The following is a 144,179-nucleotide window of genomic DNA, read 5'->3' as shown; positions in this document are numbered from 1 at the left end:
AACTGAGCATTTCTGGATGAAAGAGTACAACATCAACAAGAGGACAGAAAAGACCAGAAGCAGACAGAACAAACAACAGAGAAAACAACAATACAAACAGAAGAAAAAGAGAAGCCAGATCAAGAAGGTGAAGGAATGGTAAGAGAGCAGAGGACCGCGAGATCAACAAGACCGAAATATAAATAAACAAAATGGAGAAACAAAATGGATTTTTTTCAGTGAACATAAATGGACTGAATTCCCCATCAAAAAGAAACAAATTCTTTAAAAAAAATTACAGAAATTAAATATTGATATAATTTGTTTGCAAGAGATGCATATAAAAAACAATACTACAAACTTTTGGAATACCCAAAAATTGGGAAACTCTATTATGCATCAGCACAACAGGAAAAAAAGAGGAGTAGTTGTATACGTCAAAGAGACAATAGACTCTAAAATGATTTATTCAGATGAAGAATTGTGATGGTAGAAATATTTTTACATCAAAAACAAACACTTTTGGTAGTAATATGTGCATCAAAAAATAAACAAGAATTTTATCATAGAAAAATAGAAAAATAGTAGAAATGGAATATCAAAATATTTGCCTAGTTGGAGATTTTAACACAATAGTAGATGGGACATTAAACTATAAAAGTAGCAAAGCAGAAAAAAAATGGAAGAAAAAGATTACTAAGACTTTTTTTAATATGATAGAGGAAACTGGGGTACAAGATATTTGGAGAAAAACTAATCCAGAAAAACTACAATACACATTATATTCAAATAGCCATAAATCTTGGTCCAGAATTGATATGATTTGGATGATGCCTGAATTAAGGAACAATATGCAGGAGATTGAAATAGAATTAGGTTCATGGGCACACAATAACATAACACTTTAAAAATGACATGGAGATTCTTTCTTGACTGAAATAGCGGAGGAATTTTTTGGGGAAAAGCCAAATCTTGCCATAAAATTGGCAAGTTTTTCTCATGAGAATGTCAGCAGATATTTACAAATGATCTGTTATATAGATAGAAACTAGAAATGAAAATAAAGGTAAATTGATAATAAAGGTTAAGATAAAAACAATGAAAGACTTGCAACAGAAATTAAGGATAATAAAAAAGTTTCTTCCAACATATTAACAACAAGAAAAAAGTCAAGCAAACTTTGTTGTTGTTAGCTGCGAAGTCGTGTCCGACCCATCGCGACCCTATGGACAACATTCCTCCAGGTCTTCCTGTCCTCTACCATCTTCTGGAGTCCATTTAAGCTCATGCCTACTGCTTCAGTGACTCCATCCATCCACCTCATTCTCTGTCGTCCCCTTCTTCTATTGCCCTCGATCTTTCCCAGCATTAGGCTCTTCTCCAGTGAGTCCTTCCTTCTCATTAGGTGGCCAAAGTATTTGAGTTTTAGCTTCAGGATCTGGCCTTCTAAAGAGCAGTCAGGATTGATCTCCTCTAGGACTGACCGGTTTGATCGCCTTGCAGTCCAAGGGACTCGCAGGAGTCTTCTCCAGCACCATAGTTCAAAGGCCTCAATTCTTTGGCGCTCAGCCTTTCTTATGGTCCAACTTTCACTGCCATACATTGCAACTGGGAAGACCATAGCCTTGACTATACGCACTTTTGTTGACAGGGTGATGTCTCTGCTTTTTAGTGTGCTGTCTAGATTTGCCATGGCTTTCCTCCCCAGGAGCAAGCGTCTTTTAATTTCTTGGCTACAGTCCCCATCTGCGGTGATCTTGGAGCCCAGGAAAATAAAATCTGTCACTACTTCCATTTCTTCCCCATCTATTTGCCAGGAATTGAGAGGGCCAGATGCCATGATCTTGGTTTTCTTAATGTTTAGTTTCAACCCAACTTTTGCACTCTCCTTCTTCACCCGTAACAAGAGGCTCTTTAGTTCTTCTTCACTTTCTGCCATTAGAGTGGTATCATCTGCGTATCTTAGGTTGTTGATATTTCTTCCGGCAATCTTAATTCCAACTTTTGATTCATCTAGCCCTGCCTTTCTCATGATGTGCTCTGCATATAAGTTAAATAGGCAGGGTGACAGTATACAGCCTTGCCGGACTCCTTTCCCAATTTTGAACCAATCAGTGGTTCCGTGTCCAGTTCTCACTGTTGCTTCTTGACCCGCATATAGGTTTCTCAAGAGACAAATAAGATGGTCTGGTACTCCCATCTCTTTAAGAACTTGCCACAGTTTGTTATGATCCACACAATCAAAGGCTTTAGCATAGTCAATGAAGCAGAAGTAGATGTTTTTCTGGAACTCCCTAGCTTTCTCCATTGTATGTTGGCAATTTGATCTCTAGTTCCTCTGCCTCTTCGAAATCCTGCCTGTACTTCTGGTAGTTCTCGATCCACGTACTGCTGGAGTCTAGCTTGTAGGATTTTAAGCATGACTTTACTAGCATGAGAAATGAGTGCAATGGTGCAATAGTTTGAACATTCTTTGGCACTGCCTTTCTTTGGAATTGGAATGTAAACTGATCTTTTCCAATCCTGTGGCCACTGTTGAGTTTTCCAAATTTGCTGGCAAATTGACTGTAGCACTTTTACTGCACTGTCTTTTAAGATTTTGAATAGCTCAGCTGGAATACTGTCACCTCCACTAGCTTTGTTGTTGCTCAGCTTTTCTAAGGCCCACTTCACTTCACATTCTAGGATGTCTGGCTCGAGGTCAGTGACCACCTCATTGTGATTATCAGGGACGTTAAGCTCATTCTTGTATAGTTCTTCTGTGTAATTTTGCCACCTCTTCTTAATCTCTTCTGCCTCTGTTAGGTCCCTGCCATTTTGGTCCTTTATCATGCCCATTTTTGCATTAAACGTTCCCTTCATCTCTCCAATTTTCTTGAAGAGATCTCTGGTCCTCACTATTCTATTGTTTTCTTCTATTTCTTTGCACTGTTCATTTAAGAAGGCATTCTTATCTCTTCTAGCTATTCTCTGGAATTCTGCATTCAATTGGGCGTATCTTTCTTTTTCTCCCTTGCCTTTCGCTTCCCTCCTTTCCTCAGCTATTTGCAAAGCTTCCTCAGAAAGCCATTTTGCTTTCTTGCATTTCTTTTTCTTTGGGATGGTTTTGGTTGCTACCTGTTGTACAAAGTCACGAACCTCTGTCCATAGTTCTTCAGGCACTCTGTCTATCAGATCTAATTCCTTAAATCTATTTGTCACCTCTACTGTATATTCAACAGGGATATGATTTAATTCATACCTGACTGGCCTGGTGCTTTTCCCTACTTTCTTCAGTTTAAGCCTAAACTTTGCAAGGAGAAGCTCATGGTCTGAGCCACAGTCAGCTCCTGGTCTTGTTTTTACTGACTGTATAGAGCTTCTCCATCTTTGGCTGCAGAGCATATAGTCAATCTGATTTCTGTGTTGACCGTCTGGTGATGTCCATGTGTAGAGCCGTCTCTTGGGTTGTTGGAAAAGAGTGTTTGCTATGACCATCGTATTCTCTTGACAAAATTCTATCAGCCTGTGCCCTGCTTCATTTTGTACTCCAAGGCCAAAGTTGCCTGTTATTCCGGTTATCTTTTGGCTTCCTACTTTAGCATTCCAATCCCCCATGATGATAAGAACATCATTTTTTGGTGTTAGTTCTACAAGGTGCTGTAGGGCTTCGTAGAACCGGTCAATTTCATCCTCTTCAGCACTGGTGGTTGGGGCATAGACTTGGACTACTGTGATATTGAATGGTTTGCCTTGGATTCGAACTGAGATCATTCTGTCATTTTGAGGATTGTATCCCAATATTGCTTTTCCTACTCTTTTATTGACTATGAAGGCTACTCCATTTCTTCTGAGGGATTCTTGTCCGCAGTAGTATACCTGATGGTCATCTGAATTAAATTCACCCATTCCTGTCCATTTTAGTTCGCTGATACCTAAGATGTCGATGTTCAGTCTTGTCATCTCTTGTTTGACCACGTCCAGCTTTCCTTGATTCATGGATCTTACATTCCAGGTTCCTATGGAGAAAAAATCTTTACAGCATCAGACTTTCCTTTCACCACCAGACACATCCACAGCTGAGCGTCCTTTCGGCTTTGGCCCAGTCGCTTCATTCTTTCTGGCACTACTAGTACTAGTGCTCTGCTCTTCCCCAGTAGTATATTGGACGCCTTCCGACCTGAGGGGCTCATCTTCCAGCGTCATATGGTTTTGCCTTTTGGTACTGTCCATAGGGTTTTCATGGCAAAGATACTGGAGTGGGTTGCCATTTCCTTCTCCAGTGGATCACGTTTTGTCAGAACTCTTGGCTATGACCTGTCCGTCTTGGGTGGCCCTGCACGGCATAGCTCATAGCTTCATTGAATTATGCAAGCCCCTTCACCACGACAAGGCAGTAATCCATGAAGGGGTCAAGCAAACTATAGGTCCACTAAAGAGAGAAGATGACAAAGAAATAACAGGCAACAGGGAGAAAGCAGAGATGCTCAACTCAAACTTTGCATCAGTCTTCACACAAAAAGAATTATAGCACAACATACCAAAAAAACCACTGCAAAAGACAAACTAGAAGAAAAAATTAAAATAAGCAAGAAAATGGTAAGAGGGACTTCCGGTTTTGCACCCGTAGCACATGGCAGTGCGAGAGCAGACCTCCGCTCCCCATGGCTAGTTTCGTCCTGCCAGGGGGACCCTAGATGGGTTCGAAGTTGCTCCGAAGAGGTGACTGTAAAGGAGGGGCACCCCGTTGATCATGAAGTGATGGCAATTGTTTGATTTGGGGGAAGCCCTCCGGACCCGACAGGAGAAAGGCTAACGTGAGATCATCGTCTAGCCCAAGCTTCTTGCAGCTCAAGTCCCAGAGCATGAACCTGAACATCAGTGAACAGTGTGATTGAAACTGGGGAGAGTGCTGATCTTCTTTCTTCTATCTACTAATTGAATCCTTGAGAAAGATCCCCAAAGCAAGGAAACCTCCAGAAATGAAGGGAAGGGACTATATCCTCATTCCCTTATAAACGGAAGTGGTGAATTAATATTAAGGAGGAAAGAGATATAATAAAAATTGGTTTAAATACTACAGTCTAGGCAAATCTAGCAACTAAGAAACTGTCAAGATTATACCCTAAAGAGTTTTTGATGGAATTATAAAAATATACAACAAAAAATAACTTTTTCATTGAAAAAAAACTGAAAAAAGAAATAACTGCTGACATCTAGTGGAGAATCAGAGCATATAACAATAAGGACTCAGAAATTGGCAGAATGGCTAGAAATAAAGAAAAAAATTGTTCCTTTCGATTGCAAACAACCTTGAAGATAGCTGGGAACAAAGGAAGAGCCAGCTATAAGATTAAAAAATGTCTGAAATAAAAAAACAACAACACCTGGACTGTTGCTTAAATCTAAGAACTGTCTATGGAAAAGAAAAACCTTTGCTTTTGGCTAATCTTTTAGAGGAGAATTTACAGGAAGGATTTAAAGTGGCTTAGCACACTGAACTGTAATTTTGACTGACTGATAAATTGACTTTTGAATTAAAACATTGATGAAAGATTAATTGAAGGGGGGAGACAACATGGACATCACATACGTATCCAAAAATGATAGGATGCCACATTCAATATTTTCTACTGAAGGACTTAGCCTGGAAAATCAAGAGCCTCCAGAAGTAATATTTCAAGGCAACATAAATGCTTTCCAGGAGGAAATATATGTAACGTTAAGATAAATACAAATGACAATGGACTCAAACCATGAGGAAATTCAAAAGAACTTTGATGATTTAAATAAGCATATTTCCAATCTAAATCTACAATTAAAAAACACCCAGGAAATAACAACGAATGAACAAATAAATCAGATAACAGACTACAAATTAGAAGAATATGATCAAATTGATGAAATGACAAATGAAAAGAAAAACAGAAAAAAATCTACAAGGTTCTGATACAACAAGAAAAATGGAATGGACTATGGAATTACCAGGAGAACCATCAAAGTGTGGGAGACAGAAAGTATTCATCTTACTTACTTCATCTTTTGTATTCCCAACAACATTTGTAAAAACACAGGAACCACTGGGTAAGCGGATTACATCAACTTGGAAAACTATTCGGCAAAAGAAGAAGACCAGAGACAGACACAAGAGATTTGACTCACCCTACCAGATGGACTATTACATGAACAAACATTTGTTTGAATATGGCTAAAAAAATAGAGAACTTTGAACATAAAGGGGCTTTATAACAAGAGAGATAAGAGATGTAAGTAATATAGCATGCTCCATAATATATGAAATGTAAAAATAGTAAGTTGATGTAACTTATATTAATATAAGTGAAATATAAACTGATTAAGAAAAATGTTATATCTAGATACTATAAGATAGATAAAAAATATAGTATGCATGACATAAAATATTGGGATAATGTACTTAAATGGGAAAATTGGGACAGTTAGATGATTAATATATAAAGAAACTATCACTGATAAGAATTGGATTGAATATAAGGGAAAATAAGTGTAAACAAAGATTGTAAAATGGGATGCATGCTGAACTAAATTATGAAAATAGGATGCATACTGAACTAATCAGATGATGGTTATAAAAATAATATCAGTTGAAAAAATGTCATACATAGAGATTATTACTATTTGTATAAATATAAAAAATGCCCATATCTAATCATTTATATATTGTAAACATTAAGAATTATATTTTGGTTAAGGTTGAAGAAGGAGAATGTAAATGGGAGAAGGGAAGATCAAAGAAATATATCATTAATTAATATAGTAACTATGGAACTATCAAACTTAATCATTATTGATTGTTAATTAATTATTATTGTCTTTTTTTTCTTGTTAACATATTAACCAAGACAACACGCTGTACACCAAGCACTGGAGATTGTTATAGTTAAAAATTAAAATTAATTAAAATTTAATTTAAAAATTAATTAAAAATTAAAAGTTAAAATATTTATATATAAAAAAGAAAATTGTAAGAGAACAACTATCTGACCTTGATGAATATAAATCACTGGGGCCTGACTGATTACATCCCAGAGTTCTGAAGGAGCTGGCAGATGTTATCTCAGAGCCATTGCACCATATCTTTGATAAATCCTGGAGCACCAGAAAAGTACCTGAGGATTGGAAAAGGGCTGATGTGGTTCCCATCTTCAAGAAAGGGAAAAAAACAGACCCAGGAAACTACAGGTCAATCAGTTTAACATCAACACTGGGAAGATCCTAGAAAAGATAATCAAAAAACAGATTTCCAAACAACTACCGTGTTTCCCCGAAAGTAAGATCCTGTCTTACTTTATTTTGGGCTTTGAAGTAAGCAATAGTTTTTACTTTGGGGGAGGGCTTACTTTTTCCCATTCACTTCTCAGACTTCGCCATGTGTTTGTGGGACTACCGGTAAAAAAAAAGTTCAAACAGACTTTCTAACGTCTTGAGATCTTGCGAGAAGTTAGAAAGTCTGATTGAACTTTTTTTGTCCCACAAACACACCACAGTGGGTGAGAAGTGAACAGAGAAATGCAATGCAGGTGAAAGGCAGGTTAGTAAAAAAAACACTCGGGGGAGGCAAGGCCATCTGGGTGGGAGCGGGGGCAGTAACCTTACCCTGCACCATGGTGGGAGGGTGGGGTGCATGCCCTTCCCATGCCAGGCCAGCCCAGCAGCCCCGAGGGAGCCGTGCTGGGTGGCAGTGGGCAGGGCACCAATGTGGGGGCCACCAGGCCAAACAAAGCCACAGGTGGAGTGTTGGAGGCTCAGGGAGGGAGGTTGGTGAAGTGGGTGGATGGAATGCATGCCCTTCCCATGCCAGGCCAGTCCCTGCAGCCCTGGGGCAGCCGTGCTGGGCAGTGGTGGGAAGAGCACTGAGTTGGGGCATGCCAGGCTGACCAAAGCCACAGGTGGAGTGCCAGAGGCTCAGAGAGGGAGGGTGGTGAAGTGGGCAGGTGGGATGCATGTCCTTCCCATGCCAGGCCAGTCCCTGCAGCCCTGGGGCAGCCGTGCTGGGCAGTGGTGGGAAGGGCACCAAGATCGGGCCCACCAGACCAATCAAAGCAGCAGGTGGAGCGCCGGAGGCTTCTGGAGGGAGGGTGGTGAAGCAGACAGTTGGACCACTTTGGTGGCTCTGTAGGCAGAGCTGCAAAGTTCTCTTCTCTGACAGAAAAGAGAATGGGCAGGTATGGGGGGAACCTGCCCCACTTGTTCCACGGCCACTTTCGGCTGAGCTACGTTGTGCTTGCCAATGGTGTGGTCATGAGGCCTGGCAGATTCATCAGTTGGAACCATGACATTAAACCAAAAACTATCCCCAGTTGCTGTCTCTAGAATTGAGGGATAGACCAACAAAGATTCGGGGAAGATCTCAACATGGAGATGGAACGAGAGCTTGAAACCAATACCCCGGCAGTGGCTGCTACCTCAGAGGAGGGAGCGCAGGCCAGCACGCTGGTGGAGAAGGAACTGTTTCAGGTCTCTCAGATGAGGAAAGAGCCAAGCTGTGAGGACAGCTGATCTGGTCATCAAAACGGACCTTACCCAGTGGAGACTCTAGATGCCTTGAGATGGCCTTGCCACAATCAAGTGCTTCGAAGGTGGACAAGGTCGAGCTGCAAAGATGGGCTTCCTGCAAGTCACGTTCCCCAGACCGGTAGAGAATCGACTACCACTGAGGACTTGGGTGAGTGGAAGTACCTGTCCGCAGTCCGTAATCAATCAGTGGAGAAGTTGGTCGGAAGATTTGAGGAGCTAGAGATGAGAAGTAGAGAACAACCCTCCTGTTCTCCATAAGTGAGAGATCGTGAGGATTGGGGAGGCAGCCACCAACTCTTGCCAAGGGAAAGCCCCAGTCCCACCTGCGCAGGTCAGGCAGCTTCCCTGTCCTCGAAGCCACCTATCATGGCCTCCAGCCCCACAAGAAGAGACAACTCCAGTCATCACCCCTCCAAAAGACCAGATGACCAGGACAGCCGAAGACCAGATTGACGTGCTTACTGGCCACCCAATCCGGAGCCCATACAGCAATGGGGGATGTCGCAACCTCCAGAGATGGGAGGCCAACAGTCGCTGGCAGTGCAGCAACTGAATTGGGGGTGGCTACAGCCCCCAAATGTGCACCAGCTGATGGAGGCCTTGCAACAACTGGGGATGATGCAGCCACCAGGGGGTCAGCAACCAATGGGGATCCAGGAACAACTACCTCTAGGGCCACAGGGGTGCCTTCAACAACTGGGGATGCCACAACCACCTGCAGTTCAGCAGCAGTGGAGTGGAAAAAGCCCCCTCACATGCAGCAACCACTGGGAGGCCCGCAGCAACTGGGGGTTCTATTTCAACAGCTGCTGAGACCATTGGGGGTCATACAGCAATTGGAGATGCCACAGCTGCCAGCAATGTAGCAAGAGCTGTGGGGGTGGCAACAGACCCCAAATGTGCAACAATTGCTGGGAGGCTTGCAGCAACTGGGAATGCAGCAGATGCCATGGGGAGGCCAGCAACCATTGGGGGTGCAACATCCACAGAGGCCAGCAACCACAAGGAATGCAAGCTCCCTGGGGAGCGCAGCAACCACTGATGGTGCTACCTCTTACAGCAACCTTCAATGGAGACTTGGAGAAGCTGATCTTTTTCCTCAATCAGGTATGTTCTCACTTGAACCGCTGTGCCTATTTCCACCCGAACCCAGCTGCTCTGGTCAATGTAGTTGCGTACAGCTTGGAAGGGAAGCATCTGAGTAGCTGAACAATTTATATAACGAGCAAGCACCTGAGTTGGGGGACCCCTGTCTCTTCCTCATAGGACTGAGAGCAAGGTTCGAGAACCCATCCATTACCCTCAAAGCAGAGGAGCAAGTTCACAAGATAAGACAGGTTGGCAGGCCTGCACTGGAAAACATATGAGAGTTTCACAAGATAGCCGGCTGAATACAGAGTTGGCTTGAGCAATCCATAGTTCATCACTTCAAGGAGGGATTAGACCACCTCTCCCAGGCTTGTGTCTATTGAGCAGTCCCTAATCAGTTGCAAGAATGGTACCAGGCAGCAGTAAGACTGGATGTCCAGTTTGCCCACTATAAGAAGCCACACCCACAAGAAGCCGAGTCGAGGCCAGATCAACCCAAATGGCAGCCCACCCAAAAGCCTCCAACTGCTGTGACTACTGAAAATCCCAGGCCACCTGCAGGCCCTCCGGTCAAGTGCTTTAGATGTGAACAACAGGAACATTGAGCAGCGAGCTGCCCAGTTCCTTATCCTAAACAGCAGAATAGACCAGGACCACCAGCAAGAAAGAAACCAGCCCAGCAGCTGGCGAAAGAGAAATCCAATTGGACCATACAGGAACCCGTTGCCCAAGTCACATCCCCTATGTAGGAGAGTGCCAAGACCCAAGCCGGACCTGCCGCTGCTCTACTCTCCTACGACAGTGACGATGAAAGAGAAAATGACCCAATAGTGAGTCAATACGTGCCACCTTTCTCACTACCTGACAAACTCATAATCCCTAAGATGGGGGTGCAGGTAGATCTGAAAGCGCTAGTGGACTCTGGATACTCCTGGTGTGTTATTAGCTTGTCACGTGCCCTGAAAATGGGCATACGAGCAAGGCTGCTCTCCAAACCCATGCAGTTTGAGCAAGCTGATGGATCCCTAATGGGAGGAACTTTAGTTACACAATTGACTGAACCCTATGCTTAGAAATAGGTGAGCATTGGGAGTTCATTTGTTACATGGTGGCCCCAAAAATGACTGAGGCTGTGATCCTAGGGCTAGCCTGGTTAGACAAATGGAAGCCGTTTATCTGGTGGGAGTAGGGAATGAGTACTGTGAGGTTACCTATAGGACCCAAGCCCCCCCCTCCCACTTAACTCGACTGACATTACAGGAGAATTTAGCCCACCCAATGAGCCAGCACAAATAGCTGCCTTGTCTCAACCAGGTGAGCCACTCATCCTGAGAGTACTGGGACCTAGCAGAAGCATTTAGTGAGAAAGAATGCGACACCCTGCCTTTATCAAATGGGCCAAGTCTGCCCTGGGAGCCCCGGTGTTATTTAAAGAAAAAAAGATGGGTTGCTTCATCTCTGTGTGGATTATAAAGGTCTGAATGGTGTGAGCATGGAAAACAAATGCCCCCTCCCCCTCCTGAAGGACTTACTAACCCACCTGCCAAAAGGGAGTATCTTCACTAAGTTGGACTTGAGAGAGGCATATTACCGGGTGAGGGTAAAGGAGAGAGATGAGTGGGAAACTACCTTTAACTGTCCCATGGGGAGCTACCAATTTAAAGTCATGCCATTTGGACTACAGGGGGCTCCAGCTGTCTTCATGCAGCTGATCAATCAGGTACTACATGACCATTTATACAAAGGGGTTTTGGTGTATCTTGATGACATCCTGATATACAGAAATAATATGGTTGACCACATAAAACTAGTGAGAAATGTGCTAAAGAAACTGTTGAATGCCAAACTTTATGCTAAACTATCAAAGTGTGAGTTTCACCAGACCTGACTAGATTCTCTTGGCTACAGAATTTCAAGCAAAGGCATTGAAATGGACCCGACCAAAGTGAAAGCCGTAATTGAATGGCAGCCCCCAAAGACTCGCAAACAGTTCCAGAGATTTCTGGGATTCGCCAACTTCTACTGCCAGTTCATCCACTCCTTTGCTGAAATTGCCTTACCCCTAATGGAATTACTGAAAACAGGCAAGGTGGGAGGAAAGCCATGTCTGGGCCAACCATTAGCATGGACCAGACATGTCAAACTTACAATGTCACATAACATCGCACGACATATCAGAGCTTTTTCCCCATTGCCAGCAATGGGGTAGGTGCAGTTTTGTTGTGATGCATCCGGCCTGTGGGCTGGCAGGTTGACACCCCTGGCATGGACTATGACCTGTCAAACCGCTTTTGAGAATTTTAAAAGGCTATTTGCGGTCAAACCAGTTTTAAAGCATCTTTGCCCAGGGAAGCCCTTTGCCCAGGGCTGATGTCAGCAATGTGCCCATTGTTATTGCAAAAAAATCAGAGTGAGACCCTACAACCCTGCACCTACACCTCAAAAAAATTCACTGAGTGTGAGAGGAGGTGGGCTGTGTGGGAGAAGGAAGTCTTAATCCCCTCTGTCACGGCCATGATGTAAAACAGACTGGGCACTTTGGATATTTAAAAACACTTCACCTCATCCGTTGACAATTTTGGTGGCCAGGGTTGAAATGGGACATAGAAAACTATGTCCAGAGTTGTGCTGTATGTGCCACCATGAAAAGAATTCCAGGGAAACCCCCTGGGTTATTACAGCCAGTGGCAAACCCTTCCCAACCATGGGAAGAAATTGCTATGGATTTTATAGTAGACCTACCTGAAAGTAGGGGAAATACGGTCATCTGGACTGTGATACATCTGTTTTCAAAGCAGGCTCACTTTATTTCCTGCAAATGGCTCCCGTCTGCTCAACGACTAACCAAGATGTTCCTGAAACACATCTACAGACCGCATGGTGCACTAAAATGAATAATTTCTGACGGGGGTGCAGTTACAGCTAAGTTTTGGAGGAGTTTTCTTAAACTAATTGGCTCATCTCAAGGACTATCATCGGCCTTTCACCCGTCTACCAATGGGCTGAATCTGCAAACTCAATGATGGAGCAGTATTTCCACTGGACTGACCTCCAAACAAACTGGACTGACCTCCTCCCTTTCACAGAGGTGGCTTATAATAATTCTGTTCACAACAGCACCAGGTTCATGCCTTTTAAGTGGCCACAGGAAAAGAGTTCATCCCAATACCCGAATATCCCCAAGGACCCTCCACTTCCCAGACTCTTGATCAATGGGTGAGGGGGTGGGAGGAAGTCTGGAAAACCACGAAAACTGCTTTGAAAAAGGCTTCCGAGACAAACAAAAAACAGGCAGATTAAAAAAAAGGTTCCTCAAAGGACATTCCAAGCTGGAAAAAAGGTTTATCTGTCAACCAAATATTTACAACTTAAGTTACCTAGTAAGAAGTTAGGACTGAAGTACTTAGGACCCTTCCCCATTGTAAAGATTATTAACCTGGTCACGGTAGTACTAAAACTTCCCAGGCTCTTAGGGAAAGTTCATGTAGCCTGCTCGTAGTGTATTAGAAACACAGCTGTCAGTTATTTTGTCCCACGAATGCTTCACCCAAGTCACAACCTCTGACAGGCTAGGCTTCACTAAGTTCCCACACTGATTTCTTTCCATTCAATGTAATCACTGATTTCCCTGTGCAAGTGGTCCTTGAATGGCTTGTTTATGGCGATACCAAGAGTCTGGAGATAGGAAGTCATTCCTGCAGGAATCATTATTTGATCTATTCTTCTCTCTGCAAGGAACTTCTTCATATCTTTTGCATGGTGAGTGCTGGCTGAATCCCAGACCAGCAGACCTCTTTACCCACCTCGCAAAACCAGGCTTTTTCAATTTCAAGAACATAAATGCCTGAAACACATTCAATTTTATCCCTCTTGCCCTTAGATATGATTAGAGATGGGACTTTTGTTCCATCCAAATGAATTGCCAAAATGCAGGTAACATGTGCACTTTCATAACCAGTGGAGGGAATGTAGATTGACAAAGCACCCCTCTGATCAATTGTTGTTTGAGATACTTGGCCTGCAGCTACTGGAGTTTCATTCATGGCAATCATGTTTGACAGCTGATACTTTAAAAAGTCAATGCCATCAACAAAGGACTTGAATGTAAGTGTATGTTTAATAAGTTCAGCATCCTGCAGCTTGAACAGTGTTGTTGGTCTTCTTAGAGAAAGTTCATACCATTGAAGGAAGCCATCCAGCCAGTGTTGTGATGCTTTGAACTGTTTTGGGGTTATTTCCAATTGTAGTGCCAGTGCAATTGCAAATGCTTGAATGTCAGCCCTGCACACAACCAAAGCCTTTGCTCTCCTGTCAACAATCCAGTCACAGATGTTGTGTTCAAATTCAGGAAATAATGGCTGTCTGCCTGCTCCACACTTTCGCTTCTTGACATTTCCCTTGTCCATCTGTTGACTGAGATTATTGTACTCTGCTTGCCATTTTCAGACCATATGGAGGTCCAACTTGTTCTCTTTGTAGAAAGCTGAGAGTCCTTCACGATCCCTTTCTTGAACTCAACAGAATAGCTCTTTCTTTTTGAACTCATCTTATCTGGGGGGGGGAGCAAAATACGGTACGGTATTACAGTATTCCCTTAAAATCTGCCATTAAATTAAATCACCATTAAACCAGGGGTGTCAAACTTGATTTCATTGATGGTTAGAGTTGGAGTTAGGCATTGTGGTTGCTCTGGGTAGAGTGTGGGTGTATTGTGGTTGCCTTGGGTGGAGTGTGGGTGCATTGTGGTTGTCCTGGGTGGAGTGTGGGTTAGAGATGGGAAGGCCTGGAAAACCCCCAGAAAACTTGTTAAAAAAACAGGTTTTTCCCCCTTTTTTCCCACCAAAGTTTTTCTGTTTTTTTCTCCATGGCTTCCCATCTCCTGTTAGGGTTAGGGGGAAATAGGGGATATGGTAGGTCTGGCAGTAGCATTGGGTGCAACGCACAAGGTGGCAAATGGCCACAGCAGGTGGCATCGCAACAAAACTGGCCATTAGCTGCCTCCTGCCCAATGCCTCTGCCATGAGACTGCAGTGCGGGTTAGAGTTAACATATGATAGGCCTGGCAGCAGCATTCAGTGTGGTGCATGAGACAGGAAATGGTTGCAGCTGGCAGCAAATGGCTGTGTCACACCAAAACCAGCCGTTTGCCACCTCCTGCCCAATGCCACTTCCATGAGGCCACGGAACAAGCCAGGTGGCAGTAAGGAACCGGTATAATGGCATGTGAGTCAGAAGGGGGGAGGATCCGCCAGGCCTCATGGCAGCGGCATTGGGTGCAACGCATGAGGCAGCAAACAGCCATGGCTGACTGCAAACGGCTGTGTCGCACTGAAACTGGATGTTTGCCACCTCACACGTCATGCCCAATGCCACTGCCATGAGGCCACAGAACAAGCCAGGCAGTGGTAAGGAACTGGTATACCAGTACCGTGGGTCATATTCCCCCCCCCATTGGCTTCACCTCATCACAGAGACAGTGGCAGATCCCAGCCCCTTATCTTGTGTTTATGGTGAAACCAGACGGAATCGGTGGCAGGTTGTCCATGCAGCCTGTTAAGTAGGGCTTAGTTTTGGGGTGAGCACTTACATTAGGCCCACCCAGTGAAAAATCAGCTGGGGCTTACTTTCGGTGGCAGGTTTATTTTTGGGGAAACATTGTAGAAGCAAACAAAGTAGCCAGCATGCATTTGTTAAAAACAGATCATGCCAAACAATCTTATCTCAGTCTTTGATAAAGCGACTTAACTAGTAGACCAGCGAAATGCTGTTGACGTAGTATACTTAGATTTCAACAAGGCATTTGATAAAGTAGACCAAAACTAACTCTTTGGTAAGCTAGAAAAAGATGAAATAGACAACATCACCTCAGATGGATCTGTAGCAAATGTACTCAATGAGTAGTCCTCAATGGCACTACATCAACATGGAGAGAAGTAAGTAGTGGGGTACCACAAGCCTTCGTCTTAGGCCCAATACTCTTCAATAACTTCATTAATGACTTAGATGAGGGAATAGAAGGGGAACTCATCAAATTTGCAGATGACACTAAGTTGACAGGAAAAGCCAACAGCCCAGAAGACAAGCTCAGGATTCAAAAAGATCTTGACAGACTTGAACAATGGGTTTTAATGTGGAGAAAAGCAAAGTTTTACATTTAGGCAGGAAAAATCAAAGATAAAATACCTGGCTTAAAAACAGTAACTATGAGAGGGACCTTGGAGTCCTAGTAGATGATCACTTAACTATGAGCCAGCAGTGTGCAGCAGCAGCCAAAAAAGCTAATACAATCCTGGCTTGTATAAACAGAGACATAGAATCAAGATTACATGAAGTATTAGTACTGCTTTATAAAACCCTAGTAAGACCAAACCTGGAATACTGCAGCCAATTCTGGTCACCATAACACAAAAAAAATGTTGAGAGTTTGGAAAAAATTCAGAGAAGAGCAACTAAGATGATTAAAGGCCTGGAGACTAAAACATACGAAGAACGGCTGCAGGACTTGGGTTTCACTAGTCTAAAGAAAAGAAAAAATAGGGGAGACATGATAGCAGCCTTCCAGTATATAAAGGGCTGCCACCAAGAAGAGAGGGTCACATTATTCACCAAAGCACCAGAGGGCAGGACAAGAAACAATGGATGGAAACTGATCAAAGAGAGAAGCAACCTGGAATTAAGGAGAAACTTCCTGATAGTGAGGACAATTAACCAGTGGAACAGCTTGCCTCCAGAAATCACGGGGGCTCCGTCACTGGAGATTTTAAGGAGAGGCTAGACAGTCACTTGTCTGAGATGGTATAGGTCCGTGGTGGTGACCCTATGGCATGCATGCCAGACTGGGCACGCAGAGCCCTTTCTGTCAGCACGCATGCCAAAGGAACACTCCCCTCCCCCTCTCCACCTGCGCCTGACTAGTGGGAACTGGAGAGGGCAGGGAAACGGAATCCAGCAGCGCTCTTGCAGGAACAGCTGCAAGAGCTGGGCGGGAAGAGGGGAACCTATAAAAGCAGGTTTTGGCAGAAGTGCAGCGAGAGAGCAAGTGAGTGAGCAGATGGCCTTTGGAAGTGATGGTGGGCATGAGTTTGAAGAAGACAAGTAGGATGTGGCGTCTGTTTGTCCTTTGCAGAAGGTTAGCAGGGGAAGGAAGACACGTACATTTGGACTTTGGAGAAAGGGAGAGAGAGAGAGAGGGAGGAAGGAAGGAGGGGAGGGAGAAGGAAGGAAGGAAGGAAGGAAGGAAGGAAGGAAGGAAGGAAGGAAGGAAGGAAGGAAGGAAGGAAGGAAGGAAGGAAGGAAGGAAGGAAGGCAGGCTTGGCCCACCAGCGTCTCTGGGCAGATGCCCGGCCAGGCCTGCCTGGGGGATGCTGAAACCAGCCAGCCCTTCTGCAGGTGTGTGGGGGGGCAGCTACCCCTGAGCACCATTCCTGCCCCCCTTCAGGCTCCCTTGGCCTCTCTCCCCCTCCAGGCTAGGGCTGGTCAGATTCCCCCTGTGGGCAGCGCTGTGCCTATCCTCAGCCAGCCCTCCTCCTCCATCCTCCTCCTCCTTCTGTGGGTGGACCGCAGCTTACCAAGTCAGATGGCACCTCTCCCGGCACATGACCTCAGGCAGAGGAGACAGGCAGCAGCGGTTCTCGCTCCCATTCAGCCTTCATCTACCTGAGGCCCGAGCTCAGCTCGCCCATCTGGCCAGCAACGGGCTGGAGAGTGCGGGACAGTGGCAGCTGCCCCAGGATGAGGGATAGGTGGTGTGGGTGCTTCCGATGTCCATAGAGGAAGAAGCAGCGTGGAGGCTCCGCACCCAGCCCAGTCCATCCCAGCCCCGGCACGGCATGGAAAGCTGCTGCCTTGCTTTCCATGCCATGCCGGGGCTGGGATGGACTGGGCGCAGAGCCCCACATGCATCCCCATGCACGAGCACGCCCCTGCCCTGCCAGGCAAGCAGAGCTGCGGCATCTGTAGCAGAAGAGTTCAGGCGGGCAGCTATGGCTCTCGCTCCCCTCTGCCCTCCCTCTGCCCTGCTCATGCTCAAAGGATTTGCTATGCTTCTGAGGAAGAATCTACAGTCATGGCCGAAATTGTTGGCACCCCAGAAATTTTTCAAGAAAATCAAGTATTTCTCACAGAAAAGTATTGCAGGAACACATGTTTTGCTATACACAGGTTTATTCCCTTTGTGTGTATTGGAACACAACAAAAAAGGGAGGGAAAAAAGCAAATTGGACATAATGTCAAACAAAACTCCAAAAATGGGCCGGACAAAATTTATTTTATTTATTTATTTTATTAATTGAATTTCTATACCGCCCTTCTCCCGAAGGACTCAGGCCGGTGTACAGGGCAATAAAAGCATTACATACAAAAGTTAGAAATAAGATTAAATTAATTAAGCCCTAACAATAAATAATTAAAAATACCCCAAACCCTTAAACCAGGCCGGCCTGTTCAAATAAATAGGTTTTCAGATCACGGCGGAAAGAGCGAAGGTCGGGAGCCATCCAGAGCTCAACTGGTAATTGATTCCAAAGGGCTGGCATGCCAAAATTATTGGCACTCTTAACTTAATATTTGGTGGCACACCCTTTGGAAAAAATAACTGAAATCAGTCGTTTCCTATAACCATCAATAAGCTTCTTACACCTCTCACCCGGAATTTTGGACCACTCTTCCTTTGCAAACTGCTCCAGGTCTCTCTTATTGGAAGGGCACCTTTTCCCATCAGCAATTTTAAGATCTCTCCACAGGTGTTCAATGGGATTCAGATCTGGACTCATTGCTGGCCACTTCAGAACTCTCCAGCGCTTTCTTGCCATCCATTTCTGGGTGCTTTTTGACGTATGTTTGGGGTCATTGTCCTGCTGGAAGACCCAAGATCTCGGACGCAAACCCAGCTTTCTGACACTGGGCTCTACAGTGCAAACCAAAATCCTTTGGTAATCCTCAGATTTCATGATGCCTTGCACACATTCAAGGCACCCAGTGCCAGAGGCAGCAAAACAACCCCAAAACATCATTGAACCTCCACCACATTTCACTGTAGGTACTGTGTTCTTTTCTTTGTAGGCCTCATTTCGTTTTCGGTAAACAGTAGAATGATGTGCTTTACCAAAAAGCTCTATCTTGGTCTCATCTGTCCACAAGACGTTTTCCCAGAAGGATTTTGGCTTACTCAAGTACATTTTGGCAAACTGGAATCTTGCTTTTTTATGTCTCTGTGTCAGCAGTGGGGTCCTCCTGGGTCTCCTGCCATAGCGTTTCATTTCATTTAAATGTCGACGGATAGTTTGCGCTGACACTGATGCTCCCTGAGCCTGCAGGACAGCTTGCATTCCTTTGGAACTTGTTTGGGGCTGCTTATCCACCATCCAGACTATCCTGCGTTGCAACCTTTCATCAATTTTTCTCTTCTGTCCACGACCAGGGAGATTCGCTACAGTGCCATGGGTTGCAAACTTCTTGATAATGATGCGCACTGTGGACAAAGGCAAATCTAGATCTCTGGAGATGGACTTGTAACCTTTTTTTATTATTAAAAAGTTTTACAAAAACAAAGTTTTACAATATATCCCCAAATCCCCCCCCACCCCAAAACCACCCACTTTCCCCCCCCACTTCCCAGAGCTAAATACAGGATTATAGTTATAATAATCATATTCTAAATAAAAATTATGCAAATATACAATTAACCAAATTCATAATGTGCTTTAACTCCCCTTTAACATAACTACAATCAAAGTACCAATAACAATATCCCACTAAGATCTACTCATAAGCTAAATGGAACTTTTTAGTCCCATATTTGTTCTAAATATAATCTATCCATCTCCTCCAAACTGAAATATATCTTTCCTGTGAATGATCTTTCAAATACACAAAAAATCTTAGACATCTCTGCAAGATTCGAAACTTTAGGCACCCATTCTTCTATAGCAGACAAACTATCCTTCTTCCAATATTGTACTGCTGTTATCATATTCAACATCAAATTAGTTTCTTTAACATCACAATCTACAATAATACCCCATTATCCAATGGATTCAAAATAAGCTTTTTCACCTTAGCTTTAATCTCTTCCTCAATATCTAAACCTTTTTGCTTTTGCTTATGCCTGTAAACATTATTCATATAAATCAAAACCCCTCTGATATAAACTTTACTAGCATCCCAAACCTTTTCTATCGAGGTACCTCTGCATATTTGTAACAAAAAATTCTTTCATATGTTTTCTGCAAGAACAAATCTGTCTGTCATATTCCTTTCCCGCCATACATCTCTTAATTCCAGATCTTCCTTCAAATAAAAAAAGCTCTAGGCAATTTTGAATTAAAAAAGTTTTTAGAGGATCCCTTCTTGTCTTCAAACGGCACCAAAACTCCATTCCAGTCCCCCATAATAATAACAAATTTATAATCCAGTTCGATTAGTCTCTGATGTAAAAATTTAAAGAATTTTTGCTATTGTTGATTTGGAGCATATAATCCAATAAGAAGAACTTAATACAATATGTGTCTCTTGTAAACAAACAACGTCATTTTTATGTTGTTTCAGACTTTCTTTCTTTTCTGTGGTGAATTTAAGGCATTAACATTCCATGTCAGGAACTTCACGATCTCTGGTGACCATGAGCCTTTGGAACATGGCCTGAAGATCAGCTGTTGCTCTCTTCGGACGTGCTCCCCCCACAAGCTCTGAGACAGCCGCGTCTTGCGTAACTGGACCAGTTACAGGCTTTTGTTTTTGCTCTTTTTCCATACGCTTATATGCAGCTCTTGTCATCCTCTGTTCTTTTGGGTCTTTCTTTAATGCCAAACTCTGCTCTGTAGACTCCGCCTGCCGCATCTCCTCAAGAGGCAATGACATTGCCTCTTCACTCAATTGTTTATCTTCTTGTCTTACTTCTGTTCTTTTGATTCGAGGAGACGGTGGTAAGCCTGCTTTCAGGACCTTAGTATAAAAATCTTTTGCTTTTAAAATTGTATCCAATCTGTATCTGGTCCCTGCATAATTTACCACAATTCCAATAGGCATTTCCCATCTGAACTGGATTTGTCGCTTCTTAAGCTCATCAGACAGAAAGGCAAAATCTTTCCTTTTTCTAAGAATTTTTGGAGGTATCTCCTTTAAAATCATAATATCTTGGCCTGCAATTTGAAATTTTTCCCGATAAAAAGCCTGGATAATAGAATTTCTGGTTAATCTCCTGGAAAAATAAATCACTACATCTCTAGGTAAATTTTTTTGTCTAGCAATCCAGGAGTTAACCCTAAATGTCTTATCTATTTCCTTAAGTAATTCTTCAGGTTCACATTTCAAAACAGGAGCCACTGCTCGTGCCATTTTCCATTCCAAGTCTTCTTTAGGATTCTCTTTGAGGCCTCTGATACGCAAAGCAAACTCCATATTCTTATATTCTGATATAGTAACCTCGTCTTCTGTTCTGTCAATCTTAGCCTCTGCTCTGTCAATCTTCTGTTCAGCATCAATGATTTTATTTTCCAAATTCTCCACATACTCCATAACTGAGTCCACACAAACATCCAGGCATTCTATATGTGCAGCCAGACCCTGAAGTGCGAGCACTATATCTTCCCTCATCTGGTTGTTTTGGTTAACAAATTCTTCCCTTGTTTCCTTTATTTCCTGCTGCAAAACTTGTGTTGAATACATCACAACCCGCTGAATGTCTGTCAGTGTAAATGCAGGAGGTGGGGGGGAGGGTGGTTGTACTGTAGGTTTAGAGATTGGAGGCCCTCCCCCACGTCTCGCAGCCATCTCTTAGGTTTCGATTTCCTCTTTAACCCAGCAGAATCAAAGTTCAGAAGAAGAAAAAAGAAAGAAAAAGGAAAAAAAGAAGAAAAAGGAAAGAAAAAAATAAAAATTCTCCCAAAGTTCTTAACCTTCGATAACAGGCTTTCAAATAAACAAAATCCGATACTGGGTAAGGTCAGTTGCAAATTGTATCTCTTGCTTTATAGCAAAATATAACAGTTTTCACTTCGCACAGGAAAGAAACATTCCAGTGCCATTTTTACTCCATTTCAAACTTAAAACGTGAAGAAGATAATGAAGCTGAGTTAAAGTTATAATCCAACTTGAAAATTCAGATATTCCTGCTTTGCTCTGCCTGCTTCTCAAAGAACAAAATACTCACAGTCCCATCTAAGCAGCAGGTGCAGTTGTCGCGTCTGGTTCCGCTCCTTTTGGAGCAAAAACGTCCTGAGAGCGGAGAAAGCCTGGGCTCCGAGGGGGCTCACCCTGTTATCCCCCAAACTACTTGGGAGAATCACAGGGGAGCTCTACCTCTACCCAGGCAGGCTCGCCTCTCCCTCTTCTCCCGAGGGAGAACTCCAGCGCCGTGGGACAGCTGATTTTCGCTGCCTCCAGGCGCTTTGACGCTTCCCAGGATCGGGCAGCTTCGGAACGCTGCCATTCGGCGCGGCAGCGCTACCGGAAGTCGACTTGTAACCTTGAGATTGTTGATATTTGTCCACAATTTTGGTTCTCAAGTCCTCACAGTTCTCTTCTTCTCTTTCTGTTGTCCATGCTTAGTGTGGCACACACAGACACACAATGCAAAGACTAAGTGAACTTCTCTCCTTTTTATCTGCTTTCAGGTGTGATTTTTATATTGCCCACACCTGTTACTTGCCCCAGGTGAGTTTAAAGGAGTATCACATGCTTGAAACAATCTTGTTTACCCACAATTTTGAAAGGGTGCCAATAATTTTGTCCGGCCCATTTTTGGAGTTTTGTTTGACATTATGTCCAATTTGCTTTTTTTCCTCCCTTTTTTGTTGTGTTCCAATACACACAAAGGGAATAAACCTGTGTATAGAAAAACATGTGTTCTTGCAATACTTTTCTGTGAGAAATACTTGCTTTTCTTGAAAAATTTCTGGGGTGCCAACAATTTTGGCCATGACTGTATGTGTCAGAGGGCCTTTCCAGAGGACTGATCTTATGCCAGTGTCACGATAACCCAGCAGTGGGGCACTTTGGCTTGTTTAAAGCACACTACTTTGTGCGGTGGGTGTTTTGGTGGCATGCATCTTCCATGATGTGGAGTCATGTGTCGTATCCTGCCCAGAGTATCGCCAGCTTAAGTACATGGTGGGATCCTCACCAGGACTGTTGCACCCATGGCCTATGCTGGAAAGGCCCTGGGAGAGTGTGTCCATGGACTTCATTGCTGACCTTCTGAAGTTGTATGGGCCATAACCATCTTGGTGGTGGTAGACATGCTTACCAAGATGACCCACTGCATTCCATGTGCAGGGGTGCCCATTATGGAAGAGTCAGTGCAGCTGTTCATGCACATCTTTTGACTGCACAGCCTTTCCTGGCACATCATGTCTGATTGGGGAACCCAATTTACAGACTGATTCTGGCATAACTTCTTGGGACTTCTGAAGGTGCCACTTGTGCCTCTTGTCTACACATCATCTGGAGATGGATGAAGGTATGGAGCATATGAATGCTGTACTGTAACAGTACTTATAATGCTTTGTTAATTTCCAGCAAGACAATTGGGCAGATCTGCTGGTGGAGTTCCTGTACAACAATGTGCAGCATGTCTTGACATGCATGACCCCAATTCTGGTGACCTATGGTTTCCATTCATGACTGTTCCCTTTGGTCCCTATGGATTTGTTGGTACCTGCAGCCATGGACTTCCTGCAGGAACTCACAGCCACAGACCAAGTGTTGCAGGACCAATTGAATCAAGCCAAAGAGGACTACAAGAAGTTCACAGATTGGCACTGAGTGGATGTCCCTCCCCTGGTGGTTAGCACCTTGGTTTGGCTTTCCATTCAGCATCTCCCTTTGGTGCAACCATCCCATAAATTGGATCACTGGTTCCTTGGCCTGTTTCCAGTGGAAACTGCTATCAGCCTGATGGTCTACTTTGTCTGCCTGGCTTCATGTCCATCCAGTTTTCCCTTGCTCTCTGCTAGTGCCTGCAGTACCAGCCAGCCCTCACTGGACATTAGAACTGCTGCTGGAGCCAGTGTTGGTGCAAGGACTTCCGGATTCCCATGTATGTCAAGGGTATCTGCATTATTTAGTGGGCTGGAAAGGCCACGGTGCCAAGGATAGATCACAGGAAGACACAGAGGCTTTCCATGCTCTCTAGCTGGTCTGCCAGTTCCATCAGCAGTACCTGCAAAGTTTGGGCTGCGGGACCCCAGGGGGACAGATCCTGTGGGGCAGGGGATAGTGTCATGGACTTGTCTCTAGCCACCTCATCAGACACGAGTTTGGAGGAGGAGGAGGAACCAGGTCCTGGCACTTGTGGGAAGAGAATACAGGGGCAGGGAGAGACTTGGAATAAAAGTTCTTTTCCTTGTAGCCTATTTTTTTAACTCTAAGGAATCCAGAAATCCTGATCCTCATCCTAGTTCAGCAAAAAGTGCATTAAGAAAATTTCCCTCAAGTTAAACTTGATTTCTGAGGATTACATGGCCACAGTTTTCTCTACAAAGTGGTTTCCTGTTGTCTTTTTCCAAGATTTTTCAAGTTCACAGTCTTGCTTCTTGCTTTAGTGAGAAGAAATTTCTGCCTTTTAATGAAATATGCTAATCTGAAATGATGCTCACAAACTCTTCTAATTTTAGGTGCTATGAAAAGAAACTGAAGGAATTGGAACACTTCACCCTCAAACAAGAAGCCCAAGGAGGATATGCTAACACATAGGATGTCCCATAGAAAGTCAAGGCTGTTCTCTCACATTCCAAAGTACATGATACAGGGAAATGGAATTGAAATACAGATTAGACACAACTTCCTGTAAAAGCTGCTGATCATCTACATAGGCTGAAATATAAATAAATACAAGTCTGAATTAACCAGAATGTAGTTGCCATGCCCAGTTTCAGTGTTTGTTTTCTGGCCATGCCATTGCTTTGAGAAGCCCTAAGAAATTGCTAATTGAAACAAAACATTGTTAAAAATGCTGCTAGAGAGATCAAGGAAGGCAGGAAACAGAACAGAATAAAACCAGGGTTCATGTTTCATTTAAAAACTTCCAATAGCCAGCTTATTACTAGCACTAGATCAAAAGCAAAATATATTTCTCAATAGATATCTAATTTCCATTCATCTGATATCTATTTATTTATTATTATTTATTTTTGGGACTTATATGCCGCCCTATCTCCCAAGGGACTCAGGGCGGCTTACAACAATAAAAACAACAATACAAAAATTAAAAAACGAATTAAATAACAGCCCCAAAATAAATTAACTACAGTTAAAAATTAAAACGTATTTAAAAACCCATCATCAATCCAGGTCAGCCTGATGGAAGAGAAAAGTTTTGAGGTCGCGGCAAAAGGACCGGAGGTCCGGGGCCATCCGAAGCTCAAGGGGAAGCTGGTTCCAAAGGGCTGGTGCTCCCACAGAGAAGGCCCTCCCCCTGGGGGTTGCCAGCTGACATTGTCTGGCCGACGGCACCCTGAGGAGGCCCTCTCTGTGTGAGCGCACTGGGCGATGGGAAGTCGTCCCAGGTAGCAGACGGTCCTGCAAGTATCCCGGGCCTAAGCCATGTAGGGCTTTAAAGGTAAGTACCAGCACCTTAAACCTCGCCCGGAAGACAACTGGTAGCCAATGCAGCTCACGCAGCAGGGGTGTAATATGGGAGTATCGGGATGCTCCCATCACTACCCGCGCGGCTGCATTCTGCACCAGTTGAAGCCTCCGGGTGGTCTTCAAGGGCAGCCCCATGTAGAGAGCATTGCAGTAATCTATCCGAGAGGTAACGAGTGCATGAGTGACTGTACGTAGGGCATCTCGGTCCAGATAGGGGCGCAACTGGCGCACCAGGCGAACCTGGGCAAATGCCCCCCTGGCCACGACTCCAATATGATCTTCAAAACTAAGTCGTGAGTCCAGGAGGACGCCTAAATTGTGCGCCCTATCAACGGGAGGCAACACCTCTCCTCCCATAACCAAAGATGGAACCTCTTGGACGAGTCGAGATGCCGGTACGTAAAGCCACTCAGTCTTGGCCGGGTTGAGCTGGAGCCTGTTCTTCCCCATCCAAATCCGTACCGCTTCCAGGCAATGGGACATCACGTCGAGGGCATCACTGGCTTGGTTCGGGGTGGAGATAAAAAGCTGGGTATCATCGGCATATTGATGATACCTCAGCCCAAAACCACGGATGATCTCACCCAGCGGCTTCATATAGATGTTGAACAGGAGGGGCAAGAGCACCGACCCCTGAGGCACCCCACAATTAAGGGGCCTAGGGGTTGACCTCTGCCCTCCTGTCAACACCGTCTGTGAGCGGCCCGAGAGGTAGGAGGAGAACCACCATAAAACGGTGCCTCCCACTCCCAACCCCACAAGACGTCGCAGCAAGATACCATGGTCGATGGTATCAAAAGCTGCTGAGAGATCTAAAAGGACCAGGACAGAGGAATAACCCCTGTCTCTGGCCCGCCAGAGATCATCCACCAGTGCGACCAATGCTGTCTCCGTGCTGTACCCGGGCCTGAAACCCGATTGGTATGGATCAAGATACTCAGTTTCCTCCAGGACCAAAGGGAGCTGCCGTGCCACCACGCTCTCAACCACCTTCGCAAGAAAGCGAAGGTTGGAGACAGGACGAAAGTTGTTTAAAATAGCTGGATCCAAGGCAGGTTTCTTGAGGAGGGGCCTTACCACCGCCTCCTTCAAGGCGGCAGGGAAGCACCCCTCACTCAAGGAAGCATTTATAACTGCCAGGAGCCAGCCTCGTGTAACCTCCTGGGCCGCACGTGGCGGCACTTAATTTCCCCATGATCCTGTCCACTTCATCCGGAGTCACAGGATCAAACTCCTCCCAGATATTATCGGCCAAGCCCATCGTTTCCCCCTTGTCAGATACTGCCCAATCGGAGTCCAAGCCAGCCGGAATCTGAGCGATTTTATCCACCAGATACTCACTAAACTCCTCGGCCCGTCCCTGCAAGGGGTCCTCTCCCGTCCCCTGATTTAAAAGGGAACGGGTCACCCTAAACAGGGCGGCCGGGCGGTTATCTGCGGATGCAATGAGGGTGGCAAAGTGAGCACGCTTCGCCACCTCCATTGCCACAAGGTAAGATCTAGAAAAGGATCTTAACTGTGTCCGGTCAGACTCGGACCGAGTGGACCTCCAAATGCTCTCTAGGCCCCTTCTTCTTCTTCTTCTATAAGACCATATGTATGTTGTAATTAACATCAAAATTGGCAACTAACATGCACAGAGGAGTTCCCTCCTCCTCTAAGGTAAAATTAAAGCTGTTTTTATATAAACTTGCATTGTGTAATTCCTGGTCACCAACTGTTGGAATTTCATTTTTTACCATGTTCCTTTCTGAGCTGGCATCAAAGAACAGCAGGCAGTTGCATGAAATTAAGTTCTTTATTTTTCACCCAAGAGTGATGATAGCTAGCTGTTAGTTGGACAGCTATAGTGATCACTTCCATCCAGCACAGTATATACATTACAATCAGCTCTTGTACAGCTTTCCTGGTTCTACAGCTGGTTCCCACCTCAACATCATTCCATACAAGAAATTTGCTTGCTTGGGCCTTTAACCTTTCTTAGTATACTTTTTATCTAACGAGAAGCTATTGTCATGGTTCCAATAGATGTGACGAAAAGAAAATAAGAACTCTGAGGCAATTGCTTTCCTCAAAGAACAATTTTAATAGCTACATAATATCAGCATGAACAAAGGTGAAACCAAGACTGCAAGTCTCCACATTCTCCAATTAACACCTTTGGCGGGCTCTCTAAAGGTAATTCTAGCCCGCCAAACACTTGAGCAATTGGTTGGTTCCCATAAGAAAGTTATTGTTTTGTCTGGAACAGAAGAATGCATTTTCCCTCCCCCCAAAGTTGTGGCAAGCCAAAAAATGAAGAAAGATGGCCAAAAGTTTTGACAGCTATCCTTAAACTGCACCATATATTGTTTCCATGAGTAATCTGCCAACAAAACCTTAAATGAGACATGGTTTCAGAGTTTTATTAAAAGTGTAAATGTTGTAATATTATATTCTATATAATGTTCTAACACAACAATAAGAGTGAGGGCTGCATGTAAAAACCTGTTGAAGGATCTGATTGGGAATGGCTGTGACAGAATCTAGCATTATGATTAAAGTCACCAGACAACAGATTTCTATCAGCTTAAAACTTTTTTAATACATGAATATATTTTACATATGGACAAAATAATAGCAATAACAACCATTGTACTAAGTTACTTACCAGCAAGGAATTCTGACTTGTCATATGTGGGTGTGATGCAAAATTAAGTTGCAATGTTGGAGAAACAGTTTCTAATTCTGAGGAATAGAAACTGAAACTGTTTCCATTCATATATAAAAGAATATAAAAGAAACTACTCTGGGAATTGTTGCTACGAGCAGAGATGACAGCAAGAACAGGTAAAAGAAAACCTCTCTGTAGATCCATTAAGGGCTCTATGTTCTAAAGCAGCTTGAGTGTCAGGTGACAGGAGTGAAATCTTTCCACACTTGCAACCTGTTTATGCTAACCATCTCTACGGCTTGTTGGCGTTTTCAAAGTTATGTTTAGCCCTTTTACTCTGTTGAGCCATCATTTCCATCTCAGCTAAATGTAATTTATGTTTTATTATCTCCATTTGCTTCTTAAGTATTTTCTTTTGTAATTTTGATTCTAACTTTCTGAATTCTTCCTTCAATTTTAACTGTTGTTGTTTCTTTTCTTTATTCTTTTTAGCGATATAAGTTATAGCAAATCCTCTGAAATATGCTTTAGCCATATCCCACACATTTTGAAGTGATGTTTCTTCTTTCTTGTTTATTTTAAAGGAAAAACCCATTTCCTTTGTCGCTAGTTGTAAAAATTCTTTTTTTTCAATATAGATTTATTCAAGGACCATCTTAATTTTTTCTTAGTTCCTCTCCAAGTCATCTTTATTGGGTTATGATCTGCCCAAACATTAGTTTCTATCTCAATTTCTTGTATCGTCGTATTAAGTTCCAAATATATCCATATCATATCAATTCTAGGCCATGATTTATGTCTATTTGAGTAAAATGTATATTGTAATTTCTTTGGATTTTTTTCTTTCTCTCCATATATCTTGGATACAGAGTTCTTCTGACATTTTAAAAAAAGCTTTAGGCAATCTATTTCCTCCTTTTCTCCCTTGTTCCATCTGTTATTGCATTAAAGTCGCCATTATACAAAGATTTTGATAGTTTAAATCTAATATTTTTATATAGTTTTTGGTAAAATTGTTCTTGTTTATCTTCTAGTCGATCTTATCTGTCTCTGATCTCTTGGCCTTGCTCCTTCTTCTGTATATGTGTTTTTAATTTCTTCCTCCTCTCTTGGTTTGACTGCTCCTTCTACTGCCATTTTTTCCCAGTAAATTAAAATCCCTTCTGGAATCAGCCATCTGAAATTCACTCCTTTTTCAATTAATTTCCTAGTTAGAAACTGGTATTCTCTTTGGGATTCTCTTTTTCTCCTAGGAATTTGTTTGAGGACTACAATTTCTTTTTCTTTGTATTTCAAAGGTTCGTCTCTTACTCTTCTCAAAATCTCATCTCTTGTAGAACTTTTAAGAAATCTAACATGTACTTCCCTGGGGACTTTGTGTCTTCTAGCACAGATCTAGAAGATAGACTCAATAGATCTGGTCTAATTCTCCTTCCATTTGCTGTTTCCCAGTTCCTAATACGTCTGTCAATAATTCAGTTATCAAGCCTAGGAGATCGTCTTCCTTATCTTCCATTAGATTTTGAAATCTTAAAGAGAAAAAGGAAAAGGAAAAATCCAATAGAATCCAATAGAATCCTAACAAATAAGAGGGGTAAACAATAGAAATAGTAAATAATAAAAAAGAGCAAAAGGGAAAAAAGAAAAAAAATGCCCAAATTTATAATCCAAAGTATTCTATTCAGAGGGATTTCTTGTTATTCACTCTTTCAAAACAGCTTGTAAAGATTTCAGGTCAAGCTGTATTTGTAATCCAGGGAGGTCCAATGACTTCAAACACAGTTTTTATTTATAATTGTAATCCCTCCTATAAGGTAAAGGTTCCCCCGCACATGCATGCTAGTCATTTCCGACTCTAGGGGCCGGTGCTCATCTCTGTTTCAAAGCCGAAGAGCCAGCGCTTGTCCAAGGACATCTCCGTGGTCATGTGGCTGGCATGACTAGACGCCAAAGGCGCACGGAACGCTGTTACCTTCCCACTGTAGTAGTCCCTATTTTTCTACTTGCATTTTTACATGCTTTCGAACTGCTAGGTTGGCAGAAGCTGGGACGAGTAACAGGCGCTTACTCTGTTACGTGGCACTCGGGATTCGATCTGCCAAACTGCCGACCTTCTGATCAACAAGCTCAGCGTCCTAACCCACTGAGCCACCGCGTCCATCCTATAGGACAGGACAATCCAAAAAGAGTCTTTCTTTTTCAGCCACAATCTTCAGGACTTTAAATTCCAAGGACACCAAAATATTTAAACTATAAGCTATGTCTCGGCATACAGCCAAGTTTTACTCCAATCAGAGCAACTCAGTAAAATAAAAACAAGGAAAAAGAAAAGCAAGTTTGCATGTAGTTCTCAGTTTTGCCACTAAATGTCATTAGATGTTCATTCCCACCATACTTTAAAAAAACTTTAAGAAGTTAAAACCCGATGGTTTCCAAATAAGAAATGAACAAAAAAAGATTTATAAAACCAAAAGTTTTCCAAGTTATCCTTCTTTTATGCCTCAATCATCTTCACAGTATTGTTATAAGTTAGTTTTAATTTCCCCAAAGCTTACACTGCCACTTATAGTTCAGGAGGGAGGGGTAAGGAAAAATCCCCCCTCCCTGGAGCTTGGGGATTTGCTTTTGAATGCTGTTTCCCAGAACTAGTATTTCCATTTGTAGAGAGATAAGGAAAGTAGTCTCACCCAGATCAGCTGTTTTGCCTTCCGCTTTAAAATTTGTTGTCTCCAATGATCAGCTGCTTCTGGCAGACCACATGGGTGTGGTCAGCCTTTCTTCCTGCCGGTCCTGAGGGCTCCTCTGGATCTGCAAAGTTTCACCCTTTGGCCAGTCGCCTCTTTGCAGTGACTTTCAGTCCTATTGGACTCCCCAGCTGGTAGAAATTGGGCTTTGGGATGGGAGATTCATTCCCCAGCGCCCATCTTGCAGTGACTTCACTGGAAACTCCAATATAATTTATTTTTATTTGTACAACTTGCAACAGAAACATGTAACAATTTCAATCTCACATTTGTATTAAGGGTGGCAAATAGAATTAAAGGATTTTTTGGAGAATTATGCACCCAAAGGACGTCCAAAAACAACTTACATTCTGTATGAAATTCAGTGGGGAAGAAGTCACAAAAAATGGAGGAACTGGTGTACCAATAGCCTTTCCCAACATGCAGAAATCAATGCTTTGGATATACATGAAGAGATACTACAGCAGAGAACAGCAACAACATGCTGCATCATTTGGTATCTTAGTTGGAGCCCTTGTGGTTGTTGTAGCCACTCCATCATTGAATTCTTGAAGAGGCATTTTTTTTTCCGGCTCCAAAGATGGCGGACGCGCTGGGGAGAGCTCCGTAGCCCCCAACGGTAAGGCGTCCCCCCAGGAGCCCCCCAGGGATGTCAGCGGACCCCTGGGGTGGGGCCAGAAATTCGGGCAGATGAGCTGGGCAATGGTACCGCCCGCTGCCTCCCGAAACAGCTGCAGGGGTGCCGGGACATCTCCGCCTCGCCACCTGGGCCGTTGGCAACCGTTATAAACGGGGGCCAGCGCCTCTGCCCTGCCTCTACCTCTGTTCACGCAGGGGCGGCGTCTCCGCGGATCAGCTGTGTGGCGGAGGCGCCTATAGCGGCGATGGCGACGACTCCCAAGCTCCAGCTCGGTCGCCTATTCGGGGAGCCGGCAGCCACGATGGCAGTGGCGGCAGGGCTTCCCCAGGCCCGCCCCCTGGCCCTTGGCAGGCATCCAGGAGGGGCCGGAGGCTCTGCTCTGCCCCGGCCCCCTGATCGGCTCCTGATCGGCTCCCGGGCGGCAGCGGCGTCTCCGCGGATCAGCTGTGCGGCGGAGGCGCCGGCTGCGAGGACTACAGCGGCGCCTATAGCGGCGATGGCGACGACTCCCAAGCTCCAGCTCGGTCGCCTATTCGGGGAGCCGGCAGCCACGATGGCAGTGGCGGCAGGGCTTCCCCAGGCCCGCCCCCTGGCCCTTGGCAGGCATCCAGGAGGGGCCGGAGGCTCTGCTCTGCCCCGGCCCCCTGATCGGCTCCTGATCGGCTCCCGGGCGGCAGCGGCGTCTCCGCGGATCAGCTGTGCGGCGGAGGCGCCGGCTGCGAGGACTACAGCGGCGACTACAGCGGCGATGGCGACGACTCCCCAGCTCCAGTTCGGTCGCCTAGTCTGGGAGCCGGCAGCCACGATGGCAGTGGCGGCAGGGCTTCCCCAGGCCCGCCCCCTGGCCCTGGGCACGCATCCAGGAGGGGACGGAGGCTCTGCTCTGCCCCGGCCCCCTGATCGGCTCCCGGGCGGCAGCGGTGTCTCCGCGGATCAGCTGTGCGGCGGAGGCGCCGGCGGCGAGGATGACAGCGGCGGCGGCGATGACTCTTCTTTCCCAGTCTGGTCGCCTATTCAGGGAACCGGCAGCGACGGTGTCGGTGGCGGCAGGGCCTCTCCAAGCCCGCCCCTGGACCACGACAACCATCGCAGCCATCCAGGGGGGGCCGGAGGCTCTGCTCTGCCCCGGCCCCCTGACCGGCTCCCGGGCGACGGCGGCAACATCTCTGCCCTGCCCCAACCCCCCCACCTGTTCGACTCCGGCGGCGTCCCCAAGCGACCAACGGAGGCGCTGCGGACCAGCTGGGTAGCGGAGGCGGCAGCGGCGACGGCAAGTACCCCGCGGGGCCCTAGCCTGTCATCTCCCCACGGGCCCGAACACCGGCGGGGGCAGTGGCGATGGGGCGCCTCTAACCCGCCCCCGAGCCGCTGCAACTGCTACAGCCATCCGGAGTGGGGCCGGTGCCTCCACCCTCGGCTCCCTATTATGCCTCCCTGGGCAACAGCGGCGCCAGGGATGATCAGGAAAGACCCCGCGGATCTAATGGATCAGCTAGGCGGCAAAAGAGACAGCCGCAGCAACCGCCCTGAGCAGGACCGGAGTCGTTGCCCTGCTTCGACCTCCTGGCCTGCTCCTGAACAACGGCGGCATCTCCCTGGGATCAAGGAGATGCCGCAGACCGGTTATGCGGACCCGATCGACCACCACCGAGGGGCCTTTGACAGCGGCGCTAAACTTCTCCAGGCCCCGGTCAACCAACTCACCGAAAACCCCTCGACGGCAGCACCACTAGATGCGGCGTGGCGTTCCCGGCCCGCACCCTAGGTGCCGACGGTATATCCGTGCCGATCAACACCCCTAAAGACGCCAGGACGCAGCTGACCGTTGGAGATGACGGCGACTAGACCACCGAGGCCATCAACATCTGGCCTCCACCAGCTCCGAACCCCCCTGCCCTCCCTCGCCCCACAGGACATGATGGGCCTGGGTGCAAGCCACGGTGGCAGAGTGGCCTGTCCTATACCTGCAGCCCCATAGAGGTGAGAGCTCTATGGGGTATGCTTCACCCAGAGTGGGTCCTGGACCACCCCCAGAAGCAGAATCACAACCCATCGTGAGAGGATGGGGAGTGGCCTGCTTCTGGGGTTCACCCAACCAAGTGGCAGTGACTGGGTGACGGTCCAGATACCCACCTACCCGACTAGACCCTCCTTCTAATGCTCCACCCAGGGGACCGCCTTCCCAATGCTCCCCAATGCTCCCTATGCGTCTTCAATATTCTTGCATAGATCTACTCGCCCTCAGGAGTTCCCCCCTCTCCTGGGTTCGTCCTGCCTTCAATACATCAAACCTCGATGACAGGCCCGACCATTGGGCCTCTGAGAGATGGCCAGGCAGGGTCAGGGCCCTCCATCACAAGACCAACAAGAGGCCCCTGGTTAAGTTTCTTGTTAAGTTTTTTGTCGGGTTAGGGAGGGGGGCGGGAAAAGAGTATGGCTGCTCGGGGAAGGCAGGCCTTCCGGGTACCATAACGCAGGCCAGGCCTACGACCATTCGCGAAGGTGAGAAACGAGGACCAGTCGCCGACAATAACCAATGGCGTACTGACGAACATCCTATTCCCAGGATGGTGGGGAACGGCAGAAGGTGCACAAACAGAGGGCCGTATCGTCACCGGGAGTGTCATCTCCGCTCTGTACAAGCGGTGAGACGCTCCGACCCTCTGTACTTCCCCGGAGGACCCGGGAGCGAAGGTGTGCAGCCTCCTATGCTAAGGCTGGTCTACCTGAATGCCAGGTCCGTAGCTAACAAGGCACACCTTGTTCGTGACCTAGTGGAGAGCGAGCACGCGGACCTGGCTTGCATCACGGAAACCTGGCTGGGCCAAGAGGGTGGTGTCCCTCTGGTTGACCTCTGCCCGCCAGGTTTCCAGGTGCTGCACCAGCCTCGGACCCAAGGGAGGGGCGGGGGAGTGGCAGTTATCATCAGGGAATCCCTTAGCCCGCGAGAGATCACCGTCTCTCAGATGGTCGGGTGTGAGTCTCTCCTACTGAGATACGGCCTGGGGGCGCAGTTGGGCCTGCTGCTGGCATACCTACCACCTAATCGTGCAGCGGCAGCCCTGCCCGAGCTACTCGATGTCCTCTCAGGGTTGGTGGTTGAATTCCCAAGACTCATGGTCTTGGGCAACTTTAACCTACCGTCCCTGGGAGGATCGTCCGATCTGGCTCGGGAGTTCATGGCTTCCATGGCGGCCATGGACCTGTCGCAAATAATTTCTGGACCGACTCATGAGAGAGGCCACACCCCAGACTTGGTGTTCTTGTCTGGACGGTGGCGCAATGATATCGGTGGGGGTGCCACGACTGTTATGCCCCTGTCATGGACCAATCATCACCTCGTGCGGCTAGACTTCCCCTTTGCCACCCCCCGCCGTGGGTGCGCGGTGCCAACCAGATGGTACCGCCCTAGGCGCCTAATGGACCCTGATAGGTTCCAGGCAGCACTTGGGGACGCACATGCACTCCCTGCTCACAGCTCGGCGGATGCCTTAGTGGAAGCCTGGGAAAAGGCAGCCACGGAGGCTCTGGACCGAGTTGTACCCTTGCGGCCTCTGACCCGGCGCAGATCCCAGCGAGCCCCATGGTTCACCGCGGAGCTCCGGGAGATGAAGCGTCGGAGACGGGGCCTAGAGAGCCGTTGGAGATCCAGTCGATCCGAATCCGACCGATTGCGATTAAGAATCCTCACCAGGTCTTATCTCGCTGCGATAAGGGTGGCAAAATCCAACTACTTTTCCACCCTCATCGCGTCCGCAGATAATCGCCCGGCTGCCTTGTTCAGGGTGACTCGCTCCCTACTGAACCAAGAGGTGAGGGAGGAACCCTTGCAGGGTCGAGCCGAGGAATTCGGTCAATATCTGCTGGATAAAATTGCTCGGATCCGAACCGGCCTGGACTCCAACTGGGCTGAGCTGGAAGAACAAGGCATGGACAGTCTTGTCGACGTCATCTGGGAGGAATTTGATCCTGTGACTCCTAAGGAAGTGGACAGGATTATGAGGAGGTTGAGCTCCTCCACATGCTTACTGGACCCGTGCCCTTCCTGGCTGGCATATGCAGCTCGAGAGGGGACACGAGGCTGGTTCCTGGCGGTCATCTCCGCTTCTCTGAGTGAGGGTAACTTCCCCACCGCCTTGAAGGAGGCGGTGGTGAGACCTCTCCTCAAGAAGCCCACCTTGGACCCATCCTCATTGAATAACTTTCGTCCAGTCTCCAATCTTCGCTTCCTTGCGAAGGTTGTTGAGAGCGTGGTGGCGCACCAACTCCCTCAGATCCTGGATGAAGCGGTTTATCTAGACCCGTACCAATCGGGCTTCAGGCCGGGCTACAGCACGGAGACGGCATTGGTCGCTCTGATAAATGATCTCTGGAGAGCCCGGGACAGGGGCCATTCCTCTGTCCTAGTCTTATTAGACCTCTCGGCGGCTTTCGATACCATCGACCATGGTATCTTACTGCGACGCCTCAGGGGACTGGGAGTGGGAGGCACGGTTCTGCGTTGGTTCTCCTCCTTTCTCCAGGGTCGCTCGCAGTCGGTGTTGGCAGGGGGACAGAGGTCGACCCCGAGGCCTCTCGCTTGCGGAGTCCCTCAGGGGTCGGTCCTCTCGCCTCTCCTGTTCAACATCTACATGAAACCGCTGGGCGAGATCATTCGCAGCTTTGGAGTAGGGTACCATCAGTATGCTGATGACACCCAGCTTTTCATCTCAACTCCAAACAACATCAGTGATGCCCTCGACGTGATGTCCCGCTGCCTGAAAGCGGTCCGGGAATGGATGGGGAGGAACAGGCTTCAACTGAACCCGGACAAGACTGAATGGCTGTACGTACCGGCAAGCCAGGATACTCAGAACATCCCATCCCTTAACATCGGAGACAAGTTACTACCCCCTGTTGATAGGGCCCGCAACCTGGGTGTCCTCCTTGACTCGCAGCTCTCCCTGGAAGATCACATAGGAGCTGTGACCAAGGGGGCCTTCTCCCGGGTTCGACTAGTTCGCCAATTACGGCCTTATCTGGACCTGGATGCCTTACGTACAGTCACCCATGCTCTTGTGACCTCTCGCCTAGACTATTGTAACACTCTCTACATGGGGCTGCCCTTGAGATCCACTCGGAAGCTTCAACTGGTGCAAAGTGCAGCGGCACGGACACTCTTGGGAGCCTCCCGATACTCCCATATCACACCTCTCCTCCGTGCGCTGCACTGGCTTCCAGTTGCCTTCCGTGTGAAGTTCAAGGTGCTAACAATGACATACAAAGCCCTACATGGCATGGGTCCGGACTACCTACGGGAGCACCTTCTGCCAATGTCAGCACCCCACCGTCCTGTGCGCTCCCACAGAGAGGGCCTCCTCAGGGTGCCACCGCTCAAGGAATGTCGGCTGGTGGCCCCCAGGGGGAGGGCATTCTCAGTGGGTGTGCCAGCCCTCTGGAACAGCTTACCAACCGAAATCCGGATGGCCCCCGACCTCCGCACCTTCCGGCGCGAATTAAAAACTTACCTGTTCCAGCAGTCCGGCCTGGCCTGATAACTCTAATTGGGGTCCCAGTTTGTATTTTACTATTGTTTTTTTCACTATTGTTCATTCTGTATGCCTACCTTATTCTGTACACCGCCCCGAGTCCCTCGGGAGAAGGGCGGTTTATAAAAACAAATAAATAAATAAATAAATAAATAAATAAATCCTAATGTAACTTTGGAGATAAGAGTAGCTCAGTTGTTCAGTCCTAATGATAAGCGCAACAGGAATGGCCTCAGGAGACTAGTCACTTCTGGAGTCCAGATACTCATTATGAGTCAGTTTGGTAAGTTAACATTGTCACCCAAAATTTACTTACTTAAGTACCCTACATTTGTGCTATAACTTAACACCATTTCCCTGGGATGAGCTGAGTCTCCAATGGGTAAGCTGTAGAAGTTTTCAATTCTGTTTGCCATTTTATTGCTTTAGTGTGCTTTAATGTGTTGTTATTTTGTATTAATTTTAATTTTTGTCTTTTGTACACCACCAAGAATCACCTAGTTTGAGTTAGGTCCTCATATAAGTGTGTAGACTTCTCTCAAAATTTGTAATAGTATAAATCTGTGATGGTGAACCTATGGCATGGATGCCACAGGCAGCACACAGAGCCATTTCTGTGGGCACCTGTGCAGCTGCTGCTGCCAGCAGCTCACTCACGTCCATTAGGCCGCTGCCCAGAGCGGCAGCCCCGCCCAGCACAAAAGAGGTGAAGCAGCCAGCTAGCAAGGACCGTGTAGAGGTGCACACACATGCCCAGCGGGCAAAAGGCCACCCCAAGCAGGGAAAGCTGGATTTCCATCAGTGTCATGGCCACCCAGACACAGCAGAGATGGGGGGAGGCACACAATCCTGGCTGGGACTGGGGGGGGCATGGCACCAATGGGGCTTTCCCTGCTTGGGGTGGCCTTTGGCTTGCTGGGCTTGGGCATGCTGTACCACCTCTACGCGGGGCTTGCTAGCCAGCCATTTTGCCTCCTTTGTGCTGGGCAGGCCAGGCATTTGGGTGGCGGCAGCAGCCTAATGGACCTGTGCGAGCTGCTGATGGTGCCGACTTGAGGCACGGGGGGAGGAGGAGGAGGCAGGTGATGCAGATTCCCTGTGCATGAGACTGGGATTTTTTCCCCGCTATTGCATTTTCACTACCAGAGTGTTTAACTTGATGGAGAAAGGGAAGGATATGCAAATTGTCACTAAGCAAATTGTTGTAAGTCGAGGACTACCTGTACTTTATCATTTCTTTCCTTTTTTTGGTCAAGTTTTTGACACCTTGCTGGGCAACTGGTGGTACTTGGACATTGCCTTATCCTAAAAGTGGTACAATGGGTGAAAAGGTTGAAAAGCCCTGGGCTATCCCACATCGGGCAGTCAATCTATGGGGTGGGGACCTGCTTGGGGATACTATAATCTACTGCATTGCACAGGAAATCTCAGATCCTCTCTATTATGCCTACTATCACCTACTCTTAATAAAAAGTTCCTGCTTGGAAGAAATTGTTTGCAAGAGTTCTGCTTTCTTAAGATGTGGGCTTGAAGTGGGTCCTGACAGGAAGTATTAAATATGAGGTTTTAACTGGCTTTTATTCTTTACTACAGCAGGTCTCAACCTTTGCAGCTTGGTGGCTCGGCTGGGCAGGGGAGAGAGAGGAACTAAGCTGCAGAAATGGTGGGCCACATGCTTACAGCTCAAACTGTGTGAGCCACAGGCCAGTGCGCAGGCATGGGTGCACAGCTCAACTTGCACAAGTTGAGCTGTGCATGCATGTGTGCTGCACCCATGCTCACACAACCCAGTTCCAAATAGGCCATGACCCCATATTGCAGGCATGTCAAACTGCCGGCCCACGGGTCAGATGTGTCACACCAAAACTGCGCTCACCCCATTGCTGGCAATGTGGAAAAGGTTCCGATATGTCACACGACGTCACGTGACATCATGAGTTTGACATGCCTGCCATAGTGGGCTGCAGCCCAGGGGTTGGGGACCCTTGCTTTACTAAATATTAATAATCTTTATTAGAATTTAAGTGAAATGGTTTTCAAAAAGTTGGAAAGCCTTTTGATTGTGTATCATAAAATAACTGGTAAATTATGTGGATCATATAACTTGTAATCACACAAATGATATAAGGTACACCATTCATGTCATTTGCAGGATGACATCATGACATAAGTGATGTCACTTGGAGCCCATAGATGCCCATGAACAACAAAAAGAAGTTTGTAGGCATACTTTCGTGTTGCACATTAGTGTGTTTTAATGACATTACAATTAGCTACTGAACTCATAATTTCAATTATTGTGTATCTCTTCATTTGTGTCATCACTGACAGAACTCCTAACAACTATCATCCATGTATAGCAATCAAACAACATGCCACCTAAAATTATACAAACCTTTGTTGTAACAACCAACATACTTTATATGCTTAGGTAAATATAGCATGAATGTGAGAAGGTTTGCCAACAAACATGCTGAAGTTCTAGTATAAACATCACTATTAAGAAAAATAATGATCCTAGTTTTAGTGGTCTTCTTATAACGGGATCAGAGCAGAAATCAAGCACATCAATCCAAACTGAAATTTGGTCCTATATACAACTAACTAGATATTTATTTTTTTAGATTATTATTATTGCTGGAGTACATTTGTGGCTCAAAGAAGAATGGACAATTGCTGTTTGATATCATGGGATTTGTTTTTCTCAATATTGCACAATCTCCAAGATCTTAACACAATCCTGAATGAATAGTAAGTTGCTACTTTTGAAAGAAAAGCTAAATTCAAAATCCACATGAGTGCCTAACTGTAAATATTTTATTTGTCAGGCATAAGAAATCAGGAACCAGAGTTGTTCAAATGACTACAAGTTTATTCCATGGTAGCTCTAAACAAGAATCTGAACTACTAATAATCAAGGCAAATTGGTGGTGGCTAAGAGTCAATGGATGAGGGATGCGGTGGCTCAGTGGGTTAGGACGCTGAGCTTGTCGATCAGAAGGTCGGCAGTTTGGCGGGTCGAATCCCGAGTGCCACATAACAGAGTGAGCGCCTGTTACTCGTCCCAGCTTCTGCCCACCTAGCAGTTCGAAAGCACGTAAAAATGCAAGTAGAAAAATAGGGACCACTACGGTGGGAAGGTAACAGCGTTCCATGCGCCTTTGGCGTCTAGTCATGCCGGCCACATGACCACGGAGACGTCCTCGGACAAGCGCTGGCTCTTTGGCTTTGAAACGGAGATGAGCACCGGCCCCTAGAGTCGGAAACGACTAGCACACATGTGCGGGGGAACCTTTACCTTTACCTTTACCTAAGAGTCAATGGAATTCAAAAAAGGCTGGATTTAGATCTTTTGTGGGTGCAAAGGACTCCAAACTGATGACATACTTGACTCCTCCCACGGGCACAGCCTGGTCATCTCCTACATTATTTTAGTGGAGGAATTTGGTTGACATTCCCTGAAATGCTTGTAGGTAACTCTGGAGGAAGCAGCAGATTGCCAAAACTGTTCACTTGCAGATACATACATGTACACACACAAAGAAATAGAATATAAATGAGAAAGAGAAAGGTTTCTGGAAATTCTCTAGCATTTTTGGACTTGACTTGGTCTAAAATGGTCACAGTTTCCCAGCTGAAAACTATGGTTAAGTCTGTCCATATATTGTGAAGTTAAAGAGTTTTCATTGTATCTTCTGACACAAGAATAACACTTCCATACATCAAAAACATCTCAGAAACTACCAACCATATGGAATCAGGGTAGCACATAAGCCAACTAAAGCCCTCCAAAACATCCTACATAAACAGAAAGACCCAGCAGCCTCAGAAGAAAAAACAGGAGTCATCCGGCAACATACAGTGTAATACGTGCAACAGCCTCTATGTAGGACAAACAAGCAAAAGACTGGTAGAATGCATCTATGCACACCAAGTAACATTCAGACATGCTCTTTAATTTAATACAGACTTTTTAGAAGCCTGCCACACAAATCAGCCATTAATAGATACATAGACATAAACAATATTTACATACTGTACAAAAGAGACAATCAACAAGCTACAAAGGGTACAAAAATACCAACCCCCCACCAGCACCCAGCTGAGCACAGGATTAACTTCAAGATTAACATCAGACCAACAATCAAGAATTAAACAATACCACAGTCAAAGAACTTCCAAACAAGCTAACAGTAAACAGCCAAACCAAAGAATCCCCATGACCATTCCCACCAACATGGACAGAGCAAGCCACTAGAACAGGGGTGTAAAACTGCCATGCCCACCCCAGCTCCAGCAATGTGAAAAAAGTCGCGATACATCATGACATGTCACATGGCACAGCAAGATTGACACCCATGCACTAGAACATAAACTGAGAACAAACACTACTCCTTACAAGCACTGATGAGGTTTCATAGTTTGGGTAATGATATGTCTGCAAGAGAGCAACCAAGATGAGAGAGCACCAAGCACCATCAGAGTTGTTTTTATCTTAAATCAGTCATTTTTTTCCTAATATAGTATGCAGGAAGGAGAATCAATGATGTCTGTAACGCAGTTGATAGAGTGGCCTCTTCCTAACTTCTGTCTTCTCTTCAAAGCCTTCTTCAGATGTTGATGTGAATTCTATTAACTGGGATTAAGGAGAATGTATTGTTTCTTCGAAAGAATTTGCTTTTTCCTCAATTCTCCTTTCTTTTTACAGATCATTCAGATCACCTCCCCACCACCAGTGTTTCCACCATCCCCCAACTCCTCTCAAAACAGTTTGGATCCAACTCACAATCATCTTCATTTTTGCCAACATGAAATCATGGAAAATATGGCAGAAACAACAAAAGTTAAAAGTCAACAAAAGTACCCATTCTTCACTTGATTCATAGGAGATGCAAAAACATCAATCATTGCCTTTGTCTTCATTGTCCTCATCCTTCCTCTGTACAAAAAGGGAAAAAAGCCAGGGCTAATGACCAGCCATCATCCCAGATTTTCAGTACGCATTTGCATGCATTAAATAGTTTGCCAAAACATCTGAGTGATTGTCATGATGGAAATTACAGGAGAGAGCTATGTACAAAAATGTAAATATAGCCCTTGAAAAGTGATAAAGAGATTTGCTCTCCTCTGATCATCTGACCCTTAACTAGTTCTCCAAGATTTTTCAATCATAATATTTTAAGTGTTTGGCCAGACTGTTGACCCAGACTTAGGGGACCGTATCAATTGTGAATATGTGCAGATGGCCCCGCTATCTCTGGCCACTTGGAGAACCATGAATGCAAGGTCATAAAAGGACAGCAAAGGAAACACCCAATATCCTAACCCACCCGGGAACATATGGTGTCTTAGGGAAACACCTAAACTACCAAAAAGGGAACATATGGTGTCTTGGGGAAACACCCAAAACGGAACATTTTTAGCTACCGTACTTCTGCTTTCTTCCTTCTTATCTACAGTGTGTCAGCTTTAAAGGGCAAAGTTTTTGTCTTATGTGTGTCAGCTTTGCTGGGTGAATTGCTTATGTAATCAAAGAAGGTATTTTCTGATATTTGGGGCTTTTTTTCTCTTTTAGAGAAGCCCGTCTTTGTTCAGCTGAATAAAAACACAAAGCTTGAAGGCAACTTCTGGTTTCCTATATTTTTTATCAAGCAAAACCTCAGAACCTGCACAGCATTTTTGGTGAGCCAGACTTGCAGGAGGGCTGCTTGGTCCTAGGGAGGCTCGGGAAGCACGGTCTGCAGTTTCCTGGAGGTGCCCCCCCCTTCTTGACTCTTCACTGCGGCTTTTAAACAGGAACTAGTTTTTTTCTTTTTTGTTGTTGTTGCCTTCAGTAGGGCTGAAGATAAGGTAAGTTTATATTGCTTTATTGCACAGGCTTGCCTAGGTGTGTGTGTGTGTGTGTGTGTGTAAAAGTGTGTTTCTTTCCTTGAATAATTTCCCACCATTGACCAGAGCTGAGCAGAAGGGTTTGCCTCAGCCACACCTAGACGCGCCCCCCCATTCATGTCTAGGGGTGTTTAGAAACCAAGGGGGGCTAACCTTGTATTCTAATGCTCCAATGGGTTGTGAGTGTTGAACTTTTTGGTTGCTTTGAGGTTTGTGGCTGCTCCTTATATATTTTATGCTGTTGACCAGGCCTAGGAGTGATATTGATCTTAGCCATGCGTAGCCCCCTGTGAGGCTGTTGTGCCATTAACTGGGGGTGTCTACATTGCAAGGAGGATCAGTGGATCTCTTGTGGCTCAACAGGCTGTGCAGGTGGTGTGAGAGATTTAGACACATGGGCTCAGCCCAAGGAAGATCTGTTAGAATGAATAAAAAGAAGGAATGTGCCCTCAGCACCCTTGAGTGTGTTATCAGGAACTTTGATAAGCTTAAAGCCCATCGATATATGAAAATTGAAACTCTAAGTACAGTGCCCTCTGGCATCAGGATATGCCTACTGTTTGGCCCAATGGGGGTCCATAGGTTTGGGGGATTTTGAAACTATGGGAGATTATGTTCAAAGAGGCATGGATCATGATCAACCAGCTTATTATGCACTTTTTTGGACTTGACAAAGGAATAAGCAGATGCTTAAAGACTGTGGGTTGTGGCAACTTCCCACAGCACCACCTTTTCCTGCTTTATCTTCTGCTCCACCACCTTATAAGGGGATTTACCCCCTCAAAGAGCAGGTAGCTATTGGAAGGGGGGGACAATAATAAGGTCCTGGTTCATATCCCCTTCTCCACATCTGACCTTTATGCATGGAAGGACCAATTAGTTTCTTACATTGCAGCCCCACACAAATATTCTGAATTGGTTCTGTCTATTATTCAAACTCATAACCCTAATTGGGCAAACCTCCAAGCCATGCTGGATGTCTTTTTAATAACATAGGAAAGGTGTCTGATAGGAAATGCTGCAAAAAAATTAGCTGAAGAAAGGAAGGTCCTTTGTCCTGAAACTGACCCTAGATGGGTCATTGATACTTATGAAAGCAGAGACTATGAACACTTAAAAGGCTTTCAAGACATTCTTGTCACTGCATTGCAGACTGCTATCCCTAAACAGAAAAATTTGGGCAAAATTTATGATGTTCATCAATTGCCATCAGAGAGCCCCAGTGACTTCCTTGAGTGCCTCTACCAAGCCTTCAAGAAGTATAGTGATTTGGATCCAGAAGCTCCAAAAAACTCCCGCTTGGTGAACATGCTCTTTATTGGGCAGTGTGCCCCAGATATTAGGCACAAATTACAGAAACTGGAGGGGGCTTCAGCTGGCACTATTGGAAAATTGTTGGAAGTAGCTTATAAAACCTATGTATCAAGACCAGAAGTAACAGCCAAAGGGGTTAAAAGGGATGAAAAATGAAGCATTGTTCAAGCTCTACAATGGGCACCCCTAGTGGGAGAGGGAAGAAGTGAGACTCGCAGAAGAGGATGGTGAGGAGTGGTAGGGGCCCCTCAGAAGAAAAGTGGAATGATGACATCGAGATTCCAGGCACCCCCCAGGACATCCAATGCAGTCTTTTGCCCTAAGACAGGACCAGTGTCATATATATAAGAAATTTGGCCACTGGGTCAGGGAATGTCCTTTACATTCCCTTCCCAGCCATCCTATAGGGCGTGTTACTCCACAACCACACTTTAAATACTAGGGGGTCAGGGGCTGGGGGGGGGCTTTGTCTCCCTGCCCTTTCGAATGATTCTCCCTCTGCACCCCTGGTAAAATTTAAAATCAGAGGGAAAACAATACCTTTTTTGATTGATACAGGGCATCACATTCAGTATTAAATAAGCCCCTTGGAAATTCTTCCTCATAAACGTTCCAGGTTATTGGGGCCAGTGGCCAATCTATGTCAGCAGCAATACTTGACCCTTTAGAATGTTCTTTAAGTGATACTTGCCTTACTCATCAATTTCTTTACCTTCCAGATTGCCCTATGCCCCTTTTAGGGCATGATTTGCTTGCTAAGTTACAGGCAACTATCTCTTTCAAAGGGGACAAGGTTGAATTATCAGTTTCCCCTGAACAAGCCCTTCATCTTTCCTTATCTGAGGACACACATGAGTGTCCTGGTTTGTTAGATTGCTTTGTTGACTCTAATGTATGGTATTCAGGGGTCCATGGCTGGGCTATTAATGCAGTTCCGGTGGAAGTAGCCTTGCACCCTGATGCACTGCCAGTCTCCATTCATCAATATCCAATTAGCTTGGAGTCTTTACAATGGTTAGAGTCCCTCATTACTAATTTCCTTGCTTATGGACGGCTCTATTCATTTCTGCCAGGACTTAAGAGCAATTAATCAGATCACTGTGACATTGCATCAAATGGTGCCTAACCCCTATATGCTGATTTCTCAACTGGATCCACATCTTACTTGGTACACTGTTATTGATCTAAAAGACACTTTCTTTTGTGTCCCTTTGGCTCTTGTTAGCCAGCCTGTTTGCTTTTCAGTGGCAACATAGACAACTTTGCTGGACTGTTTTACCTCAAGGATTTAAAAATAGCCCTAATATTTTTGGTACTGTCCTGGCCACTTATTTAGCCACATGGCAACCTGTGGAGAACACTAGTGCTGTGGTATTACAATATGTCGATGACTTAGTGGTAGCTGCCCCCACAGAGGCTGATTGTCTTTTGAATTCAGTTTCTTTGTTAAATTCCCTTTGTTACTGGGGCTATAAAGTTTCCTGTACTAAAGCCCAACTTTTAAACAGAAGGTTCGGTATTTAGGTTATATTCTGTCACAAGGGACTAGAAAATTATCCCCCAGAGAGGATCCAGGCTGTGTGCCTCCTTAAGCCACCTGGTACTAAGCATCAGCTTAGGGGTTTCTTAGGAATGGCAGGTTTCTGTCATATTTGGATTCCAAATTTTGCTTTAATACCTAAGCCCTTGTATCAGGCCACTACAGGCTCAGATAAAGAACCCTTTGAATGAACCAAGGATTGCCAGGTGACATTTGATAACATTAAAACTGCTTTAGTGAATGCTGCAGCCCTTGGCCTTCCTGATGTCACTAAATCATTCACCTTGTATGTGGCTGAAAGTAAAGCGGTGGCTGCTGGGGTCCTTAATCAAACCCTTGGTACTTGGTCTCACCTTGTAGCCTATTTTTCCAAACAACTTGATTCTGTTGCTCAAGGATGGCTAGCATGCCTTTGGGCTGCTGCAGCTGCCGTTCTCCTTTTGGAGACTGCTGAACAACTAACCTTTGGGGCTCCTATCACAGTGGAATCACCCTATTCCATCCAGGATTTGTTAGCATCCAAGGGGGGCCATTGGCTTACAGCCTCCCAACTGGAACTGTATCAGATTGCACTCCTTGACAATTCACAAGTTCATATCAAGTGCAGTACCAGGTTCAATCCAGTGACCTTCTCCAACTGGAACAGGATAGCGATCATGATTGTGTGCAGACTATTACAGAAGTATTTTCTGGCTGGCCAGATCTAACTCAGCCATTAGAGGAAGCAGACAAGGACCTGTATACAGACGGCAGCAGTTTTATGAGTCAGGGAGAAAGGCTAGCTGGCTGTGCCGTGGTCACATTGGATCAGGTAGTGGAAGAAGCAGCTCTCCCTGCAGGTACCTCATCTAAGAAAGCTGAACTCATTGCCTTGGAATTATCAGACGGTGTGGTTGTTAATATCATTACAGACAGTAAATTTGCTCTTAGTGTTCTACATGTACATGGGGCCTTGTGGAAAAAACGTGGTTTGCTCACTGCTCAAGGCACCCCTGTAAAATATGGACAAGATATTTTGAGGCTGCTGGATGCTATTTTGCTGTCACACAAGGTGGCTATCATGCATGTGAGGGCCCATGGTAAGGATGTTACTAAACATGGAAAAGGAAATGCCTTGGATGACCGCACCACAAAGTCTGCCACATCTGGTCCTCTGTCCCCTTGGTATGTAGGTGCACTTGTACCTTTACTTTTGCCTGTGCCAGCTCTAAAATACACTTCACAGGATAGGCACAGAGCTTATAAAATGGATGCTGTTTATCAAGGGCAATGGCTGGAGAAAGATGGGAAATGCCTTCTCCCAGATCATGAATTATGGGCCTTCTTACGGGAATTGCATGTCAGCACTCATTGGGGTTATAAGGCCATGTGTAGGGGCTACTTCAAAACCTCATCCCAAGAAAGCAGAATTCATGGAAGCAGTTTCTTCCAAAATGTTCTTTTATTAGGAGAAGTTGATAGCAGGCATAATAGACAGGATATGAGGATTTTCCACTCAGATCGATAGGTTAAAGTGTCCCAAGCAAAACCCCACCCCATAGGTCATCCAGTCATTCAAACAGACCAATCCCCAGGTGTTAGGTTCCTTGTGGGAAAACAGGAGATAATATAAGGCAAAAGTGATGTTTTGGCGGCTTTTTGTACCTTCTCCTGGTAGTGCGGAGATACACCAGTTGCTGGAGGTTGCATTTCTTTCTCCCCTCCCTCCCTTTTCCAGCTGACAAAAAGGGGAGAGAAAGTTCACAGAAGAAATATGCAAGAAAGCAAAGTGTTACATTGTAGCAATAGAGGAAGTCAAGGCAATAACCCACAAGCACTCTCCCCAGGAGTATGGCAGAATCCAGGAAGAAAAGAGAGTGAGATTTGGATCAGGATGAAAAAGGGCAGAAAATGAATGTGTTAGGAGGGGGGAAGGGGAACCCTGTAAATATGGGTTCTGACATCCTTTTAAAAAGACAGAGATCCACCTGTGGAGAGACAGAGATAAATGTATATAGGTTAGTCAGGTTTGCTTGGATAGTCCGTGTGAAATTTCTTAAGTAATTTTGGGGCATTAATGGGGCGTTTGTGGACCCACTCGTTCTGGGAGGATGGGAGGTGTTTCCATGCTACTAAGTATTGGGTTGAACCATGGCATTTTCTGGAGTCTAGGATTTCTTTTATTACAAAATGTGGTTCTCTTTTGACCATAATGGGAGGAAGAGGTGGAGCGACAGCTGGTCTTAAGGATGATTGTTGCTCATTTTAGGAGGCTGCAGTGGAAGTTTGGGTGAATTTGTCTGAGGGATTTGGGGAGTTTTAATTCTACTGTTACCAGGTTTATGATTCTACTGATGGGGAATGGTCCTATTTGGGTCCTAGTTTCTTTGATGGTTGTAAGGATTTTAAGTGTTTAGTGGATAGGTAGACCATCTCCCCTATGGTGAATGGTTTCAGCTCGATTCTCCTTTTGTCTGCCTGCGCTTTGTATGCTTGTCAGGCTTCATCTAGTGCCTTCCTGACTACTGGCCAGGTATTTTTTTAACTTTGTAATCCAGTCCTTTAGAGAGGGGATGGCAGGCTTGGTAAGTAATAGTTCTGGTATGGGATTGAAACTCTGTCCGGTGGCTACTTGGAATGGGGTGTAGCCTGTGCTGGAGTGAACTGCATTGTTGTAGTCAACTTCAGCAAACGGAAGTAAGTCCATCCAGTCTGTCTGTTGGTAATTAATAAAGCATCTCAGATATTGTACAAGTACTGAGATTGAACATTCCATCCCACCATTTGTTTGTGGATGATGACTAGATGACAGCCCGAGTGGTCCCTAAAATGGACAAAAACTCTTTCCAGAACTCCGATGTGAATTGCACCCCATCTGATATGATGCGCTGGGGTGCTCCATGAAACCGATAGATGTGTTGTCCAAACAGTTTTGCTAAGGCCTTTGCTGTAGGGATTTTTGTGCGGGGTATGAAATGTACTTGTTTGGAGAAGAGGTCCATCACGACCCAGATGACTGTATTTCTGCTGCTCTCTGGTAGTTGCATTATGTAGTCCATTTAAGATCTCCTTCCAGGTTGCTGAGGGGGTCGCTACCGGTTGTAGCAGTCCCAGTGATTTCCTTTGCAATCTCTTTGCTGCTGCGCAAGGTGGGCAGCTAGCCACATAGTTTTCAATGTCTTTTTTGATGGATGGCCACCAAAATTGTCTTTTGACTAAGTGCACCGTTTTCACAAACCTAAAGTAGCCTGTCGATTTTGAGTCATGACAAAGCTGCATAAATGCAAGTCTTTGACTTTTTGTATGTACAGTTTCTCCCCCACCCAGGGAAATCCAACTGTGATAGTGCATATGTTTTTGTGATTTAGGAACCATTCATCGGTTTCTAAGGTTTTTCTGAATTCAATCCCCTCTTGGCTAGCTAACGGGTTTTGTAGCTTGGCTTGTGCTTGGGTAGTTACTCGTGCTGCCAGCTGCGTTTAGGGCATGAGTGGTTTTATTATGCTGGGCTGGGTGCTATTGTATTGAGGCATTCTGGATAAAGCATCTGTTAGGAAATTCTCCCCCCCTCCCCCCGGTAGATGTTTTATGGTGAAGTTAAACTGGGGAAGTGTTGCAACCACCATGCTTGTTTAGGGGTGAGTTTCCTTGGTGCTTTTAGTGTTTTCAGGTTCTTATGGTCAGTTCACACTTGGAAGGGGATTTTGTTCCCTTCCAAGATGTGCCACCAGGTGAGTAGAGCCCACCTTACTGCGTACGCCTCCTTTTCCCAAACTGCCCACCTTTGTTCTGTTTTGGTAAGCTTCCTGGAGGTACACGTGCAGGGTTGTAGCACCCCTGTCATTTTCTTGTAGTAATACAGCCCTCACTGCTATATCACTGGTGTCTGCTTGAGTTACAAAAGGCTTATTGGTGTCGGGGTGCTGCAGAAAAGGTTCAGCTGAGAACAGCCTTTTTAATCTTTCAAAGGCGGCTTGACATTCCACCATCCACTTCAGGGACTGGTTGGGTTTTGGTGTTCCCTCCCGTTTGGTTTTTAGTAAGTTCATGATCGGCAAGGCTATTTGGGCAAACAAGGGGATAAACTAGCAAGAAATTGGCAAACCCCAGGAAGCATTGCAGTTGCTTTCTTGTGCGGGGTGGTGCCCATTTCAACACCGCCTGGACTTTTACAGGGTCCATTTCTATGCCCTCGGGGGAGATGCGGTACCACAGGTAATCTATTTTTTCTTTATGAAACTTGCATTTTGATAGTTTGGCATAGAGGTGAGTGGCCTGCAGTTTATTTAGGAATGCTCTAACCAACTTCACATGCTCCTCCATAGTCTCTATGATTATGAGGATGTCATCCAGGTAAACAAGCATGCCTATTTAAGGGAGTCCTGGTTTATCTAGACGACATCCTTATCTTCACCGAATCAAAAGAGGAACATGTCAACCTAGTCAGAATGGTTTTAAAGAAACTGCGAGCTGCCCACCTATATGCCAAATTATCGAAATGTGAATTCCACCAGGAAAGAATAGACTACCTGGGTTATCGCATATCCCCACAGGGCATTGAAATGGACCCAGAGAAGGTCAGAGCAGTATTAGAATGAGCACCACCTCGCACAAGAAAGCAACTGCAATGTTTCCTGGGCTTCGCAAATTTTTACTGCCAATTCATCCCCTCATCTGCCCAGATAGCCCTGCCCCTCACGAACTTATTAAAAATGAAGGGAGTATCCTCAGTAAAACCTAGCCAGCCACTAAAATGGACAATGGAATGCCAAGTGGCATTTGAGAGATTAAACAGACTGTTTTCTGCAGAACCAGTACTGAGGCACCCAGACATGGATAAGCCCCAGGAGCTGGTAGGGCTCCAGCTGATTGGCTCCAGCTAATTGGCACTTCCAGAAGCAGTTCGGAGCTGGAGGTGAACTGAAGAAAAAAGGGAGAAGAGAGGAGAGGCTATAAAAGTACATGGTTTGGGTGGGGGAAGGGGAAAAAACTCAACAGGAAAGGTTTAATCCCTTTAAACAAATGTAATAGTTTTACACCCTTTAATTGAGTCTGTCTGTGGCTTTTAGAAAGTTTTCTTTGAAGGTAAATCGGTTTAATTTGAAGCTAAAGCTTTTCACAATTGTTGGAGCCTTTCTGTCCTGGCTTGCAATATTGTGACATGTGACACGCCTAAGGCAGCTTAAAGAGAGAAAAAAACGGAGTTTGTTTTTCTTTATTTTCTTGCTTTGCACTTGATTACTGTGTCTTTAAGAGTACAGGGAAGGGATTGGGGGGGTGCATTCTTACTACATTGTGGAAGAGCTCAGAAGGTTGCCAACCAGCTAGCTCAGGAGTCTACAAACTTGAAAACTTTAAGACCTGTGGACTTCAACTCCCAGAATTCCTCAACCAGCCATGAGGGCTGAAGAATTCTGGGCATTGAAGTCCACAAGTCTTAAAGTTTGAAGACCCCCTGAACTAGCTGGTAGTGGTGCATATTAATAAACATGGGTAAATTCATCATAAATTTGTTTTTTGTTTTTTTGCTTTATTGATTTTTTTAAAACATAAGTCACATAATAATTGGTTAACAGTGTGTTTGCTAGGTTTACATTTATAAAGAGAAATCATTAACAATTGGTTTCTATAATTCATAATCCATATATACAAACAAATGTTTCTCTTTACAATATTCTCTCTGGTAGGTCCCATCATCTATATTCTTAATTTTCACTTTAATATTTTCCCTTTGACCCGTATCTTTCTTAATCAATATGTTTTGCTAAATCCAAAAGTTTTTCCATATATTTGTTTTTTCCCCAACCAATTATACAATTTATTACAGATTTCATAATAATCTGTTTCACTCTTATCCTTGACTTCTAACATCAACCTGTCCATTTCAGCACAGCATAAAATCTTATATAATAATAATAATAATAATAATAATAATAATAATAATAATAATAATAATAATAATAATAATAATTTTATTTGTATACCGCCCTTCTCCCGAAGGACTCAGGGCGGTGAACAGGGCAATAAATACTAATACAAGAATACAAAAATTAAGAAAAAATTAAACAAAGTGCCCAATACCTTAAAACAATAAGTTAAAATACATTAAAAACAGTAATAAAACCCCAAAACCCATCAGGCCAGGCCGGCTTGTTCAAACAAGTAAGTCTTAAAATCCCGTCGGAAGGAGCGAAGGTCGGGCGCCATCCGGAGCTCATCCGGTAAACGGTTCCACAAATCCGGCACACCCACAGAGAAGGACCTCCCCCTGGGGGCCACCAGACGGCATTCTCGGACCGGTGGCACCCTGAGGAGGCCCTCTCTGTGGGAGCACACTGGGCGGAGGGAAGTTGATGCCGGCCGCAGGTGCTCCCTAAGGTACTCCGGACCCATGCCATGTAGGGCTTTAAAGGTCATTACCAGCACCTTGAATCTCACCTGGAAGACAATTGGAAGCCAATGCAGCTCACGGAGCAAAGGTGTAACATGGGAGTATCGGGAGACTCCCAACACAACTCTCGCGGCTGCATTCTGCACCAGTTGGAGCCTCCGAGTGGTCCTCAAGGGCAGCCCCATGTAGAGAGCATTGCAGTAGTCCAATCGAGAGGTCACGAGTGCATGAGTGACCGTACGCAAGGCATCCCAGTCTAGATAGGGCCGCAACTGGTGCACCAGGCGAACCTGGGCGAAGGCCCCCCTACCTCTTACCTCTTCTTCTGAGGATATCTCCTTATCTTTCCATCTCTGTGCAAAGACTAATCTTGCTTCTGTTAGCATGTGTAATAATAGGTATAGGCAGGGCTTTTTTTGTCATAGAATGCCCAGAACAGAGTTCAGGCACCTTTTTTTTTTGATGGAACCTTGTAGGGTAGGCAAGGCGGGTTGTATGACATATGAGTTCCGGCACCTTTTTTCTTCTCAGCTAGTAAATGTCTCCCTTCTCGGTCTTTAACACTTGTTCAAAATGTCCACTTTCTCCGTTTCATCAGCACTTTTTATTCCTCAGTCCTTTAAATCATTCTGACTTCTTCACAGAAAAGGAGAAAGACCACCCTTGATCTTTATCCTTTTCATCCCATACAGTTCAACTGGTTAAGGTAAAAACCTCATTGGGACTTCCGGTGGCGACGCGACGCTGAAGACAGCCATCTCTGGGCTGTCCGCTCCGCGGCTTCGTAGAACCGCCGAAAACAGCGCCGATCAGCTGTTTCGGCGGTTCGGAAGCCCCCTCCTCGGGAGAAGAGGGGGTGAGGCCCCAGGTAGGGGTTGAGCTCTCCGGGGCCGCCTGAGCTTTTAGTTCGGGCGGCTGAAGGATCAAGCCCCCCCGAAGCCTGGGTTTGCTCCGGGCTGCGCAGCGCTTCTGCTCCGTGCTTTTGGGAGCAGAACCAAGCGTTAGCAACCACCCCTGCCAGAAGGAAGGACTTTGGAGTGTGAAGAGGCAGGCAGAGCAATACAGGAGATCAAGGTGAAAGCGGATTTTTGTTCTCTAGTTTAACGGATTTTATGGACTTTGAAAGTGAAAGTGCGTAGCAAGTGAAAGTGGAGGAAGATGGCGGCTAAAACTTCTAAAGTTCTCAGGAGTGCAGGGGCTTCCCCGGTGCAACAGTCCTCGCTGCAAGCCTTATTGCCTCCTGCACCTGCTCCGGCACTGACGGTTAAAGATCTACTGGATGCTTTGGAAAAGCACTCACAACAAATAGCAGATATTATAGATGAAAAGATGGAAAAGCTGGAGGAGAAGTTTACAGCAATGAGGGCAGACATCTTGCCTGCACTTCAAGGTATGGCTTTATGTATTGAATGCATGGACGAAAAAATGGAAGATCTTAGCCAAAATAATTCTAGATTAGAAGCAAAAGTGTTAGAGAATGAAAATGTGATGGATAAAATGGACGGTGACTTGACTCTGGTCCAGTACCACCAGATGGAGTTTGCTATCAGAATCAGAGGCTTAAAAGAGAATCCTAAAGAAGATTTAAAGCAGATAGTCTCTGAGGCTTTGGAAGTGGTACTGGGACAGTCAGCAGCTGAAATTGAGGGAAATATAGACAAAATCTTTCGTGTGAATTCATGGATTGCAAGGCAAAGGAAGCTACCTAGAGATGTGGTGGTTTATTTCACAAAGAGAGCAATCAGGAATGAAGTTATCCAAGTTTCTTATGATACTAAGCTTGTGGTTGCTGAGCAAGAAGTTTTGGTTTTAAAAGAGATTCCTCCAAGAATTTTAAGGAGAAGGAAAGATTTTGCTTTTCTGGCACAGGAACTTAAGAAACGTGACATCAAGTTTAGATGGGAGATACCAGTGGGCATGGTGGTGATGCATGAAGGCACGAGACACCGTTTGGTCACAGTGATCCAGGCACGTGATTTTTACAGCAATGTTTTAAAAGCAACCCTTTTACCACTTTTGGAATCTGCAAAGAAAAAAGGAACGCAGACAGATGAGAAAGCTACTGGAGTGGATCAAATTACAGCTTCATCGGAAGATGCCAGAGAGCAGAGGATGACGCGTGCTGCCTTGAGACGAGCGAGACGAGAGCAAGAGCAAGACCAGCAGAAAGTTATGGAACCTCCAAAGCGTACCTATAGCGAAGCTGTGGGAGGGGCGCGGCCTAAGGAAGTTAAGGGACTCCTGGCAGACGTGCTCCAGAAGCTTCGGGTCGCTAAGGATGGCGACTAAGTTTCTAACTTGGAATGTCAATGGCTTAAACTCACCACAGAAGAGAAAGAAAGTTTTTCAATACTTAAAACAATTTAAGACTGATGTTATTTGCTTGCAAGAAACACATATTAGGGTTGTGGACCAAAAGTACCTATTGAACTCTAGATTGGGTACACAATTTATTGCTTCTGCAATGAATAAGAAAAATGGAGTGGTTATTTATATCAAGAATACTGTGACAGCGGAGCTAATAGAAGCAGATAAACAAGGAAGATATGTTATAATAGATTTGCTGTTAGAAGGCAAAAAAACGCTTTTGGTTGGACTGTACGCCCCTAATCAACAACAAGCTGATTTTTATAGTTCATTACACAGTAAGGTTACTCAGTTGGATTATAAATCTTTTATTTTTATGGGTGATTGGAACGGTGTCTTGGACGTACAACTGGACAAGTGTGGTTCTTTTAGGCATACTCCAAGCCACGCTAGATTGCCTAAATCTTTTTTTGAAATGAAGGATGATTTGGGGTTGCGAGACATTTGGAGAGAAAGACATTTACAAGAAAAGGATTACACTTTTTTTTCTGATAGACATCAATCTTTTTCCAGGATTGATTTTATATTATTGACTAATGATTTTTTTTCCAGGATCAAGAAGATAAAGATTTGTCCAAGAACTATGTCTGACCACAGTCCAGTTTGGTTAGAGACTGACAAGGATAATAGAGATAGGCGCTCTTGGCGCTTAAATGAGAACTTGTTTAGAAATCAGAGAAACGTGGAAGAATGTAAAAAACAGATGAAAGACTTTTTTGAAACTAACATGAATAAGGGTACTTCTATGGACATGGTTTGGGATGCTAGCAAAGCTTATATGAGAGGGGTGTTAATATATATGAACAACAAATACAGATGTAACTTGGAATTTAGGAGGAAAGAATTAGAGAATGAAATTAGGGAAAAAGAAAAGGCCCTAATTCTGAATCCATCGGATGTGAAGATCAAAGAGGTTATTAATCTGTTAAGAGGACAATTTGATAAGTTGATGGCTGATCAGGTGGCAACTAACTTACGGTTTGCTAGGCATAACACTTTTTGCAATGCCAATAAACCAGGCAGATGGTTAGCTTACAGGTTAAGGAAGAAGCAAAGGGCTTCTAACATAGATAAAATAGAACATAAGGGTAAGTTTGTGTATCAACAGGACCTTATTAAGAAAGCCTTTGTGGACTTTTATTCCAAATTATATGCTAAAGATAAGATTAATGAAGTAGATATTGATGTATATTTGAGGAATGCCAACATCCCGGTTCTTACACAAGAACAAAATCAAGAGATTAATCAATTGATAACAGAAGAAGAAATTCTTTTAGCAATTAAACAATTGAAGGTGGATAAAGCGCCAGGCACGGATGGACTGACTGCGGTGTACTACAAAAACCTACAATTGGAGATGATAAAGCCACTAAGGGAATTGTTTCAGACAATTCAAAGGGGAGGAGGGGTGCCTCCGTCTTGCAGAACTGCTTTTATTTCTTTGATTCCAAAGGAAGATCAGGACGTCACTCAAGTAAGAAATTACAGACCAATATCACTTTTGAACACGGACTACAAGATATTTGCTAAGGTTTTAGCTAACAGATTGATGAGGGTTTTACAACAGATAATTCATGGGGACCAAACTGGGTTTATTAGTGGTAGACAAATGAAAAATAATGTGAGGCATATAGTAGACTTGTTGGAATTTTTGGAAAGGAACAACCAGATCCCTGCGGCGCTGATCTTTATAGATGTCAAAAAAGCCTTTGATCAACTGGATTGGCAATTTTTGATGAAAGTTTTAGATAAAATGAATTTTGGGGATAAATTCTTACAATCAATTAGGGCATTATATCAAAAACAAACAGCCCGAATAATAGTAAATAATAGTTTGACTGAAGTATGTAATATTGAAAAGGGCACAAGACAAGGGTGTCAGTTATCACCTTTATTATTTATTTTAACATTGGAGATATTACTGATTAAAATACGGAATTCGGAAAAAATTAAGGGAATTCAAATTAGAGATCAGGATTATAGACTGAGGGCGTTCGCAGACGATCTGGTTGTTACGGTGACCCAGCCAAAAAATTCTGTTGTGGACCTGATGGAGATAATAATGCAATATGGAAAGGTTTCTGGATTTAAGGTTAATATACAAAAAACTAAAATATTAGCCAAAAATATGACAGTATCGCAAAAGGCCCTTCTAGAAGGGTTAACTGGATTTGAGATTGTTAAAAGGGTTAAATATTTGGGGGTGTATTTGTCACCCTCAAATGCAAAGTTATATAAAAATAATTATGAAAAGTTATGGGGAAAAATTCAAAAAGAATTGGAGAGTTGGAAAAAATTGCAATTGTCTCTACTGGGAAGAATCGCAGCAGTGAAAATGAATGTTTTGCCTAAATTTCTATTTTTATTTCAAATGATACCTATTCTTAAAAAAGACTCCAATTTGGAGGAATGGCAAAAGGGTATCAATAAATTTGTATGGGCATGGAAAAGGCCATGAGTTAAATTTAAGATTATGCAGGACACGCGTGAAAGAGGTGGTCTTAAAACGCCCAACTTTAAATTATATTATGAAGCTGCTGCGTTGTCAGCGATAAGTGATTGGATTAATTTAACACAAGGGAGATTATTAAATCTTGAAGGCCATGACTTGTTATTTGGCTGGCATGCATATTTATTGTATGATAAGAAGGTAGATAATGTGTTTAAAGTGCATATTTTAAGACAGGCATTGCTGAGAGTTTGGAAGAAGTATAGACATAAGTTAGATATAAGCTAAATTACAAGATACCTTTATGGGCAATACCGAAACATGCAATAGAAAACATAAATGTGGGCTTCAAACATGATGTGATTACATACAAGGAAATCTTAAGTTTGGAGAGGAACGTATGGTGTTTGAAGCCGTACAATTTTTTACGAGAAGAGAAGATTGTCCAAACCTGGTTTCAATATGGTCAATTACGGGCCAGGTGGAAAGAAGACCAGAAAATTGGCTTCTCAATGACTGATGGAAATCTGGTAAAGCAAATTAGAAATCAGGGTCCAGCACATATCAAACGGATATATCTTGCATTGATAGAAATTGACTCAGAAACAGAACTTGTTAAAGATTGTATGATAAAGTGGGCTTAGAATATTCAAGAAGTTATCACAATGGACACTTGGGAAAAGATTTGGGTGAGGAACGTAAAATTTACGCAAGCACAAAACTTAAGAGAGAACTTTTACAAAATGTTTTATAGGTGGCATTTAGATCCTAAAAAGCTTGCAAGCATGTATCCGAATTATCAACCTAAATGCTGGAGATGTGGTGGCGAAGACGCAACGTATTTTCATATATGGTGGACCTGTAAAAAGGTTAAAGCTTTTTGGATCAAAATCTGGTGGAATTATGCAGAAGATATTTAAGCAAAGGATAAAGTTTTGTCCGCAATTTTTTTTATTGGGCATAACTACGGATACTACTGTCGTGGACACTAAGTTGATGTTGAACTTAATTACGGCAGCAAGACTTTTAGTAGGTCAATATTGGAAGAAGGAGGAACTGCCGACTATAGAAGAATGGACTTTAAAAGTTTCTGACCTGGCGGAAATGGCAAAGATTTCGGCTTATTTGAAAGACCATTCGCAACAACGTTATATTATGGAGTGGAAAAAGTGGATTGATTATATCCAGAACAAATATGGGACTAAAAAGTTTCATTTAGCATTTGTATAAGTTTTTTATGTGATATTAGTACTGCTTGTAGTCATTTTATATGAGCTAGAGTGCGATAGACTTAATAGTTTATTGTTGTTAACATATGGTTGTTTATGATTGTTTTTACTTTTATACCTTGTATTTAGCTCTGGGAAGTCGGGGAGGGGGGAGGGGGGAAGGGGTGGGGGGAGGGCTAGGGAGGGTTAGGAAGGGTTGGGTGGAGGGAGGGGGGAGGGATTGTTAGAGATAAAATGTATTGTAAAACTTTTCAATATAAAAACCCCTTCTACGGGGTGGGGGAGAGGTTTTTTTTTTTCTGGGGCTCCTTTTCTCTTCTCCCTTTTTAAAAATTTTCCAGGGCAGTTCTCCCTTCCCGGATCACTCACATGGGGTTGTTAGTGTCATTAGGTATACACACCACCAGATCTGTCACACTGTCATTCTGCTGATTCTCCGTAGCTTTCTGTCCAGCTAGCTGCTGTCAATTCTTCATGGCCACCATTCTGGGCCGTCTCCTTTCCCCATCTGGCTTCTACAAGGTCTTCCTGCTTCTATCGGACCCGACCGCCGTCTAGGACCGCTTTGCAGAATGCCTCCTTCTTCTGATCCCCCTCCGAGGGACCTAGGACTTCAAAAAATCTGCCAGGTGAAGGGAAGTGGCTGTAAAGAAAGCACTCTTATCCAGAGCGACGTCCCAGCACAGCCATTCTCCTCGGCAGCTGGCTCCACCCCCCCTCTAAATTCATCATACATTTGTCAGTGCAAAGGGAAAGTGATTCAACAAAGGAACAGCCACCAAAGAAATTAAAACTGGTACTTTTTTCCTTTTTTTCTACAGTTTGTAATAGTTTATTAGATTATAGAATAAAATACAAAAATATAAAAGCAAATAGTAGGATACAGTGGGGAGGAAAAAGGGGGAAAAAGTGAGGGGCCGAAGGTAAAAAGAACAAATTCCTCTGTTGCAGTAGAAGGAAGCATTAACATTGAACCTCAACTTTTTACTTTTCCATATTATTATAAACTAGTCATTTCTATAACAAATGAATCTAATCAGTAAAACCCAACCCCCCCCTTTTTTAGTCATCAAGTTTTTGACACCTTACTAAGCACTGATGGTACTCAAATATTGTCATGTCCTAAAAGTGGTACAATCTGTGAAAAGGTTGAAAAGCCTTCAAGACACGTTGCACACTTCCCAAGATGCACCACAGGAGGGCGAGCTGGCTTCACGATAGAGAGAAAGACAAGTGGCTCTTCCTGCAGTCACCTAAGGCCCCCTCCCTTCCTGGAGTTGAAATTGGGAAGGTTTAGAGCCGTCAAGAATCTGACTGACTGCACAAAGCACATCTCTACACCTAAGTGGTGTCTATTTATCTTCTTGCATAGAACATGCTTTCGAACTGTTAGATGGACAGAAGCTGAGATGAGTGACAGGAGCTCACCCTGCCATGCAGTGCCTGGGCTCAAACTGCCAGAGTTGAGACCATCTCCAGCATTATTAAAACCACTGAGCCACAGCGACTCCATTAAATGAAGATAAAATATATGTAATCCTCGACTTATAACAGTTCATTTAGTGACTGTTCAAAGTTACAATGGCATTGAAAAAAGTGATTTATGATCGTTTTTCACACTTACATTTATAACATCCTCATGACCATGTGATCAAAATTCAGATGCTTAGCAACTGATTCATACTTATGACCATTGCTATGTACCAAGGTCATGTGATCACCTTTTGTGACCTGGCTGCAGGAGCAGTGCCAGCAAGGCAGAGAGGACACAAGACACCAGCCCTAGGGGTAAAGTTCAATGGAGACCCCAAGCAATTGGGGTTCTTCCTGGCACAAGCTTAAACATACATGCAAGAGTATAGTCTACAAACAGCCACCAAAGGGGCTAAGATGCAGTGCATGACCATGGCATTAGAAGGGACCACAGTTGAATGGATTGTCACCCTCCACAATGATGATGCCCTGGAGCTGAGAAACTTCAGCTGATTCATGGCTGCACTTTGGAAGGTCTTCGAAGACTCCTTAGGCTTAGACAATTGGAAAGCCAGAGATCGCATAAAGACCATCTGTCAATGGTCAACTAGCGATCCTAACAAAAGGATTCCTCTAGGCAAGTTCCAAAAGATAGAACGTTATTGGATATACCATTTTGGAACTGAAGAAGGAAAACCCCTCGTGAAATCTTGCTTAGTTAAACAATTGATTCCCTTGGCCCCACCACTCTGGTGTTCACATGGTAAGACTTCTTTTTATTATGGGGACAGTCCACTTCTCCATTGAGCACCTGCAGTAGTGACTTTGATGGCTTGCAGGCTCTCACAGTTCGTGAATGGCTTCTTCGCTTTCTACCCCTCCCCCTTTTGTTTGGCAAGTTGATTAGCAATAGAAGCATTGTAGCAATTCAATCTTGACACCATCAGCAAGAGTGCACAAGGGTAGCCAAGTACACCCAGAGGTTTTGCAATCTGGCCTGCCAACTGACTGACTGGCCAGAATACCTCTTGATTGGATGTTTCCAAGATGGGCTAAGTGATGAGGTCTACAACCCCTGCATTTCCAGAGGTACCTCCACCCTCCATGGCTGGTATGTCCTAGCAGAGGAAGTGGAGTTCAACCTGGCTTGATCCTAATACCAGGCTGAGCAGTGGATGGTGAAGATCCCTCCCTGAAAAGAAAGAGGCCCCGAAACCAGCATCTCCTGAGCAGAGCCCACACCAATGATCTGCTGGCTATTTCAGGTATGGGAAGGAGGAACATTGAGCTTTTGACTGCTGAGTTGCATGCCCAGCCCAGAAGACAACAGAGTCCCACCAAAATATCAACAAAACCACCATGGTGAGCCTGTGAAGCTGCCCCAAAGGGAGTAGAAGTCATAAACTTTACCCCATTCCCCCAAAGAAGGTGGAAGAACCCCAACTGACCCAGTGGATAGCCCAGTGGAAAGAGAATTGGACTACAATGATGATCCTTTGGTAAATTGATCATCCCCATAGAACTGGTGGTTCAATCCTCGGGGTGAAGTAGCCTAGTAGCCCTCCTGAACCAGGTCCCTTCGTCTCTTTGTTGACTATCGTGGGCTAAACTCAATGTGTATGGAAAACATTTTCCCATTCCCCCTCATGAAAGGCATGCTAGCCCATTTGGCCAAAGGAAAGGCCTTCACCAAGTTGGATTTGCGGGAGGCATACTACTGAGTGAGGATCAAAACGGGATGAGTGGAAAATTGCCCCTTAGGATACTTCCAGTTTTGGGTCCTCCCTTTTGGACTGCAAGGGGGCCCTGTTGTGTTTATGCAGCTAATAAACAAAGTGCTGCATGCACACCTGTATAAGGGAGTGTGTTTATCTTTTTAATCTATACTGAACATGTAAAACTAGTCAAAGCTGTGCTCAAGAAGCTTCAAGTGGCCAAACTATATGCCAAGCTGTCCAAATGAGAATTCCACCAGAGTAAAATTGTCTATCTGGGCTACTGCATCTCCCACAAGGGGATAGAAATGGATCCCTAAAAAGTGTGGGCAGTGCTAGAGTAGGCTCCTCCCCACACCCAGAAGCAACTACAAAGCTTCCTGGGATTTATGAACTTTTACCACCAGTTCACCCCCTCGTTTGCCCAGATAACCCTCCTCGTGCAGCCTGACATTCCATAGTCCATTTAAGCAGCTGGCTGGATTTGGGTTTCCACTCCCCTTTGGTCTTTCGCAGAATCAATACAATAGTTTAAAGCCAGAGGTGATTTTTTTTTATTGAAAAGTTTTACAGTACATTTTATCTTTAACAATCCCCCCCTCCCCCACCCCTACCTAACCCTCCCTATCCCTCCCCCCATTCCCCCTCCCCCCCCCGACTTCCCAGAGCTAAGTACAAGGTATAAAAACAAAGAACAATCATAAACAACCATATGCTAAAAACAATAAACTATTAATTCTATCGCCCTCTAGCTCATATAAAATGACTACAAGCAATACTAATGTTACATATAAAAAGAAAAAGAAAAAAAAGAGAAAAGAAAAGAAAACTTATTCAAATGCTAAGTGAAACTTTTTAGTCCCATATTTGTTCTGAATATAATCAATCCACTTTTTCCACTCCATAATATAACGTTCTTGCGAATGATCTTTCAAGTAAGCCGAGATCTTTGCCATTTCCGCCAGGTCAGAAACTTTTAAAGTCCATTCTTCTATAGTCGGCAGTTCCTCCTTTTTCCAATATTGACCTATTAAGAGTCTTGCTGCTGTAATTAAATTCAACATCAACTTAATGTCCACAACAGTAGCATCCGTAATTATGCCCAGCAAAAACAATTGCGGACAAAACTTTATCCTTTGCTTAAAGATCTTTTGCATATTCCACCAAATTTTTATCCAAAAAGCCTTAACCTTTTTGCAGGTCCACCATATATGAAAATAGGTTGCATCTTCACCACCACATCTCCAACATTTAGGTTGATAATTCGGATACATGCTTGCAAGCTTTTTAGGATCTAAATGCCATCTATAAAACATTTTATAAAAGTTCTCTCTTAAGTTTTGAGCTTGCGTGAATTTTACGTTCCTCACCCAGATCTTTTCCCAAGTATCCATTGTAATAACTTCTTGAATATTCTGGGCCCATTTTATCATACAGTCTTTAACAAGTTCTGTTTCTGAGTCAATATCTATCAATGCAAGATAAATCCGTTTAATATGTGCTGGACCCTGATTTCTAATTTGCTTTATCAAATTTTCATCGGTCATTGAGAAACCAATTTTCTGGTCTTCTTTCCACCTGGCACGTAATTGAGTATATTGGAACCAAGTTTGAACAATCTTCTCATCTCGCAAGAAATTGTACGGCTTCAAACACCAGACGTTCCTTTCCAAACTTAAGATCTCCTTATACGTAGTCACATCATGTTTGAAGCCTACATTTATGTTTTCTATTGCATGTTTCGGGATTGCCCACAACGGCATCTTGCAATCTAACTTATGTCTATACTTCTTCCAAACTCTCAACAATGCCTGTCTTAAAATATGCACTTTAAATACATTATCTACCTTCTTATCATACAACAAATATGCATGCCAGCCAAATAACAAGTCGTGGGCCTCAAGATTTAATAATCTCCCTTGTGTCAAATTAATCCAAGCCAGAGGTGATTAAACTGGTCATCCCCTTCAGGCAACTGGTGGGCCAGTCACCACACCGGCAGAAACCAAAATGAAAACCCAACTAGCTGATAATTTAAAGGGCACCCTCCTTTGGAGGAGGTAAGTGTTTCCAAATGCCCAAGAGAGAATGTACAATGCAAGATGACCTAGCTTGAGTGGGAGCCAAACTATATGTCCTACAAAGTCAATGATTAATGGTTCTCCAAAAAGCCCATGATTCAAAAGTAGTTGGGCATTTTGGCTTTGTAAAAAAACCTGCAACTAAATCAAGTGGCAATTTTAATGTCCGTCACTGAAAAAGGACATAGAGAGCTATGTGGCTAGCTGCCTCATTTGTGCTTCAGCCAAGAAGTGAAAAGGGAAAAACACTGGGGCTTCTCCAGCCAGTAGCAGAGACTAAACACCATAGAAAGAGATATCAAGGGACTTTATTGTAGACCTGCCCGAAAGCTCAGGGAATACAATAATTTGGTGATAAACAATTTGTTTTCCAAACAAGTGCACTTTATACCCTGTCAAAAAATTCCCTCCATGCACACTTTGGCTAAACTATTCATGCAGCATGTCTACATGGTGCTCCATAAAGAATAATCTCAGATTGCAGAGTCCAATTCACTTCGTGGTTTTAGCAGAAGTTCTTAAAACTTTTGCAGATTACTTGGAGACTCAGAGTCTCACATCATTCAGCTACCTAATGGGGGCTGTGAACAGACCAATGGTGTCCTGGAGCAGTACCTCAGATGTTACCAACAGGACAATTGGACGGACCTCCTCCCTTTAGCAGAGGTCACTTACAATAACTCAATGCACAGTAGCAGCAGGTTTACTCCATTTAAAGTGGCCACAGGACAAGACTTTGCATCTATCCCTGAACTACCTCAGGCCACCTAATTAACTGTATCACTGAAAGATTGGGTTGTCTAGTTACAGCAGGGCTTTTCAACCTTTTCACCCATTGTACCACTTTTAGGATAAGGCAATGTCCGAGTACCACCAGTCGCTCAGCAAAGTGTCAAACACTTGACCCAAAAAAAGGGAAAAAAATGATAAAGTACAGGTAGTCCTTGACTTACAACAATTCGCTTAGTGACTGTTCAAAGTTATGACGGCACTGAAAAAAGTCACTTATGACCATTTTTCACACTTATGACTATTGCAGCATCCCCAGGGTCATGTGATTTACATTCGGATGCTTGACAACCAATTCATATTTATGATGGCCACATTGTTCCAGGGTCATGTGATCACCTTTTGCAACCTACTGACAAGCAGTTAGTGGGGAAACCAGATTCACTTAACCACCATGTTACTAATTTAATATCTCTCTCCCTCTCTCTCTCTTTCTCTCTCTCTTCTTTTTCTCTCCTTCTCTCCCCCTCTTTATCTTTCTCCCTCCCTTTCTTTCCCTCTATTTCTCTCTCCCTCTCCCTATTTCTCTTTATTTCTCCCTCACTCCTTCTCTCCTTCTCTCTCTCCTTTCTCCCTCTCCCTCTATTTCTCTCCCTCTTTCTCTCTATTTCTCTCCCTCCCTCCCTCTCTCCCATTGTCCCTTCCTTCTTTCCTTCCTTTCTTCCTTCCCTCCCTTTGTCCTTTCCTCCTTCCCTGCCTCCCTCCCATTCTTCCTTCCTTCCTTCCTTCCTTCCTTCCTTCCTTCCTTCCTTCCTTCCTTCCTTCCTTCTTTATCCATTTTTACCAAGAAACCACTTAACTCTTTATTAAGCACCAGAGGAAAGAAAGTTGGGGAAGATCTATCAATGATACTTGGAGGTTGCCAGCTCATTTAATAACCTTTATTCCAGCAACAGAAACACCTGACATTCGCTCACAGTCGACCCATGTGCACCAACAATGCTGCTGTGGACCGCAGGGCAGGAAGGCGCCCTTCACACAGGAGGGGATGGAAGATGCGCCAAGGCTCATCCCGGAGCCTCCCGCTGCTGGAAGCCTGTGGCGGCGGCATAACAAGGCTTGCAAAAAGCAGGGCGGGTGGCTGCTATCAAGCCCCGGGCTTTTTTTTTTTTTAATTTAAAAAGTTTTACAATACATTTTGACTTTAATCCCCCCCTCCCCCACCCCTATCCCTCTCCCCCACTCCCTCCTCCCCCCCCCCGACTTCCCAGAGCTAAATACAGGGCATAAAATCAAAAAACAAACATAAACACCCCTATGTTATCAACAATAAACTATAAATTCTATCTCTCTCTAGCTCATATAAAATGAGTACAAACAATATTAATATTACAAATAAAGTAGAAAAGAAAAAGAGGAAAACAGAAAAAGATCTTTACTCAAAATAAATTTTCTTAATCCTAGTCCTTATTCATATTAATTTCAAAAAAAAGGAAAAAAAACCTTTCACCTGCTATTTGCATTCTCCCACCTTTCTCTAATTTCCAAACAAATTCTCAGTTACGCACCAAAAGCGCTTATCTCTGTTAATCTTAATAATCTCCGACCAAACTAAACTATAATCAAAAATAGTTCTTGCATGTATCACGCCAAATGTCTCGCAGTTCCAAATCATCCTTAAGTTCAAATAAAAGTTCAAATAAAAAGAGTATATAAAAAAAAGATTTAGGCAATCTCTAACACAACTTGTTATTAATTAGGAGCTTACATACCCACTCTTAGTTCAACACATAGTTTAAGTCCATAACCCTAATATACTTTTCTAGCAAGCAAATAACATCAATCTTAAATTGTGTAAAATATTAAAAAAGAGAAAAAAAACTTTCTTTCTCCTCTATAATAATTTTACTCCATTGACATTCTAATCTAAAAATTTAATCAGCAATCTTAACGCCCCAAAACTTTTGGAGCACCTCTGTCATGACCCCCAAAACTTCTTTAGACCGCTCTCCTCCTACATCTTCACTGTAAGCACACTTTGAAGATTCCATAACTTTCTGCTGGTCTTGCTCTTGCTCTCGTCTCGCTCTTCTTAGGGCGGCACGCGTCATCTTCTGGCCTCCTGCAGCAACCGATGAGACTGTGGCTTGATCCCCTCCAACACCATTGTCCTCTGTCTGTCTATCTGCAACATCTTGAAACTTTCCCACACCGTATCCTTTTGCAGCTTCCAAAAATGATAGGGGGGTTGCTTTTAACACATTACTATAAAAATCACGTGCCTGAGCCACAGTAACCAAACGATGTCTTTTACCTTCGTGCGTCGCCACCAACCCAACTGGAATCTCCCATCTGAACTTAATATCACGTTTCTTAAGTTCCTGTACTAGAAATGCAAAATCTTTCCTTCTCCTTAGGATCTTCGGAGGGATCTCTTTTAAAACCAAAACTTCTTGCTCAGCCACTACCAAATTAGTATCATAAGCAGCTTGAATGACTTCATCTCTAATTACTCTCTTTGTAAAATAGACCACCACATCTCTGGGTAACTTCCTCTGTCTTGCAATCCATGAATTTACACGAAAAACTTTGTCCATATTTCCCTCAATTTCAGATGCTGACTGGCCCAGTACCCCTTCCAGAGCCTCAGAAATCAGCTGCTTTAAATCTTCTTTACCATTCTCCTTTAAACCCCTAATTCTAATAGCATACTGCATCTGATTATACTAAACAAGGCTCAATTCTTCGTCCATTTTATCCCTTATATTTTCATTTTCTAATACCTTTGCTTCTAATATAGAGTTCTTTTGACTGAGATCCTCCACTTTTATATCCAGCTGTAGCACACATTCAGCTACGGATTCAACCTTAGACAAGATGTCCACCCTCATTGCTCTCAGCTTCTCTTCCATCTTCTTCTCCAATTTCTCCATTTTCTCCTCCAATTTCTCCTCCAGCTTTTTCAACTTTTCATCCATCATATCAGACATCAGTTGTGCATGCTTTCCAAGAGCGTCTTGTAAATCCTTAAGCGTCAATACCGAGGGAGATGCAGGAGGAAGCAAAGCTTGCAGTGAGGTCTCTTGCACCAGGGAAGACCCCGCATTCCGAAGAGCTTTAGAAGTTTTAGCCGCCATCTTCCCCCACTTTCACTTATTACGCACTTTCACTTTAAAGCTATAAAATCCATTGAGCTAGAGAGTAAAAATAAAGAGTCCACTTCACCTTGACCTCCTGTACCGCTCTGCCTGCATCTTGATAATCAAAAGTATTTCCTTTTGGCAGGGGTGGTTGCTAACGCCTGGCTCTGCTCCAAGAATCCCAGAGCAGAGGCGCTGCGCAGCTCGGAGCAACCCAGGCTTCGGGGGGGCTCATCCTTCAGCCGCCCAAGCTCTCAGCTCAGGCGGCCCCGGAGAGCTCAACCCCTACCTGGGGCCTCACCCCCTCCTCTTCTCCTGAGGAGGGGGCTTCAAATCCATCTAAACAGCTGATCGGCGCTGTTTACGATGGAAAAACACAGCTGCGGAGCGGGCAGCCCGAAAACGGCTGTCTTTCGACGTCGCGTCGCCACCGGAAGTCCAAGCCCTGGGCTTTTGAGCAGGAGTGGCTGTCAAGCCCTGGGCTCCCAGCTGACTGGCAGCCCCGAGAGAAGGTTGCCGATGCTCCCGGCTGTTCGGCGGTGTCGGGGCCGCCCACCAGGACTTCCAGCTGGCCGATGGCGTCGGATCCAGAGTCCCAGCCTCCCAACTGATCAGCGGTGCTCTCCTCTGGTCGGTGGCTCAGATCCGAAGTCTCAGCCTCCCAGCTGATCGGCAGAGCAATGAGCGGCTGGTGGGCCAGGTAGCCGGGTTGCTGCGCAGATCCCCCCTCTTCGGTTGATTGTCAAGCCCAGGGCTTGACAGCCGCTCCTTCTCGAAATGCAGGGTTTGGTGGCCGGTGAGGTGCTGGTGCAGGACTCTCCTGGGTCTGGCAGGCCGAATGGGGACTGGCCTTCCCCTCTCTACGCTAGAGCGGCACCCGTGAAAGCGGGCAATGGCAAGCAGGGAAAGGCCGTTCCTGCTTGAAAGGCAGGGTTTGGCAGCTGGCGAGGTGCTCACGCGAGGCTCTCCCGGGGCTGCCAGGCTGAACGGGGACCGGCCTCTCTCTCTCTGTGCTAAAGCGGCACCCACGGAGGTGGCCAAGGGCAAGCAGGGGAAGGCCGCTCCTGCTCGAAAGGCAGGGTTCGACGGCTGGCGAGGTGCTCGCACGGGGGTCTCCCAAGGCTGGCGGGCTGAACAGGGACCAGCCTCCCCCTCTCCGTGCTAGAGCGGCACCCATGGAGGGGGCCAAGGGGAAGGCCGCTCCTGCTCGAAAGGCAGGGTTTGGCAGCCGGCAAGGCACTTGCATGGGGCTCTCCCGGGGCTGGCGGGGTGAACGGGGACCAGCCTCCCCCTCTCCGTGCTAGAGCAGCACCCACAGAGGCGGCAGCCAAGGGCAAGCAGGGGAAGGCCACTCCTGCTCGAAAGGCAGGGTTCAGCAGCCGGCGAGGTGCTCTCCCAGGGCTCTCCCAGGGCTGGCAGGCCGAATGGGGACCGGTCTCCCCCTCTCTGTGCTAGAGCGGCACCCACGGAGGTAGCCAAGGGCAAGGAGGGGAAGGCTGCTCCTGCTCAAAAGGCAGGGTTCGAGGGCCGGCGAGGTGCTCATGCGGGACTCTCCCAGGGCTGGCGGGCAATGGGGGAGGAGCAGACCGAACACCTTACCAGTACCTGGGACTCCAATGTGCCTTCCAGGCCATGTGTGCCCCGAAGAAGTGCCAATCAGAAGTCAATCTAGTTGCTGCACGAGTCCCTGGGGAGGGCGGGGCCTCACTCTGCGTGTGTGCGCGCCCTCTGTGGAGTTCCTGCAGGCCACTGCCAAGCAGCATACTTTCCGGCAGCAAGTGAGCTGGGAAGGAGTGAGGTGTGGGGGGGAGGAGGCAGTGGAGAGGCGGTGGGGAGGAAGGCAACGCCGCGTACCACCAGCCAAGTGCTCCACCGGTTGGAAAGCCCTAGCCTAATAGATTTGAATAAATGCAATATTGTTTTTGCATTACTTTACTTTTGTTATGCATAGCATCATGACCTCTACTGTATATATATGTGCTGCATAGTCAGAATAGATGACAGAGTAGGTACCCACTGGGTGGAGTAACTGAAGTTATTAGAGATATTCCTCACTGAGGCTGGCAATCACTGATGCAGTTTTTGGAGATACTCTTTGTAGGTTTCAGACCCTGCAAGTCTGCAGTTACTTTCTTCTGAACAGTTTTGTTTACCTTGGGAGCACATCAGAATATCTGAAATTGTTTCAGTTGTTTAGGGTAAGTTAGAACAAGACTCAATGATTGGAAGCTTTATAGATAAAGGGCCACATTGGAAATGAGAAATTTCCCAACAGTGATTTATCATTTTGTAGTACAGATTATGTCCTGAAATCATGAGTGCTGTATCACTGAAGGTTTTCACACAAAGATCGCAGAAACATTCATCTGTGATGGTATGAGGATTCGTTCCCTGGATAGGGATTGCACCAGGAGATCTCCAAATTTCTTCCAAATGTTTCCAGGATTGGGTATAGGTGTTGACATTACTGGTCAGGTGGGGTTAATTCCACTCTGTGCATGATTGGATTTGGGGTTCAGTTTAAAGTTATTTGACTGGATGAATTAACCCTTTTTCGGGTTCCCAAATGTGCTTAACCCTCCTCCTTGTCACACAACAGAACTTGTATGTGCATGGAGTGAAGCTTCTTTCTTTTACATATATTCAGGCTAAGGGCCTGCAAACTAAAAGCACTGCTGAGCACTGACCAGCAGAACAGCTATCAAATAACTGTAGATGTATTTGAACTCTTCTGTCATTGTCCTTCTATAAGAAGTTCTGCTCTCAGTTGTTGGAATAAAGTTTATCATCCTGAAGCAGGGAACTCTGACCAAACATATTCAAAGTTATAGAATGAAAACATGAAAAAAATGGTAAATCAATTAGACCAATAATGCAGAAACTGCCATGAAGGGTGTAGCTACAGCATAGCATGCAGGAAACCACTGTCTCCAATTTATTGTGTGTGAATGTTCTGGGCAACAGCCTGCTGTGTGTAAAGCTCATTTGTACCACACACACTTGTTCCCCACATTTCCATTTAAGTTGTCCCAGAATCTGTCCTCAGCATGCATGGAATCACCCAAACTTTTTCAATATGCAACATCATGTTTTAATCATATTATGTAGGGTTCAACATTGCTAGTAGTTTAACTGGACATTATTCCATTCTGCCGAATTCTTCAGTGACATGGTTCCTGCAGAGCAGAAACCTCTTGCCTACTAAAATCCTATTCAAGAAAATAGCAATCCTTGAAATTCACATAAAGAGTAACAGTATATTTGCATATTTATTTAAATTTTATAACAATCCTGAATTCTTCAGTAGCTTCTTTCTCAGATTAAATAATTTTCTAAATGCCTATTTTGAACTGAGATGTCTAATATTATTCATTGTCTGCATCTTTTTTCTATTCTCCAATGATTGCATTTGGGGAGGAAAGGAGAGTGGAAAGCCTCTGTGGAAACCCTTGCTCCCATTCCCATTCCTGTTTTTTCCAGGTACTTTCTCTGTCCTTTCACATATTAAATTCTCTCTCAAAACTTGCTTTCATAAGCACTATCAAAATTTATATCTTTGTGTTTGTAAAGAATGAAACTAGTATTATAAAAAGTTATATATCTGAAGAAATGACAGCTTTTCCATAACTCCTAAACATGACTGGAAGGTACATGATACTGTATGTTTCTAATTTCCTCTTTTATTTCAACCCTAGCGTGATCACCCAGAAGTTGGGGAAATTTCTGGTGCAACAAGGTGATAATTCAGGGAGTGAATTGGGTGGGGATCACTGGCAGGGGTGGAAATTAGTGAGCTCCAGCTGTATTTGAAGAACTGTAGTTCAAATATACAGGAAAAAATGTGGGGTACAGACCCACTGGTTTACTTCAAAAGCAACAATTACAAAGATGGAAGATCTATTCCCGCAGTTCCAGTGTTCCTTTAACAGACCATTAGTTGTGATCTTCGTCGTCTCTGTGAGATATACAAAGAAAATAAGACACAATAAGCAAGGGTGTACAGAATGATATCCTCCCCCAAAAGATATTTATTGTCATATCTGAAATATCTTTGGGTCAAATCAGGCAATAACAAAGTATACACATACTCTCTTTTTTAATCACAACTGCTCCTTTGGACCAAACAGATTCACAGAAGAACAGTTAAAGATGAATTATTGGCATCCTTATTCCTAAATCCCAGCTGTACAGAATGGGACAAATTGCCGCAGCCAACTCACTGTAGCCAGCTCACGACAGCCAACTTGCCATGGCCAACTTGCTGCAAGAAAATTTAATAATTCAATTTAATTATTTAAAATAAATAAAAAAATATTTTATCTTTTGTCATTCACATTTTATTCTGTCCTGCCATTTGCATCCTTTTTTAATGATTCTATTCTACCATTTCTTTGATATTAGTATAACTCTTGTCTCACAATGAGTTCTTCTGAGGCGATTTGGCCACAGCACGTTGGCCTTGGCAAGTTGGCTGTGGCGCATTGTCATAGACTCCCAGGTGTAAATACTTCCACAAACACAAATCGTTACCCCAAGATTTGTCAGAACCGCAATACCTGAAAGATATTCATGCAGGTGTAATAATTTCCAAAAGCATTCCTTTCTATGGAGTCCCTCTTGCATTTATAACAGTGATTAAAAACATAATAAAGAGACTGAAAGGACTTTTAAGATAGTAGGAGTACAAAGATGGCATAGCATCTGATCCACATTTCTCATTATACAGGAAGAAAATCTTCTGAGCAAACTAATGATTAGAAAGAAATCAAAGGATGCTAGATAATAGCATTTTTCAACTGTTAAGTTCAATTCTTTTTATGCTATGTAGAAAAGAGTCCAAGAACAACTGTCTTTCTTCCTTACCTGCACTGCAAGAAGCACAGTATTCAGTAATCAATTTGTCTCCTATGTTCATGTGAAAGAAAGAGAAAATAATAGGTGAGATGGAGCCCCAAATCACCCTCTCCAAATACCCCTGCAGAGGTTTGAAGCTCTTCATTACCTGGTGGGTCACACATTCTCCAAGGATATTCTCAGAAATTGCAGATACTAGCTACAATTTAGTCTGCTTTAATTTGGATCCCCACACTGAGCAGTGGTTGGTTTTAAGTATCCAAGCAGCCCAGCCAAGTCTTTGATTCTAACTAGCATTTTATTCATCCCAGATTCCTCAAAGATACTTCATAAAGGATCATCAGCAAGTTCCTTCCTTTCCCACAGATATGTTTCATCAGGTGATCAAAATTCATTCAGAACAAACAGATATTCCTGACGAGGTTCCTATCAGTCTCATTGATGCATCACAGTTGCCTAATGAATCTATGAGAAGACTAAGATAAAATAGGAATTGCCCAACGTGACTGTTTAAATGTTACTCTCTTAATAGACAGGTGATTAACATTGCTTTTCTTATTTTAAAGCCCTTTTCATATTTCTTCCCAGGCTAAGTGACTAAACTAATAGACCAGCAAAATACTGTGGATGTAATATACTTAGACTTCAGTAAGGCATTTGATAAAGTAGACCTCGACCTACTCCTTGGTAAGCTAGAAAAAGGTGGAATAGATAACATCACCACCAGATGGATCTGTAGCTGGCTGACAAACCATATCAATGAGTAGTCCTTAACAGTACATCCACATGGAGGGAAGTAAGCAGTGGGGTACCACAAAGTTCGGTCTTAGGCCCAGTACAATATCTTCATCAATGACTTAGATGAGGGAATTGAAGGGGAACTCATCAAATTTGCAGATGACATCAAACTGGCAGGAGTAGCTAACACCCCAGAAGACAAACTCAGGATCCAAAAAAATCTTGACAAACGTGAACAATGGGCCCTATCCAACAAAATGAGTTTCAATGTGGAGAAAAGCAAAGTTTTACATTTAGGTAGGAGAAAGGCAGGGTTAGAGGAATCAAAAGTTGGAATTAAGATTGCCGGAAGAAACATCAACAACCTAAGATATGCAGATGATACCACTCTAATGGCAGAAAGTGAAGAAGAACTAAAGAGCCTCTTGTTGCGGGTGAAGAAGGAGAGTGCAAAACTTGGGTTGAAACTTAACATTAAGAAAACCAAGATCATGGCATCCAGCCCTCTCAATTCCTGGCAAATAGATGGGGAAGAAATGGAGGTAGTGACAGATTTTATTTTCCTGGGCTCCAAGATCACTGCAGATGGGGACTGTAGTCAAGAAATTAAAAGACACTTGCTCCTGGGGAGGAAAGCCATGGCAAATCTAGACAGCACACTAAAAAGCAGAGACATCACCCTGTCAACAAAAGTGCGTATAGTCAAGGCTATGGTCTTCCCAGTTGCAATGTATGGCAGTGAAAGCTGGACCATAAAAAAGGTTGAGCGCCAAAGAATTGAGGCCTTTGAACTATGGTGCTGGAGAAGACTCCTGCGAGTCCCTTGGACTGCAAGGCGATCAAACCGGTCAGTCCTAGAGGAGATCAACCCTGACTGCTCTTTAGAAGGCCAGATCCTGAAGTTGAAACTCAAATACTTTGGCCACCTAATGAGAAGGAAGGACTCACTGGAGAAGAGCCTAACGCTGGGAAAGACTGAGGGCAATAGAAGAAGGGGACGACAGAGAATGAGGTGGCTGGATGGAGTCACTGAAGCAGTAGGCGTGAGCTTAAATGGACTCCAGAAGATGGTAGAGGACAGGAAGGCCTGGAGGAACGTTGTCCATAGGGTCGCGATGAGTCGGACACGACTTCACAGCTAACAACAACAACAACAAGGAAAAATCAAAGGTACAAATACAGACTGGGCAAGACCTGGCTTAAAAATAGCAACTGTGAGAAGGACCTTGGAGTCCTAGTGGACAATCACTTAACCATGAACCAGCAGTATGCAGCAGCAGCCAAAAAAGCTAACAGAATCCTGGATTGTATAAACAGAGGCATAGAATGAAGATCACATGAGGTATTAGTACCGCTTTATAAAACCCTAGTAAGACCCCACCTGGAATACTGCAGCCAATTTGGGTCACTATATCACAAAAAAGATGTTGAGAGTTTGGAAAAAATTCAGAGAAGAGCAACTAAGGCCTGGAGACTATAACACACGAAGAACGGCTGCAGGACCTCGGTTTGGCTAATCTAAAGAAAAGAAGAAATAGGGGAGACATTTGTCCACCCCCCTGAAGCTTTGCACCGGCTCACCACAGGGCTGTGTGCTTAGCCTCTATCTGTACTATTTGTACACATATGACTGTGTATCATCTGACCCATCTACTGTGATAATTAAGTTCACAGATGATACTACCGTAGTGGGTCTTATTACAGGTGGGGATGAGACAGCATACAGGGCAGAGGTACAAAAACTATCCATATGGTGTTGTAACAACAACTTGTACCTAAACATTGGCAAGACAAAAGATATGGTGCTAGACTTCTGGAGGAAAAAGGAGGAACCTGCCCCACTTTACATTGGGGAGGACTGTGTGGAGAGTGTTTCCTCCTTTAAATTTCTGGGAGTCTATCTCTGCGAAGATCTGACCTGGAAAGTTAATACAACCCAGGTGGCCAGAAAGGCCGAACAGAGACTTCACTTTCTCAGGGTCTTGCGGAAGAACAGGGTAGAACAACGGCTAATGACCCTCTTTTACCGTTCTACTATAGAGAGCATCCTCTCATACTGTATTGTGGTTTGGTATGCTGGTCTGATAGCCACGGATAGGAAAGCATTACAGAGGGTGGTGAGCACAGCACAAGACATTGTGGGCTGTTCCCTGACACCACTAGATGACATCGCTAGGGCTCACTGCCTTGGAAGAGTGAGGAAAATTCTCAGGGATGACTCACACCCTGGACGGTATCTCTTTACTCTCCTACCATCGGGTAGGAAATATAGGAGTATAGCCAGCCGTACCAACAGGCTGAAGAACAGCTTTTATCCATGGGCTGTTAGGCTTTTGAACGGGATATAATTTTATAAACTTTATGCATGATTGACTTGTGAGGCTGGTGCGTTGTGCAATTAGCTTACATGGTGTAATAAGATGGAGGGTTTGTGTCACTGTAAGTTGGGGGTGGGGGCACAAAGGGAGGCTCAGCCAATCTCAATGTATACATGGTTGTACTTTGACAATAAAGGTTCATTCAATTCAACATGATTGCAGTACCGTATTTTCCAGCGTATAAGATGACTTTTTAACCCATGAAAATCACCTAAAAGCACTGAAAACTCCTCACAAATTGTCCCCGAAACAAGTACGATGGGTGCAATACTTTAACCATTTTAATTTCACCCTAAAGTACATACCGGGAGGAAAAAACCTCTTAGATGACTGCCCCAGTATAAGAGCCAGTGTGAAGAGATTAATGAAGCATGACAATAACAGGACATTGATTGTATATAAGGATTGAATGCAAATGCTATTAAGATATGTATAAGCTAAAAATTATTGATAAATGTAACAAAGATGTTTTTATTAGTTGATAATAATAAGAACTGTATTAGCCTAATATGAGATAGTAAATATTAAGGGAAAAAGAGAAGAAATATCTGATGTTGTAACTTGAGATTTATACTAAAGACTTATGTATGTTATTGAACTATTGATTAACCCAGGCACCACACTGCCTTTTAAATACTTAATTGTAAAATGAGAAAATTAATAAAATATTATTAAAAAAGAAGAAGAAGGAAAGGAAGGTAAGAACAAATTCCTATCTATCAGAACTATATTTGGGAGCATGTTTTTCATTATCTGTAGATTTCTGCCCTTCTTCCAATTAGTCTCTTTTTTATTTTCAGCAAAAAACAAATTTGACATAAAATCATTTCTACAATTCATTTATGATTTGTATTATATTTTATGTTGTCAGGAACAAAAGTGGAACATCTGAGAAATTTTGCTTGCTTCTTAAAACTGCAGAATTCTGACAGTAATTAACACCTTTGTCACTGAAATACAAGGCAAGTTAGATCACTACAATAACAGTTAGTCCTCACTTATCAACAATAATTGGAACTGAGGACTTCCAGTCTTGCGTCGCAGCGAGACAGACACAGGAAGGGAGTGTTTCACCGATTTCACCCTGCTAAAAGGGCCTAAAGTCACCCCAAAGAGGTGATGAAGGAGGGGTGCCTTATCAATCATGGAGAGACAGCAGTGTTTCTGTTTGATCTGAGAAAAACCCTCCAAACTGGCAGGGGAAAGACTGGCTACATTCCTGTGTCCAGCCATTAGCTGCTGACAACCGAAGAAGAAAAAGCACCAATTAACATATTCTAAACAGCATGTTTGGAACTGGGTGAGAACACTGATCCTTTCTTTACTATTTTACAACTGAATTTCCTGGGAAAGGCTCCCAAGAAGCTAAAACCTGCAAAAATGAACAGAAGCGGCATTTTAATTTCTTTTATGAGGGACAGAAACACGTAATACTGAAGTGGAAGTAACATAAAGCTACAGCTTTGACAAATTTGAGAACTGAGATCATTGTTAAGATTTTCTCTTTGGAAAAAAAATTGAGGTGAAATATAAGAAATCAATTCTTTGTTTTAAAAGTGGAAAATGGACTTTGAATGACATCTAGTGGTGGATTTGAGTATAGCACTACAACTAGCTTCCTGGCTGCTTGATAATTCCTAGCTTGGGAGAACAGCTGGCAATAAAGGAAAATATTTTGGCATACTTATCACCCTGGCCTCCTTGGACTATAAAGACTTGCTGAGTTAGGACTTTTAATCTCAAGAACTACTGGGAGAGGGGGAAAAATGACTTTTTACTATGTCTGGCTGGGAGAGACTTTTGAGTTGTTTTCAGGGTGGTTTGAACACTTTGAACATTGCCTGACCGAAAATTGTTGGACATATGAGACAAAAGATTACTACAAAATATTGCTTTTAGGACTGGTTCTACTCTTATTAAGATTGGATACCAGAGGATCTCCAGGAATGATGCCTCAAAAAAAAAATAAACAACTTTCAGAAGGAAATATACTCTGTGCTACAACTAATTCATCAAACAATTGTTGTACACAAAGAGGACACAAAAAGAAACTATAATGAAACTAAATATAATTTAGATAATATAAATAAGCAGATCTCCAAATTAAATCTTGAACTAGAAAATTCCCAGACAATGACTACAAAGTATGAACAAATAAACCAGAAATCAGAAGATGAAGCAGAGGAAATGGACCTAGAGATGGAAGAGATAAAAGAAGGGAAATATAAACTACCATATACATATAAAATACTGCAAGACTTAGCATAACAATGAAAATGGAAAAGATGCTTTACCTCTTAGGTCTGAAAAACATACCTGATGATAAGGAAGAAGATTTTAAAAAATGGAATATATAGCTGTCAGGGGAAATATCACAAGTTGGGAGACAAAACATAAAAAGAGAAATTGAGGGAGAAGGAAAGTGGGAATTATTTAAGGAATATAAATGGGCAGAATTCCCCCCCCCCCAAAAAAAATACCCTACCTAAATTGTCTTCTTCATGCCAAGCAACTTTTACAAAAATAGAAAGAAAATTCCTGGGTGATTTAATTGCCTTGGCTTGGAAAGCTACTTGGCAAAGAAAGCAAGCGAGAGTTAGATTTTTAAAAAAGAAGATTTGACCTATTAGAGGGGGCATTACATGTTTAATTATTTGTTTGAATATGATTAAAAGAATGGAAGACCCTAGATATAATTAGACTTTTATAATGAAAGATATGATTTAAAATTAAAATAGCATTTTTTCCTTTTTTTTTGATATGGGAAATATGAAAATAAAAGGAGGATTGATATGAATAAAAAGTTTTTAGCTAAATGTAATTAATTATGAGAAAATCATAACTGATAGATATTTCAAATATTAATGGGAAATTAAACCTTAATAAGAACATGAAAAATAGGATGCTGATTTATGAATTGATATTATTATATTAGTAAAATATGATGAGAATGTTTATATCTAACTTTTTATATATCAATAGTAATAAGAATTGTAATTGTACTTCCGGTGGCAACGCCACGCCGAATGGCGGCTTTTCTCTGGCCGCCCGTCCTGAGGCTTCGTTAGATCCGCGGAGACAGCGACAATCAGCTGTCCCGCAGCTCGTAAACTTCCCCCTCGGAAGAAGAGGGGGAGATGAGCTTTCCTCGGATAGTGGTAGAGCTCCCCAAGACCTCCCAGAATTATCTGGGGGTCAGAGTGTGAGAGCTCCCACAGAGTCCAAGGCTTTCTCCGAGTCCAGGACGCCTTTGCTCCGTGCAGGGGTGAAGCCAGACGCTGCATCCACATCTGCGGATTACAGTGATTTATGATTGCTTTCAAAGCAGACAGAGCTGACCAGGAGGAGTAAAGTTGCAAGTATTCAGAACTTTAACTCAAGTGCTTTAATCTTCTCCATACATAAATTAGATTTTGAAAGAGAAAGAGAAAAGATGGCGCTGAAATGTTTTTTCTTTTTGAAAGAATAAAGAATAAAGTACGAAGATTTTGTTAAAATCTAAACAATATATTGGATTTCAGAGTTTTAAAGAATTTAATTCTTCTTATTGTTATTAAGGGTTCCTCTTCTTTTTTTTTTGGATTTTATTTTTATTTTTTGAAGTCCAGAGGGAAAGTGAAAGTGATAAGAGAAGGTGAATTGTAGCAAGTTGGAAAATGGCTTCAAGATGGCAGGCAGTTCCTGTTGTTTCTAAAACCTCAATTTCTTCGCCTGTAGTTCAATCTGCGATGCAATCCAAAGCCTAGATCCCCTCCACCCTCTCCTCCACCACCAGCACTTACACTTAAAGACTTGCAGGATGCTTTGAAGCTGCAGGCACAAGAAATGACTCAACAAATAAAGGAAGAGGTAGCTGATCTTCTTGAATTTAAAAATAGAGAGATGAGAGAAGACATTTTGTTTGCATTTCAAGGGCTGGCTGCACATATTGAACGTTTAGATGATCGTGTGGATGAAGTTGTGGAAAATAGTGAAAAACTTGAAAATAGAATTGCTATAGCAGAAAACAAAATTGATAAAACTGAGGATGAGGTGATTATTTCACAGTATAAAGAAATGGAATTTGCTTTGAGAATAAGAGAGTTGAGAGAAAACCCTTGTGAGGATTTATTGGAAGAGGTGATTAAAGTCATTGCTCCCATCCTGGGATGGGATCCTAAGGAGTTATCAAGGGAGGTGGAAAAATTTTTTAGGGTGAATTCTTGGATTGCGAGGCAGAAAAATTTACCTAGAGACATGGTGATTTATTTTTCTAAGAGGTCACTTCAAAATGCGATCATCCAGGTCTTCTATCAACAGAGATTTCAAATTGCAGGTCAAGATATTATAATTCTGAAAGAAATACCTCCCAAGATGTTGAGAAAAAGGAAGGATTTTGGTTTTCTGTCTGATGAGCTCAAAAATCGACAAATTCAGTTCAGATGGGAGATACCTATTGGAATAGTGGTGAATCATGCAGGGACACGATACAGGCTTAATACGATTGCAAAGGCAAAAGATTTTTATACTTATGTCCTGAAAGCAGGTTCACCACCATCTCCATTACCTGAGAGTGGAAGAAGATAAACAACAAGTTGAAGGCACATCAGCACAGCTTGTCGGAGAGGCACAATTGGCTGAATCCACTGAACAGAGTTTGCTGTTAAAGGGTGATCCAAAAGAGCAGAGAATGACGCGTGCTGCGCACAAACGGAGAGAAAAGGAACAACTGAAACAGAAGATGGACTCTGAGTCTATGATACAAGGCCCTGTTACTACAGAGCCGGTGGGAGGGGTGCGACCGAAGAGACCAACAGCGGATCTCCAGGTGGCGTTCCAGAGGTTCCAGGTTGCTGAGGATGGCAATAAAGCTTTTGACATGGAATGTTAATGGTTTAAATTCACCACAAAAAAGAAAGTGTTTCACTACTTGAAGCAACACAAAAATGATATTGTTTGCCTACAAGAAACTCATATTAGTGCAAAAGATCAAAAGTATTTGATTAACTCCCAGTTGGGACTACATTTTATAGCATCTGCTCCAGACAAAAAGAGTGGAGTGGTTATTTATTTAAGAAGAGACTTATCTGCTACATTAATTGAATCTGATCCACAGGGAAGATATGTTATTATTGAACTATTGCTACAAGGCAAGAAAATTCTTATTATTGGATTATACGCTCCTAACCAACAGCAAAGAAAGTTTTATAAGTTTTTACATGATAAACTAACTCAATTGGATTACAAATCTGTTATTTTGATGGGTGATTGGAATGGTGTTTTGGATTCAAGTAAGGACAAGAAGGGGTCTTTTAAAAATTCTCCTATCTATTCTAGATTGCCTAAAGGTTTTTTTGACTTGAAAGATGACTTGGAATTAAGAGATATATGGCGGGAACGGAATTTGGAGGACAGAGATTTTACTTTTTCTCGCACAGGCATCAATCATTTTCTAGGATTGATTTTTTTTAATTACTGGTGATCTTATTCCCATAGTCAAGAATGTTAAGATTTTTCCTAGAACGTTGTCGGATCATAGTCCTGTATGGATGGAACTATTTAGAGAAGATAGGATAAGAAGATCTTGGAGATTGAATGAAAATTTATTTAGATATGATGTACTTTCAGAGAAATGTAAAGATTATTTGAAAGAGTTTTTTGTTTTGAATATGCATAAAGGAACATAGATTGAAATGGTTTGGGATGCCAGTAAAGCTTACATGAGGGGGATTTTGATTCATATGAACAATGGTCATAGGCGTAAGCAGATGCAAAAACATAAAGAATTGGAAGAAGAGATTAAATTGAAGGAGAAAGCTTTTATTTTGAATCCATCAGATAAGAGATTAAAGATTTCAATAAATTTGTTGAAAGAGCAATTTAATATGTTAATGGTGAATCAGATTGCAACTAATTTGCAATATGTGAAACATAATACTTTTTGTAATGCAAATAAGCCTGGTAGGTGGCTAGCTTATCAATTAAGGAAAAAACAGAAGTTACGTACTATAGAGAAAATAGAATATAAGGGTAAAGAAATATATCAACAAAATTTGATTAAAAAGGGTTTTTTGGATTTTTATGAAAAGTTATATGCTAGTGAGAATATACAAACCTTAGATATAGATAAATATTTACAGGAAGCGCATATTCCTATGCTTTCATATGAACAACGGGAAGGGTTGAATTGTTTAATCACTTCTGAAGAAATTATATCAGCAATTAAACAGTTAAAAGTGGGTAAGGCTCCTGGTACAGATGGTTTAACAGCAATTTATTATAAAACTTTACTTGCAGAGATGGTAGAACCTTTAAAGGAACTATTTAATAATATCCAGGCCGGAGGGAAGGTGCCTCCATCCTGGAGAAGGGCTTTTATATCGTTGATCCCAAAGGAGGATCAAGATCTTACTCAGCCTAAGAATTATAGACCTATATCGCTCTTAAATACAGATTATAAGATTTTTGCAAAAATATTGGCAAATAGATTAATGCTAGTCTTGAAACAGATGGTTCATACCAATCAGTCTGGATTTATAACTGGAAGATATATGAAATATAATGTAAGACAAATAGTTAACTTAATTGAGTATTTGGATAAGAATAACCAAGTCCCTGTGGCATTGATATTTTTGGATGCTGAAAAAGCTTTTGATCAGTTGAATTGGCAATTTTTATTGAAAGTTGTGGATAAGATGAATTTTGGGGATAAATTTTTGCAATCTATTAAGGCCATATATCAACAACAATCGGCGCAAATTATAATTAATGGGGGTTTAACAGATGCATTTAAAATTGAAAAAAGTACAAGACAGGGGTGTCCCCTGTCACCATTATTGTTTGTTTTAACATTGGAGATCTTATTGATTAAAATTCGGGAATCAACTAAAATAAAGGGAATAAAAATAAAACAGAATGATTATAGGTTAAGAGCATTTGCGGATGACTTGGTTGTTACATTATCTCAACCGATTCAATCGGTTATAGATTTGATGGAAATCATAACACAATATGGGAAAGTTTTGGGTTTTAAGGTAAATAATAATAAGACTAAAATATTATCTAAAAATATGACTATGAATGAAAAGGATATGTTAGTAAAACTGACAGGTTATGAAATTGTGAAAAAGGTTAAATATTTGGGGGTATATATTACAGCTTCTAATGTGAAATTATATAAGAACAATTATGAGATGTTATGGTTAAAAGTACAAAAGGATTTAAATAATTGGAAAAAATTACAATTATCTTTGTTGGGAAAAATTGCAGATGTTAAAATGAATGTTTTACCAAAGTTTCTCTTTTTGTTTCAAATGATACCTATTTTGAAAAAAGATGCTAATTTGGATGAATGGCAGAAGGGTATCAATAAATGTATTTGGGCAGGGAAAAAACCGAGAGTTAAACTTAAGATTTTACAAGACGCTCGGGAAAGAGGAGGACTTAAGGTGCCTAACTTGAAATTATATTATGACGCAGTGGTTTTAACACTGGTTAGTGATTGGCTTAATTTAACCAATAAAAGTATACTTTATCTTGAGGGATGGGATTTATTATTTGGGTGGCATGCATATTTGATTTATGATAAAAAAGTTGATAAGGCTTTTAAATCTCATATTTTAAGAAGTGCTTTATTGCCTGTTTGGAGAAAGTATTATTATAAGCTGAATTACAAAATACCAATTTGGGGGATTCCTGGACACGCAATAGAGGGGGTATCTATGGGTGTGAATTTGGATATGATTTCTTATCAGCAACTACTTAGATTGGTAGGGAACGATTGGCAACTAAGGTCGGTAGCCGAGTTAAAGCAAGAAAATATCATACAGTCTTGGTTTCAGTATACTCAATTGCAAGCTAGGTGGAAGTTAGATCAGAAGGTTGGTTTGACACTGATGGATGAAAATTTGATAAAACAGATCAAAGATCAAACTCGAGCACATATAAAGAGAATTTATAATGCTTTAATAGAATTGGACTCGGAAACGGAATTGGTAAAAGATTGCATGGTAAAGTGGGCTCAAAATATTCAAGAACCAATTCCATTGGATGTGTGGGAGGTAATTTGGGTTAGAAATGTAAAATTTACTCAAGCCCAAAATTTAAGAGAAAATTTTTATAAAATGTTTATAAATTTTTATAAGATGGCATTTGGATCCTAAAAAGCTGTCTTGTATGTATTCTGATTTACAGCCCAAATGTTGGAGATGCGGTAGTTTGGATGCTACTTATTTTCATATTTGGTGGACTTGTAGAAATATAAAAGCTTTTTGGATTAAAATTTGGTGGAACATTCAAAAGATTTTTAAGAGAAAGATAAAGTTTACTCCACAATTATTTTTATTGGGTGTTATTACAGATTATGATACTAAAGAAATTAACTTGATGTTGAATTTGATAACAGCTGCGAGGTTATTGGTAGGGCAATATTGGAAGGACTGTCTGCCTACTATAGAGGAGTGGACGCTTAAAGTGTCAAATTTAGCAGAAATGGCTACAATTTCTGCTTACTTGAAGGATCATTCACAAGAAAGATACATTTCGGTTTGGAGAAGATGGATAGATTATATTCAGAAAAAAATGGGACTAAAAAGTTCCATTTAGCTTATGAGTAAATTTTAGATTGTTATAATTTTTTTTATAAGTTGGATATTTTAGAGTGTTTGTAATTATGTTATAGGCGGGTTAAAGTGTATTATGTATTTGGTTATTTATATAGTCGATCAATGTTAGCTAGATTATGATTACTATATATTACTATAGTATTTGTAACCCTGTAACCAGCTTTGGGAAGTGGGGGAGGGGGAAGGGGCTTTAGGGGGGGTTGGGGGATGGGATAACATTGTAACCTTTATAAAACTTTTCAATAAAAAAGAATTGTAACTGTGTAATGAGGGGAAAATGGAAAAAAATATGGGGGAAAATATAGGGGATCAGGGGAAAAATACTGGATTGTACAGTACTGAACAGATTTATACTGAAGAAGTTAATGTTAAATATGTGAACTCAGACAACAGGGTGTTTACTAAGCACTAAAGACTGTAATTTTTAAAAATCAATAAAACATTAAGAGGAAAAAACCAATAATTGGAACTGAGATTTCCATCACTAAGTGATGCAGTCCTAAGGCACAATAGCATGACTGTACTAATTTACAACAGCAGTTCCAGCGAGCCCCATTGCTATTGCTAATTGAATCCAGAATGGTTGCAGCATCCCACAGTCACATGCTCTCCATTTGTGACCTGCTGGCTTCCCCACTGACTTTGTTTATAAGAAATTGATAGTGTAGGTTTACAAATGGTAATCATATAACTCATGACACTGCCACATAATTGTGAACTGGTTGTTAAGCAACTCAATTGTGATCATGTGACTGCAGGGATGCTGTGATGGCCACAACTATAAAAATTCATTGTAAATACTGTGCACTCAATGGTACTATAACTTCAAATGGTCACAATGGACATCAAATAAGGACTACCTGTATGAGAATATTTCTTTTCCTTGTGAGCAAAGGTTGGAATTCACTTACTTAACAGGTACTAAATCCCAAATCCAGTTTTCTGGAAAGCATGTCCTGGGTTTGGCTTTTGTATCCTGCCTTGGTTTTGTGGCAGTGATACCTTGAGATACATTTTCAAGATCTTCAGCAACTGAAGTACCTGGAAGATGAACACTAGGTTAGAAATAAGATAAGTAAAATGGTTCTGCAATAATTAAGGAGAAGCTTCTGAGAGACATGGTGGAACCAGTTATAGCCTTCCTGAAAGCTAAGCCAGCTGGGTGACCTTGGGCCAGTTGCTCTAAGCCAAACCCACCTCAGAGTTGTTGCTGTGGGGAAAATAGAAGGAGGGAGTATTACATATGTTTGCCACCTTGACTTATTTATAAAGTGATACTGTAAAAGTGGTATAAAAATCTAATCTAATAATGCATAACATCTATAGCAATCTGGTTCAGGTGGCAGGTGGTGATATGTCAGCAAGTTTCATTTGGCTGAAGATGAGATTATTCTGAGAAACACTAATATCACTAGGAATAAAAACATTTAAGATTCATAGAGACCTGCAAAATGAAACAAGAAAAAGAGAGAGCCTTTTAAAAATTTCCAGCAACAAAATATCTAATCAGTCATGATTTTTACCTCTTGCCCTGCCAGTTTTTAAAACAATTCTCTCTGGAGGTGGAAGGTCACAGGAAACAGGCTTTTTCACTTTTGTGTTTGTTAAAATTTTCAATTTCAATTGCTGTGGGAAAGTAAGGAGTGAGTGGAAATAATCATACTCATAATATCTGGGAAGGAGAATCAGGCAACAAGGACAACCACTGTCCCCTTACTACTGCACTTCAGCCATTTTGCTGGATCTATGTTACTATTCCCACCCTTGTGTTCAGTCGTTTCTAGCCCTGCACCTACAGTGCCAGACAAAACTTACAAGGGGCATCTCTGTTTCAATCAAACATGAATCAAATTGGATATGTTCATATAGATCTGACAAAACAAGCTAAATCTATAGAAGTTCTCACTGAAAGTAAACCTTACTGAAGCTTTAAAGCCTTGATCCCCAAACTTTGTTGTCCAGCACAGTCCAACTCTGCAAAGAAATTAAAAATGGTATTTGATATTTCCTTGAAAACATCAAAATTTAATGACACCTGATTACCCCTATCAGCCTGCCTACCTGCTTACCTACCTAAGTTGTATAGACACCAGCTTACCTGATTTTTAGTACTCACTTCCCTCATAAAACATAATCATTCCTGAATACTGTATTTTCCGGCGTATAAGACGACTTTTTAACCCATGAAAATCGTCTCAAAAGTTGGGGGTCGTCTTATACGCCGGGTCGTCTTATACGCTGGAAAATACTATTCACCTCTCTGATCTGCAGTCCCCGGCAATGTGCTCCGAAGCTGCCTCCCAGCCAGCATGTCACCGCCAAACTTCCCAGCCCACACCGCGTCTAGGCACGTTGCAGCCCGGATGGGTCCGGTCCCGGTCAAGGACGCCGCAGAGCCCGCTGGCACTGGGTGAGACCCGGCAGAGTTGTCCTGCGCGTGTGCGTGCTGGCCAGCTGCCGGGAGATCTCCATGGCGGCGTCGGACGGTCGGAGGAAGCAGCCGACGTGCGGAAGGCAGGCTCACGACGAGTCGAGGTGGGCCTGCGTCTGTGGTGTGCAGGGATGGCGGGGGTGGCTCCCGTAGCGAGGGAGGCGTGTCCATGGGGAGACGGGTGAAGCCCATGTGGCGTGCTGCGAAGAGGGGCCCCGCTGAATGTCGCGCGACATACAGTAGGAAGGGAGCACCTTTGCTCCTGCCGAGGCACTGCCTGACCCGCGCCGACCGGAAGAATTACTTGCCTGGTCACGGAGTGCGGAACAGCAGTACTTGGCGCCCCTCTTGCCCGCAGACCATGCAGCGGCCATCGCCAGCCGGCCTCGGCATGGCCGCCCCAAGCCCGGCTCTCTAGCGCGTCTTCCGGGCCCGCCTGGCCAACCGTCTCCTGGGCGGGGCTTGGCTCCAGATGCGGCGGCTGCTCCGTCTGCAAATGCTATCTCAAAGCCGAATCGCGCTTGGCTGTGCAGGCTGCCGAAAGGCGGGGACTCAGAGTTCCCGCGGTGGTTGCGGCTTCTGGCGTGCTGTTTGCAGAGTCTGGCCTGGAAGAGCACGTGGCTTTGCACCATTTGCATCAGACGGGGCTGAATCTGAATCGGGCTTGTGTCGGACACTTGGCAACTGGCATGTAAGTATTTTCCGGCGTATAAGATGAAAAATCTTGAAAATCTTCTCAAAAGTCAGGGGTCGTCTTATACACCGGAAAATACGGTATTCTTCTCAAAAGTCAGGGGTCGTCTTATACGCCGGAAAATACGGTATTCCATTTAATACTGTTTGTCACACAGAAGTTGCAGCCTTTTACTGATTTCTATGGCTAGGTGATGGGATATACAGAGATGAGTATTAAAAAGTATATTGCTATTTTACAACACAAGCCCTATGAGTTTCATACCTGTGTCTGATATTGGGATGTACCAGAGTTTGCATCGTGAAATCACTTTGTCATTTTTTTGCCACTGAAGTTTGGAACATTTGCCTATGCTAGTAGCTCACGGAAATGAATAACACTGTTTTCTTGTTCATTGGGTTCAAGAGAAGAGGCCACTAACCTTGAACAGGCTATAAACATCAGCTTCTCTCTGATACCAGGGAGCTACCCTAGAAGGCTGATTTTTCTCTTGTTTAGGATCCAGAGGAGGCAAGCAAGGGTAAGGTTCAAAATCTTCCATGCGATAGTGAAATCCTTCTATTATTAAATCAAACCAATAGGCTGAAGAAGCAGTATATACCTAGGGATAAAAATGGCTGCAATGAATAACAATACAACTGTATTCAATATTAATAAAGTAGAATCAAACAAAGTTAGTATAAAGAAACATTTTTTTCTACTCTATACTGTTTACACACAACAAAACTATTGAATCAAAGAAGGAAAATACAAAGCAAATTGTAGAGCTAAATGACTTAAGTCTTAAAATCCTTAAAATCTTCCAGAATACCTGAGTCAGTGGTTATGAAAATCTCTAATTCGTCTATAAATAATTATAAGTCTATGTAGCCTAATAAAATCATAATCTTAAAAGTTTAAGAATTCACATACTATAAAGCACATAAATCTCATTATTTTGCAGTGATATTTTAAATGGAGCAAATAGTTAATTATGTAACCCATCATCTACCAGCCCTAAAGGATAACAAGATTATTGTTAATAATAGAGCATGGGGAGGAAAAGTATAAGTTGGGCTTGGTTTAGAAGGATATTTTCCTTACTGTTAATGGTGTCAGAGTTAAGTTCTTCTTCAAGAGAACACTCTTGTCCACAGCCTGGACAGAGGAGAGTGCACCAGGGGCAGCTTCTATCTGCAGATTGACCTTTGACCCTGGAAGCTCTTCCTCTGATGAGAGAAGAGAGGGAGATTTTTATTATAAGGGAGATCCATGTTGACAGTGGAGAGTAGATTAAAGAAATACCCTACAGAAACATGAACAAACATGGGGAAGAAAAAAAAAGATTATAGAGCGGGAAGTATGTCAAAATGTTGGACACAATAACTGTGTTCACATGGTTCCCAGAAGGCAGTTTGTATCTACTAACAAGCTTATAAACACTCCATCTGATCCCTTACAGATTTCCTGTACTTTCCAACTTCATTTAAAATCACTGCATTGTAAATAAATATTTTAGAAGATAAAATAATGGGTGAATGAAACCAAGTGCTTTGGTTCAAAGAGTTCGAAAAAAGAAGACAACAGTAAAATAGGAAGATAGAATTGTCTTGATGGAAGGAAGCAATGTGATTGTTTTAGTGTTTTCATCGGTTTGGTTCTGAGCTGCCTATGATTACTGTACTGCGTTCTAAGATAAAAGTTGTGGATAATATATATCACTTCCATTTTCTCTCCCACTTCAATTTATGCACAATGAGGCAGCACACATGCTTTAATGCCCTATGACTTTGTGTGATGTGTGATTGCATGTTCTTTGCTCTGCCCTTCTTACTTTCTCACAAACCTTATGTTCGAAGCACATGTTTATTGTGAACACATCAACATCAGCTGCCACCTCGCCATCAGCGAAGACTGCAAACAGCAGAAGCTTGGCAGTGGGTGCCAGGTTAGAGCTGGGAGTCAGGATAAGAGAGAAGGTGACTTTGAGTGCTGGTCAGGGGGAGGAAAGAGTAGTGGAAAAAGAAATCCAAAGAAAGAAAAATTATGTCTGCACTATGACATTCATAATTACTGTATGTACTATTCAAGGAAAGAAAAGTTAATAAAACTTCTCACCCTCTGCTTTGTCAGTGTAACCAATTTCTTCCCAATTCCAAGGAGTTTCTAAATAAATCTGAGTCTACTTCAGCATAACTCTACTGAAGTCAATCTATCAAAATATTATGGCAATTCATCTTAATCTTGCAAACCACTACTGAGCCAGGCTGTAGCATAGCGATCCCCAACCTTTATGGCTTGGGAACCTGATTGGGGGAGAGAGAAGAACCCACCCACACGAGCGCCGGTCCATCACTCATGCAGCCCTGTTGCGAATAGGTCATGGCCCAGTAGTGATTCAGGGCCTGGGGGTTGGGGAACCCCCTGCTGTAGCAGTTTAAAAAGCAAATGCTCTGGGCTATGTTCCATCTGTATCATCATCATGATGAACTAGCTTAGTCTGGAAATTTTCAGAAATACATTTGGTTTCTAAAAGTGATGTTAAAATATGTGCATGATAATTACATATATAACAAATCAAATCTAAATTGTTAAAAAGTTTAGTGTTATATCTAAACATGCTATGCACCTTTAATGTTAATATAATATAATATTAATGTTATACTGTATTAACATTAAAGATGCATGTCATATTATATTATCTTAATGTTTATTATAACATTTAACCCAACTTTTACATTATTGTTTACCACAAAGTGTAAGGTGTGGTCAAGGCCTAGAAAGCAGAAGGCCATGTGTTCAAGTTCTACCTTAGCCATGAAACCAGCCAGGTGACTTTGGGCCAGTCACATTCTCTTAGCCCAACCCACCTCACAGAGCTGTTGTGGGGAAAATATGAGGAGAAAAGTGTGCCTAGAGTTATTTATAAAAATAATAAAGATGGGATACAAATAAATAATAATTACTGGGGGACAATTTGTGAAAAGGACAAACATTGAAAAATCCAAAGTACTCCCTACAGTCCAATATCACAATTGGTATAGGCTCATTTGTTTCACATGGTTATTACTGTATATATTCTATTTGAGATACTGTCTAGATTTAGCTTTGTGAAATGAAAACAAAATAAGTAATAACTGAAAAGAGAGAGAGAGAGAGAGGGGGAGAGAGAGAGAGAGAGAGAGAGGGAGAGAGGATAGATCTATAGATAGTACAGAAAAGTACTTTAGGTGCATTACAACAACATAATTGTACACTTACTCTCATCCTGGCCAACAGGCACTTGCTTCTGTCCACTGGAAACAATCTTTCCTTTTGATACAAGCTGGTAGTAAGAGAAGTACTAAGTTATGACTTATAAAAACACTGCAGAAAACTACACAATGAAAGAGAATGACATGTAATGATTTAGAATAGGAGGAAGAGCAGGAAAGATGTTGTTACAGAAGACTTCTAAAAAGAGGAAAGGAATAGACCTGTATTTTTTAAATAACATACCACACAACTGAAGCTACAGGTTTTGCTTCTGAAAATTTAAACGGAGGTAACTATCATGTTTAGCAGAACTGCAGATCTGAATTCTTCCCAATGGTTTTCCTCTGAAAGTCTTTACAGAGAAACTCACCATATACTGGGAGTCTGATTTGTCACAGTTACTGCTGTAATGTGACTTCATACAGTCAACCACCAACATAAGATATAGAAATGCCAGTATCTCAGGAAACAATTTTCAGTTCTGTTCTTCTGTCTTACTTTTTCATCCTACTTAATTTAGAATTTTGGTTTTCTTTCTTTTTTCCAGGAATTGGGAACTATATTGCCTGTATTAATATTTTATTTCTCACTTTTTTATTTTTGTTGTTTTCCATTCTTTTCTCATAGACATCCTGTTGACCTTTCCATGACTCACCAAGTAATAGAAATCTACATGGTCAGCCTCAGGGCCCAGCTCTTTCCGGTCAAGGATATAATCTATCAATACTTCCTGATCCTTTCCACAGGGCAACTCTTCTTCCACATGCTGAATCTCAAGGAAACTGTTACTCTCTGAGTAGAAGGGCTTCAGCCACTTATAAACTTCGAAGTTCGACATCCGAGCAATCTGTTCTTCAGTTTTATTCCCAATTGTGTACGTTGCCTATAAGGGAAAAGGCACCACAACAATGGGAATTATCAGTGTTCAATCATATTTTAAAGTCATATTTAGAACTGTTCAACAAGAGAAAATTGGATGGTCAATATATCAAGATAGGTCAATACTATAAAGTTAAACCAGTTTTCAAACTGATTTAATATTTTTATTATAGCGAGTCTGTCAGGGCCCACTTCAAAACTTCATCCCAAGAAAACAGAACTCATGGAAGCAGATTCTTCCAAAAGGAACTTTTATTAGAAGCTGATAGCAGGCATACTAGACAGGATCTGAGAATTTCCCGTGCAGATCGATAGGCTAAAGCATCCCAAGTAAAACCCCTCCCCATGGTTCGAAAGGTAGAACTTTAAATTGGTAGCACCCCATAGGGCAATTGAAGGCTGTTTTCCATTCAACCCCTTCCTTGATTTTAATACGGTAATAAGCTTCCCTTAGGTCTAGTTTAGTAAAAATCTTTCCTTTTGATAGGTGGGATAACACGTCCTTCATGAGGGGAAGGGGGTACAGATTACTTTCACTTATTGCATTCAGAGCTCTGTAATACACACAAAGGCGCAACGTTCTGTCCTTTTTCTCTTGGAATAGGACCGGGGCCACTACTTTGGGTGATGCTGGTTCGATGAATCCCCTTTCTAAATTCTTATCTATGAATTTCTGCATCTCTTGCAATTCATCTGGATTCATAGAGTACAGTCTGGGTTTTGGGAGCTTTGCTCCCGGCTTAATTTCTATTGCACAGTTTGCGGGTCGGTGGGGTCCGACCTCTCCTCACTGAACACCTCAGCAAGGTCCCTGTATTCTTCAGGTATCTCGGATAACTCCTTTTCCTCTCCCACTGCTGCCTTCCCGGCTGCGGAGTTTCGTGGGGGCCCCTGGGGTGGTGTCTTTGACTGGTCTACCTTTGGGAATCTGAGCTTGGCTGTCCTCCAATCCACTTGGGGGTTCCATTTCATTATCCATGCCATCCCCAGAATTATAGGGCACTCCATGCCTGGGGTTACCATGAATGTTATAGTCTCCTCATGGTCCCCTAGGGTGAAGTGGATTGGCAGCGTGGCTAGTGTGGCCAGCATCCCCACTGACCCATCTAATTGACTGAATGAAATCGGTTTCATCAGTCTCCTCACTGGAATGCCCAGAGACCCCACCAGCATTGGGCTAATGAAGCAACGCATGCATCCGGAATCTATTAGCGCTATAACTTTTACAGCTTCGGGCATGAAGGGGTGAGGGGCGTAATGGGTCCATTTACCAAGGATTCGTCCTCGGAGTTGTCATCCAATGAGTTGGATGCTCCTGCAGTGTAGGCTGGAGTTCTCTTCCCTCGTTGGGTGGAAGGGGGGAACTCTATGGTCTCAGTGCCTTTCATGGCTGGTTCTCATGGCTTGGCTGGTGACTTCCCGGATTTTCCGGCTGGGTTCCGGTCCGGCTTCTCCTGGGGGTTTTGCGAACGGCATTCAGCAGCGTGATGTCCTTCTTTTCTGCACCTGAAACACCCAGCGGATTTTTTGGCAGTGGGTTGTGGCTTCACTGTGTCGTGAGAAGGTTCAGATGGTGATTGGCTCCAAGGGGCTTCCCTCTGCGATGTCTCTTGGCCAGGTCGATCTCTGCTTCTTCTGCTAGGATGTACCAGTCGTGCAGTCAGTGTGGGCCTCCTCGGGGAAGTCAGGTGTTGTAGAGGTCGTAAGTCAGGCCATCCTTGAAATGGCTGAGCAGGATGTCCTCCGGCCAGTTTAGTTTGCCAGCGATGGTTCTAAATTCCTAGGTGTATTCGGCTAACAGGTGTCTACCCTGCTTCATCATTTTTATTCTTTCACGGGCTTTCCGGTCTGCCAGCGGGTCCTTGAATCACCGCCTGAGGGCGTCAGCTGTGACCCCGTCTAAGGCTGCTTGAACGATGCGGATCCGGGCGCAGTCGGTAGGGATGTCCTGGCCATACTCCTCCATGTAGCTTAACACCTGGGTCAGAAAAAATCCCAGGCGTCGTGGCTCCCCTCAGAACTTTACATCTAATGGTGGGAACTTCTGGATGGACTGGTGTCTTCTTCTCCTTCAGTGGTGCCTCCTGTCCTGATCAGCAGCTGCGGTGTAACAGGGAGTGGGGGCTGCTGCAGCAACTGCAATGGTCTCGGCAGTTCCGCCTGACGTCCCCGGGACCTCAGCCTCAGATTCCCCTCAGTGTTCTTCTTGCTGCAGCCCAAGATAATGGGTTCGGGTACATGGCTCAGTTTTCTCCTCTTTGAGGGAGTTGAAAGCTGACTTCATCAGGTCTATCGCCTTTACCAGCATCCAGCTTGAATGCCCAGACGATCTTCTTCGTCCTCACTTAGATGGAGGGATATTTCCATCTCCTGCTTCCAACCCGGCTATCTTGTCTCAGGGTCACCTTTCTTGACTTATTTCCCAGTCGTGTTTCTTCCCGATGCCCATCGACCACCTAGGTTTGTGGCCACGTGTCTCCACAACCGAGGTATAGGATAATTCAGAGCTGGACAGTTGGCAGGTTTCCGACCGAAGGAAGGCTCCCCCTTCACATTGGCTTTTTCCTTCCCTGCTCTGGTATCCGACACGATAATCTTGCAAAGTTCCCCAGTAAGGGTCTTCCTTCTGGGCTGTTACTACAGATCCTGTCTGATGTCAGGGCCACTTCAAAACCTCATCCCAAGAAAACAGAACTCATGGAAGCAGATTCTTCCAAAAGGAACTTTTATTAGGAGATGCTGATAGCAGGCATATTAGACAGGATCTGAGAATTTCCCGCGCAGATCAATAGGTTAAAATGTCCCAAGCAAAACCCCTCCCCATGGTTCATCCGGTCGGTTCAAATCAGCCAATCCCCAGGTGTTAGGTCCATCATGGGAAATGGGAGATAACATTAGGCCAGCTCTGGTTGTAGCAGTGACGTTTATGTGGCTCTTCGCACCTTCTTTTGGGAGTGCAGAGATAAGCAAGTTGCCAGAGGTTACATTCCTTTCTTTCTCCCCCCTCTACGACCTGACATCAAGGGAGAAGAAAGTTCAGAGAGAAATAATGCAGGAAAGCAAAGTGTTACATTGTAGTGATAGAGGAAGTCAAGGCAATAACCCACAAGCACTCCCCCTCCCCTACAGGAATATGGCAGAACCCAGGAAGAGAAGAGTGAGAATTCGGTCAGGGGGAAGAAATAGAAAAGGAATAAAAATGGGGTCTATAGATATGGATTCTGACAGAGTCTTTGGTTAGCAAGCACAATTGGGTGTCCAGCCCATGTGGGCTCAACACTGACGGGAGGGGGAGGGGGACAAGGACAGCACCTGGGACTGTCCAGATACAGTGGAGGAGGCCAGCGACAGCCCTTCCCTCCCTCACCATGCAGAGCATGGTGGTATGGTCGTTGGCTCCGCGGTTGCCCCACCAAACAGCTGATTGGCTCCAAGGCCAGCCTGCTGAACAGCTGTTTGGCACAGGGAGGCACCAGGAAGCCAGAAGCCTGCCACATGTCCCAACAAGCAGCTGATCGGTGCAGGGATGTACCAGAAGGCCAGAAGCCTGCAACGCATCCCAACGAACAGCTGATCAGAGCAGGGAAGCTACACGGAGCTGGAAGCCTGCAAGGCATCCTGCCTTGTTGCTCGTATCACCTCACACACTGGATGCTGGTTAGGTGGGTGGGGCCAGTTGGGAAATGCATATGTAACGTGCTAGGAGGCAATTGCTCCCAGCGCTTTGTTTGCTGTTTCTGTGACTAAATACATGCCAGAATGTTCTGTGATTAAAGCCACCTGTGAACTCAGCGGCTTGTTTCTTGTTGGAGCCAGGGGTGTGGTAAGGACTTCTGACAGAAAGTTAGTACTCCGCTTTATTTGTCCCTACCCGTTACCCTTGGTGGGCTGACAATGTTCTGTCCAGGTACCAGGGAATGGCTGAGGGCACACAGGAGATGGCACCTGTGGGTGAAGGGAGAGAGCCAGTTGAGGCTGGTGTGGCAGCGCCAACTCCGGATGCTGGAGATGAAGACGCCCAGCCAATGGTGCAGTCCAAAGTGTGCGAGGTCTGACCCGCAGAACCACCGAGTAACACACGGGCGGTTGCTGGGACGACGCAGGAGGCAGGAGCCTCAGGAGAGTGGTGTCATAGTTTGGCTGTCACTGGCCTGGCAGCCGGCCAACTACACACAATGGGTGCTTCGGGCCACCCAATGACAGAGTGGAGAGAGAGAGGCGCCAAATGGATGACAGTGAAGGGGAGTGGAGCTATTCCACAGCGCCAGGGTGGCATATGATGGATATTTTGTGGGAGAGGTTTGGAGAGGCTGGGTTCCAGGCTCACCCCTCATGGCCACGTTGGGAGGTGGGCCCCTAGACGGCATCATGGCCATGAATGGGACCCCCACCAACCCAGAGAGTGCAAACCTGGTTTCGATTCAGTTTCAGTCCAACATTGAAATTGGATGCTGGCCATGTTCCTGACACTCCACAGGTGAGAGGCCCCACCCAGACTGCATTCCTGCCCATTCCAGCAGGATGACTGCAGGCTGCGTGGGAAGGCAGGTCGCTGTTGGATCCAAGTGGGGCTCCCACCAGGCATCTGGTTCCGGCGGTCGGGTCGTTGGCCCAGCGGGGTGTAGGCACCAGGGAACAGCGCCCTCTATCTGCTGTTGATGCCCTACAACAGACATGTCAAACACAAGGCCCGGGGGCCGGATCTGGCCCGCAACGTGGTTTCATGTGGCCCGTGAAGCCATCCTGGAAACAGTGAGGGAACGGCCCCCGCTGCCTTGGCCCTGGCCCAGAGACCCTCCTTCTGCCAGAGACCCTCAGATCTGTCCCACTCCTGCCCAGGCCCCCATAGGCACCCTTGATGCAAACGATGTAGAGCTGGCCATGCCCACCCAGTAGGCCATAAGCACTCTAGCCATGCCCACCCAGTAGGCCACGCCCACCCTGGCCATACCCACCCGGCCCCCTAGGGGCAACCGCAATGCTGATGCAGCCGTCAATGAAATTGAGTTTGACACCCCTGCCCTACAAGGTCCGGGATGGCCCTTGGGGACTTGGCCATTACAGGCAATGTTCAATGGGAACCCGAACCATCTGGCATTGTTTCTAAGCCAGGTCATCAGTCATCTGGATGAATACACCTGCTTTTATCCATCCCAGTGGGTGATGGTGGTGGCGGTGACCATGGTGTTGCGGACATCCAAGCCCCCCAGTTGTTACTGCTCTTCCACAGACGGTATTCCTGTAAGCCGGGGGGGGGTGTTAGCTGCATCATGTGCCATGGCCCATGATTAATCACACATTTCTCCTTGCCTTCCAGGTGGAGCCCTGGTAGAGGGGGCTGCCTATCAAGCCCCCGTGGGCTCGACACTGACAGGAGGGGGGAGGGGACAAGGACAGTCCCTGGGACCATCCAGATACAGCGGAGGAGGCCAGCGACAGCCCTTCCCTCCCTCATTTATCTGGACTGACAGAGTTTCGTGGTATCGTTGTTGGCTCCGCAGACATCCCACGAAAAAGCTGTTTGGTGCAGGGAGGCACCAGGAAGCCAGAAGTCTGCCGTGCATCCCAACAAACAGCTGATCAGAGCAGGGAAACTACACAGAGCTGGAAGCCTGCAGGGCATCCTGCCTCGCTGCTCAGATCACCTCGCACACCGGATTCTGGTTAGGTGGGTGGGGGTAGGGCCAGTTGCGAAATTCATATGTAACACGCTGGGAGGTGATTGCTTCCAGTGCTAACTTTGTTTGGTGTTTCTGTGACTAAATGCATGCCAGAATGTTCCATGATTAAAGCCACCTGTGAATTCAACGGTTTGTTTCTTGTTGGAGCCAGGGGTGTGGCAAGGACATCTGACATTGGGATTCTCAATTTGGTCACCAATAGACATGGTCACTAACTGACCATGACATATGATTTTACTTTAGCTTTCCTTCCCCCCCCCCCACTTGCTTGCCCTTTGGAATGCTCACTCCAATGCTGGGATAATTAGCAAGGGAATTAAAGTTTGGATTTACATTATTGGAAAGAAAGGGATTATAAAACAGCAAGCAAGCACATAATGGGAAATATGCTTTGAAAGAAATGAGCTGGCACCAGCACTCCCCACTCCTTGCTTAGAAGGCAAACAAAAGGCAAACTGATTAGTGAAACTGGTTAGTCCTGTCAGTTACAGGCAGCAATTGCCAGCTGGCTAATTAAAGTTAGAGAACTGAGCTTCTTAACTTGGTGTCAGTAAAACACTGCAAAGGAAAGGAACTCTGCTTTTCTGGAGGGCAGGGAGGGAAAAAATATGCCAGGCACAAGACACTGTACATTAATTGACTATAATGGCATACACTTAACTGAGAGAGATGCTATGAAGGTCATAAATGTGGGCACTGTTGCAGTTACTTTTTCATTACCACTATAATTTTGAAAAGTCACTGCCTCAGGCAGTAGCTAAGCATGGTTTACATATACTGAGAAGCCCAACTGTGACAATATTCATATACATACATTGGCTAAGATGTCCCCTTTCTTTCTAAAAAAGTAAAAGAAGAAAGTCTAATGTCAGAACGGAACTCATTTCCTCCCAAGGATTAGATATATATGTCTTGTCCAAACTGACTACTTCACACTATGTTTTGTTGTAACTACTGCAAGTCCCGCACATGTTTTTATTACAATAAAACTATTGCAATTTCAGAATATAAATCTTTGCATCCATTTTTGTTGTATTTGATATTGGGACTATGAACCTTTTCATGCTAGTGGAGTAACTAAGCTACATTGTTAATATGGGCCTGGACATTATGATGCCTGGCAAAATCCCTATTTATTTGTGTCAACTCACCTTTATAGAAACCATGGTGTTGTTCCAGGCAGTTGTATCCAGAGAGAAGTAGGCAATACCATTCTCATCTGTGATATATGTAAAGTGGGTCAGCACATCATCAACATCAACAATGAGATAGACAGTGTAGTTTTTGATTGGTGAATCATTGACCAAAACTTTAATCTGTAGGAATAAATAAACAATAACTTAGGTATGTGAACTATGCCTCCTTCATACAATAAATGTGCAAATGAGAATTCATTTCTACCCATTCTAAATAAGGACTGAACCAGGGTGATGTATTACTTCATTTACAGGGTTTGACTCTCTCCCCGCTGAGTGCAGGAATTTGCCTTAAAGCATTTCTGGCACAGTTGTCTAGTTTCTAATAAAACACATATAAAATGTGGAAATTGCTTTCATACTAAATTGTTACTATTTCTAGCATTCAGTCAGAACCTGGTTTCTTATAGCTTGAATTCATTATTCTTGACTTGGAACAAAGCCTTAAAATGTTACTGTCAGCTACCTGAAAAGTGTTTTCGATCTTCCCTCAATCTTCTCAAGTCTAAACATGCTCAGCTCCTTCATGGAGCTTAGTTTATAGCTCTCTTGTTATTTGACTCTCTTCCCTCTTGAACTGGCCAGAAATGGACAGGCCAAAGAATAAAATGGAACCATTATTCTATTATCTGAAACCACAATTCCACTGATGTTGTTAAAAATGCACTTATTCTTTTTTGCAACCACATCACCCTGTTGACTTATATTCAGTTTGTGATCAATTACTTGCAAGAGTATAACTACTTTTGATCATTAGTAACAAGACAATCAATTCCAAGAGTGTAGGGGCCTTGGTGCTCTCTGATCCTAGTTGTTTTCTTGAAGACATTTCATTAGCCAAACTAGGTAACAATATCAGTGCTAGTAACATCACTGATAGTTAGCACTGATAGCTACTACTGATGATGATACCTAGTTTGGCTAATGAAATACCTACAAAAAAAACCAACCAAGCTTAGAGAGCATCAAGGACCTCTCATTTTAACCCTGAACTACAAATATTCTCCTTTATTAGTTCCAAGAGCTTTTTCATTAATATCAAGCCACTTTTTCCAATTCTTTGCATGTATATTAGATGTCTGTTTCCTCAGTGAAGAACTTTGCCTTTATCTCTGTTAAATTTTGTTCTATTTATTTTCATCCCATTGCTCTAACTATAAATTTAAGTTGGGGTTGTCTTATTATTAGTGTATTATATGTAATCCGTTATCATTACAAGTTAAACTGTATATTTGGTTATGAGGTAAAGCTACATGACAGCCGAACACGCGGGAGTTTTGACAGCTGTCAAAACTCCCCAGCGAAGGCGCAGGCGCAGCCGGTTGACAGCTGTCGGCTGTCAACACAACGTGGAGCCGCCCAGCCACGCGGCCAAGGAGCTGTCAAAATAGCTGACAGCAGATTGGCCCAGGAATTCCAGCGGGAGAAGATCAGCCACTGATTGGACTAGCCGGCCGGCAGCCGGCTAAAAAAGCTCGAACTCCTAATACCTTTTGGTCCAACTCTAAATAAACTTGTTAATGTTAGCCAGCTGTCTCAGAGTGGTCTGTCAGCCACTTCACTGGCGACGAAGGTGGGATCCGCTTCGCAGAGCTGAAGTCACGGCCAGGGGAAGAGAGTTCCCGGCCAGTTGAGCGAGTCACGGCTAAGTCACTGGGAAGTTATAACTTCCACAGTGGAGCGGATCACCGGACCTCGACAGCATGGCCAACTTCGGACGCGTCAGAGAATTCGACACCCGCCATCCAGAGCATTGGGAGTCGCATCTGGGGCAGGTTGAGGGCTTCCTCTTAGTCAGTAAAATTACTGACGATCGAGCCAAAGCCGCCGCTCTCCTATACATAAGCGGCCCTCCAGTCTACGCCGCCGCCGTGGGGCTGTTCAGCCCAGCACCGATCGCAGAGGTCCCGTACGCCGAGCTCACCGACAGGCTCAACAAACATTATATGCCGGCCCGCTCAGAACTATACTGGCGAGTGCAGTTCGCCCATCGACGACAGCGGCCGGATGAATCTGCGAACGACTTCATCGCAGGAGTCCGGCACGCCGCACGAAGCTGCAGCTTCCCGGACTTAGAAGACCGGATCCGGGACCAAATCGTCATAGGGCTGAGAGACGAACGTCTCCAAAAAAAGATCATCGCCAAGCCGGAGATGAACCTAGCTGAGGTCTCCCGGGAGGTCTTGGCATATGAAGACAGCCACCGGAAAGACCCAACACATTCTACCCTAGAAAACCACAGAAGCGTGCATCAGGACGAGACAACCCTCAGCGACGACGATGGAACCGTAGACCTAACGGACATAGATGCCCTCCAACGCCGGATGGAGAGACGTCAAACCCGACGAAGCGACCCCAACGACAGACAAAAAGCAAGGAGCCTCATCCCTCCACGAAGTCACAACAGAGACCTGCAAGCCACCTGTGCCAGCTGCAGGGGCAACCATGCCCGAGCCAGTTGCCGCTTCCGCAACGCGAAGTGCCACAATTGCGGGAAGACCGGGAACATCAAATCGGTTTGCCGGAGCCGCCCCCACGACAATCTGCACGAAGTGGAGGCCACCCCTCCAGGTACAATTCCTACCCGAGCCGATAGGAGAGAGCCCCCGGGAAGTTTAGTGGAGGCTGTAGACAGGGTCCACTTTCTAAGCCCTAAGGTAAAAATTAAAACCAGACTCCAGGGAGTCGCCTGTGACATGGAGGTCGACTCTGGGTCAGCAGTATCCCTAATCTCCTTAAAAACATGCAAGGAAATCTGCCGGCGCAAAAAAAGACAATTCCTTTAGAGCCCCCCCACGTACAATTGGCAGATTACCAAAAAACCCCTATCCAACTGAAGGGTAAAGCCCGAGTGTGGGTAGAGTATAAAAAATTTCAGGGGCCCCTAGAGGTGTTAGTAACGCAGGGGGAACGCACCAACTTAATAGGGCTAAACTGGTTTAGCCCCTTGGGCATAGCAATCACAGGCGTCAACGCAGTACAGACCTCAAGCCTCGAAGCCGTCTGCAACAAATATGCAGACGTCTTCGACGGCTCCTTGGGGAAGTATACAGGGCCACCTGTCTCCCTAAATCTGAACCCAACCATACAACCCATCAGAATTAGGGCCAGGAGGGTTCCATTCGCCCTCAAAAAGAAAATTGAGGACGAGTTGGAACGCCTCATGAAGCTGGGGATTTTAGAACCTATGGAAGGGGGAAGCTGGGAGACCCCTATAGTGACTCCTATCAAGCCCAACGGGCAAATTCAGCTCTGTGCTGACTATAAAGCCACCCTGAACCTAGCTCTAAGTGCCCACACTTACCCAGTCCCGGCGGTGAGAGACGTCCTTGCTTCCATCCGCTCGGGCGCCATCTTCGCAAAACTTGATCTCACACAGGCGTACTTGCAATTGCATGTAACCAATGAAACCGCGGACGCGCAGACGATCGTCACGCACCGCGGGGCATTCAAAGTAAAAAGATTACAATTTGGCATTTCGGCTGCCCCGGGAATATTCCAAAGCATAATGGAAAAAACACTGAAAGGGATTCCCGGGGTCTGTCCCTACCTCGACGATGTACTCATCGCCGGAGAGACAGAAGCCAATCTAGCTGACAGGTTGTCAACTGTCCTGGACCGGCTCAGAACGGCTGGTCTTAAGTTAAAAAAGGAGAAATGCTCCATCGGAGTTCCCTCCACGGAATTCCTGGGGTACAGGATAGACGCCCAGGGCATCCACCCCACAAACGAAAAGCTCAAAGCCATTAAAACAGCCCCCAGCCCCAAAAACAAGCAAGAACTCCAAGCGTTCTTGGGGTTATTAAACATTTACCATGCTTTCCTGCCTCACAAGGCTACCATTGCGGAGCCTCTACATAGGCTATTGGATAAAGGCACTCAGTGGTCCTGGACAACGACACACGAGAACAGTTTCCAATCCCTAAAAAACATCATTTGTAATAGCTCCACAGTCACCCTATTTAAAGAAGACGTTCCCGTCTGCATCGCTTGCGATGCCTCCCCGTACAGGATAGGAGCCGTCTTAAGCCACCTGGACAAAGATGGAACACAAAGGCCAATCGCTTTCTACTCCCGAATGCTATCCAAAGCAGAAAGAAACTATGCCCAAATAGATAGGGAGGCTCTAGCTATCATCGCCGGCGTGAAGAAGTTTCACGATTACCTATACGGCAGACCCTTCACAATCTTTACTGATCACAGGCCCCTATTAGGCATATTTACGTGGGACAAAACGACCCCACAAATTTTGTCCCCAAGAATCCTACGCTGGTCTACCTTTCTATCAGCATATTCTTACAAGCTGATACACAAACCAGGCAAAGAATTAGGACACGTAGATGGCCTCAGCAGGCTGCCACTCCAAACAGAGGACCCAGATCCGGCTCCGGCCGGGAACATACTGGCTATCTCAGAGCTGCCAGAGTGCCCACTCTCAGCCAAAGATATAGCAGCCAACACCGCTAGGGACAAAATCCTTAGCAGGGTCCTACGCTGGGTCACCACAGGTTGGCCAGCAAAGTGCCCCGAACCGGACTTCCGCCCTTTTTTCACTAAACAGCAAGAACTAACATCCCATTTAGGCTGCCTCCTATGGGGGAACAGGGTGGTGATACCAGGGAAAAACAGACTCCAGACACTCAATACGCTGCACGAGGGACACCCAGGGGTAGTGAAAATGAAATCCCTGGCCAGAAGCTATGTGTGGTGGCCAGGCATTGACAGCAATATAGAAAACCACGTAGGGGGGTGCTACCCATGCCAGTTAGCCAGAGCAGACCCTCCCCACGCCCCAGTCCATAAATGGGAAACCACAAAAAACCCTTGGTCCCGCATCCACCTAGATTTTGCCGGACCAATACGGGGACAAAATTTCTTAATAATTGTAGATAGTTATTCGAAATGGCTCGAGGTCATCCCCCTCAATAAAACCACCACAACCTCTACCATACAAGCACTCAGGAGGGTTTTTGCAACACACGGCCTCCCCGACGTCCTGGTTTCCGATAACGGACCACAATTCACTTCTCGTGAATTTCAGATGTTCGCTATGAGGAACTCTATTAGACATGTCACGTCGGCCCCATTCCACCCGTCAACGAATGGAATGGCAGAAATTATGGTGAGGTCCACAAAAGAAGCATTAAAAAAATTCGTCAAAGGATACTGGCATCGCCGCCTCAGCCAATTCCTCCTTGCCCAACACACCACACCATGCACAACCACGGGCAAATCCCCCGCGGAACTTAGGTGGGGCAGAAGGCTGATAACAAGATTAGACAGACTGCATCCCGACAGGGCAAACACCGACCCAGAGCAGCCATCCCCACCTCGAACCTTCAGCCCGGGACGAGCCATCTGGGCCAGGAGCTACACTAGTAATCAAAAATGGGTACAAGGGGTCATACTGCAACAAACTCATACCTAATAAACGCGGGCTCCGAAGGCCATCTACGACGCCATGTGGACCAACTCAGAACACAAAGACCAGAAAACACCTCCCCGTCACTGGCTGAACACCGAGACCAAACACCGACATCCAACCCCACACCAGATAACCCAACCCCACCCGACGGGGACAGAATGCCACTACTTCCGCAAGAGGAAAGAGAGCCTGGCAATGAAACACCCCCACGACGTTCCAACTGAACCAAGAGAGCACCTGCCTACCTCCAGGACTACGAATGGGCAGGCAGCAACAGACATCAACAGGGGGGAGGAAAAAATCCAGGGGAAGGGTAAGGGGTGTATTATATGTAATCCATTATCATTACAAGTTAAACTGTATATTTGGTTATGAGGTAAAGCTACATGACAGCCGAACACGCGGGAGTTTTGACAGCTGTCAAAACTCCCCAGCGAAGGCGCAGGCGCAGCCGGTTGACAGCTCTCGGCTGTCAACACAACGCGGAGCCGCCCAGCCACGCGGCCAAGGACCTGTCAAAATAGCTGACAGCAGATTGGCCCAGGAATTCCGGCGGGAGAAGATCAGCCGCTGATTGGACTAGCTGGCCGGCAGCTGGCTATAAAAGCTTGAACTCCTAATACCTTTTGGTCCGACTCTAAATAAACTTGTTAATGTTAGCCAGCTGTCTCAGAGTGGTCTGTCAGCCACTTCAATTAGTTATGATACCCAATGTGATGTCACTGGCCAGTTTGGTAAGCATTACCTCCACTCCTTCATTTAAGTCATTATCTAAAATCTCAAAGAGTACAAACCCCAAGATGAAGCCTTATGACATTTCATCCAATAACATATCCATGTTTGATGAGGAATCATGGATTAGAATTATTTGTATGCAGTTTTCAAGCAAGCTATGTATTCATTTAATTAGCTACTTCACCATGTAGTGGGGGTAGTTCCATCCCAATTCAGCAACTACTGCATGAGGAGGAGAGACTTTTTTGATGCTGGGAGATGCTGTACCGGAAAGATTCAATCCACCTTCTCATCTTCTTTTGACACTCATTAGTAGCAAGAAAAGAAACAGCAGAGAAGCAGCAAAGAACAGCTCCTTTCCTGCCCCTTTTTTCAGCTCCACAGAGCAATCACTTTATGAAATTAGAGAACCAACAGCAGAAGAGTTGTGGGATCTTCCAAATAGCATCAACAAAGGTTCTCCATTCCTGCCTGTCACCTCATATTTACTACTGATGAAGACGGAAACCCTGTCTGCTTTCTTGCCAATGCAGAGTTGAGGTTGGAGATAAGACTTTTAAAGTCAGCAGTTTTCTGCCAGCTATCACACAGAATAGGAACATTTCAGTGCTGCTGTTCAGAAGAGGAGTTAGTTTTACAGGTAAGAATTTCATGTATTCATCCACCTATTCATAGTATTTACCATTTATTCTTACATTCCAAGTTGGGATGTTAATAATTCCTTATGAAACTAGAAAAGTGGATTCAGTTGGGTTGTTACCTTTCCGCTGCGGAAAGAAGCAGGCAGGCAGGGCGCGGAGGTCCGGAGACCTGCCGACGTTTGGGGAGGTTTGGGGAGGTGCGCGCGCACCTCCCCAAACCTCCCCAAACTTCGGCAGGTCTCCAGACGGTGGCGGCTTGGGAGAGGTGCGCGCGATCCTGGAAGCACCGAAGCCTCGGCCGCGTGCAAGTCCTCGGTAAGCTCCGGGCGGTCACTTGCTTCGCGTCTCCTGAGGGAAGGGGGGGCGACTGGAGCGGGCGTGTTTCCTCGCCTGCTGGGCACCGCGATTTGCCCGGGGAACGCGCGGGCCCCGAATGGCAGCGTGGAGCGAGGAAGCGGACAGCCAGGGCTTCCCCGAGAGCCGCGGCCACACAGGGTATTCCTGTGTATTCAGGCTTGCAAAATGGCGGATAGAGCCTCTGCTGGCGGCAGAGGCTTGCAGAGCGCGGATCCAGCCTCCGCCGGCGGCGGAGGCTTGCAGAGCGCGGATCCAGCCTCCGGCGGCGGCGGAGGCTTGCAGAACGGCGGATCGGCTTATACTCGAGTCAATAACTTTTTCCAGTTTTGGGGGGTGAAATTGGGGGTCTCGGCTTATACTCGAGTCGGCTTATACTCAAGTATATACGGTAGCTAAAATTCTGATCTTTTCACCTTCCTCTTACTACTTCTATTTTCTTTTTAATTTCCACTAACATATGTCACAGTTAAGTAAGAAAGAAGAGCTGCAGAGGTTCTTCCAAAAGGTAAACATTAGGAGCATTTTGTCTAGAAACAAAACTATTTTGGCTTGCTACTTTCCCACTCATCTGCCTCCCTTCCATTATTTTATTAAACTACTATTCACTGCCACAACATTTGCACCATTAACATTTTAAGGTTGGCTTTGGATTTTGGAAAGATCAATCACAAGCCAAATAGCAACAACTTTTGGAGGAGTGATCTCCAATAGGCTTTGGCCAAGGAAAATGGTGTTGAGTTCCAATTGTACACATCCAGTTTTGCTCCTGACTGTCCATGTCACAGCCTCCACTTGCAGACAAAATAAGAGAAAATCATGGAACTACAAGTGATACAGTAAAACTCAGTATATTTTGGTCCTAATGGTGCTTCTTGCATAGGAAGGTAGGTGTGTGTGTGTGTGTGTGTGTGCTTTCAGGAAGGCACATAGGTTTGAGGGTTTTTTTGTCAAAAACAGATCATGTCAAACAAATCTTATTTCATTCTTTGACAGATTAAATTAGTGGACCACCAAAATGCTGTAGACATAGTATATTTGGACTTCATTAAGGCATTTGACAAAATAGACCACGACCTACTTCTTGATAAGCTAGAACAATGTGAGATAGATAGCATTACCATCAGATGGATTCATAATTGGCTGACAAACTGCATTCAACATGTAATCCTTAATGGAACTGAATCTACCTGGAGGGAAGTAAGCAGTGGGGTACCCCAAGGTTCTATCTTAGGTCCAATATTTTTCAATATCTTTATAAACGATTTAGGGAATAGAAGGGAAACTCATCAAATTTGCAGATGATACCAAACTGGCAGGAAAAGACAACATGCCAGAAGATGGGCTCAGGATCCAGATGGACCTCGACAATGGCCCTATCTGACAAAATGAAATTCAATGGTGAGAAAAGTAAATTTTTACATTTAGGCAAGAAAAATCAAATGTACAGGTACAGATTAGATGAAACTTGGCTCAAAGGCAGTAACTTGAGAGGGACCTTGGAGTCCTAGTGGACAATCACTTAAATATGAGCCAGCAATGTGCAGCAGCAGCTAAAAAGCTAATATAATAATTGTTTGTATAAACAGAGGCTTGGAATCAAAATCACGTGAAGTATTAGTACTGCTTTATAAAGTCTTAGTAAGACCACACCTGGAATACTGCATCCAGTTTTGTTCACCATATTACAAAAAAGATATTGAGACTTTGGAAAAAGTTCAAAGAAGAGCAACTAAGATGATTAAAGGCCTGGAAACAAAAACATAGGAAGAATGGTTGCAAGAATTGGGTATGGCCAGTCTAGAGAAAAGAAGGACTAGGGGTGATATGGTAGCAGTATTCCAGTATTTGAGAGGCTACCACAAGAAGGAGGGAAACGATTTATTTTCCAAGGCACCAGAAGGCAAACCAAGAAACAATGGATGGAAATTAATCAAGGAGAGAAGCAACCTGGAATTAAGGAGAAACTTCCTGACAGTGAGGACAATCAACCAGTGGAACAGCTTACCCCCAGAAATCGTGGGCACTCCATCACTGGAGATTTTTAAGAAGAGACTAGACATGCACCTGTCTGAGATGATATAGGTTCCCCTGCCTGAGCAAGGGGCTGGACTAGAAGACCTCCAGCTCTATTCTATTCTATTCTAGAATATAAAATGGCAATACAATAAAATGGAGATCCTTGTTACAGGCTTTTGGTTTAAAAAGGTTGAAATCACCATATATGGGAGCACATTTACAGCACAGGAAGGCAAATATTTTGAGGTGTGGTTATGATGGTTCAAAATGATGATTGCCATTTAGTAGCTAAAAATAACAACAACTAGTGAGAAAGTTGATAAAACTACTCCCCACCCTATTTTACCTTACCTACTTCAGCTTACATTTCAAAAGTGTTCATGTAACCCAAAGACATGTTAAAGCCTGATGTCTTGCTTTATAGGGGAAGAGAAAGATTAGTTTACTTTCAGGTTTTACTTACTTGCTGCAGACAATGAGCTGAAATACTTCATCTAAAATGGTAACCAGTGTTGGGTACTTGAAGAAAATTTCAAACCTAGGCAGCTCTCCAATTGTCCAATAGGCCAGAGAAAAAAGGAAATGGAAAATTTAGTTCACATAAAGTTAGCATAAATCCCATCCTGAAAGTTTAGAGGTTTTAAACTTAGGAAAAGGAGACATCATGACAAAAATATTAAGTTGTCCTTGCTTCTAATAGTCCTAGAAGTTAAGAATAGATAAACAGAAATATTTCTATCCAGAGAGTTGACCTATAGAATTCACCACTACATAAATGTCAGCATGGGTAACTTTAAACAGGGATTAGACACATTCAAAAGTCTATTTTCTTCCTAACAACAGAGAAAGCTATTGGATGACTATGAAACCAGAACTAAAGGAATCTTCTAGATTCTTCTTAAGTAAACATATTTTAAATATATTATCCCTAAGATCTTTCTGCATTGTAGATTCCCTTTGGAACTTCTTTACTTTTAATGGCTCCATCTGCTCTCCAGAGCTGATCACATGCTACATATTCAAGAGCAATCTATCTCAGAAATAAGTAGGCCTTGCTTTGTAAATATGACAATTAAGAAGCAAATTATACTGTACATGGCATTGTCTAAAATACAAATAATGTGCTTATTTAAATAAAAATCCAATATTAGCCGAGGCCCTCTTTAGTCCACTAACAAAAACAATTTTACTTTGCTACAATGGTGGTTCAGTGATGCTATAATTCACTAGTGTAAAAATTGTAACCACTGTAAAAAAAAAAACACGTCTAAACCAGTCATTCGAATGCTTCAGCTCCTAGAATTCCCACAAGAATGTAAATGGAGAATGGTAGATTAGATAAGACTCTGTTATAGAATAAGGCAAAAATATGAGAGAGAGAGACAGACAATACAAACACACACTAAACTTTTTATACATTTTAAAAATTAAATCATCCTCTACAATTCAATATGAATAATTCCTAGAAAATATTTTTGTCAAAGGAATTTGCCTATTTTTCTCCATCTTGCTTTCTATGTCCTTTTTCCCTCTTGCACAAATAGAAATAGTACCAAAGGAAAATCTCAGTCAACAATGACATGATGTAAAGAATAAGAATAGTATTATCTGTGGCGTCTACATTTTCCAATTTTGCATTCTATGCTAGAATAGGAAATAGAAGAATGAATTTTCATTCTCATTCTCAGAATTTTCATTTTATTTTACTTTATTTTTATTTTAACTTTTTAACCTCTTTTAATATTGTATTTTAACCTACCCCTTTTTAACTTTTTAAACCCATTTTTAACCCATTTTAACCTTTTAAATCATAGTTTTAAACTTATTTTTAAACCTGTTTTAACAAACTTGAATGGGGAAAAGAAGGAAGAGACAGCACTTTGCAGCAGAAAGTATATCCAAGCCTTTGAAGCAGCAGAAAATGGAGGATTATATTGCAAACAGACAGTCTGCTCCAGTAAGTAACTCATTCGCAGGCACCTTATCAGATAAATTTAATTTATGTGACTCATTGGAATGGGACTTACAAACTGAACTGGAGAGCAAACAGCATGTGGAGTTGTCCTCCTCCCTCTCGGAGAATGGCTCCCCTCCTTGGAACCCGGCAACAGCCTTTTTTGCACAGGAGGGAGATGTAGCAAATTTGAAGGGGGAAAATGTGACAGACTTCCTCTCTAGACAATGTTTGCTTACAGCTCAAACTGTAAACTCAATATATGATCTCTTGTCAATTGTCATAAATAAGGTCGACTGCCTGAAAGAATCTTTTGCAAAGTTTGTTAGGAGCCACCCAAATACTGTAGAAGGACTTGGGAGGATAACCATGGACAGACATGGGATGGCTAACTCAGAAAATGAAACTAGAGAAGGACATTGTTCTCCTCCCAAAAATTTGAACACCTACAGAGAAAACACTCAATCAGGCAAAGGTCTGACCAATATAACTACAGTCTGCAAACTAACCAGGTTACTTTGCAAATTTATGACAAGAGAGTAAATAGAGGGCATTGTAGCAATAGAGAAGCTATTAGGCTGTCCCTGAGCCAGCTGCTCCGCTGTGAATTCACTCTGATAGATCTACTACATGCAGAGTGGCTGCCAGCAAGAACACAATGTATGAGAATTCTCCTATCGTTCAAGCAGCCCACAATTCCCTCCATGCTCTTCAGAGGAAGCCCTTTCTGAGCATCTTCTCAATATTTCCAATAAGGGTCTTTTGCTCAGAAAAAGTGTGCCCACTCCTGAAACAGCGTCTCCAAGAGGAAACTGTCGCTTTAAATCTAGGCTGCAACAGCCCTCACACTACTAAGCCTGAGGCTGCTGCAACTGAACTGACCCTGAGAAAGCAAAGAAGCAATATACGAACTGTGTTACCCACAGCTGCAGGAACTGCTGAGGATGTGCCAGAGGAAATGTTGATTGACCTATTCAGTGCATTGCCAGAACCTGAGCAAGTTAACATCATTCCAAGATTGGATGACCTAAAAGAGGCACTGACAACAACTCAATCTACAGCAAAGCCTCTATTTAATTTGGCTCCACTAATCACGCAACCTTGTGACAAGATATTTAATCAACAATCTGCCTTTACCTCAACAGTAAAAAAAGGTGTTGTCACACAGGCTGAGAGTGGGGTAACTGCACTGACCGACCCAGCCTCTGAGAAACAACTGAAAGACAAAGGGCTTCATCACACAGTGCCCCTTAAGCTGACAAACACTAAGGACATAATACAGCTTACATCCTCATTTGACTTAGAAGTTCCCACAACATCTTTCCACAAGATGAACCCTCAGCCATGCCCCTCCAAAAATGGACATAAATCTACATTTATAGACTTAAGCCAGAGTACCTGCCCATTGGAAAAAAAAATCATTCTTGGAGCAAGAGCAGAGGCACACTGGCAACCGAGATATAGAGGATCAACAACAAGTTCTGCAACCCATGAGGAGAAATATCGAACCTCACAACAACTGTGTTTATATGGGAAGCTTAGATGATGTTGACCCGGCTCCAATGTCAAGTTGACATCTGGCATTTTTACCATCTAGCCAATCAACCAAGCCAGACCACCTTGCCTCTGAGAACCCCATACAGTTGATGACCTGGAACATAGCTGGCTGGAAAGGGATGGTTGATAGTGGACTAATGAGCTTTCTCTCTAGATTTGATGTAATAGCCTTTCAAGAAACCTGGCTAACCGAAGTGGACGAACCAGTACAATTGCCAGGCTTTCAGGGATGGGCCCAGCCCTAAAAACAAAGAACAAAGGGAGACCCTCTGGTGGGCTATGCATTCTTATAAAGCAAGAGTTGCAATGGCAGGGAGAGAAATTATATAAAGAAGATAAGTATCCGTACTTTCTAGCTGTCAAATTTGAATATGACCAGTTTGAGTTAATATTGGTAAATGTGTACATTCCTCCAAGCACATCCCAGCACTATAATTCTGAATATTGGATGGACTTGGAAGTTATCTTAGAAGAAATATCTGTACTGTACCCTCAGTCCATAGTGGTATTATTAGGAGATCTGAACGCTAGACTGGGTCCCTCTCTGTATGAGCTTGCCCAGAAGAAGGGAATCCCAGGGGAGTTCTTTGATAACCATCCTCAGTGGCTCTCGAGACACTGTAAAAGTAATGCCACTGGCCTGCTCCTAGTCTCCTTAATTTTTAAGGGTAATCTCCAAATTTTGGGAGGTAAGGACAAGAATTATACATACCCTTATACATACCACTCAGCCAATTCAAGTAGTGTACTGGATCTCTTTTGTGTGTCTAGAGATAAGGCTGACCTCTTCTCAGAGGTCACAGTACACCTTAGCGACAATAGTGACCATCAGCCTGTGTGACATTGCGAGGCCGCTCAGATTTAAGACCATATAACATGGCTGACAGATGGCTCACCAAAAAAGGTAGAGGTGACCCAAAATAAAAGGTTAATTTGGGCCAAAGTTGATACTAAGGCAATATTAGAATGCCTTAAAACAGAGAATGCTACTAAGTGGGCTAGAACAATACAGTCATCTACTACTGATTGGATGTAAGCCTTCAATGCATTCTCCAATCTTTGTAACATACTGAAGAAACACCTAACAGTTAAACCTACTACAAAAAGAGCCCAAGTGGGTAGACCTCGCTGGTTTGATCCTGATTGCCAGCGACAGAAAAAGAAATTGAAGGCAGCCATGAGGCTTGCCCAGAGGAATCCTACTGCCCATATACAAGCTAAGATGCTGCACACAAGAAGGGAATATAAAAAAAACTATAACATTAAAGAAAAAATGTTTTGCCATTTCAATCTGGTCAGAACTTGAGTTGGCTGCCAGAAGTCATAATTCAGTATTATTTTGGCACTCTGTAGCAGGTATCCTGAAGGAACGGAGATTTGCATTTGACATACCAATCTCTGCTGCGGACTGGGAGAATTATTATCAGTGCTTGTTTGCCCCCACCGAACCGGTAAAGAAATCATTTTTAAACAGTGATTTGGTAAATCCTAGAACTCTCCCCCCTTGGCCACCAGTCTCAGAAAAGGATATACAGTCCATCATTAAAAGCTTAAAGAGCAATAAAGCCCCAGGCGAGGATTTTTTACCAGCAGAATTATTTAAGAAATTTCCCAACTGGTGGGGCCCTGTATTAGCAGGTCTTTTTACACACATAAATAACACCTGCCATATACCCGATGGGTGGAAGATGGCAATAGTTGTCCCCATATATAAAAAAGGGAATAACAAGGATCCTAGTAATTATAGGCCCATCAGCCTGATTGACATTGTAGCAAAAATATATGCTAGGTACCTTTTGAACAGAATTGAAATCTGGGTAGAGGAAAACAACATCCTCACAGAAGAACAAGCAGGTTTTAGACAAAACAGATCTACTATTGATAACTGCTTTGTCTTGAACCATCTAATTGCCAAATATGCCTATAAGAGGAGACCCCTGTTTGCTGCTTTTATAGACCTTACAGCAGCATTTGACATGGTAAATAGAGACGTACTATGGAGTAAATTGACATCCCTTAAAATAGAACCCAGACTCCTGGCTTTGATTAAAGCCCTTTACACAAGTACCTGTTTGAGGGTGCGGTATGGGGTTAATGGGGCCCTGACTAACAGGATTCACACAAATAAAGGGATAAGGCAAGGGTGTATTCTGGCCCCATTATTATTTAATTTATACATCAATGACTTGCCAGGGTTAATGAAGGATACCATGGTACACATGCCAATGATCCTAAATACTTACTGTAACAGCTTGCTTTATGCTGATGCTATTATTTTATTATCATACTCACAAGTAGGATTATGTAGGCTATTAAGAAGATTCAGCTCTTATTGCCAGGATAACTCCCTAATCATTAGCAAATCTAAATCAAAAATAATGGTGTTTGGAAGAAACCATCAGAGACATAAGTGGCAATTAGATGGTGAACCAATTGAGCAGGTTAATACCTTTGTATATTTGGGAGTAACTTTTTCCAGGCCTGGATTTTGGGCCTGCCATCATCAACGGAGTACATTTAGAGCAAAAGCCCGTTTGAATTTATTGCTCAAACTAAAGAACCATAGTTACCCAGGGTCCCTAGCTCCATTACTCAAGGTTCATAAGGCTAAGGTTACCACAATGCTTTTGTATGGAGCAGAAATTTGGGGTCTTTACTCAACCACAGTTTTAGAACAAACACAGTCCCAGCATTTGAGATGCATTTTGGGTGTAGATCCAAGCACATCTGCTGCAGCAGTTAGAGCTGAATTGGGAATTCATACAATTCATGCATTATCTAAAGTTAGAGCTTATAACTACTGGTGCAAAGTTAATGGAATGGAGACTGATAGACTCCCCAAATTATGCCTACTAGACCAAATAAAACTACAATCACAAATCTCCTGGATCACCAAACTAACAAACTTTGTAAGAAGCTGTGGCCTTCCTGTTTCTTGCGTAACAGGAGAACAATCTAAAAAAAGAGTTGCGCAAAAAATTAAGGATATAGAAGCACAAACTTATTTATTTATTTATTTATTTATTTATTTATTTATTTATTTATTTATTTATTTATTTATTTATTTTAATTCCATTTATATCCCGCCCTTCTCCGAAGACTCAGGGCGGCTTACAAACGTAGCAGTAGCCTTCATTCTATGTATATGCCTGCTTATTAGGGCTTTCACACACACACCCCAAGCGGCATTATTACAAAGTCAGCTTAATTGCCCCCAACAATCTGGGTCCTCATTTTACCTACCTCGGAAGGATGGAAGACTGAGTCAACCTTGAGCCTGGTGGGATGTGAACCTGCACTAATTGCAGGCAGCTGGTGTTACTTAAGGAGGCATTAGCCCACTGCTCCACCAAGGCTCTAAGCTATCCTTAGTAAGGTGGGTAACTTGAAATGGCTGAGTAAATACAAATGTACTTTTCAAGTGGACAGCTATTTGAAGTTACAACTCCCAAAACATCTTAGGGAGATATTTACGAGAGCGAGATTCGAACAGCTTGACACAATGGTCACATATGGGAGATTTCATGCTATACCGTACAATGAGCGTCTCTGCATTTGCGGAGCGGCAGAGGTAGAAGACCTGGCTCACATCCTATTTGACTGTTGTCTGTACAAGTGGGTGAGAGACAGGTATCTTGGTCTATATACCAAACGAATGACCCATTAGGATCCCCATATCAAAATAACTTATCTTATGTCCGGTCAGAACTTGAAAATAACATTTAACATAGCACAGTATTTAAACAAAATGATCTGGTTAAGATCTGCATATGTGGGACTGATTGGGGTAGATTGCAAGGGCGACTCCGAAATATAATGTTATCATATTCTATCTATATCTTAAATTATTGTACATTTTTACAATTTCATTTTAGATTGTATTTTATTACTATTTCATCTTAAATTGTATTTTATTTTAATTCCATTTTAAATTGTATTTTATCAAATTCCATTTTGGATTGTTTTTATCAAGTTTTGGTGACGGTTTGTTGCTGGAACTTTGCACTTTGATATGGCCCAAGGGCTAATCAATAAAGTTGTTGTAGTTGTAGTTGTAGACATGATGAAGAATAAGAATAGTATTATCTGTGGCGTCTACATTTCCCAATTTTGCATTCTATGCTAGAATAGGAAATAGAAGAATGAATTTTCATTCTCAGTTAGGCTCAAAACCCAACCTCTCTCAGCCCTAGGAAGAAAGTACTGAAGAAACCACTTCCAAATGTTGCTAAGAAAACTGCAGGGACCTGTCCTTGTGGCGAACCTATGGCACGCGTGCCACAGGCGGCATGTAGAGCCATTTCTGTGGGCACACGCTCAGATGTTGCTGCCAGAAACTCGCACAGGTCCATTAGGATGCCACTGCTCAGAGCGGCAGCCCTGCCCAGCACAAAGGAGGCAAAGCAGCCGGCTAGCAAGCCCCGCATAGAGGTGCATGCCCATGCCCGGCAGGCAAAAGGCCACCCCAAGCGGGGAAAGCCGGATCCCCATTGGCGTCATGGCCACCCAGGCCCAGCAGAGATGGGGAGAGGCACTCAATCCTGGCTGGGACTGGGGGACCATGGCACCAATGGGGATCCAGCTTTCCCCACTCAGGGGGCCTTTGGCTTGCTGGGTGTGGGCATGCTCTACCACCTCTACGCGGGGCTTGCTAGCCAGCAATTTTGCCTCCTTTGTGCTGGGCAGGGCAGGCCTCCAGGTGGCAGCAGCAGCCTAATGGACCTGGGCGAGCTGCTGGTCGTGCAGGTTCCCCATGCATAAGTGGGATTTCCCCCCCGCTATTGGATTTTCACTACCAGACTGTTTAACTTAATGCAGAAAGGGAAGGATATGCATTCTGCATCAAGTAAACTTTTAAGAAGTTAAAGAGTCTTGCAGTGAAAATCCTCCCCCTCCCTCCTGTGCTTGGAAACACCTCCCCTCCTCAGAAAATGAGTGGGTTAATAAACACCACGTCAAAGCACCAAAGTTGCTTAAGAGGTTTCATACAGAATATCCGAACAAACCGGGCTAACATTTATATTTTATTTCCTCTACAGATGGACTTATCTTTTCGTTAAGGAGAGCAGACTGTCAGAATCCATTTATATCCCATTCATAAAATCTTATATGTATGTTCTAAAAATCTTACGACCCCACTGGATTCTGACATTTTTCCAAGGAGGAGAAGAGAAGATGTTAATAGGCGCAAGGATGTTTATTCAGACTGCCAGGAGGCTGTCTTCAAACACCAGGGGGAGAACCTTTGAACTAAAACAACAAATGAAGGGGGGGAAGAGATCTGGTTTGTATCTCCGATTTAAATCTCTAAAGGAAGGGAGTAATTGTCATAAAGACATGAGAGTTCCCTCTTTCCCATGGAAAATCCTTTCCCATGGAAGGATTTGACACCTGAATTTTAATTGATCCGGGACAAACCAGATGGCTTGAAGGGAGGGGGTTTGACCAGGGACTCCTTAAAAAGTACCAAACTGTAACACAGTTTCAGATCCTGTCTAGTATTTCCATCTCCAAACATGTTTTAGTAAAAGCTCCTTTTGGACAATTTCTGGTTCAAGAGTTCTTTCTTTCCTAAGATGTGGATTGGTGTGGGTCCTGACATTAGACAGGATCTGTAGTAAGAGTCAACCTGGAAGGGAAAACCTTACCAGGGGACTTTGCCATAAATAGGTTGTCTGACGACGGAGCAAGAGAGGAGGAAAGCCCCATGGAGAGGGAGTTTTCCTCCCAAACGAAATCCCAGCAGCAGTCGGTAGCTGAAGCGTCATATTCTTCCGGGGAAGAAATGGTGGAGCCGCACGACCGAAAACCTCGGTGGTCGATGGGCAACAGAAGGAAAAGTGAGTGGGAAAAGGCATTGGGGAAAGTGACCCTGAGGCGGGGCAGCCACCAACCGGGATGGAGGCAAGAGATGGAGAGCTCCCTGCACGTCAGTGAAGAAGAGCGGATGCTAGAAAAAGCTATTGACCTGATGAAGACAACCCTTAGCTCACTAAGAGAGGAGAAAGCTGAGCACCACAGCCGCAGCAGCACCTGGGGCCGCAACTGGAGAGACAATGGAGGGGATCCTATACCTGCAACACCGGGGCCGTCCGTTGGAACAGGAGTTGCTGCCTCAGTAGTACTCACCCCCCAGAACCACAGACGGGGTTCAGGATTTGATTTGATTGATTTTATTTATTATATTAATATGCCGCCCTTCTCCCTAAGGACTCAGGGCAGCTCACAACAATAAAAACTAAAAAAGAACATGAAAATACAAAATTTAAAAAAGAATTAAACACTAGATATGTTCAATACATAGTAATTTAACCCCATAAAACCAAATTTAAAACCATAGTCAGTCCAGGCCCGCTTGTTGGAACATCCATGTCTTCAGGTCACGGCGAAAGGACCGAAGGTCGGGGGACATCCGCAGCTCCGGAGGCAACTCATTCCAGAGGGTCGGTGCACCCAGAGAGAAGGCTCTCCCACTAGGGGTTGCCAGCCAACATTGCTTAACACACGGACCGGCTGCAGACTGGGTGGTGAGCCTACATGACTCCAACACCCCAGAACTCAACGATTTCAACAGATTCATGTCATCCTTGAGGTGGCGGTTCGAGGATCCTTTGGCTGATCGTAAGGCCCGGGAGAGAATCAAAACAGTGAGGCAGGGTAGACTGGTGGTGACTGAATATACCCAAGAATTCCGAGCCATTGCCCGCAAGCTGAACTGGCCAGAAGATATCCTCCTTAGTCATTTCAAAGACGGGCTAAACTACGACATTTATTTATTTATTTATTTATTTATTTATTTATTTATTTATTTATTTATTTATTTATTTATTTAATTTCTATACCACCCTTCTCCCGAAGGACTCAGGGCGGTGTACAGGGCAATAAAATGCAATAAAAATACAATATACAAAAGTTAAGATAAGAATTAAATAAAATAGCCCAATTGCAGTAAAAGTTAATTAAAATTACAATTAAAATACCCCAAACCCATCAGACCAGGCCGGCTTGTTCAAATAGGTGAGTTTTCAGGTCACGGCGGAAGGAGCGAAGGTCAGGAGCCATCTGGAGCTCAACCGGTAAATGATTCCAAAGGTCTGGTGCGCCCACAGAGAATGCCCTCCCCCTGGGGGCTGCCAGCCGACACTCTCTGACCGACGGCACCCTGAGGGGGCCCTCTCTGTGGGAGCGCACTGGACGAAGGGAAGTTGACGCCGGCAGCAGGTGCTCCCGTAAGTAATTTGGACCCATGCCATTTAGGGCTTTATAGGTCATCACCAGCATTTTGAATCTTACCCGGAGGGCAACTGGAAGCCAATGCAGCTTGCGGAGTAGAGGTGTTACATGGGAGTATTGGGAGACCCCCAACACAACTCGCGCGGCCGCATTCTGCACCAGTTGAAGCCTCCAAGTGGTCCTCAAGGGCAGCCCCATGTACAGAGCATTGCAGTAGTCTAAATGAGAGGTCACGAGCGCATGAATGACTGTATGCAAGGCATCCCAGTCCAGATAGGGTCACAACTGGTGCACCAGGCGAACCTGGGCAAAGGCTCGCCTGGTGCTTGTATGATGCTTGCCTGCCTCGAGGAGACCCACACCATCTCGACGACTGGTATGTCCTGGCAGAGGAAGTGGAAATAGACCTACTGAAGAGACACTGCCGAGGGAAACCATGGGGCCGCCCGCCACCCGAGGAAACACGCGAGGGGGAAAACCCACCATCCACAGCTAAAAAGTCAACGGGCTGTTTCAATTGCGGGAGAGAGGGCCACCGCACTGCAGAATGTTGCTCAAAAGCCCCCCCACATAAAACAGAGGCATCACTTCCCAAGAAGTTAGGGAAGTCCCAAGGCAACCCTAAAGAATCTTCCATGAAGGGGACAGAGGCTGTAGAGTCCACAACCCCTGCCAAGAACTTGGATTGGATTCCGGCCTATACCACAGGGGCGGTGGACACCTCGGAAGACAGCTCAGAGGGAGAACCATTGGTAAGTGGATCCATTCCGCCCATTCTTAAGACAGTGACTATATTAGCTTCCTCTATGCTTGAAGCCATCAAAGTAAGAGCACTAATAGACTCTGGTTGCATCCGCTGCCTCATCAGCCCAACGCTGGTGGGGAGATTCGGCATCCCAGTGAGACTAAAACAGCCGACCTCTTTTAGCCAACTAGATGGGTCAATAGCAGGGGGGGCAGCTACCCTAGTTACTTTACCAATTCACCTATCCCTGGGGTCTCATGAGGAAGACATAACGGTTGTAGTGGCCCCAGGCATGGAATGCCCAATGATTTTAGGACTGGAATGGCTGAAGAAATGGAACCCCGGGATAAATTGGAGGACAGCAGAACTCAATTTCCCAGAGGGAGAACATAGAAGCATAAAACCCCAAAGCATTCCCCCAACCCGAAGGGAAGAGACAGCATCAGTGGGGGAAGAGAAGGGGTTACCAGAGATACCGGAAGAATACAGGGACCTTGCTGAAGTTTTCAGTGAGGAACGGGCAGATGAGCTTCCCCCCACTGCCCCACAGACTGTGCTGTAGAATTCAAACCCAGGGCAAAGCTCAAAAAGCCCAGGATGTATGCCATGAGCCCAAAGGAAATGGCAGAAATGGAAAGGTTCATAAAGAAAAACTTAGAAAGAGGATTTATTGAGCCACCCCACCTGCCACAGACCCCCTGGATCTCCCCCAACCCTGCCCGGCCCCCACAGGCATCCTTCTCCAGAAGTAACATCGAGGTGGCCACACCCACCCAGTGGGCCATGCCCACCCAGCACCCAGCGATACATAAGTAGGTTTTGAGTTGCAGTTTGGGCACTCAGTCTCTAAAAGGTTTGCCATCACTGGTATAGCCCAACCTACCAACAATATAACTGTAAAAGACAGGCAAGAAATAAAACTTAAAATAATCAAGAAAATGCTAAGAGGTCCTGTCTGACCTTGATGAATATAAATCATCAGGACATGATGGATTACATCCCAGAGTTCTGAAGGACTGATGTGGTTCCCATCTTTAACAAAAGGGGGGGGAAACCAGACCCAGGAAACTACAGATTAATCAGCCTAACATGAATGCCTGGGAAGATACTGTAAAAAATAACAAAAAACTGATCTGTGAACATCTAGAAACAAATATTAAAAATAGTAGCCAGTACAGGTTTGTTAAAAACAGATCATGCTAAACCAATGTTATTTCATTCTTTGACAAAGTGACTAAATTAGTAGACCAGTGAAATGCTGTGGACATGGTATACTTACAGTAGACCTCAGCAAGGCATTCAACAAAGTAGACTACAACCTACTTCTTGGTAAGCTAGAAAAATGTGGAATACACAGCATCACCACCAGACGGATTTGTAACTGGCTGACAAACTGTAAACGAGTAGTCCTTAATGGTATTACATCTACCTGGAGGGAAGTAAACAGTGGGATACCACAAGATTCCACCATAGGCCCAGTACTCTTCAATATTTTCATAAATGACTTAGATGAGGGAATAGAAGGAGAACTCATCAGATTTGCAGATGACACTAAGCTGGCAGGAATAGCCAACACCTCAGAAGACAAAAAGATCTTGACAAACTTGAACAATGGGCCCTATCCAACAACATGAAATTTAATGTGCAGAAAAGCACCTAGGCAGGAAAAAAAAACTAAATGTACAAGTACAGATCAAGTGAAACCTGGCTCAAAAATAGTAACTGTGAGAGGGACCTGATCACTTAAATATGAGCCAGCAGTGTGTAGCAGCAACCAAAAAAGCTAATACAATCCTTGGTTGTATAAACAGAGGCATAAATTCAAAATCACATGCAGTATTAGTACTGCTTTTTAAAGGCCACACCTGGCATACTGCATCCAGTTTTGGTCATCACATTATAAAAAATATGTTGAGACTTTGGAAGATGTGCAAAGAAGGGCAATTAAGATGGTTAAAGGCCTGGAGACTAAAATATATGAAGAATGGTTGCAGGAATTGGATAGTGTCAGTCTAGAGAAAAGAAGGACTAGGGGAGACATGATAGCAGTATTTTTATTATTTATTTATTTATTAGTTTTTATAAACCGCCCTTCTCCCGAGGGACTCGGGGCGGTGTACAGAGGAAGGAAGGTATACAGACCGAACAATAAAATAATAAGAAACACTAATGAACACAAACTGGGACCCCAATTAACGTTATCATGCCAGGCCAGCCTGCTGGAACAGGAAAGTTTTTAAGTCGCGACGGAAGGTACGGAGGTCAGGGGCCATCCGGATTTCGGTTGGTAAGGTGTTCCAGAGGGCTGGCGCACCCACTGAGAATGCCCTCCCCCTGGGGGCCACCAGCCGACATTCCTTGAGCGGTGGCACCCTGAGGAGGCCCTCTCTGTGGGAGCGCACAGGACGGTGGGGTGCTGACATCGGCAGAAGGTGCTCCCGTAGGTAGTCCGGACCCATGCCATGTAGGGCTTTGAATGTCATTGTTAGCACCTTGAACTTCACACGGAAGGCAACCGGAAGCCAGTGCAGCGCACGGAGGAGAGGTGTGATATGGGAGTATCGGGAGGCTCCCAAGAGTGTCCGTGCCGCCGCACTTTGCACCAGTTGAAGCTTCCGAGTGTATCTCAAGGGCAGCCCCATGTAGAGAGCGTTACAATAGTCTAGGCGAGATGTCACAAGGGCATGGGTGACTGTACGTAAGGAATCCAGGTCCAGATAAGGCCGTAGTTGGCGAACTAGTCGAACCCGGGAGAAGGCCCCCTTGGTCACAGCTCCAATGTGGTCTTCCAGGGAGAGCTGCGAGTCTAGGAGGACACCCAGGTTGCGGGCCCTATCAACAGGGGGAAGTAACTTGTCCCCAATGTTAAGCAGTGGAACGTTCTGAATCTCCTGGCTTGCCGGTACGTACAGCCATTCAGTCTTGTCCGGGTTCAGTTGAAGCCTGTTTCTCCCCATCCATTCCCGGACCGCTTTCAGGCAGCGGGACATCACGTCTAGGGCATCACTGATATTGTTAGGAGTTGAGATAAAAAGCTGGGTGTCATCAGCATACTGATGGTACCCTACTCCAAAACTGCGAATGATCTCACCCAGCGGTTTCATGTAGATGTTGAACAGGAGAGGCGAGAGGACCGACCCCTGAGGGACTCCGCAAGCGAGAGGCCTCGGGGTCGACCTCTGTCCCCCTGTCAGCACCGACTGCGAGCGACCCTGGAGAAAGGAGGAGAACCAACGCAGAACCGTGCCTCCCACTCCCAGTCCCCTGAGGCGTCGCAGCAAGATACCATGGTCGATGGTATCGAAAGCCGCCGAGAGGTCTAATAAGACTAGGACAGAGGAATGGCCCCTGTCCCGGGCTCTCCAGAGATCATTCATCAGAGCGACCAATGCCGTCTCCGTGCTGTAGCCCGGCCTGAAACCCGATTGGTACGGGTCTAGATAAACCGCTTCATCCAGGATCTGAGGAAGTTGGTGCGCCACCACGCTCTCAACAACCTTCGCAAGGAAGCGAAGATTGGAGACTGGACGAAAGTTATTCAAAGAGGATGGGTCCAAGGTGGGCTTCTTGAGGAGAGGTCTCACCACCGCCTCCTTCAAGGCGGTGGGGAAGTGACCCTCACTCAGAGAAGCAGAGATGACCGCTAGGAACCAGCCTCGTGTCGCCTCTCGAGCTGCATAGGCCAGCCAGGAAGGGCACGGGTCCAGTAAGCATGTGGAGGAGCTCAACCTTCTCATAATCCTGTCCACTTCCTTAGGAGTTACAGGATCAAATTCTTCCCAGATGACGTCGACAAGACTGTCCATGTCTTGTTCTTCCATCTCAGCCCAGTTGGAGTCCAGACCAGTTCGAATCCGAGCGATTTTATCCAGCAGATATTGACCAAATTCCTCGGCTCGACCCTGCAAGGGTTCCTCCCTCACCTCTTGGTTTAATAGGGAGCGAGTCACCCTGAACAAGGCAGCCGGGCGATTATCTGCGGACGCGATGAGGGTGGAAAAGTAGTTGGATTTTGCCACCCTTATCGCAGCGAGATAAGACCTGGTGAGGATTCTTAGTCGCAATCGGTCGGATTCGGATCGACTGGACCTCCAACGGCTCTCTAGGCCCCGTCTCCGACGCTTCATCTCCCGGAGCTCCTCAGTGAACCATGGGGCTCGCTGGGATCTGCGCCGGGTCAGAGGCCGCAAGGGTACAACTCGGTCCAGAGCCTCCGTGGCTGCCTTTTCCCAGGCTTCCACTAAGGCTTCCACTAAGGCTTCCGCCGAGCTGTGAGCAGGGGGTGCATGCGAGTCCCTAAGCGCTGCCTGGAACTTATCAGGGTCCATTAGGCGCCTAGGGCGGTACCATCTGACTGGCACCGTGCACCCACGGTGGGGGGTGGCAAGGGGGAAGTCTAGCCGCAGGAGGTGGTGATCGGTCCATGACAGGGGCGTAATAGTTGTGGCACCCCCACCGACATCATCACGCCACCGTCCAGACAAGAACACCAAGTCTGGGTTGTGGCCTCTCTCATGAGTCGGCCCAGAAATTATTTGCAACAGGTCCATGGCCGTCATGGAAGCCATGAACTCCCGAGCCAGTTCGGACGATCCTCCCAGGGACGGTAGATTAAAGTCGCCCAAGACCATGAGTCTTGGGAATTCAACCACCAACCCTGAGAGGACATCGAGTAGCTCGGGTAGGGCTGCCGCTGCACGATTAGGTGGTAGGTACGCCAGCAGCAGACCCAACTGCGCCCCTGGGCCGAATCTCAGTAGGAGAGACTCACACCCGACCATCTGAGGGACGGTGGTCTCTCGCGGGCTAAGGGATTCCCTGATGATAACTGCCACTCCCCCGCCCCTCCCATGAGCCCGGGGCTGGTGCAGTACCTGGAAACCTGGCGGGCAGAGGTCAACCAGAGGAACACCCCCCTCTGGGCCCAGCCAGGTTTCCGTGATGCAGGCCAGGTCCGCATGCTCACTCTCCACTAGGTCACGAATGAGGTGAGCTTTGTTAGCTGCGGACCTTGCATTCAGGTAGACCAGCCTTAGCATGGGAGGGTGCGCACCTTTGCTCCCGGGTCCTCCGGGGGAGAACAGAGGGTCGGAGCGTCTCACCGCCTGTACAGAGCGGAGATGACACTCCCGGTGACGATACGGCCCTCTGTCTGTGCACCTTCTGCCATTCCCCACCATCCTAGGGATGGGACGTTTGTCAGTACGCCACTGGGTGTTATCGGCGACTGGTCCTCGTTGTACGCCGTCGCGAACGGCCGTGGGCCTGGCATGTGTTATGGTGGCTGGAAGGCGTGCCTTTCCTGCGCAACCATAGTCTCCTCCCTCCCCCCTCCCTAACCCCACAAAAAACTTAACTAAGAACTTAATCAGGGGCCTCTTGTTGGGCTTATGCTGGAGGCCCCTGACCCTGCCCGGCCATCTCTCAGAGGCCCAGTGGTTGGGCCCGTCATCAAGATTGGATGTGATGCAGGCGGGTCGCACCCAGGAGAGTGGGGAACCCCTGAGGGCGTGCAGTGCTATGCTAGAGTATTGAACAAGCATAGTCACAGGTGGTTCCGGGAAGGCTGTCCCCTGGATGGTGAATTTGCAGGAGGGTCGAGTCGGGTAGGTGCGTATCTGGATCGTCGCCCTGCCACTGCCACTTGGCCGGGCGAACCCCCAGAAGCAGGCCACTCCTCATCCTCTCACGATGGGTTGTGTCTCTGCTTCCGGAGGTGGTCCAGAACGTACTCTGGGTGAGGCATACCCCATAGAGCTCTCACCTCTATGGGGTAGCAGGTGTAAGGCCCAGCCACTCTGCCACTGTGGCTAGCACCCAGGCCCGTTATGTCCTGTGGGGAGAGAATGGGCAAAGATGGGTGAGAGTGGGCAGAAGGCAGGATGGAGGGATCCATTAATTGGCGTCAGCTCCGGTGGTTCAGCCGCCCCAAACAGTTCCCTCCCTGATCCTCTGGGCGTTGTTCCCGGCCGCAGTTCCATGGCCCCTATTGGTTGAGGACCGTCCAGAGCGTGGCCTCCCAGAGGTACGGGAGTCCCTGGTGTCATGCCCCTGGTGTTGCCGTCTCCAATCAAGGTGTCTCGAGGAGGTGGCTCGGGCCGTCGCCTCCATTGTCCAGCGTCTCCTTTGGTGTGAATCTTTCGGAGGCACCGCCGTCCAGGGGCAGCCCACGGTGGTCGAGACGCCGCACCGCTGTTACTAGCGTCTCTGTCAGGGCCTCTGTCAAGGCCCCTCGGAGGACGGTCGACCAGGGCCCAGAGCAGCTGCCTCACCGCCCATGTCTTCGTTGCTGCCGCTACCGTTGTAAAGCTGGTCTGCGGCGTCTCCTTGGGGATTGTTGCAACGGCCGTAGCGGTACAGGGGGCGGGTCGAAGATGCCACGCCGTCAGTGCTACCGCCGCTGTCAAGGCCCCTGGGTGGCGAACGACTAGGCCTGGAGAAGCAGTCCCGGCCGCGGTCGTCTTCGCTGCCGCCTCTTCCACCGCCCAGCTGATCCGCGGCGCCTCCTCTGATCCTCGGAGACGCCGCCGCTGCCCGTTGCTGCTGCTGTTGGTTTCTTTGCCGGCGCCTCCGCCGCACAGCTGATCTGCGGAGACGCCGCCCTTGCCCGGTGATCGGCATCGGAGGAGACCGCAGACCAGGGCTTCCAGTATTTGAGTGGCTGCCACAAAGAAGAGGGGGTCAACTGATTTTCCAGAGCACCAGAAGGCAAGATAAAAAACAATGGAGGGAAACGAATCAAGAAGAGAAGCAACCTGGAATTAAGGAGAAACTTCCTAACAGTGAGGACAATTAACCAGTGGAACGGCTTGCCTTCAGAGGTTGTGGGTGCTAAGAAAAGACTGGACAGCCATCTGTTTGAAATGGTATAGAGTCTCCTGCTTGAGCAGGGGATTGGACTAGAAGTCTTCCAAGGTTCCTTCCAGCTCTATTCTGATTGATTGATTTAGAGAGAGAAAGATGTTGTATAGTTCTTTGAGTCCATTTTGATTACTGGAGATTATGTGGACAAGTCCCTGAAGTTTTCTTCAAAACATTTTCAGAAGCATTCATTACCTTTTCTGGAATGTTTTTCAGCTTTCCAGTTTACAGCTAGCAGTGGTCCAAAGTCACCCAGATGGTTTTCATTCATTACAAGAGGACTAAATTTAAGTTTCCCAAATCCCAATCCAGCACCCTTCAACTATGTTAAACTGTGAATGCATAAACATATGTATATATGTATAGTGATTTGTTCTTATTTATTAAGAAAAGAATACTATACAATTCTCTGTATGTCAAATCAGAAGTAAGCCTCACTGAGCTCAATGCCACATAGGTTCAAATATGTATTTCTAGAATTATTATTTAAGGACCACCTTGTCTTTCTGATAAGACAGGAGGATGGATTTTTTAAACAATCAAAAAATAAGATTTCCTAGGATGCAAAGGCTTTGCATTTAATAAATAAATTATTGAAATGCTCCCACAATCACCTGAGAGGCAAAAAAGAGAATGTATGTATGAGTGAATAGGAATTTAGTATATAATGTTTTAAAGGTTCCCCAACTGCAACAGCTTTGAAATATCACCATATTCCTCCACTGCGAATTCTCCATCAGCTTTAGAACTCAGTTCTTTGTCTTCCATTTCAATGGTGTATGTGCCCAAGGCTGCTTCAGAGGCCAGAGGGAAAGACAGATCCACAATGCCATGGAGAGGCTTCACATCTATCCACTGGGCAATTCGATTTTCATTAGGATCCTGCACAAAAGAAGACCAAAAAGAAATTTGTTGTCATGTGATGGCTGTAGTCATCAGCAATAGTGCTCAGGATGACAAAACAAGCTGCATCAAATAGCAAGCTTGCATTAAAAACACAGATAGAAGATTTTAATAACAAGAAACTCCTAAAAACATTTGTTGGGTCAGTTTGGGTATGATGACAGACTTAGGCAGAGAGGGGACAGACTTCCTATAGACATGTACTCTTTGCTACTGAAAAATTTACAAAAAGTTCAGAGATTTTACATTTAAATTTCATATTTCAGCCTTGTTCATTTCATAAAATGTTAAATTAGGATAGTATTTATTCTTAATTTAACCTCTTCAATAAAAATTTTATTCTTATAGTCTTACTCTATTCACTCATACCCTATAATTTTATACTATAACTTCACTAGACCTCTGGTTTCTTATGAGAGCCCATTTTTTATTTGACCCTTCCCAGTCAAGTCATGCCTCAACATAACTTGTACAGCCTGGAGGTTCAGGCAGTCACTTCACTACTGTTTTTGGATCTTTAAGGGGTGATAGGCAATACCAAGAAGGGACGCGGTGGCTCAGTGGGTTAGGACGCTGAGCTTGTCGATCGGAAGGTCGGCAGTTTGGCGGGTCGAAACCCGAGTGCCGCGTAACAGAGTGAGCGCCTGTTACTCGTCCCAGCTTCTGCCAACCTAGCAGTTCGAAAGCACGTAAAAATGCAAGTAGAAAAATAGGGACCACTACGGTGGGAAGGTAACAGCGTTCCGTGCGCCTTTGGCGTCTAGTCATGCCGGCCACATGACCACGGAGACGTCCTCGGACAAGCGCTGGCTCTTCGGCTTTGAAACGGAGATGAGCACCGGCCCCTAGAGTCGGAAACGACTAGCACGCATGTGCGGGGGAACCTTTACCTTTACCTTAGGCAATACCATGGCTAGGACCAGTAATCATTTCAGGTACCTCTTCTGAGTACTAGCACTCTGGACCTTCTCGTGTTCTGAAATGTCAATGCTCTACTCAAACTTGCCCAGTACTTCTGGTCATCTCAAGAAACAAGTACCAAAGGCTGCATCACTTCAGCAACCCTTTGTCCTTTTCCATCAGCCTTCAAAAGTCTTTCAATCAATCAATCAATCAATCAATCAATCAGAATAGAGCTGGAAGGAACCTTGGAAGTCTTCTAGTCCAATCCCCTGCTCAAGCAGGAGAATCTATACCATTTCAGATAGGTGGTTGTCCAGTCTTTTCTTAAAAACGTCCAGTGATGAAGCATCTACAATTTCTGAAGGCAAGCTGTTCTGAAGGCAAGCTGTTAATTGTCCTCACTGTTGAAACATTTCTCCCTAATTCCAGGTTGCTTCTCTCCTTGATTCGTTTCAATCCATTGTTTCTTATCTTGCCTTCTGGTGCTTTGGAAAATAGGTTGAACCCCTCTTCTTTGTGGCAACCCCTCAAATACTGGAATACTGCTATCATGTCTCCCCTAGTCCTTCTTTTCTCTAGACTGACACAATCCAATTCCTGCAACCATTCTTCATATATTTTAGTCTCCAGGCCTTTAACCATCTTAATTGCTCTTCTTTGCACATCTTCCAAAGTCTCAACATATTTTTTATAATGTGATGACCAAAACTGGATGCAGTATGCCAGGTGTGGCCTTTAAAAAGCAGTACTAATACTGCATGTGATTTTGATTCTATGCCTCTGTTTATACAACCAAGGATTGTATTAGGTTTTTGGTGGCGGCTGCACACTGCTGGCTCATATTTAAATACTGTAATCATCCATTACGACTCTAAGGTCCCTCTCACAGTTACTGTTTTTGAGCCAGGTCTCACCTAATCTGTACTTATACCTTTGATTTTTCTTGCCTAGGTATAAAACCTTGCTTTTCTGCACATTAAATTTCATGTTGTTGGGTAGGGCCCATAGTTCAAGTCTGTCAAGATCCTTTTGGATCCCGAGCTTGTCTTCTGGGGTGTTGGCTATTCCTGCCAGCATAGTGTCATCTACATATTTGATGAGTTCCTCTTCTATTCCCTCATCTAAGTCATTTATGAATATATTGAAGAGTACCGGGCCTAAGACAGAATCTTTTGGTACGCCACTGCTTACTTTCCTCCAGGTAGATATAGCACCATTAAGGACGGCTTGTTGATTCAGCTAGTTCCAAATCCATCTGGTATGGATGCTGTACATCCCACATTTTTCTAGCTTACCAAGAAGTAGGTTGTGGTCTACTTCTGCCTTGATGAAGTCTACTGTAAGTATACTATGTCCACAGGATTTCTCTAATCTACTAATTTAGTCACTTTGTCAAAGAATGAAATAAGATTGGTTTAGCATGATCTGTTTTAATAAATCCATGCTGACTACTAGTTATATCTTTGACTTTTGTTCCAAGTCTTTGTTCATTCTTAGCCTTTGCTTTCCTAACTTCATCTTTGCAAATTCAAGCTATCTGCTGATATTCTGCCTTAGTTATGTGTCTCTCTTTCCATTTTTTGTACTTATCCTTTTGTCTTGCAGTTTGTCTATGCTGGTTTCTTCCTGGATTTCTTGTTTTTCTAGGTTTTGTTATTTCTGTAGAGATATACAGTACAACTTCCCTCTCTGGCACCTTCTTCTTTCCCCTTTCTTCTTTCCTACCACTGCCACACCACACTTTTTCCCCTTCCATTAAATTGTGTCCAAATGAAACTTCTTCAAGTCAGCAAAATATTTAAAGCAGCTAATGATTTTGAAATATTGAAAGACCTTTTGGGTTCCAGTTTGCGGTCACGGCGTTGGTGGACGTGTGGGGCGATCACTCTCTCCACTGTCCAGTTTTCTCCAGCCGGGGGACCCTGAAGAAGGTCGGAAGTCAACTTGTAGGGGCGACGAGCAAGAAGAGGACCCCCAAGTGATCGCAGCCCTCCCATTTCATCCAGGGAAGCTCTTAAAACTGACGGGGAAAAGATCGGCCATTAATATGGCCCATCAACAAGCTGCTGACAGCCGAGGCCAAACTTACTAACAAGCACTTTGAAAGCAATGTGGAGGAATTGGGTAAGACCTTACCTTCTCTGTACCCCAAGCACTTTCCTGTTAAAAGCTTCTTGAAATTTTTTTCCCCTGTGAGGAGAGAGGGAAGGGAACTTTCTTCTCCCACCCTCTAAAATGGCAGTGTCTGATTACTTAGGGGAAACAAAGCATTGAAAAGATCAACTTAATATAATTGAACTTATACATTTTTTTAGAATTCCTAGTCTTACTGGGACTTGCTATCTTATTTTATTTGCAAAAAAGAACTTAAATTGGATAAGAAATTAGCCTGGGATTTGAAAAAGACTCTAAATGCTATCGGGGACATCTTGTGGCAAAGTCTGGTACAGCAATTTATTACTTCTGACAAAGAGACTTGCCAACAGCCCAGACCTGATCTTGGTACTATCTATGAGAGATTTAATGCTGAGAGAGCAGCTGGGAAGTGAAATCGGTCTCTAGGAACTGTGGAGGTGAACATTTACTGACTCTTGTTTAATAAATAGCCTTCACTAGAAAGACCATCTATAACTATGTCAGAAATGGAGGAGGTTCAGCAAAAAACTATGTTAAAGTTCTTACTTGAAAGTATGCTTGCAAACACTGAAAAACTCAAATCTACCCTTAAAGACAAAGGTGCCAGCCTAGATCTATATAACAAAACCTTGATTGCAGCTAAAGAACTAATAATTCAAAAAACAACAGGAGTGGAAAAAGTGATTACCAAGATAGAGGGCTTTAAAGATCAACAAGTACAGTTCACTGAAAATCCAGACAACGAAACAACTTTAAAACAGGAAATGACTTTCTACATAAACCAGAAGAAATCTGAGAAAGACGACCAGATCAAATTGAAGACAACTATACCAGAATGAATATGGGGATCTGGGTTACCAGGGTGACAATCTAATGTTTATAAATGGGCCAGATCTTTCAGAAAATTGGCAAATAGATGGTCTCCTTCAAGCCAAGTAACATACACAAGAATGAAAGGAGATCTATTCAATGATTTAAAAGCATTGGTATGGAAGCCTGGTTGGCAAAAGAAGAAAGATAGAATTAGGTTGAAAAACTGGGGCCTTTCGATTTACTAGAGAGGACCCTAAATTGTCAACTAGTGGGCTAAAGGGAGATTTTGAGACAAGGAGAAATTTGACTATTAGATTTAAAATAGTTGGAAAATAGTAAAAAATAAGGGATTAATCTGTCTAATATTGAGGATTTAGACCTACAAGGGAAATGTAAATTAACTATTAGGAAATAGGTTTGAATTATTGATTAGCCCAGATAATATAGATGATGGATTTGAACTAACAAAGGATACTCTATTATTAAGGTGGTGATGTATTAGGGTGAGAAATAGAAAATGTTTATGAAATAGAATAAGAATATATCTAAGTAACTAATATGTGTATTTTAGACATTATAACTTTTATGAATTGAGATAAAGAAAGTTTGGGTTACCTGCAAGTCAAAACTATGGATATTAAATGTTAAATTGGATTATTGTAATTAAAAATTAGGTAAAACTTAATAACAGGATATGGATTGTTTATTGAGATTTATTAAGATATGTATAAGCAAAAAAGTACTCATATACACGATAATGAAGTTTTTACTGAGTTTGATACAATTAGAAATTTACTAGCTTAAATATGAAATAGCAAATGTTAAGGGTAACAGAGAAGAAATATTTGATGATGTAACCTGAAATATGTACTAAAGATTTTGTTATTGAATTATTGATTAACCCAATCACCACATTGCCTTCTAAATACTCAAATGTAAAACTGGAAAACCAATAAAATATTATAAAAAAAGAAAAACCTTTTTATGGCTCGGATTCAATGTTCTTCTATCAGTAGTTCTCAAAGGAAAAATTGTGCCCTTCCTTTAGTTTCTAGCCTGATGCATTAACTACTACACAAATCAGGCTCTTACATAATCCTTAGAAACTCTTTATCTGAACCTTTACTTAAGCTATTGCCCAATCCAATACTGATAGCTCCTATTGAATGAAGATCCCAAAGAATATAATGGCTGCTACATTTGCTTTACTGGCATTTAAATTAAGCGACATTTAGTTAAGATACAGAAAAGTTAAGGAAAGATAAACAGTACAAATTTGTTACATTTTTCTCTTCTTCTGGTTGCCTCCTTATTCTTAACAACTTAAGAACTATTTTACCAAAACAATGTTATATCATGTATTTCTAATACTCTTTAATATCCTCCTTATTTTTAGGGTATTAGACTATGTAAAACTTTTAACAAAAGTTTACTTTATTAATACTATTCTTTGTAAATTCCTACTATCATGTAATTAATTTCATAAAAATACCATTATCTTCGGCAAGGATGAGTGAAACCTGCTTGGATTGCATGGGTTTTTCTTTCTTTTTTATTCTGTTTGGTTCTTGAAATTCTTGCCATTTTTATTCTTTTATTTTTCTCTCATATTGCATTTTCCCTTGTTTTTACTGTTTTTACTTGTGAATTGCCCAGAGTCATTAAATAATAATAATACTTTTAATTTATAAGTCTTCATTTAGATTTTAGTGTTATTGTTTCTTTATTTCTCTGCTTATATTTCCCCAAATTGGTCTAAGGCTGCAATAAAAAAATGATTAATTGATAACACCAATTAGTGAGCATTAGAATTGTAGTTCTGTATTATAGCCTTTGGCTTTTAATCAAAATTTCCCAGCAACTTCCTAAAATGTTGAACTTGAGATCTGCTAAATTGTAATTTATAATCTGAAAACTTTCAATTTCTGCCATTAAATCTATATCATAGATGCATTAAGTGACCTTCTGAGGTTATTGTAAGAATTTTAATAAGACATCTAATTTTACCTTCAGCTGTATCAGAGGGATCTGTAAGAAAGGAGAGAGAGAAAAAATATGTTTCAAAGAAACAGAAAAACCTTCCAGTTCCTCAATTATCTTTAAAGGCAATCAAAGAACTGCTATAACAAAACTGGTGGGCTTGGTAGCTTTAATAAAAAAAAATATTTTTTTCCAAGACTGGAACTTGGGCCTGCCATCATCAATGGAGTACATTTAGAGCAAAACCCCATTTGAATTTACCGCTCAAACTAAAGAACCATAGTTACCCAGGGTCCCTAGCCCTATTAATCAAGGTTTATAAGGCTAAGGTTACCACAATGCTCTTGTATGGAGCAAAAATTTGGGGTCTTTACTCAACCACAGTCCTAGAACAAACACAGTCCCAGCATTTGAGATGTATTTTGGGTGTAGATCCAAGAACATCTGCTGCAGCAGTTAGAGCTGAATTGAGAATTCATACAATTCATGCATTATCTAAAATTAGAGCTTAGAACTACTGGTGCAAAGTTAATGAAATGGAGACTCCCCAAGTTATGCCTACTAGAGCAAATAAAACTACAATCACAAATCTCCTGGATCACCAAACTAACAAATTTTGTAAGAAGCTGTGGCCTTCCTGTCTCTTGCATAACAGGAGAACAATCCAAAAAAAGAGTTGCCCAAAGAATTAAGGATATAGAAGCACAAACTGATATAGCTATCCTTAGTAAGGTGGGTAACTTGAAATGGCTGAGTAAATACAAACGTACTTTTCAAGTAGACAGTTATTTGAAGTCACAACTCCCAAAACATCTTAGGGAGATATTTACACAAGCAAGACTTGAACAGCTTGACACAATGGTCAGATATGGGAGATTTCATGCTATACCTTACAATGAGTGTTTCTGCATTTGTGGAGCAGCAGAGGTAGAAGACCTGACTCACATCCTATTTGACTGTTGCCTGTATAAGAGGGTGGGAGACAGGTATCTTGGTCTATATACCAAATGAATGACACATTAGGATCCCCATATCAAAATAACTTACCTTATGTCCAGCCAGAACTTGAAAATAACATTTAACGTAGCACAGTACTTAAACAAAATGGTTCAGCTGAGATCTGCATGTGTGGGACTGATTGGGGTAGATTGCAAGGGCGACTCCGAAATATAATTTTATTATATTTTATCTATATCTTAAATTATTGTACACTATTACAATTTCATTTTAGGTTGTATTTTATTACCATTTCATTTTATATCGTATTTTATTCTAATTCCATTTTAAATTGTATTTTATCAAATTCCATTTTAAATTGATTTTATCAAATTTTAGTAACAATTTGTTGCTGGAACTTTGCACTTTGATATGGCCCAAGGGCTAATCAATAAAGACTTATTAATAAAAATTTTAATGACTTTCAGGATTTCTGCATAAGTTTACAGAAATATAGGTAGTCCTTGACCTAATATCACAACTGAGCCCAGAATTTCTGTGGCTAAGCAAGACAATTGTTAAGTGAGTTTTGCCACATTTAAGTGAATCACTGCAGTTATTAAATTAGTGACATGGTTGTTAAGTGAATCTGGCTTCCATCGCCTTTACTTGTCAGAAGGCAAAAACGGGGGATCATATGACCCCAGGACTCTGCAACCATCATAAATATGACTCAGTTGCCAAGCATCTGAATTTTGATCATGTGGCCATGGGGATGTTGCAATGGTTGTGTGAAAAATGGTCATTGGTTACTTTTTTCAGTGCCGTTGTATCAATGGGCCTTGAAGAGTAACCTTCCTGAAACTTATGTTTTTGTAGAGCTGTCCATGAGCAACAGTTACATATAACCAATGGTGGGATTCAAATATGTGAACAACTGTTTCTCTGTGTGGAGGCCACTTCTGCAAATCCATTCTGGGTCTGGGCAACGAAAAATTAGCTACTGGTTCTGCTGAAGTGGTGCGAACTAGCTGAATCCCACTACTGCATATAACAGAAAGGACTACTCACTATTTTATCAATGGCTTTAAAATCGTCATCAAGCCTCACAATGCGCCACTTGACTGAAAAAAAACATGAATATTAAATATGAAAATATTGTTATTTTAACAGTACTCCCTTTCTCCTTTTAAATTTTTTCCACTTCATATTGGTGACATTCTGATTTTTCACAATTTTATAATTTATTAAGAAAATCTTGCTCAGGGTAGATCAATAACTGTGTGCTACCGGCAGAGAATCTAGACTCCTGGCAAAAAGCTCTGTTTTAACTACCCACTCCTGCAATGCTTACTCTCCTCTCCAGAGACCCAATTTTGAAAGATCCCACGCCAGGAGTTGTGGAAGCTGTTCCAGATTATAGTAAAGGATTTGTACTTACCTATCTCTCCAGGCTTGTATAAGGGCTTGCTTGGTTGTATAAGATTCCTGGGAGAAGCTTTCTTGAGCAGCACTTTCTTCTGAGCCTCAAAGGTCACAGTGCTGCCCTTTCAGATTAGAATATGCACTTTGGCTATTGCTTCTTCCTTCATCAGACAGAGGAGAAGGGCAGATTTTCTTAATGGGATGACTAAGAACAGAAAAGTACACAGTTCTCTATCTCCTGCCCTCAGCTGGGTCTCAAACTACAGATGCAGGCACCCACAAGTACCCCAGGATCTAGCATGAGAAAAACAACATTGCACCCTCAAGGCACAAGCTTTCACGCACTCATGTGATGTCACAGCATCATCATTTGACACCAGTGGGTGTCTGCATGCCCCAAATGGTCTTTCTCTTGAATATCTTTGTTCCATTTTTCTCCCTTCTCTTGACTTTTTTCATGTTCTTCAATCATCCTAATCCTTCCATAGCCAGAGGGATGTCAGTTGGAGATTACTGAAATTAAAAGAGGACCTTCTAATGATGGGAATAACTGAATTTTAAAAAAAGAGGATTGTTAGGTGGGACAAAACTTACACCGTAATAAGTCCTGCTTGTGGAAAGAAAGCTTAGGGCCTAAAGGGGAAAAAAACAGTTTAGCACAACCTTTTAAATGTACCCACAAAATTCCAAAATAAATAGCTACCTGTTGCATATATGCTATTTCCTAAGATATGTTGACCTACCACTTAAAGCTATGTTTTAGTTAATTCTGTTCTGTTGACTAAACTATAGTTGGTTGTTGACTTAAACTATGTGTTAAGTCATAAGCCATGGTTCCCAAACATTGGTTTTACACAATATACAGTGTTAAAAGGAAACCACATCATGGTTTCCCATATTATATGAATCCAGGCAGAGAAAATCCTTCACAGTTGAACATTAATCAAATTTAAACTATACATTGATCAATGTTGCTTAATTTTCCTTTCAGACTTTGAATGGATCACAAATTATTAATATGCTTTATTTTTTATTTTATTTTTTTTTATTTTAATTCCATTTATATCCCGCCCTTCTCCGAAGACTCAGGGTGGCTTACAAGCTTAGCAGTAGCCTTCATTCTATGTATATGCCTGCTTATTAGGGCTTTCACACACACCCCAAGTGGCATTATTACAAAGTCAGCTTAATTGCCCCCAACAATCTGGGTCCATCCTTGGAAGGATGGAAGGCTGAGTCAACCTTGAGCCTGGTGGGATGCGAACCTGCACTAATTGCAGGCAGCTGGTGTTACTTAAGGAGGCATTAGCCCACTGCTCCACCAAGGGTCTTTATCAGTATAAGTGTGCACGTGAACTGATAAATATTGTTGTGAGTTCAAAAAATATACACATATAAATTATACTCAAATAACATTCTTTAAAAAATCATTTAGGGTCTGAGGATGCAGGTCAGATGGCTGTGTGATATTTATTAATGTCATGGGGAATAACATATTTATATTCTAAATATTTGCTCCTTTGAAGATGGATATAATAATTTTTTTATTGTGCAATGGCTATGCCTCATTCACTGAATTTGACGGAGAATCCATTAACAATTATTCATTATCCTCCCTTCCCATACTTTTCCCATCATTTTTCTAACCACAGAATATCTATTAAGGAAAGCAATATTAGAATAGTTGCACAATTTTCTGGAGGTGAAATACATGGAATTAAATCACGTAGTAAGTTTTGCTAATCTGATAGAAGCAGGGAGGTGATGGTTACAAAAAAATCCAGTTCTTTGGGACTACAGCGAAAGTCTGCCAAAGCCCCTCTATTCTTTTTTTGGTTAAGAAACTGAGCACTTCCTATGGAGCAACTTGCCTGGAAGTGGATACAGTCAAAGGTTCCTGGTGCTTCCACATCCTTCTCCACTAAGGTGTGATTCCGATTCTTCAACTCCAAGGTCACCAGCAGATAATTAGTCTCTTGAAGGGAGTGTAGTAATATGCAGAACTTTTCCACATTGGGATGATCAATTATGGCTGGGAAAACCATCAAGTAATGACTGGAAGGTAAGAGAAAGGGTTTATCTCATTGGCCTGGAGGTATTTCAGACTTGGTGAGTTCAAGAATGTAACATTTCCAGCCAACTTAAGTTAGGTTATATTCTTTTCTCCCTATTTTTCCAGTAATTCTTCACCTTTGATTGATTAATACTTTTACCTTAGTATTAATTAAAATATTTGTCAGTGCAAAAGCTCAATGTCTTTTATTAGTACAAATCTGACTATCAAGCATAGTGATACACTTGTCAACTGGTCCTGCTTGTCAGAAAGCAAGTGTAACTGCCCAAATGCATACAAAAACCCCTAGTATTTTTTTCTCCTATTTTGGTCAACTTAATTTATCAGCACTGTTATTTCAGAAATAATCTGATACTTTTAAAGAGTGGCAAGTTCAAGTAATCTAAATCTGCACTTTCTCTCTCTTTCCTTGCATGCAGAAACTATGACCTTTTCCAGGGTAGTGCAAATCCAGCCCCTGCCTGCATTTCCAGTCTCTACTCAAACACTTCTGACCAGTTGGTCTACTGTACTTCCCTTAAGTCTTGCAGAAGACCCAGCCACTGTTTTTATTTTATAGACAAACCTGTGGGGTAGATACGAACATTTCTGGAAATGAATATTAAGCTGAGATTAGTAAGTCAGATGGAACAAAGAGTCAAACAGATGTGGCTTTAGATAACACATTGCTTAGTCTGTCCCTATAACTTCACTTTGGAATTCTGAACTAAAATCATTCACATACATTAAAAATTCTTGCTCTTATTAATGCATCTGCATTCATATTCTTCCATGAAACTGACTGAACAAAGAAAACAAAACTGAAATCTTACGGCTCTGAAATGACCATTGCTGATTGTGACAGCAAAGCCAGAATCCAAAGTAGGATGGCTGTCTGCATGACTTGACCTATCATAGGCAGCGGAAGTTAAATTCAGTTCCAATACTGATATCTGGGTACAGATACTTAAATACTCTTCCAGAGTCCCTGTTCCAAAGAGCATATGTACTCTGAACTGAATGAACTTCCCTTTCCAAGGTCAGTGATCCCCATATTTACTTTTCTCCTTCTCTGGACGCAATGTGCATCCACAAATCAACTCCCATCATTCCCTCACATGGGATATTATTCAGAGAGAGAGACAGCTTGACTGCTACCAAACTCTTTTTCACTGCCGCTTAGGAATGTAATGAAGCATCAACTTGAGGTATATTTCAGCAGAATCAGGAACAGGACATCTGAGAAATACAGAATACAGAATGACAGAGTTGGAAGGGATCTTGGAGGTCTTCTAAACTAGAGGTGCCCAACCTATTGGGCACCAGGGACTGGTTCCACGGAGAGAGGTTTTTGCACGGACCGGAGGGTGCATGGTTTTGTGAGCTGCCTGCATCCCATGGATGGGGCCTTGCTTGTTTGTGCAGACCAGTTGCTGGCATGCCATGGCCCAGTACTGGTCCACAGACTGGGGGTTGGGTACCCCTGTTCTAGACCAACTCCCTCCCCATGCAGGAGACCCTATATTCTGAACAAATGACTGTCCAATCTCTTAAAAACCTCCAGTGATAATCACCCACAACCTCTGGAGGCAAGCAATTCCATTAATTAATTGTTCTCATTGTCAGGAAATTTCTCCTTAGTTCTAGGTTCCTTCTCTCCTTGATTAGTTTCCATTGCTTCTTGTCTTGCCCTCAGGTGCTTTGGAGAAGATGTTCTCTCTCCCTTCTTTGGGACAGCCTCTCAAATATTGGAAGAAACAGGAATGAAACAGGAATGAATAACAGAAATTGTTGAATCTTGACTCCATTAATTCTGCTCAAGGAATTGTGAAATTTGTAATCTAGCCATATCTGTAAAATGGCATATTGCCAGACTTGCAGACGAGTTTTTTTTAATAATGTTGATTTATTAGTAAAACTGCACACACAATACCTAAACAGCACTGTTCAATTGCTATCCATTAATGGGCAGCTTCAAGGTTGTAGTAGCTGTTCTTCATCTTTATGCAAAATCTGGACTACTCAAAACTTCAAAATAGATTTTCCACCCTGGCAAAAAAGGTCTGTGAACTTTACTCCTGAGCGTAAATACCTAACAATCTCCTAGTAGCCCTAGGAGCATGACCACTTGCAATAGACAAGTCCAAAGTATCTGGAGACACTGTTTACTGTGTTATCAAGATAATGTTTGGCTTGGGATAAAAAGAAAATGGCAAGGGCTAGGAGAACTCAACGCAGTCACCATAGCTGACCCTTTTCACAATATGCACCAAAGAGGAAGGTTTGCTTTTTAAAAATTGACTGAAATTGTGTTGCTACGTGTAGATCACTGTGCACATATGTTATGCCACAGATCTGAAGTCAACTGTATACATGCTGGAAAAGTCAATTAATACCCAGGGGAGGATACCGTAAGTCAGTGACCAGAAAACCTACCAACATCAAAAGAAGCATCAGTGGGGAATAGATATAAGTTTGAGCTTTGTTTCTATAAATGCTTTACGACTAAAGTTAGTGTAGGGACAAGATTTCCTTTGGAGAGAGAACAGATTATAAACAACAGGAAACAGAGGATAGGAAAAAAATTAAGTTTTTATGAAATGCAATAAACTTTTTATTGTTCTTCCTGTTGTTAGTTGCGAAGTTGTGTCCGACCCATCGTGACCCCATGGACAACATTCCTCCAGGCCCTCCTGTCCTCTACCATCTTCTGGAGTCCATTTAAGCTCTTCTGGAGTCCATTTAAGCTACCATCTTATGGAGTCCATTTAGGTCACTGCTTCAGTGACTCCATCCAGCCACCTCATTCTCTGCTGTCCCCTTCTTCTCTTGCCCTCAACCTTTCCCAGCATTAGGCTCTTCTCCGGTGAGTCTTTCCTTCTCATTAGGTGGCCAAAGTATTTGAGTTTCAACTTCAGGATCTAGCCTTCTAAAGAGCAGTCACGGTTGATCTCCTCTAGGACTGACCGGTTTGAACACCTTGCACTCCAAGGGACTCGCAGGAGTCTTCTCCAGGACCATAGTTCAAAGGCCTCAATTCTTTGGTGCTCAGCCCTTCTTATGGTCCACCTTTCACATCCATACATTGCAAATGGGAAGACCATAGCCTTGACTATGCGCACTTTTGTTGGCAGGGTGATGTCTCTGCTTTTTGCCATAGCTTTCCTCCCCAGGAGCAAGCGTCTTTTAATTTCTTGGCTGCAGTCCCCATCTGCAGTGATCTTGGAACCCAGGAAAATAAAATCTGTCACTACCTCCATTTCTTCCCCATCTATTTGCCAGGAATTGAGAGGGCCGGATGCCATGATCTTGGTTTTCTTAATGTTAAGTTTCAAGCCAACTTTTGCACTCTCCTCCTTCACCCAGAACAAGAGGCTCTTTAGTTCCTCTTCATTTTCTGCCATTAGGGTAGTATCATCTCCATATTTTAAAGGTAAATGTAAAGGTTCCCCCGCACATGCGTGCTAGTCGTTTCCGACTCTAGGGGCCGGTGCTCATCTCCGTTTCAAAGCCGAAGAGCCAGCGCTTGTCCGAGGACATCTCCATGGTCATGTGGCCAGCATGACTAGACACCAAAGGTGCATGGAACGCTGTTACCTTCCCACCGTAATGGTCCCTATTTTTCTACTTGCATTTTTACGTGCTTTTGAATTGCTAGGTTGGCAGAAGCTGGGATGAGTAACAGGCGCTCACTCTGTTACGTGGCACTCGGGATTCGACCTGCCAAACTGCCGATCTTCTGATCAAAAAGCTCAGCGTCCTAACCCACTGAGCCACCGCGTCCCTCTGCATATCTTAGGTTGTTGATATTTCTCCCAGAAATCTTAATTCCAACTTTTGATTCATCTAGCCCTAACCTTTCTCATGATGTGCTCTGCATATAGGTTAAACAGGCAGGACGACAGCCTTACCAGACTCCTTTACCAATTATGAACCAATCATTGGTTCCGTATCCAGTTCTCACTGTTGCTTCTTGACCCACATATAGGTTTCTCAAAAGACAAATAAGATGGTCTGGTACTCCCATTTCTTTAAGAACTTGCCAGAGTTTGTTGTAATCCACACAATCATATACTTTAGCATAGTCAATGAAGCAGAAGTAGATGTTTTTCTGGAACTCCCTAGCTTTTTCCATGATCCAGCGTATGTTGGCAATTTGATCTCTAGTTCCTCTGCCTCTTCAAAATCCTACCGGTAATTTTGGTAGTTCTCGATCCACATACTGCTGGAGTCTAGCTTATAGGATTTTAAGCATAACTTTACTAGCATGTGAAATGAGTGCAATGGTGCGATAGTTTGAACATTCTTTGGCCTGCCTTTCTTTGGAATTGGAATGTAAACTGATCTTTTCCAATCCTGTGGACACTGTTGAGTTTTCCAAATTTGCTGGCAAATTGAGTGTAGCACTTTTACTGCATCATAGAACCGCTCACCTTCATCCTCTTCAGCACTGGTGGTTGGGGCATAGATTTGGACTACTGTGATATTGAATGGTTTACTGTGATATTGAAATGATGTCCTTTTCATCATGGGGGATTGGAATGCTAAAGTAGGAAGCCAAAAGATAACTGGAATAACAGGCAAGTTTGGCCTTGGAGTACAAAATGAAGCAGGGTACAGGCTGATAGAATTTTGTCAAGAGAATACGATGGTCATAGCAAACACTCTTTTCCAACAACCCAAGAGACGGTTCTACAGATGGACATCACCAGACGGTCAACATTGAAATCAAACTATGTATTCTGCAGCCAAAGATGGAGAAGCTCTATACAGTCAGTAAAAACAAGACCAGGAGCTGACTGTGGCTCAGACCATGAGCTTCTCGTTGCAAAATTTAGGCTTACATTGAAGAAACTACAGGAAAACACTAGGCCACTCAGGTATGAACTAAATCATATCCCTCATGAATATACAGTAGAGGTGACAAATAGATTTAAGGAATTAGATCTGATAGACTGCATTGTACAAGAGGTAGCAACTAAAACCATCCCAAAGAAAAAGAAATGAAAGAAAGCAAAATGGCTGTCTGAGGAAGCTTTGCAAATAGCTGAGGAAAGGAGGGAAGTGAAAGGCAAGGGAGAAAAAGAAAGATATGCCCAATTAAATGCAGAATTCCAAAGAATAGCTAGAAGAGATAAGAATACCTTCTTAAATGAACAGTACAAAGAAATAGAAGAAAACAATAGGATAGGGAGGACCAGAGATCTCTTCAAGAAAAGTTGGAGAGATGAAGGGAATGTTTCATGTAAAAATGGGCATAATAAAGGACCTAAATGGCAGGGACCTGACAGAGGCAGAAGAGATTAAGAAGAGGTGGCAAAATTACACAGAATAACCATACAAGAACGAGCTTAACATCCCTGATAACCACCATGAGGTGGTCACTGACCTCGAGCCAGACATCCTAGAATGTGAAGTGAAGTGGGCCTTAGGAAAGCTGAGCAATAACAAAGTTAGTGGAGGTGACAGTATTCCAGCTGAGCTATTCAAAATTTTAAAAGACGATGCAGTAAAAGTGCTACACTCAATTTGCCAGCAAATTTGGAAAGTTCAACAGTGGCCACAGGATTGGAAAAGATCAGTTTACATTCCAATTCCAAAGAAAGTCAGTGTGAAAGAATGTTCAAACTATCACACCATTGAACTCATTTCACATGCTAGTAAAGTTATGCTTAAAATCCTACAAGCTAAACTCCAGTAGTATGTGGATCAAGAACTATCAGTAGTACAGGCAGGATTTCGAAGAGGCAGAAGAACTAGAGGTCAAATTGCCAACATATGCTGGATCATGGAGAAAGCAAGGGAGTTCCAGAAAAACATCTACTTCTGCTTCATTGACTATGCTAAAGCATTTGATTGTGTGGATCACAACAAACTGTGGCAAGTTCTTAAAGAGATGGGAGTACCAGACCATCTTATTTGTCTTTTGAGAAATCTATATGTGGGTCAAGAAGCAACAATGAGAACTGGACATGGGACCACTGATTGGTTCAAAATTGGGAAAGGAGTCCGGCAAGGCTGTATACTGTCACCCTGCCTGTTTTACTTATATGCAGAGCACATCATGAGAAAGGCAGGGTTAGAGGAATCAAAAGTTGGAATTACGATTGCCGGAAGAAATATCAACAACCTAAGATATGCAGATGATACCACTCCAATGGCAGAAAGTGAAGAGGAACTAAAGAGTCTCTTGTTCTGGGTGAAGGAGGAGAGTGCAAAAGTTGGCTTGAAACTTAACATTAAGAAAACCAAGATCATGGCATCTGGCCCTCTCAATTCCTGGCAAATAGATGGGGAAGAAATGGAGGTAGTGACAGATTTTATTTTCCTGGGCTCCAAGATCACCACAGACGGGGACTGCAGCCAAGAAATTAAAACACGCTAGCTCCTGAGGAGGAAAGCCATGGCAAATCTAGACCGCACACTAAAAAGCAGAGACATCACCCTGCCAATAAAAGTGCATATAGTGAAGGCTATGGTCTTCCCATTTGCAATGTATGGCTGTGAAAGGTGGACCATAAGAAAGGCTGAGCGCCGAAGAATTGAGGCCTTTGAACTATGGTGCTGGAGAATACTCCTGTGAGTCCCTTGGACTACAAGGTGTTCAAACCGGTCAGTCCTAGAGGAGATCAACCCTGACTGCTCTTTAGAAGGCCAGATCCTGAAGTTGAAACTCAAATACTTTGGCCACCTAATGAGAAGGAAAGACACACTGGAGAAGAGCCTAATGCTGGGAAAGGTTGAGGGCAAGAGAAGAAGGGGACGACAGAGAATGAGGTGGCTGGATGGAGTCACTGAAGCAGTTGGCGTGAGCCTAAATGGACTCCAGAAGATGGTAGAGGACAGGAAGGCCTGGAGGAACATTGTCCGTGGGGTCATGATGGGTCGGACACGACTTCGCAACTAACAACAACAACAATCCCAATATTGCTTTTCCTACTCTTTTATTGACTATGAAGGCTACTCCATTTCTTCTGAGGGATTCTTGCCCGCAGTAGTATACCTGATGGTCCTCTGAATTAAATTCACCCATTCCTGTCCATTTTAGTTTGCTGATTCCTAAGATGTCGATGTTCAGTCTTGTCATCTCTTGTTTGACCACGTCCAGCTTTCCTAGATTCATGGATCTTACATTCCAGGTTCCTGTGGAGAATAAGTCTTTACAGCATTGGACTTTCCTTTCACCACCAGATACATCCACAGCTGAGCGTCCTTTCGGCTTTGGCCCAGTCCTTCATTCTTTCTGACGCTACTAGTACTAGCCCTCTGCTCTTCCCCAGTAGCATATTGAATGCCTTCCGACTTGAGGGGCTCAACTTCCAGCATCATATCTTTTTTCCTTTTGATACTGTCCATGGGGTTTTCATGGCAAAGATACTGGAGTGGGTTGCCATTTCCTTCTCCAGTGGATCGTGTTTTGTCAGAACTCTCTCCTATGACCAGGGCCATCTTGGGTGGCCCTGCACTGCATAGCTCATAACTTTACTGAATTACACAAGCCCCTTCCACCATGACAAGGCAGTAATCCATGAAGGGGGAAATAAACTTTGAAATATACCAAAATTGTAAATGAGAAGTCTCATCAATATCGTCTTCATTATCAATTAATTTCTCCCTTTCTTTCTGATTCAACAACATTATGAAAAAGAAAAGAAAAAGAAAAAAAACCTTCAATGCAATCAACACTGAAATCAACACTAAGGTCAAATATAGAAATAAATGAATAATTACAAACTTGGCACAATATATATATATATATGTTTTGCCAT

General features: G+C 43.8%; 1 pseudogene across 1 annotated transcript; it reads right to left on the bottom strand.

Annotated features, from left to right (window-relative positions):
• Positions 1–64,882: 64,882 nt before the first annotated feature.
• Positions 64,883–137,260, bottom strand: LOC308662780 (alpha-2-macroglobulin-like protein 1; annotated as a pseudogene). The gene is made up of 18 exons: positions 137,244–137,260; positions 136,229–136,412; positions 125,972–126,143; positions 99,708–99,808; positions 97,693–97,857; positions 96,171–96,227; positions 94,228–94,407; positions 92,732–92,838; positions 91,881–92,037; positions 90,637–90,864; positions 89,988–90,051; positions 88,569–88,718; positions 87,831–87,955; positions 87,169–87,348; positions 85,146–85,248; positions 84,534–84,663; positions 67,567–67,714; positions 64,883–65,005 (listed from the first exon to the last, which is right to left on the bottom strand). The product of its transcript is annotated as an alpha-2-macroglobulin-like protein 1 (transcript).
• Between the last annotated feature and the right edge of the window lie 6,919 nt (positions 137,261–144,179).

The sequence above is a fragment of the Vipera berus genome (genome assembly GCF_964194415.1).
Source record: "Vipera berus genome assembly, chromosome: 2".
Classification (NCBI taxonomy): Eukaryota; Metazoa; Chordata; class Lepidosauria; order Squamata; family Viperidae; genus Vipera; species Vipera berus.
The sequence above is the reverse complement of the archived record's forward strand: the minus strand, read 5'-3'. Positions and strand labels throughout refer to the sequence as shown.